Source organism: Crinia signifera, chromosome 4, assembly GCF_055691185.1.
Source record: "Crinia signifera chromosome 4, ASM5569118v1, whole genome shotgun sequence".
Classification (NCBI taxonomy): Eukaryota; Metazoa; Chordata; class Amphibia; order Anura; family Myobatrachidae; genus Crinia; species Crinia signifera.
In genome coordinates this window covers 243,610,335-243,754,513 of record NC_139220.1, presented here as the reverse complement: position 1 = coordinate 243,754,513, position 144,179 = coordinate 243,610,335, and the positions used below count along the sequence as shown (strand labels likewise).

Below are 144,179 nucleotides of genomic sequence, written 5' to 3'. Positions count from 1 at the left end.
TCGCCCAACATGAGTAATATTAAAGTTCAAACAATTTAGTCTTTAATCATTTTGCACAGCTGGGACATCCAGTTTGAGATTTATGCTAATTGATCATACCGAAGGTGCCCCTAACTGATGTTGTCATGTGCGTTCCACATCTGGAACATGTTCTAATGCATCATTACCGGTTCTGGTTGTTCAGCCAGGTGATGCGTTCCACAGTGTAAAACGCATAGAGCTTCCGATGTCAAACCATGCCTGGTGAGATTGCACTGTAATACCCATTACATATAACACCACATTCCATAATGTCCATTACACATTATGCCGCACACCATAATACCTATTACACCACACACTGTAATGCCCATTACACTTTATATCAAGCCCCGGAATGCCTATTCCATATTATACCACATATGTGCCGCTTACCTATATTCTCATTGCTACAGGTTTTTTGCAAGGGGTTTCATGCTCGATGCCAGGAGTAACATGCTCTACCACGGGTTGCATGCTCTTTTGCCAGGGATTGCATGCTCTGCCAGAGGTAACATGCTCATTGCCAGGGGTACATGCTCATTGCCACTAGGGATAACTGTGTTAAATTTTGATGCCTTCTATCCATCTGACTCCATGTCACTGGGCTTGTGTAATTGTCATGAACGGTTACAGTATACACTGGACTGTACCCGTTCTAGCCCTGCTGCTTTCTTAGGTTGCTATGTACGATGTCATTTTTGGCCAGCTCAGCCCCTAGTTATGTTTCTCTCTTTGCTCTACATTTTTAGGTTTTTTTTTTTGTCATTGTGTCACTATTGCACCAAACATGGCGTACTCCACTCCCCTAAATCCCGTATACTTTTCAAACCAATATCATTTTTTCCATCATTTATAAAAGCGCTTGCACAGAACTCCATAAATTGCTGGAGAGGCTTTTTCTGAACTGGCTATGGTAATTTTTGTTCAGTTCAAAGTTGCAGATTATATAAAATAGACGTCGTCTCCAGGCTGTCATTCTAATGTGCGTTCCAGTTCTCTGTGATGTGATTTTCTAAATAACTCACTGTGTGCAACTCAGAGCCCTAAAGATCTGGTAACACAGAGCGGCTTCTCCTCACTCTCCTTCTACCTCCCTTCTTCGTAACCACATGTCAGACATCCTGTTTGATTTGATATTAAGCCAGGTGATGGATGAATAATACTTTACTTGTGTGCCGAGGCTGTTCATTTCAATGCATAGACTGCCATCTACGTATCTATATGTAATGCTCCCAGGCAAACCATACATGGGCATAGCATTACAAGGAATGTACATTTTAATTTCCAGACAGTGTCTCCTTCATTCCAATTGTTTATAAGCTTTATTAAATGGATTGAATTCTCTGTAGAAATACTTATTTACCAGTAGTCCCTTTGTATCATTGTTTTAACTAGATTAAAGTATCTGAAGATGAAGTTGTTGGGAGCAGTGGCAAATGCAGGATTTTTAGAGGGGTGGTTTCCAAATGTAATCCGAAATCTCCCACTCTGCAGCGCATTGGAATAAGTAAGGGAGTCTGTGGAGAGGTAACAGGCCTGAAATTTGGTCTTTTTATACACTAGATACTGAATTGAATACAGTCTAATATTTAAAGTACAGATCATCTATGGTATAGGCTGTTTCAAACATTTAAATAAGATAAGTGGTCAGAAAAAGGTTAATCATAATAAATAAATACACAAAGATAATAGAATCAGAACTGCACTTTCTAAGCTCACAATCTCCCACTTAATGGTAAGGCCCCTGTCTCTTCCTCCTGGTAGCTACTCTCTGGTCCATTGCAATGTTTGAGGACTCAGGTCCACACATATAGTAAATGTGGTAACATAGATAGAAACATAGAATTTGCTGGCAGATAAGAACCACTTGGCCCATCTAGTCTGCCCCTTTTTTAAACCTGTTACCTCAAACCATATTTGATCCTTATTTTTTGTAAGGATATCAATATGCCTATACCAAGCATATTTCAATTGTTCTACTGTATTTGCCTTTACCACCTCTGATGGGAGGCTATTCCACTTATCTACTACTCTTTCTGTGAAGTAATTCTTCCTTAAATTTCCCCTGAATCTTCCTCCCTCTAGTTTCAATGCATATCCTCGTGTTCTGCTGCTCCTCTTCCTGTGAAGAATGTCTCCCACCTGTACCTTGTTAAAGCCCTTGATATATTTGAAAGTTTCTATCATGTCCCCCCTTTCCCTTCTCTGCTCTAAAGTATACATATTAAGATCTTTTAGTCTTTCCTGGTACGTTTTGTGATGTAGGCCATGCACCATTTTAGTTGCCCTTCTTTGTACAGTCTCTAATGTATTTATATCCTTCTGGAGATATGGCCTCCAGAACTGAACACAGTACTCTAGATGAGGTCGTACCAATGACCTATACAGTGGCATTATTGCTTCTTTCTTTCTACTGCTGAGATAAATAAATCTGACTGGTTGCTCTGGGAAAAATCCCCAGTTTTGTGCACCCACACATTAGTAAATATGGTGCAGAGCTGGACCTACCATTGGTGCATCCGGTCCCCTGAGGACTAAGGGGCCCACTGCATCCCATGTCACCATCTCCTTGTCACACTCTTCCTCTCCCTGTTAGCCATTGCTGTGTTGCATATTGTAAACTTGGTTTGGGGTGGGGGTAGGGCGGCCCAAATGATATTTGTGCACCTGGGGCTCACCACCCACAAGTTCTGCCACTGCCATGGTGTACATTTGCTTGACATTTTGTTAGTGTTGGCTCCTTCTGTTTCTTTATCTCTGACTAACACTATAAACCTAAGCTTATTCCTTCTCTAAATGGGGCGAGTGCAGGATTGTATTTTTGCTCTGCACCCAAAATTTCTATATTATTTATATACAGTTCACATCTGTCCCTGCCCCGGTGAAGCTTACAATCTATATTCCCCACCACATGTACGTTCACACTAGAGTTAATATAGTTGATAGCGAATTAACCTACCAGTACATATTTGGGTTGTGGGAGGAAACCAAAGTACCCGGAGGAAACCCATGCAGGCACAGGGAGAATATACAAACTCCACACAGTTAGGGCCAGGTGGGAATCAAGCTCATAATCTCAGTGCTGCAAGGCAGTAATGCTAACCATTACACTGTCCGGGTGTGGTATAGCACACAGACAATGTCTAGGTCACCAGTCAGTAGGTCGACCGATAGTATATGGGTAAAGGAGATATTGGGCTTTACACCCTTATTACATACACAGTAAGGTGCATCCATGCTGGGACTTGTAGTTCTACAACGGAAAAAATATATATACAGTGCTGATGCACACTCTACAATAATTACTCTATCTAACATAGAGCAATATTAAGGTTCTTGGTATATTTAATTAAATGCTACAAAGTGTGATATTAACCCTGTGAGTGCCATTGTTGCTGTGAGAGATCCTCAAACGATCTGTAAAAAAATGCCAGCGCCGCTCACAGCAACTGTTCTTTTTTTTTTTTTTTTTGGTGCAGTATTTAACTAAACTTCCATCGATTGACTTGGCTGTGCTTGTATTTATTTATACTAAAAGAACAGGCGCTGTGAGCGACGCTGGCATTTTTAGCAGATATATTGAGGATCCCTCACAGCAATGTTGGCACTCAAAGGGTTAACCCATGAAAACTGACATTGAGCATGTCTACCCCTAAATAGTATACCACGTCACCTCGCTATATATATATATATATATATATATATATATATATATATATATATATATATATATATATATATATATATATATATAGGAATAGAAAACCCCAATCAGCGCCCGGGTAAAAGGTCTCCTGTTAGACGAGACCCAGTTTTTTTAGAGATGAAGAAAGGGAAAAAAGATCAGGGTGCGCTTCCAGACATGAATTAACACATTTAAAAGTAACAATCTTATTTAATAATAAAATATGCTCAATGAGTAATAATAAAATACACAATAAAAATGTATTTTGGCACAATTTGTTATCAAAAGAACTGTTGATTACACTTCCGATCGTCGAAGAGATCTGGATGCCACAAATACAGGTCAGTAAAGACTGAGAGTGGAGGGGAGGGGGAGCTACGGGGCCCTTCACCCTGTCGCTGGTTGCTATGCCAGTCTCATTGTATTGCTTGCTGCATTTTTATTAAGTAGTGTGTTTTGGAGTTATATTGGACAATATTGTTTCTGTTTTCTTTTATATGCCATGATGACAATATGTAATCAGTGATAGAGCAAGACTGAATTACTTATAGGGCCTACACACATGCTGATATTAAAGCAATTTCTAAGTAACTTTGCTTAGTTTGGCAAAGTCGCTTAGAAAATGCCCCTACATCGGTGTGTGTGTGTGTGTGTAGGGGACATAGCGACAGCAATGCGCATCCCCGGCTGAGATTGATGGACAGTGTCCATCAATCTCGCTGGTTACCAGTGTACACCACCGTGTACTCCATAGCTACAGTAGGTCGCCCTACACACATCGCTATCTACTTGACTAGACTGTAAAGATGTTAAAGCAAAAGTTTTATTCGGTTTTTTTTTCAGCAAGACTCCACTTGTTGGATTCATTATTTATCCACTTTCCTGGCACAGTTTGATGACTGTGGGTGTTTGGAGGGCGGCAAAAGGGAGTATTTTCAAAATAGAGGCAAGTTGGTGTCATCAATTGTGTCTTTGGATGCAGGTTCACTGGCCCGGCAGCAGCTTTGTGGCAGACCACCTGTGCAACCTTAGGCTGCTGACATGTCCATCAGACTGTGCAGTGTTCCCGATGTTTCTCTCATGCTACTTCTACATTTGCATGCAGTGGATCAGAGAAGCCAGCGGTGGGCGTCTCCTCACAGAAGGCAGCAGCTGCAGTATTTACGTAACTTCTCAGATCCACTCCTGCCGAAGATGCAGAACTGACTCAGCTTGCTTATAACACAGAACTAGGCCCATTGAGAGGATGAGAGTAATAGAGACAAAAAAAATACATTGTGTTAAATGGTAGAAGCAGAGAGTTGAAGGATAAAGGGTTAATAATTTATGGATGAAGGCTCACAGGAGCCTTTCATGTTGCCCAGGTATTGGCCACAAAGCAACATCCACATACCGTACTATTGCACATTCTTACCATCCCCCATCTTGTGGTCTTGTTTAACCTTTACTTTTTTGACCATATGTTTATGCTTTGCAGACAGTTGCTTTAAATTATCTCATCATTAAAAGATCACGGGCACCTGGGATTGTGCAATGTTATGGTTTAACGTTCAAGTGTCAAAAGTTTTCCAAGAAAATATGTTTCAAATTCACTATCTCTATAAACTAGAATTGTACTTATTCCTATACAGTGCAAAAGTAGTAAGGAAATATCAGATAAGGACGGGGGAAAAAAATTGGACAGGTCCAATTTCAACATACTATTATTAGAATAATATAGTCTGCCATAGGCAAACCTATGAGTACAACTAGGAGCAACTCAAGTAAGACCCCGGAACCACCAGGATTCAAGAGGGAGGGGTAATGGGGGACCAAAGTCAATGTAAGGGGTCTGAAGACCCAGAGAACCAAGATAAAAAGCGGTCTAAGGGGATGTTCGGGTGAGATTATCTTTGAAGGTCCTAAAATACTTAAAGTCAAGCCATTAGATCAAAGTGTCCCTAAAGGCCTCATAGTCGCCATTAGCAGAAGTTAATACAGTATATAATTCATCTATAAGAAATAAATCTATAAGGCCCATACACACTGGTCGATTTTAAGCTTAACGCAGCTCAGTTTTGTAATTTGAGCTGCTTTTGGGCCAGCGATGAGCACTGATGGGCGCTCCTGCATCATCGGCGGTGGCGGCTCATCTGCTGGTGTTGCGATTACATCCAAGGGGATGTACGCAAACATATCCCCTCGTATGCGGCTGTAGAGGAGAGAAATCATTTGATGGGTGCCGATTATCGAATGATTTCTCTCCCCTTCGGAAATAAGTCAGTCTAGACTTACTTTTATTTCCTTTGGTGTCCGCCGAAGAGGGGGTGGGTCACTGAAGTGGTGTGACATCAGCAGCCTGCACCTGGCAGGCATCGTCCCGCCCGTGTTCCCAGGGAAAGCATTCATGGCCATACCTGTTAAGTCAACTAGAACAGTGGTTCTCAACCCCCCCCCCCCCCGCGGAAGATACTGCCAGGAAAAGCTGGAACGTTTTCCCCATAGGATAACATGGGACCCGCTTATTCCGACCCCCACCCGGTACCCGGGTCAATTGCTTCCGGAGATATTGCGGGTAAACTGATGTTTTTTATTTCTGAAATGTAATTTCATAGCTGTTTATGTTCTTTGAGGGCAGATTATTTTGGAACCAAAATGCCCAGTTTCAGAGGACCAAAATCATTCGAAGCCCACTCAAAAGTTCTTCAATATGGTACTAGTCTCATGTGAATTGGTCTGTTGGTTCCGAAGATATAGCCAGTTAAACTATATAGCCGGTAAGGGGGTGTGGTTTTCTCTCCCCCTCACACCAGTAAATGCAGTGGTGGTGCAAAACAATGCTGGTGTAAAAGGGGCCAACCCGGGAATGTCCATGTATGATCCTGGGACCATATTCCCGGGTAAAGCCCTGCATTTTCAGGTGTGAAAGGGGTATTATTTCAAATAGCCGAGACCTGCAGTACTCTGAATACAGCTGGGCAGCCCCCCGCTCTCTGCCCAGCTGTCAATGGCTGTCACTTCTGCCCAGCGACAGCTGTCCCCCAGTTACGTGAGCATGTATTCCCCCTTTGGCAATGAGCCTGTAATACCACATGGAAACAAGCATGAGAGATTTATGGTATAAAGATTACAGTACAACAATTACAGTACATGAAAGATTTTATTTCAAGGATAATACAATAAAAATATAGAAATCTATGTAAATGTCAATCTACATAAAACAAAGAATACTGCTAATTTATATATGAAGTATTTATTTGTACTAATAATTCTGCAAAATGTGATAAGATTCCCCTTATAGGGGCTTAATTATTCTTATATTTGTAATAACATGAAATAGAAGAAAAAAGCTGCATCACACATACCTCACATTAAAGGGTTAAAAAAATATATTGTCCAGTTCTCTGGGGGAAATGGGTGAAAATGGAAAAGTTACCCAGAGTACCCAACTTCTGTTGGATAAATGAGAGATGATAGTGTAGGTTGCTTTGGGAAACTACTCACACATATCGCTGTCTTAGGCTTGGTACATCTCTCAGTCTATATGAAAGTTGTTTTTCATATAATCAGAATTTGATCAAGACTGAAATGCGTAAGCTAAAATATTGACTATATCTTGACTCAAGGTCACGTCTTAAGCGGAAGCTCAATCTTCAAAGGATCGCTATGCCTACAGCAAACTAGCTCTTCATAGTAATGGTAATTAAGGCAATGCCCTACCTGACTTCTTTCCTTTAAACTCAGGAGACCATCTGACATCAGTGAGTTTCAAACTCCCTATTCTTACTAAGATTTGACATTTGATGGATGACCTACCCCAGCACTAGGAAAGGCTTTTCCTGACCCAACTAATATACTAGAAGTTGCCTCTTGGGTGTACACACGTTGAGATTTTGGCAGGAGATTTTGACTAGTCAAAATCTCCTACAAGGTTAGCCAACATCTCCCAGTTTTTCTCCTCCTTAGTCAGCATTGTCTAGATTTGGACTAGTGCAGGGTTCCTCAAACTATTTTGCTCTGGGACACCGTCAGACAATAAAAATAATGACAGGACCCCAGCAAGTTACTACAGAAGGTCATCACATCACATGAGTAGTCAGCAGACAGCACATGTATGGCAGCATTGTGGAGGAACAAAATGATGGGAGGAATCTAAAATAACAGACAATTCAACAGATTTTTCAGACTGCTTGATTACAAAAGTCATCAGCCTCCTGGTCAGCAACATGGAGTCGCGACCCCATGCTGAGAAGGTCAGGACCCACTTTTGGGTCAGGACCCACAGTTTGAGAACCGCTGGGCTAGATCAAAGACTATCATTACTTAGACAAAATCACTTAGTCAAAATCTCCAGTGAATCTAGCCAAAATCTCTTTTGCATCTAGTCAAAATTGTTTAGTCAAAATTTCCGATTATCCAATATCTTACCGTGTGTATGGGGCTTTAGATAAACTTGAAGTTAAAGAAACAAGGTACATATTTTTGATTGTAAGCAATTGTCACTGGTTTAGGAAATAAAGTATTATATGCAGAGTGGTTCTTTAACAATCAATGGACATTTTCATTATTGGTGGATGAGATTTGCTAATACTTATCCCCTTTAAGCAACTACAGTCATTGCCAGTTCAAGAATTTTTCCTGCCCACAACAACGATGGCAGACTACAGTTAGCTGTCTCTGTCCTAACATCTTCACATGGAAAAATCATAAGGCCACAGCATTACTGTAGAGAAGGCTGCTTTTTGTTCGGTGTATGGCAACATGTCAAGTCAGCAAAGGATGGAAAATAAGAGCATCAAAAGATCTAGCACCTTGCTCATGCTGTTCTGTTTCAACCTGTGGACCTTTGACCTTGTCACGTCATGTGCCCAAAGCAGCACATTCATCTCTATACCTCATCCCTGCCTTCATTTTAGTCCTAGGTCTTATGAATAATATTCCATCACTGCTTTCATCCAGTGGCTTCCTGACTGACATCATAGTGGGAAATCAGAACTTGTATATACGTTGTTATTAAATGCTGATGTAAACACTTATACAATTTTGCTGAATAAAATAATCCTTTCAAGGCACAATTATAATCTGTAGGAACATTGCCATCCAAGTACCCAGTACTTAGCATTGTATATTCTCATCCCCATTGATTAAAGTAGTATTGCAAATGAAAACCAGAATCTAATATCTGCTATAGGATGCGTATGGAAGGGATTAGGGATTCCAGCTGCACAATAAGACGTTTGGAGCCATTATATATATGTCACAGCTGTTCGCCCCTTTCTTCAGATTACTTTATGTGAAGCAGATGACTTCAGCTTCGGCAACCCTGTCCCTTATAGCACTAGTCACTTCTAGGAATCTGTGATCCATCTCCTGTCACAGCCGTGTAATAAACACAGGAATTTGAGAAAAAGAAATGTTTGTTAAATCGCACAGTGGAATTTATCACGGTGATTAGGATAAAAGTCATGTGCGAATAAAGCCCTGCAATTAATAAGCATCAGTCTGCTTTTGTCAAGCCCTCTAAGTACTTCCATTTTCTTTACTATATTATATAATAAAGTCAGGACAATAAGTAATTTGCCCACAACTCCAAATATGTGCTGGTTCTGATTTACTCTGATTTACTCTGATTTCAAAGCAGGATCTTATTGGCTATCCCAAATCACATGACAGTTGTTGACAGTTGATAGCCAATAAGATCCTGCTTTGAAATCAGAGTAAATCAGAGTAAATCAGAACCTGCACATCTCTCATTACCCTATCATGGGGCAGGTAATTGCGTTTATTGTCCTGTTGTCAGGGGGTATAGGGAGCAGTAGCGGTTTTTAGCTATGGGCTGCAGGGCTGTAGCCCCCCCCCTCAGGTAAAATCCGACACTGTAGTGAAGCCAGATGCAGTCTGTGAGATTGCATTGGCTTCACTGTGACTATTGGAAGTCTGACAATCCAGTCATCAAGGCAGTCCCATTGGGAGGTGTTCCCTCCCTCCGGGATTCCTCTATGGGCATAAAATATAGAGTCTGCGCATGCGCAGTACCTACATTGGTACTGCTCATGTGCTGGTCCCAGTGCCTGTCATCTGTATTGTACAGGAGCCGGGACCGTGATTTCACTTCTATGGGCTGTTGCCGAAGCAGCCCATAGAAGCTGGGCACGTGCCAGTCCCGGCACCTCTCATCACCAGGAAGAGCGGTGGGGGTGGGGCCCCCTTCTACCATAAAGTAAGAGCCGCCATTGATAGGGAGTGTCTGAGTATGGGAACTGGACTAGCCAGCATGCCCAACACCCGCTAATGGTCCCATGCTTGGGCCTCCCATTTAAAGAACAACTGAATTTGGGGCCAAGTTTCCTATGGAAGTACCTGTATATATATCTAGGCTTCATTATATATGCTTACATTTTGAAATGTGTATTGTTAAACATATTACCACTAACAGAGTATTTTCATAAACTGATGCATAAACCAAATGATATAATTTTTTCTAAAGAGCTGTGTCCTCTGATTCAATTCTTGGTGAAAAGAGCTTATCGGCAATTATTCGTCCATCGTATTTTGGTAGGTTTCCTCCAAAGTCTGCTGGCAGTATGTCCGCATCAATTTCCCTGTAGAAGCTCTCCAGGTCATCCCCATGTACAAAAACCTACATAGATGTCACATTACAACAATTATATGGTTACTGACATTGGTAAAAGGAATATAAAGAGAAAATATATTGAATAAAATGCAAGGGTGTTTATTTGAACGTTAATATTGTGATTGTCAATGTCAGTTTGGGTCCAACCTAACATTGACAATCACAATATTAACGTTTAAATAAACACCCTTGCATTTTATTCAACATATTTTCTCTTTTTTTTTTAACTGCACCATACATACAAAATCAACCACACCCTATAAAGTGTGCTATTCACATTGCTTCATCATTATCTTTAAGGGTGAGGACCCCCCTTGAAGCAGCAGCACTACCCCAAAATCCTTCCACCCTCCTCCCTATCTTTCTCCCCCCCTCAACCTCACTTTTCCTTTCTCCCCCAACCTACCCACCTCACACAATACCTCCCTTTTCAATCCCTCCCTCGTCTCTTCCTACCGGTATTTGTTAAACGGTTAAAGCAACCTGGAGATTTCACACTGCAGCTCTACCCGTTTTAAAAGGCTAAAAAAATGGCAATTTGCCGTTTAAGAGCTGCAGTGTGAAAGGGATATTAGACAGGTCAGAAGTCAAAAAGTCCTGTTAGACAGGAGACACTATGGTCTGTAAGACAGGGTGGGAGTCACTAGGGCCTATTACCAATGGCGGGAGTCGCTAGGGAATGTTAGACCTGTCGGGTCAGAAGTCACTAGGGCCTGTTATACCACTTTCAGACATGCGACCCGGCCTTTTGCGTGCCGGGTCATTTTGCCAGGTGCAGTCTGACCCACTTTTGTACTGAATAGCAAATTACCAAGTTAAAAAATGCAACCCAGTAATTTGCTGAATTACACTGGTATTTTTTCAGTGTAAGAGTCAACCCGGGTCATCGACTCTGGTAAGGAATAGGGTCGGTGACCCGGGATTAAGGACCCAGCTTGAACCTTTTACACAGAACAAATTACCAGGTAGTTCTGATTCACCCAGTAATTTGGGGCCATTCTAGTTCACTCTTTCTGACAAAATCCTTCTTAGATGGATAAAACCATGTGCACTGCAGGGGGGCAGATGTAAAATGTGCAGAGAGAATTAGATTTGGGTGAGTTATTTTGTTTCTGTGCAGGGTAAATACTGGCTGGTTTATTTTTACACTGCAATATAGATCTCACTTTGAAGTAAAACCCCACCCAAATCTAATTCTCTCTGCACATGTAATATCTGCCCACCTGCAGTGCACATGGTTTTGTCCATCTAAGAAGGATTAAGTCAGAAAGAGTGAACTAGAATAAGGCCCTTGATGTCCAGTGTGAAAGGGGTATAAGACAGGCCGGGAGTCACTAGGGCCGGTTAGATCTACATGTAGAAGCTGAGAGCAGTTATCTGCCGACCACATAATGATCCAATCGGTTATAGGGCTCTTCTTGCAGTCACACTCATTGGGTCAGATGCCACAGCCTTCAGCTTATTAAGTTAAACCATTGATAGTACTTACAGCAACAAGGGACATAATAAAACAAATGCTCTGTTTTAGACCCAAGTCAGCATGTCTAATGATCTAAAACAAATCTTATACTTATTAAAGGAGATTTATCAAAAGGAGGAGAAAGATAAAGTACTAACCAAAGAGCTCTAAACTGGCATTGGATCAGACCTACTATAGCCTTGCAAAGTGATAAATCCAAACCAGTCTGCTTCTATAACTGTCATGTTGCTGTATTTAAAAAAATAAAGGTACTTATGTATTATCTGGGAGCCCGATTTTTTGATCGGGTCGGAAAAATTGCGATCAACGCGATTTTCCATTGGATTCAATGTTAAATGGTCCCTGTTCATACCCCCACTATCCAAGGGGTGCCGGACGGGTTCCCGACAGTCGGGATCCCGACAGTCATTTACCCGACGTCGGGATCCCAACTGTCAAAATGCCGACAGCCGGGTGCCCGACGGACACCCGCTATTTTCCCTCTTGGGGGTCCACGACCGTTGCATCGCATCTGATTGTATGCCTAAACTTAAGGCATACAATCAAAAAATCGGGTGCCCAGATACTACATAAGTACCAAAATAAAATATGAGAGGAGCTGTTTGGTTGGTACTTTATCACTCTCCAATTTATTACTTCTCAAGGCTAACGCACAGTACGATATCCCCGCCGCCGATATCGGCCGTCATGTAGAGCGTGGACACTGGGCTATAAAATGAGTGATACCGCTCATTTGTGACGCCCAGTGTGTACGGAGCTTTAGTACATCTGAACGTCAATGACTAAAAGCTCAATTGCTAATGATAAGCACACTCTACAGTATCTAAGGTGATGTCAGCCTGGAAACCAGAGGGAAAAACATTGATAGCAAAGGTCATTTAAGGGCTTGTTAACTGTGCATTCATCTGAGTACAAACTCCACAACAGCGGAACAGCTGACTGCAAGATTCATCTGTGGAGCCAGCAGACAGATGTATAAACAAAAGTCCTGCAATAACTATCACTTTCCATTTATTCACTTTTCAAAAATATCTGGCCCAGTTTAAGTGGATTGCTTAGTATTTTAGCTCTCTCCACTTTATTGCTCACCAAGCATTGATAAATCTCCCACAATGTCACTTAGGTGAATTGGAATGCTACCAGGGCTTATCTCTATTACATAGATAAATAATTAACTTATACAATCACGAGGCGCAAACGGAATCTATTGTACATAGCACAACATATGTTAAAAGTCAGCAATTTTCTTGTGTTTCTTTCTATTTTGGTTTACACAAACTGCTGTAACAATTGGCACCATAGACCAGGTGCACCTACCCTACCTGGAACCATCCGGCCTGAGAGAACAAAGCAGGGAATGTATTAACTGTGACTCACCCTTTCAAGAAGTTTGCTCTTCAGAAAAGGTTTCACAACATTGTAGGTTGTGGTAAAATACCAAGGTTGATGTATGAAGTGAACAGCTTTAAATCTTGCAGGAAAGGAGTCCTATAAGCAAAAGATTTTACAAAGTTATCCGAATAGCAAATTAACCTGGTCTTATCCAATGGAGAGAATGTAAAATCAGGCAAGGGAACACATTTGGGCCCTGATTCAGATCACTTTGTTTAGCGACTGCGCATGAGCATAAACTGCGCATAAACTGTGTGCAGCCGCTTGGTGTGAGCAGGCGTGACAAATTGCGTATTCGTTGGCCCATTCGCACCTAGCAGTGCATGGTGGGGGGCAGTGGCGGCGAGGGATTGCACCCATGGGAACACCCAGCATTTCATGGGCGTTCCTATTAAAACACTTGGGGTTCCCATGGAATTGCACCAATGACGTGTGTGCCAAGGGTGAGCAACAGGTTTCTTAGATCTGCGAGCGCTGTCGACAGTGGCGTAAAAATAGCTCCATAGACCCTGCGGTGGCTTAGAGGCCATAGGTAAGTTTAGGCGCCGCAGGGTCTGCGGAAGCTATTGCTGTCCTGTAGAAGGCTAATGGGGCCGCCACCGAACCTGTTGCTATCAGCCCACTGGGACCAGCAAAGCTTTCTGTCTGCATTCCGGGCGCTCATCATTTCTATTATAAATACCCCTCACAAAATGGCAGCCCCTCACAGCAGAAGGTTATTAAGGATACTAGAGGAGGCGACAACCTCCTCCTATTGCATCCTAAATAATGGTCTGCTGTAAGGCGGCGGCCATTTTACAACAATAGACATTTTAATTATGACAGGAGGAGCCCGGGGCCAGAGACAGGAGGATCTGCGTGTCCCGGTGGGCCAGCAGCGGAGCAGCAATGGACCGGGCAGCGGAGGCGGCAGATGCAGTGGTGAGGGGAAGGTAGGGGGGCGCAAAAGTTTTAGATACGCCACTGACTGTGTAGAAATCATTTGATGGTTGGTGACCATCAAATGATTTCGGCCCACATGCAAGGCTGTGAATTTATGTTTATGTTAAACATCCATTCACGTGCGTGCGGGGAAATCGGTGTGCAAGGTGGGGGGTGGACATTCGTGCGGGTGGCATTTAGGGGCCCTGCAAAGCTGTGAATTTTGCAGTTTAACCAGAATCACCCCCTTGATTTCTAATCTGCAATTATGTGTGCTGTGAGGAGCGGCTGTAAACGTTATCTGACCACAGCTTTATTAGGGATTACATGGTCATTTTTAATTTACAAGAATCAGTACAGGGAGTGTCCATGATTCATCAGAGCACATTTGCAGTGGGTGTATATAGTATACTGTACATGGCAGTGTGCTCATATTTGGAAACTTGCACCATTGATTGGAGCGACATTTGTTCCTTATATGCCTGCTAGTCTTTCTTTGACATAATGGACCTTATTCTGGTTCATTCGCTCGGATGTGAATTCACACCCTTGTGAGTGAACCAGATCCTGCCTTGTGAATGGTGGTACTCCGGCCCACCATTCGCAATGCGTGTACGTTCGCACTGGTTGCGAATAGATGTTTTACATATACCTCCATTCGCAGCCTGCAGGGTAACACCCACATCATTTGATGGTTGCGGACCATTAAATGATGTTGAAGGCACACGCACATCTTAGGTTGCTCAGAGCAACCTTAGATGTGCGTGCACATTTGGAGGGAATTGGGCGGGCAGCTGACATCCGGTGATGATCAGTGATGTGAGCTGATATGAAAGTAAAGTTTTATTGCATGACCTCACCCTGCAGCAGCAGCAGCAGCAGTCACTCACACAGCAAATGCTAAAACATGACAGACTCAGCCAGTGTGTCAAGAAGTATTTCACAGGGACAAAGCATTGTCCCTGTACAAATTGTTATGTAGGGTACACACCAGGACGACCCGCTCACGATGCACATCGTGAGCGGGTCGTCAGTGTCTCGTCCGACCCGCTCACGGTGACGCGGGGGGGCACGACCCGCTCACGATGTGCACCGTGAGCGGGTCCGATCCGATGGCGACCCGCACCCGGCTGTATGGTCGTCATTGAGATCCTACCTGCAGCAGGTAGGATCTCAATAACGACCGACCGACCCGCGGGACCGCGCATCGGATCCGTATCGGTCCACAGCAGGTCAGAAAAGGGCCCAATCAGCACACAATCTACATCCAATTGATCGGAATTGGATCTAGATTGTGGGGATCGGGCCCTAGTCGTCCTGGTGTGTACCCAGCATTAGTCTTTAGATTGTAAGATTGAGAGCAGGGCCCTCCTAACTTTTGACTGTCTGTAAATACCATGTTTGTTGTATCACTGTCTCCTTTTGTAAAGCGCAATGGAATATGCTGCGCTATATAAGAAACGGTAACATTTTTTATAAATAGTAAATACTGTAGTGTGTGCAGGGCGACACTTGGGAGCAGCCCCCCCCCCCCCCCCACACACACACACGTGGAGCGACTCGGCGGCGGCCGCATCTCTCCCCTCCCCTTTGAAGTGGTGGAGCGGGTGAACGCGGTCTCCACCCCTGGAGCAACTTGCGGGCGGCGGACACAAATCTCCACACCCTGCTGGGGTGCTGCGATGCCTTGCACCAGCCCTGAGTGTTTGTGATCAATTAAAAAAAGGATTATTCCCATTGCGATAATTACCTCAGCAGAAAAATTATGTGATGACCCTTATGACATAATTTCCCTTATATGTGTGTGTGTGTATTTACACTTCCATTAATAAATAGACATTTTCATATCTGACAAAATAATGAAACCTAAAGCGAGTAATACCCCTTTCACACTTGCAAAAATATCCCGGGTTTTTGCACATGAACGTGCATCAACCCAGGATGTTTTAAAAATGTATTATACTACTTCATCATTGGGCATTGTGGAGGTTATTCTGATCGGTGCGGCCAAACGTGCGTACGTTCGCAATTAACGTACGCTAGCCGCACGCGGCCGTTGGGGTTAAGTCCACCCACAACTCTGCCGCATACGTACGGGCATAAACAACGTAGAAGGGGAGTGGCGTACTAATGAGCGTACGCCAACGTACACGGACGGGCCAGCCCTTACACTCCGACAACTGGCGTACAACTGAGCGTACGCCGCCGTTTACGGACGTCTCTCGTCCGTCTTCCCACCGCCTTCTTGCGGAGATCTGAGCGTACGCCAGCTTGCACGGACGGGTCCCTATTGTTTTCAATAGAAAAGTCAGCTTATGTCACCGCTCGTGAGAGTGAGCGTACGTCCGTGTACGCTGACATACCCTTCATATATATGGACCTGCAAATGTTGCCTTTCAACTATAATTATGAAAATTAATTAATTGATTGAATTAATTAATGTGCAAAATAGTGGCCATGGGATTAAAACATTGCTGAAACATCCTTTGTAGGTGTTAGATGTGGTTTATGTTATTGTATCATAAATACAAAACCTATGTTTGTATTAGAGTGAACACGTCGACACATGTCGACTTGTGTCGATTGAGTGTGCTACTGTGTAAAGTCTATGAAAGCACGTAGTGAATGTGTATAACTGTTTAACAAATACCTACCTTAGCATATATATAAGCAGGTCTTACAAAGATTCTTACCTTAAATTAAACAAACCTTTAAATGTAGAGAAGTATAGAAAGATAAGCTTCCAATGTGTTAGAGTGATGTGTGTGGCTTGCAGGTAGTGAAATCATGGTTTGGACTTAATAGACTGCAGCATTGCTTATTACATTCAGGTGTATGTGTTTGGTAGTAATCCGCGTAAATTAGCTAACCCAGGCGCACGCTGGCATGCGGTATCTGTAGGGGTGGTTTGAGATGGCGGTTGGCGGCCGCCTGTTTTGTGTCCGAAATGAACGGTGCTTTAGTCGATCGTGCGGTAGTAGCACCGCTCATTTTTGGTGCACACCCCCGTGTACGCCCATATTTACGCCCATTTTCCCTCATTATTTCGGCCGCTCCCCTCATCACGCCCCTATGCCGCCCCCAATGCCCGTACACTCGCGAACAGGTTTTTTCGCACGTAGAGACCCGTCCGTAAGCGTTGTGGAGTGTTCGCGCCTGCGCATTAGCGAATGTACGCATGCGCAGATCATTAAAAACCCCGGGACGTGCGCGTACGGCCCGGCCGCTCCAACCAGAATAAGGCCCTGTGTGTGTATATGATATATGTATATTGGCCCTCATTCTAGTTGACTCGCAAAGTTTCAAAATTCGCAGCTTTGTGGGTCCCCGAAACACCACCAGTTGCCAGCACGAATGCCTGCCACCCCACTCGCATGCTGATTTCCCAGCACCCCTGCGAATGGATGTTTAGCATAAACAACCATTCCCAGCCTTGTGTGAGGGGGGGAAATCATTCGATGGTCGCGATTCGATGATCGCGAAGTGGACAGGCAGCTGATATCCATTGACATCAGCTGCCCACCCCCAGCACCTGCGTCACTGGCGAACCTCCATGGTAACGCCCACCGTTTTTTTCCCAACAAACACCAGTCCTGGGTTTAGAATAAATGAAATGGGTGAGGAGACTTTGGGATAGTTTTGTTATGTGTTACTTTTATGCAGTTTAATGTTATTAGTACATTTGCCAAAGTGTAGCCTCAAACTACCAAACCATTGGTTGTGCTGTGTATACCTGTAGCATGTCCACCATTTTTTTAAGCTCGTAAGGTTTAATGCCAGAAGCTTGTTGCATGGTGAATCCTTTGAAGTTCTCTATAATGCAGAAGCCATTTATCTGGGTCTCTTCATTTTCCAACAGGTTCTCCAAAATAATGCAGTATGCACGGAGGATCTGAAATAAATCCCAGCACAGGCTTTGTTATATCCAAGGAATAAGAGATCCTATAAGTTACAACGCTACCCTATACTGAAGCTGGTCTAACATTGTAGATTTCTAAAGACTGCAATACCAACAGGACCTGGAGGAAAGTAGGAGACATACATTATTATAGGAGAGCTCATGTACCAACGAATCAGCTCCTAACTGTAAATTTGCAAAATTGACAGTAAAAATGACAGCTAGAAACTGACTTGGTAGAGAGAGAGAACATTTTACATTTATGATTTAGACCTTATGTATATGTAATTAAACGGTTGATAACTAGGGGTGTGCCAGCGGTGACCTATGGCCCCTGCTTTTGGCTAGCACTTGCAAGGTGGCTGGAATGACCCCTGCAAGCAGTATCCTGCTGCAGTTCCGCCCAGGACATGCACCCTGCACAGTCTGGACATCCTGGGTAATGTAGCACTTCCTGGTGTAGGAAGCCCCACCCCCTCTGTGTGACATCATGTTCTTAGAGAGAAAGGCTGGCACAGAACGCCCTTCAGACCAATTACGGTGCTGTTAATGTTGCCTATTTAGTTACATACTGGCAGTCAGGAATCCCGATGCTGGAGTCCCAGCATTTGCATTCCCAACTATAAGCATACTGATCATGTTTGCTGGGAAGGATTAGGGTTGGGGTGCTGTTTTAGGAGGATGGAGGTTAGCATACGTAATTAAAGGATATTGCGATCCCGTAGACTTGATACCATCCTGTGAATAGTGCCACAAACCTCATCAAATGTGATCTCCTCATAATCCCAGTTCTCAATATTAAAAAGGAGGATGACTCTGCCATTCTTGTCTCTGCTGGTCAGAATTCCGGGGTAGCCGGCCTCGATGGTGCTTCGCACAGCCTCCGCTGTCAGGTTCTCAAAAAGCTCTGGGTATTGCTGCCGAAAATTGACATACCCTGTTGGAACAATTGAGAATACATTAAGCTGTGTATACTTTTGATTGCAAAGGAGTAATTCTGAATATTAATTTTAAAAAAGAATCTTGTTGGGAATGGCAAGGGGAGTGGACTTTATTTACAAACAGCCACTGAGCCATACAGTGCAGTTCTGACATTGGTTCAGTGGTGACAGATAAATACTCTTTACTAAGAGTAGAGTATGTTTTGTTTAGTTATTACTATACGTAGTATGGGGGGGTATAAGGGAATATGAGAAAGAACAGCACATACAGAGAACATAATTATGGTATGCAGTGCAGGGTTGCCATCATACTTCCCCACTGTCCTACTTTGGGCAGAATAGTCCAGGTTTTTGGGGACTGACCATCCCACCCACAGGCCACAGTGTCCCTCATGGGAAAAAAAGTTGATGCCATGCTTGCGGCATCTACACAGTGCAAAAGAGAGCTTTGTGCAGCCCAGCATCTCCAGGAGTGTTGGCCGTGCCAACAGAGTGCTCTCAGGGGTTTTTCAAGGCTATTCCTCCTTACCCATAAGGCTATTCCTTTTTTGCATACACGCACCTTTAACTCCCTTGACTTGGGCTGGGTCGGCCCAAAGCATATTTTTGCACATGGGTCACAACTTAATAGTTCATCCACTGCTCTGATACCAAATATGGTTCTATATATATCAGTCTTTGCACCAGACATTTATCAGCATATTACTCAGCCCCATATAGAACTCTGCACATTATCTTGGCAGCAGCAATGCTATGTACAATGATTTGTAATCCTGTGTCTTTGTAACTTGGCTGAGCTGAGCAATATATCTAGAAATGTAGAGTTTCTCCCAGTTTCCTTATCAGTATTCAGCATCAAGGGTGCCCATCATGGCAAGGCAACATTTTGTGTAAAACTAAAGTCGACCATCAACATTTTTCAATACCATGGGCCAGATGCACTAAGCTTCAAAAGTGATACAAGGGAGAGTGATAAACAGTCAGCCAATCAGCTCCTACCTGCCATGTCACAACCTGTGTTTGAAAAATGACAGGTAGGAGCCGATTGGCTGGTTGTTTATCACTCTCCATTTAATCACTTTTGAAGCTTCGTGCATCTGGCCCCATGTGAGAAACCATTGGTGGCTAAACATTCATCGGTTTGGGTCAGCGCACAGGCAAGAGAACATGGACAGCAGGCATGCTTTATCAGTACTGAAATCCATGACAGTCTGTCATCAGAACTCCCCCATCGATGGTAAAACTACTTACCATTGGGAATAAACCATCAATTGTTATTACCTATCGAAAGTCAATGTCCACCCTCATCTAAAACTGAGCCTACCCTCTGTCTAGCTGTAGTTATGCTGCACAATAAAGTCACCGTTCCCCATTACAAAGTCACATAATGCCTGTCTTCAAAATGTGATATATCTTATAAATGACTAAGGGCCAGATGCACTAAGCTTCAAAAGTGATAAAATGCAGAGTGATAAACAACCAACCAATCAGTTCCTGCCTGACATTTTTCAAACACAGTCTTTGATATGGCAGGTAGGAGCTGATTGGCTGGCTGTTTATCACTCTCCATTTTATCACTTTTGAAACTTAGTGCATCTGGCCCTTAATCAGCTCAGCTTGTGACGGTACAGCAGCCTGACCTGCCTATACCCTGTGTGCTATATTTTCTATGAGTTACAATACGAGTGTGGGGGGTGGGAGGGTAAAGATAAATTAGAAACAGAGAAAATGATTTCCGAATAAGGAAATCCTGGAGGAATCGGTCTCAGGATGGTAAATGTCTCCTTTCTGCTGTGTGTTTGGTTAGTAAGGGAAGCTTTCAGTTGGCTGGTCTCAGAAGGGAAGAACGTGCACCTCCCGCAGGCGCGCTTGCTGCAGTCTGTATAGAGCGACTGTGTCCTGCTACTGCCACTTATATAGTGAGCTCTTTATATTCAGTCCTCCTGGCTATTTATGCTTCTGTTTTATTATGTCTAGTGCACAATTCCAGCACATAATAATGGCTCCTTTGGGTATCCACATTAAGACCTCGTTTTTGGAAAAGTTAAACTTTTGAAAGCAGGTCATTGAGAAAACCGTTATATTTAATGGGACCGTTAAACATTTAGAATACTTTGATGACTGAGTTTGATTTTGCAGAGAATGTTAGTTTTGGGCAATATTCTCCCATAGGAAGTTTCCCAATCCCTAAGTGTGTGATCTATTGTACAGACAAGTGCAGCAATATGTCATGCCTTGTATTATTCATGGATGGGAAGAGCTAGCACCTGCACAGGAAAAATGTGCAATGGGCAATGGGCAATGTGCTTCATAAATTGGGTATTATTATTATAGTTTATTTGCCATAGGGTCGACACTATGAAGGTCGACATAAATTAGGTCGACATTGTTTTGGTCGACACATGAAATACGTCAACATGACTAAGGTTGACTCGGTCGGAAGGACAACACAAGCATTAGGTCGACAATGGAAAGGTCAACAGTCAAAAGGTCAACGTGAGTTTGAAACTTTTGTTGGCCCGAATTTTGAAGTAAGTTGACATGGACACCGTATTAGTGTACCCCGTCCTCTTGCACGGCTCACAGCGCTCGCTATGATTCAGGCGCGGTGCCTCGCTGCGCTCTTGCCATAGTTTTAGCATTCCCTAATAGCAAAACTGTAGCAAGGCATGATGGGACTTGTAGTTTCACAACAACTGGAGGGCCATAGTTTGGCCATGCCTGCCCTAGTGGATGGTAGGGTATGAAATACCGCCTGTTGACTTACAAATTGTGAAAAACTCACGTCAACCTTTTGACTGTTGACCTTCCCATTGTTGACATAATACTCATGTTGACCTTCAGTCCCTGTTGACCTTATCCATGTTGACTTATTTATTGTGTTGATCTAAGCCCTGTCAACCTTTAGTGGTCGACCTAATGTACGCTGTCCTTTATAGTATAAACCTAGGGACCGTATTCCCATAAATCCAAGTGGAAATCAGACATAAAGCAAACAGGTGATTGCTCGGACACTTAGTAAGACAGAGGAGTTCCATGGTGGAAAGTTTGCTCAATAAAATTAATAAAAAAATAGGTACATGTGAATTATCCTGGCTGACGATTTTGTCCTTAAGTTTAGTTAACTTAAGGACACCCGACCGACGCGATGCCTGCGATTTACCCCCAAATCGCGGGCATCGCGTCGGTCGCGATGCCCGCGATTTCCCATAGACAGTAATGTTAAAATTACTGGACCCGATTTCCCATGTTAAATGTATGACAGTAATGTTAAATGATGTGCAAAATAAAATGACAATGTGAAATGGGCCAATATGGCCATTTCACATTGGATATGTTTTAAAAAAAAATGTTTCATGGCCCCCCACCACCGTTAACGCCACCCCGCTATTGACGCCAACCCGAAGCGTGGCGAGCGCAGTGAGCGCAGCGAGCCCGCAAGGGGCGACGGTACGCGTCCTCCGACCTTTTCATACCCCTACTATCCACGTCGGCGTGGAGTTGAGAATAGAAAGTGTGGCGAGCGCAGCGAGCCACCGAGCCCGAAGCGTGGCGAGCGCAGCGGATACCTTCACAGGTATCTGCGTCCCCTTGCGGGCTTCACAGGTGTCCGCGTCCCCTCGCTGCGCTCGCCACGCTTCGGGCTCAGTGGCTCGCTGCGCTCGCCACACTTTCTATTCTCAACTCCGCACCGACGTGGATAGTGGGGGTATGAAAAGGTCGGAGGACACGTACCGCCGCCCCTCGCGGGCTCGCTGCGCTTACCACGCTTCGGGTTGGCGTCAATAGCGGGGTGGCGTTAACGGGGCCATAAAACATTTTTTTTTAAAACATATCCAATGTGAAATGGCCATATTAGCCCATTTCACATTGTCATTTTATTTTGCACATCATTTAACATTACTGTAATAATTTTAACATTGCTGTCAATGGGAAATCGGGTCTATCGCGTCTTTTAACATTAGTGTCTATGGGAAATCGCGGGCATCGCATCGGTCGCGTCGCGGCCCCTTATAATGGCCGCGACCGACGCGATGCCCGCGATTTTTCGGGCGCGATGACAAAATCGGAAGCCCGGATAACTCACAAGTACCAAAAAATAAAATAAAAATGAATTCCTGGGCATTCCGAGAAACAATAAATATATTTATAGTGTAATTAATCCATCTGGAAAACCAAATATGACGTAGTTGATTTAAAACCAATGTTTCGTATTCAATTTCACAATCTTGGCTATTTTAGGAAAATGTCAGGAATTTACCCATAGGGGTAAATTTACTAAGATGGGAGTTCTATTGAAGATGGGATGTTGCTATGGGCAACCAATCAGATTCCATCTATTATCTTCTAGAAGGTGCTAGAAAAAAAATAAGAAGTAAATTCTGATTGGTTGCATAACAACATCTCATCTTCAATAGAACTCCCATCTAAGTAAATTTAAGCCTATGGGATTCCCGGCATTTTCCTAAAATAGCCAAGATTGTGAAATTCAATACGAAATATTGGCTTTAAATTGAAAACTGACGTTTTTGGAGGACTTACCACATTCTTATCTTTATACATCAAACATTGTGTATATGTAAATAAATATCACACACAGTAGTGCAATTCTGATTTAGATAAACATTATTAGTAATACTAATACTAACATACATATATACAATATAAACAGAGATATGCCAGTGCTTATAGCAAGCTCAATTATGTGCTATGTTGTGCAGCAACTGTTACAACTCGTCATCCAATCCCTGTTGCACAATTACAGAATCAGCCATCTCATTAATAGTTTAATGTGTTTACAAACTGATCTGCAGTCTCTCACCCACATGCCAGTCAGTGCTGGGAATGAATAAGGCCTTGCTCTGTAGGTGGCCACAGCGGTAATTGATATGCAGGGTCAAGGGCACACAGGGGTCAGGTCAATTGGGAAATCCCAGACGTAGAACTCATAACAGTGAGTGGCAAATCAATAACAGATCCTTACACGGCACATGATGGCCAAGCAACACAAACCAATCAGTAGCATGTCAGTCACTGGAAATAGGAAGTGCCAGACAAAAATTAATTTCTATTTTGTGTAAATAAATAAATATTGTGCATTTATGAAACAACCATTCCCATATTTGTCAGGCCAGTTACACAGTTCAGATATCAAGTGGGTTCGATATTTATTTTAAGTCACTAGTTCCAAAATGTGGTCTTCGAGTCATCCCAACAGTCCAGGTTTTAGGTATATCTAGAAATACCAATCCTGGGGCAAAAACCACACGCCCCGCCGCCTCCACACCGGCCACCCCACAGATTTACTTATGTGGGTGGGCGGCCGGGAGCGGGGCAGAGAGCAGCAGTGCTGCTGGTCCGATGCCTCCAGGCGGATTGCAGCAGCATATGCATGGTGGTAGGTATGGCTGGGAGCTGGGAAGCGATGCTGCGGCCGGGAGAGATGATGTGACAGTGCGGCCAGGCAGCGCGATAGTCAGATGTCATGCTGTGCAGGCCGCACGCTGGGGTCAGGAACAGCAGGCAGCATCTGAGCGGGTGCTCAGACGCTGCCTGGCATTAGATTGTGCATGCGCAGTCTAATCCCAAAATCACGGTATTGGATACTCTAATCCTGGGATTGAAATCACAGACATTTTGGGATCCCACCACCCTAGGCAGAGCCGAATTAACAATGGGCCTGATGGAGCTATAGCTCCAGGCCCACTCTCCAAAGCTTTCCAACGAGACCAGCCCCGCGTCGCTAGCCCACCAGGAACCGGAGATACCGCCAGGCAAACCTGGAACGTTTTCCCCATAGGATAACATGGGACCCGCTAATTCCGACCTCCACCCGGTTCCAACGGCTGCCAGTTCCCCCTCCGGCATCACAGAAGCTTGAGGTTGATCTCAGTCTAACCCAAATTGCTGGGCCTTCAATCTGATACCTGGTCCATATGGGTTCATTGGTTCTAGAGATATTTTTTCTCATTTCTGAAATGTAATTTCATGGCTGTTCATGTTATTTGAGGACAGATTTCTCTGGAACCAAACGGCCCAGTTTCATGGAACCAAAATCATTCGAAGGCTACATGTAAATGGGTCAGTTGGTTCCGAAGATATAGCTGGTTGTTTAAAGGGGGGCTGGAGTGGTTTTCTCTCCCCCTCACACCAGATAATGCAGGGACTAGGCTGGTGTAAAAGGGGCCAGTCCGAGAATGTCCCTGCATGCTCGCGGTAACTGGGGGACAGTCGCCACTGGGCAGAAATGACAGCCATTAACAGCCGGGCAGAGAGCAGGGGGCTGCCCGGCTGTATTCAGAGCACTGCATGTCCCGGCTATTTGAAATAATACCCCTTTCATACCAGAAAATGCAGGGAATATGGTCCCAGGATCATGCAGCATATTGGGATAGATGTATTAAGCCTGGAGAAGAGATAAAGTGGAGATAAAGTGAAAGGAGAAAAAGCACCAGCCAATCAACTGTGTTTTAAAATGACAGTTGGTAGTTGATTGGCTGGTGCTTTATCTCCTTTCACTTTATCTCCAGTTTATCTCCAGTTTATCTCTTCCCCAGGCTTAATACATCTGCCTCATTGTGCAGTATTGCTCAACCTGTTTGGTATAGTGCAGGCATGTCCAAACTATGGCCCTCCAGCTGTGAAACTACAAGTTTACCCATCATGCATTGCCACAGTTTTGCAATTAGGGAATGCTAAAACTATCAAAAAAAGGGAGAAGAAAAAGTACTCTCTTTGTTTTGGGGGCACTCTTATTTAAAACTTAACGTTTAATTAGTATCTATAAAAGTATTTTGGACATAATACAATACATACATAACACCCAAGACATATACATATAACAAGTGGTACTAGGTGAACGCTGTCGGTAAATGTACAAATTTGTCTGGTGTTTAAATAAACCAGTTTTTGATCAGGGTTCACTTTTGTAACTGCCAATTGGCAGTGAAAGATATATTAGAGAGACACCTCTGTACGGAGGGTAATCCGCGAATATCTCAAAATAGTTGACAATGTCTAAAATGGAAATGTTTTTTTAAACACAAGACATTGTTGAGGGATATCTACAGCAATATCGACAGTTTTATAGTAATAATCTGGTGTCACCTGGTGGTCTGTAAAATACACTATTATTATTGTGGAGGCCAAAGAGAGAGAAGAACAGGGATGAAATAAGATTGTGTACAGTGTATCCCTGCGTTATGATTGCTACACGGTAACTGCTGCTGATTGTTATTGATGGATTGGCTCAACCAATCCCCACAACTGAGCGGGTTAATCCGTGCGACAGTAGCAGATGTGGATACCGAAAATAGTGGGTTCCTTCTGTCCACGTTAGAGTAGGGACCCCCCTGATTGGCTATTGCCCTTGCAGGGAAATGTCACCTCAATCGTGAGTGAGTGTACCCAGAAAGTGAAATCAGGTAAGTATAAAGATAGGTTACATTCGAGGATTACTTCACACGCTGCTATCCCCCATGTGCTTAGAGCATTGATGGGTGATGAGCGATGTGTTTCGGCTCAAAATGTCCCTGAAAAGAATAGTATGGTCTCTTTAGATAGATAATTGTTTGCCAGTGATAAGGGTATCTCCCATTCACTGTACTGTACAGGTATTTGGCCTATCACAAGTATACAGTTTAGGAGAGACTCCTAAAGGATAGTAGAAAAGAATTACAGATTCACACTACTGCAAGTTAAGTACTTTGTATCAGGAAACAGTATTACAGCTAGTGTATATAGATTCCCCAAAATCGGGGATCTTACCACCCAGATGATGATACCAGTATGGATGTATCTGTCGTAGCTGGATTTCCCTCTAACACCTAAATAGCCAGGGGGGAATGGTATCCCCTGTCTGGTGAATGGATAGGTAGGTGGACAAACGGCCGTTTCGCGGTGTTCCCGCTTCCTCAGTGTCCTAACTCTGTCTGGGTCGATTGCTGGTAATATTGTAAGTTTCACCAATCGAAACCCGGGGGTGTGTGTTCCAGTAAGCCAATAGGAATCATGGGCGTATGTTTATATTAAGTATCCCAACAGAAACCTTTTCCATAGGTTTCCGTCATTCGTCACCTGTTTAGTCACATGTGTTGTCATGTGACGCTGCAGAGGAATCTCCGGATACTGCCGCTCTGTGTGGACGGCGTCCGGAGATATGCGCATGCGCCTGTTGTCATGAAGATCTGGCAGCCGGTATGAATGTTGTGTGATCGCGTCTCGCGATATACACTAGCGTACCGGTTGTCATGGGGATCTGGCAGCCGGTATCAATGCTGTGTGATCGCGTCTCGCGATATACATTAGCGTACCGGTTGTCATGGGGATCAGGCGTAGTGGGTGTAGCTATCGTGAGTGCCAGTGCCTTGTCTGGATACTATTCGTGTTAACTGTGCTTGCCTATTGTGTTACGATGTGGGGATAAAAGAACTAAAAGTGCTGAGGCGTGCCAGGGGAACATAAAGATAATGTTAGTGACAGGCGGTGTAAATGTAAACTTACGTCGGTGCCGGTGCCTTGTATGGGTGATAATACGTAAAGGATGTGCTGAGCTGTTTCATGATGAAATGAGGATAAAATATTTTTTATTATTATATGGGGATGAAGTGTGCCTAGTGAACTAGGGGATGTGTAGATAAGTGATAAGTGAGAAAATTAATTACGGTAGTGAGGAAAATAAAACTCTGTGTGGTGAATATAACCTGAGTGTGTTGTGTAATGTGCCCTTCTTGTGCTGTTCAATGGAATAAAGTTTAAAATGCTAGAGAATCAAGGTGTGTGGGAGTGTGGTTGATAAGTAGATATGAATCATTTTTTTAATGTATTGTGGGGACAGAATAAGTGATTATGTAAAAAGGGGTTATAGTAAATTGAGGGGTTATAGCAAATTGATTATCTATATTTATTAAAGGATAATGTGAGAAGGTGATATAAAATAAGGGGGGTAAATGAAGTGAACAGGTATATGTAGTGTTCTACATGTTAGGATACATTGTAGGAAAACATTTTTTTGGGAGAAAAATTCCCTGAAGAAAAAAAGAGGGGGGGGGGGGGTGGGGGAAGGGGGGAGGGGAATTCTTATATAGTAGAAAGTGCCCTAAAAGATTGTGGTAGAGTAAATATGGCACTGTAGTAATAATAATGTCTGGTTCTAGGGAAATACCTATGGCAAATTCTAATACACTACAGTTATTATTACTACAGTGCCATATTTACTCTACCACAATCTTTTAGGGCACTTTCTACTATATAAGAATTCCCCTCCCCCCTTCCCCCACCCCCCCCCCCCCTCTTTTTTTCTTCAGGGAATTTTTCTCCCAAAAAAATGTTTTCCTACAATGTATCCTAACATGTAGAACACTACATATACCTGTTCACTTCATTTACCCCCCTTATTTTATATCACCTTCTCACATTATCCTTTAATAAATATAGATAATCAATTTGCTATAACCCCTCAATTTACTATAACCCCTTTTTACATAATCACTTATTCTGTCCCCACAATACATTAAAAAAATGATTTGTATCTACTTATCAACCACACTCCCACACACCTTGATTCTCTAGCATTTTAAACTTTATTCCATTGAACAGCACAAGAAGGGCACATTACACAACACACTCAGGTTATATTCACCACACAGAGTTTTATTTTCCTCACTACCGTAATTAATTTTCTCACTTATCACTTATCTACACATCCCCTAGTTCACTAGGCACACTTCATCCCCATATAATAATAAAAAATATTTTATCCTCATTTCATCATGAAACAGCTCAGCACATCCTTTACGTATTATCACCCATACAAGGCACCGGCACCGACGTAAGTTTACATTTACACCGCCTGTCACTAACATTATCTTTATGTTCCCCTGGCACGCCTCAGCACTTTTAGTTCTTTTATCCCCACATCGTAACACAATAGGCAAGCACAGTTAACACGAATAGTATCCAGACAAGGCACTGGCACTCACGATAGCTACACCCACTACGCCTGATCCCCATGACAACCGGTACGCTAATGTATATCGCGAGACGCGATCACACAGCATTGATACCGGCTGCCAGATCCCCATGACAACCGGTACGCTAGTGTATATCGCGAGACGCGATCACACAACATTCATACCGGCTGCCAGATCTTCATGACAACAGGCGCATGCGCATATCTCCGGACGCCGTCCACACAGAGCGGCAGTATCCGGAGATTCCTCTGCAGCGTCACATGACAACACATGTGACTAAACAGGTGACGAATGACGGAAACCTATGGAAAAGGTTTCTGTTGGGATACTTAATATAAACATACGCCCATGATTCCTATTGGCTTACTGGAACACACACCCCCGGGTTTCGATTGGTGAAACTTACAATATTACCAGCAATCGACCCAGACAGAGTTAGGACACTGAGGAAGCGGGAACACCGCGAAACGGCCGTTTGTCCACCTACCTATCCATTCACCAGACAGGGGATACCATTCCCCCCTGGCTATTTAGGTGTTAGAGGGAAATCCAGCTACGACAGATACATCCATACTGGTATCATCATCTGGGTGGTAAGATCCCCGATTTTGGGGAATCTATATACACTAGCTGTAATACTGTTTCCTGATACAAAGTACTTAACTTGCAGTAGTGTGAATCTGTAATTCTTTTCTACTATCCTTTAGGAGTCTCTCCTAAACTGTATACTTGTGATAGGCCAAATACCTGTACAGTACAGTGAATGGGAGATACCCTTATCACTGGCAAACAATTATCTATCTAAAGAGACCATACTATTCTTTTCAGGGACATTTTGAGCCGAAACACATCGCTCATCACCCATCAATGCTCTAAGCACATGGGGGATAGCAGCGTGTGAAGTAATCCTCGAATGTAACCTATCTTTATACTTACCTGATTTCACTTTCTGGGTACACTCACTCACGATTGAGGTGACATTTCCCTGCAAGGGCAATAGCCAATCAGGGGGGTCCCTACTCTAACGTGGACAGAAGGAACCCACTATTTTCGGTATCCACATCTGCTACTGTCGCACGGATTAACCCGCTCAGTTGTGGGGATTGGTTGAGCCAATCCATCAATAACAATCAGCAGCAGTTACCGTGTAGCAATCATAACGCAGGGATACACTGTACACAATCTTATTTCATCCCTGTTCTTCTCTCTCTTTGGCCTCCACAATAATAATAGTGTATTTTACAGACCACCAGGTGACACCAGATTATTACTATAAAACTGTCGATATTGCTGTAGATATCCCTCAACAATGTCTTGTGTTTAAAAAAACATTTCCATTTTAGACATTGTCAACTATTTTGAGATATTCGCGGATTACCCTCCGTACAGAGGTGTCTCTCTAATATATCTTTCACTGCCAATTGGCAGTTACAAAAGTGAACCCTGATCAAAAACTGGTTTATTTAAACACCAGACAAATTTGTACATTTACCGACAGCGTTCACCTAGTACCACTTGTTATATGTATATGTCTTGGGTGTTATGTATGTATTGTATTATGTCCAAAATACTTTTATAGATACTAATTAAACGTTAAGTTTTAAATAAGAGTGCCCCCAAAACAAAGAGAGTACTTTTTCTTCTCCCTTTTTTTGCTTGTCTAATTTACTCTCAGGGGTAGCACCTCCACACCGTCAATCAGTGCCGCGGCACAAAAACTGTCAGATTGTGGATTTTCTCATCGCTTTTTCAAATAATTGAATACTGGTTAGGTACTTAACAGTGCATAGGTTTTTGTCCCAATCTCCCCCCACCCCATGTTTATATAATGCTAAAACTATGTCAAGGCTTGCTGAGACGTGTAGTTTCACAACAGCTGGAGGGCCACTGTTTGGACATACCTGGTATAGTGTGAATTTTGGCTCAATCCATGTGGCAAAATGTGAATTTTGCCTTAATCTGTGTGCCATAGTGTGAATTTTTGCTCAATCGGTGTGAATTTTGTCTCATTCCATGTGGCATAATGTGTAAGAAGCAAGTACAGTATAAGGGGTTACTATTGTGTTGCATGATTTGTATAAGGGGTACATGGTGTGGTAAATTTAGGTTACCACATAAAAGGTGCTGACATATTGTCTACCAAGTTTCGGATTTCAGTATTTTTTTTATGACTGGAGTGCCTCCTCACCCTGCAAGTATCTTAGGACATCGGCATCCTGCGGGTGCACCTTTGGAGGGCACCCACCAATATATCTCCCTGCCTTTTCCAGGCATATATAATTAGTTGAAAGTATTTACACAAATAGAGACACACCCATGAGCTGACCACCCAACCAGAACACTGGTCACGCCACCCACATTATTAGGTGCTGGCCGCAATCCCTATTATTGCGCATAATAGGCCCTTGATCATTTTCAGCTCCAGGCCCATTTAGACCTTAATCTGGCTCTGACCCTAGGTATATCCATGCTTAACCCATTGAGTGCCTGCGTTGCTGTACATGATGTGCAAAATATCCACTAAAAATGCTAGCCGACTGTTTTGGTTCCAGCAATAACATGGGTAGAATTTCTGATATAGAATAGATAAATATTATCTGTAAAACATCCTTAAGTATATCAATTATTAACATAAATACTGCTAAGTGATGTTTTAATATTTTTGTATTGGTGACCCTTAGGAGACATCAGACCTCTGACACAAGCAGTAATCCCCGCTGTATCCCTCCTGTCCAGCACCATGATGAGTACATGTGAATGATGATGTGTGTATTTAGAGCTGGCTCCTGTTCCTTGTATATGCAAACCATCTATGCTGTTCTTTCACTTCAATGTCCTCGTCTGTCCTCTGCTCTTATGTTTATTGTTATAAATAGAAAAGATTCCTCTATGCAGCAAATCATTTATGTGTGGGTGTCTGTCTGGGAGTCAAAACAGTGTTTACTTAAACTGCTGTGTTCTATACTTATACATTACCCAGGGGCATAGCCAGTACATTGTGGCCTCTATGGCAACATTTTTTGGAGGGGACCCTACCCCCTTCCACAGAGACACCTCTCCCACAGCAGTGGTTCGTTTTATACCCCATAGTAGTTTTCTGGTTCATTTTATGCCCCATAGTAGTGCCCTGGTTCATTTTATGCCCCATAGTAGTGCCCTGGTTAATTGTATGCCCCAAAGTAGACCTATAGATTGTAAGCTTGTGAGCACGGCCCTCCTACCTTTTTGTTGGTTTTTACTACCCTTTTTGTTTTATCACTGTTGTTTCCAATTGAAAATTGCAATGGAATATGCTGCGCTATATAACAAATTGTAAAATAAATAAACTAGCTCATTTTATACCCCATAGTAGTGTTATAGTTCATTTTATGTACCATAGTAGTTCCCTAGTTCATTTTCTGAATGATAATGATGCCCTAGTTCATGCCCCCACAGTAGTACCCAAGTCACATTATACCATAAGGGGTACCCTGGTCTGATTACAATACGGTTGGCAATGCACGTCTCGAAACAAGTTATACATGTAATGTTGAAATGGTGTAGGAGACAATTGTATGAAATATGTAGATCCCTCCTGCCAGCATCTGTGATCCAAATATTGTGTCCGGAGACACAGCATCAGCCCCAATGGTCACTGGCCTCGGCTAGACTGCGGAAGCTTACTCGGACTGACCGCTGGAATAGCTCTTCTGGGGCCAGGAAGTATGCACCGACAGTGCCGGGACCTGCGAGCGATCGCACAGGACCTGTTCTGCACAGGCACAGAACAGGTCCGGCACATGCGCAGACCCAGACAACAATGGATTAGTATGTAACCATTAACTTTTATCAGAACCCCAGTACATATTATGCCATATTATAGGGTCCCATAGGGATGGGAATCATTTGATTTTTTTATTGGAAGATGGCTCTAATGTTCAATGTTTAACACTGCAATGGTGAGGATCCAATGTTTCTCACAATCCCTAGGATTCTCCCCTAATGTATTGCAGGGTGTGTGTGGGCGGATTTAAGTGTGGGGGGGTGAACAGGGCGGTCGCCCGCCCCTAGGCCAGTGGAATCACTGCGGGGGTATACTCCTCACTGCCGCCGGCCGTATCTGCACCCGCACCTACTAAGTAATGATTGTAGTGATGATGGGGAGATGATGACGCCGCCTCTCTCACCCAGTAGCTGATATAGCTGGGCTTTTTCTCCCCATCCTGCTGTCCTATTGGCTGGTGGGCTGTAAATTAGGTGGTTTGCCAACCTGATTTCTCACAGACAGTGTGGGGTGGGCTGTGTCTGCAGCACTGCTCGGCGGGCACACGGTGGTTATGTGACCATTGTGTGCCCGGTTTCAGGATGAAGTCGCCTGATGAGCGGGAGCAGCTACAGCCTGGAGCTCTCTTGTGTGTGCACTGTCCGGCTGCTGGTGTGTCCGGCTGCACATACAGTGTGTTTGTATGTGTGATATACTATGTATGTATTTCAGGTGAGCTGTGTGTGATGTGAAATGTACATGTGTGTTTGTGGTGTGCTATGTATATGTGTGCAATGCAGAACCCCCCATGCAGGGTTTTTTCTTTAACATTTATTATTGTTGTTTTATTATTATTATTATTATTATTATTATTATTATTATTATTTGGGGGGGGGGCAATCTTACAATGGGAGGAGTCAGGAATGGGAAAGGGAGGAGTCAGGACCCCTAGAAGAGAAGTCTAGATCCACCACTGGGGTGTGTGTGTGTGTGTGTGTGTGTGTGTGTGTGTGTGTGTGTGTGTGTGTGTGTGTGTGTGTGTGTGTGTGTGTGTGTGTGGGGGGGGGGATTTACTAAGATGGGAGTTCTATTGAATATGGGATGTTGTCCATAGCACCTTCTAGAAGATAATACAATCTGATTCGTTGCCCATAGCAACATCCCATCTTCGACATCTTCATAACTTAGTAGATAAACCCTATGTGGTGCTTTGGGCTGCTTTTAAGAGACTGGCTACACACTGTGCTGGTTGCTGCTGACTGAGTGAAAGACAGTGTCAGTCTCTCCCAGCACGTGCTTTAGATATCGATCTAGAAAATGTACAAGCTCCACTCTAATGCTGTAGCACCTTCTAGAAGATAATATATAGTATCTGATTGGTTACCCATAGCAACATCCCATCTGAAATAGAAATCCCATCTTCGTAAATTCCACCCTTATAGTCCCAAAAATATATATTTTAGGCAATCTTATTATTTCACAAACATCGTGAAAGTGTAGCTAGCATGTACTTGTGTCTGGAATGCAGCTTGCCTTTATAGTCAAAATACGGAATCCCATGGGTATAGTATCTGTCCACAAAGAACCTAGAGTGGTGTTCCATAGTGCATATAAACCTTGTTTAATACAATAAAAAACTCCACATAAATGCAATCACCAAATGCAGGCCAGCTGTTGCGTGTCTCCCACTAATGGGAGCAGCAGTAGGAAGTCACAAACCACATTACTGGGACTCCCCACACAGTCACAGTGTAGGCAGGCTGGGGAGCTGTCGCTACGTAACACTGGGTGAGATGTACTAAGCTTTAAAAAGTGCTAAAGTGGAGTGATAAACAACCAACCAATCAGCCCCTAACTGTAATTTTCAAACCCAGACTATACCATGACAGTAGGGGGCTGATTGGATGGTTGTTTATCACACTCCTCTTTATTAATTTGTGAAGCTTAGTACATCCGGCCCAGGGTGCGACAACAAGTTTGCCTATCACATGCTTAAGGATATCTGTGATGAAGACAACCTTGTTGTAATTAATGCAGGTGAAGGGTGTGGAACTTCTAAGACGTCACCTCCACACTTTTCACTTGAGTGGCTGGAAAGTGATTATTGGTGGCAGTGTGGGGTGTTAGGTTGAACTTTTGCCTAGGGTGTCTGAAAGCCTTACACCGGTCCTGATGAGGATGATTTATAGAGGGTTTTAGCTTATTATATACTGAAGTAACCAGTTTACCTAAATACAAAATAGAAACATTGGTTAACATCACTTCCACATACTGTATACCAGAACGATAAGTTTGGAAAAATCTAACAGGTTTGATTTTTCCCAACTAGTTGGAGCGACCGTTTTGCCCATTTTTCACCATGTGGGAGCAAACGACTGATAATCATTTGCTTCCACACACAAAAAGTTGGCTGGTTGGAACGATATTGTTCTGGTCTATGGGCCTCATTAACATAGCATACTGTAGGTATCTGAGCACTGACTGCATGTTCCAATGAAAGCCATCATCACTCACAGGGCAGTATTCAATGAAGAAAATTCTCTGTGCATGGCGAGAGATTTTTTCTCTCGCCATGCACTCTCCGTGTTCCGGAGCCTCCTGCTCCCACTATTCAACGTATTTAAGACTCGCGGCGAGTCTTAACCCCTGCCGCGGACGAGCGTCCGCGGCAGGGAGCTGACAGGGAGCCGTGGGACGGTGGCATCCAGGGAGATTAAAGTCTCCCTGGATGCCCCAGAACATATGTGGAGGGTAGGGGGCCCCCCCGGGACCCAGGCAGCACAGGCTGCCCCCCCCTATAGCCAGCGGGGGACCCAGTATTCACTGCACCCGTTCGTGCATATTAACGATCAGGTGCAGTGAATATATGAATATCTAATGAGCGGCTCGAGCGCTCCGGCCCCCTGCTGGCTGCACTGTGTAAAAAATTTTTTTTATTAAATATATATTCATGTGCTATAAGCACATGAATAAAAATAACATGCCCCTTCACAGAAAAAAAAACCTGATTTTTTTACACCAAAATTAAAAAAAAAAACCCTTTTAGATTAAAAGTTCACATTCCAGCTCTCCATCAAAAGATGGAGAATTTCTACACGGAGAGAGACGGCGAAAATCACTTAGAAAGACGGCGAATATTTCACATTGAATAGGGTTGCTCGCTTTTGGAGAGCAAAATGCCCCGTCCAAGGCGAAAAAAGCAAAAATTCTCCATAAAACACGGAGAATTTTTCTCATTGAATACTGCCCACAGAGGTATTGTATGTTTCGAAATACAAATTGTGGACCTACAGTATACTGGGGAAATGTAATGAACAGTGATTTCCCCCATCGCCACAAATTGCATTTACAATACAAGTTGGGGCAGTACGGATGGTGTAAGGGTTAGCATTACTGCCTCACAGCGCTGAGGTCATGGGTTCGATTCCCGCCATGGCTCTAACTGTGCGGAGTTTGTATATTCTCCCCTTGCTTGCGTGGGTTTCCTCCGGGTACTCCTCCCACAATCCATAATATACTGTAATTGGATTCCAAAAAAAATTAACCCTAGACTGTCTGTGTGTGCATGTACAAGTGGTAGGGAATATAGATTGTAAGCTCCTCTAAGGCAGGGACTGATGAAAATGTTAAAATATTCTCTGTAAAGCGCTGTGGAATATGTATGCACTATATAAGAAACTGTTAATAAATATATAAAAAGTTAACCCTATAGGAGTAGGCACAGTGGCCTCTCTAGGAAAGAGACCTAGAATTAGCTCCCAATGCAGTTCCAGATACAAATTCTGAATATGTACCAAAGATAAGCCAATTTTTTTTTTAAAAAACGTAATCAATGTAATTTATATGAATAATACAATTTCCTAGCATTCAGCTACAGCACATAGGAGGTTATTCTGGTTCGTTCGGTCCGTTCCGAATTCTTTCGGAGCTGACCAAACGCCACGCTGTGCGGACATTGTAAGAACAAACGCCCACAGGTCCTCCGCATTCGGACGGACTCACTCTCTAAGAAGAGGGTGTGTTTTCGGACTACATCCAAACCGTGCGTGTGCGGTAGCCACACAAAGATTCTGCACGGTCTTACAGCGTCAGAATGGACGGGAAGCTGGCCGTACGCGCCGATGCGGGGTATGTCCGCAAAACTCACGACTGTTATCTGAAGTCATACATCTGACACATGGCACACTTATGCAATTAGGCAACCTCATAAAAAATGGATTGTTTGTAATTGTCATCAATTAAATCCTAATTGATACTTAAACACATTAGTACCTCTTTAAATTAACCCTTACATCATGTGAAGTGCTATTCATTCATTGTTACCCCTTTACCTAGGTTTTATGTATGCTGCAAACATGTCTGGTTCACAATCAGAGGGAGAACAAGAGCATCAGCTCCTCCTAGCTCAGCTGGACTCCATCACCAATGTGCACCTCACCAGAGACCAGCCATTGGGAGGTGACCAGGCTGCTGGGCCATCTACAGCTGGGCCATCTACAGCTGGGCCATCTTCTGCCTCAGCAGAATCATTGGGAACACAGCAGGTGGCTTCACAAGAGAGTAGAGTAGAGGAGTGGATTGTATTGTGTTCAGCTGACAGTGTTTCAGTTGCGGGCGTAGTAATTGGGCGAACCGAATGCCTAGCACAAGAACAAGTGGTCTCCGCAAAGTGAAACTTGCTTATGAACACCGCATATTTCATGCGTGTTGGTTCGTTTGCAGTCGGTGTGCTGTCCGAATGCACGCCTACCACAGTTAGTGCACTCCCTCGTGTACGCACATATTTACGCCCAGTTTTTCCCACTTTGAAACCACGCCCTTGTGTAAGTCCGATTGACGCCCAAAAACGCCCATATTTCCCGATTCAATTCGGTGGACATTTCTGTACGGTATTAGTGAGAACGAGTACGGAGACCATGCGTGGCACATTCGCATAGCGTTGCCTACGCATGCGTAGACGGCTAAAAAGCACACTCCGAAAGAATTCAGAATGGACCGCATCAACCAGAATAAGGCCCATAATCCCAGAATAATACTTGTTTCAGTAGTAGACAGACAGACTTAATTAACCAGTGCCTTCCTAGCTATGGTTGAAGTGCAACTTGTTGCTCTATCAAGTAGGTGACATAGTATAGGACAGACAAAGCAGAGGCTTTACAAATTGCCTCTCCTTTGTTCTAGAGAGCTTTGCCATCTAAAGTTTATCTTCCTGGGAAATATGTAATAGAATTCTCCTTACTCCAGTTTCAACAAAAGCAGTATAATTCTGATGCACTACCGCCATCTACTGATGAAAATAAAATATACACACTTGTTCACACAATGAACATTTACAATTCTAAATGGAGAGAATTACATTTTATTTTGCAAAAGGCATATAATTACATTTTAATGTTAATATGTCAAACTGTAACATGATGAGGTTAAGGCTTGGACTGTGAATCTGCATTTTATACAACTTCCCAAATGGCATAGCCCCAAATCTAAGGCATGCTGAATGGACTTTATATGTGAAGCAGGTGACTACACGTACACGCTACATGGGGCATACTATGATCACACTGAGGGTGTTTCACCAGCTCACTTTGCCTACCTCAGACATCTCCCTTCAGTGCCACGTGGGACACATCTGTGACTTGGATCTCATTGGTTGCCCAGGACTGCTATTTACTCCCTGGCTGATCTTGGTTAGAATGCACTATTTAATGATGCATTGCGGTCTGCTGCAATATTATTATCTCTCAAATAAGAAGGAGAAACATACTGATATGAACTTTGGCTTAAATGATCCAAAAGCACCTGCAAATCTGGGTATTGGTAAAAACTAGAACCGGACAGAGCCCCAGAATGCCGCACCGGACAGGCTCCATTCATCAATTTCTATCATTCCAGAGCTTGTATTGTCCAGTCCTCGGTCTGTCCTGTCCGGAGGGGCTGCCTGTGACACCTGTTACCAGAGAGAGGAGGGGGAGAGAATAAAGCCTCCCTGCAGGGGCGCCGGCTTACGTTTTTGCCGGTGGGTGCTCGTGGGTGCTCAACTTTGCCCCCACCCAGTCCTGGATGGAGGTAGGCAAGGGGTCCTGGCAGCGCAGCAGCGGGGTCCCGCCAGCAGATATGCCATCAGCAGCGGGGGTCCCTGCGTAAGATGGGAACTAGCAGCGGTATTAATACCGCTACTAGTTCCCATCCGCCGCAGGGACCCCGCTGCTGATGGCATATCCGCTGCTGGGACCCCGCTGCGGTGCTGCCAGGATCCCCAACAGTGAGCTCCGGCCGTGGCCCGTGGGTGCTCCTCACCTTCCATGAGTGCTCAGGCCCCGGAACACCCACGGTTTTGGCGCCTATGCCTCCCTGTATGGTCCAGCAAAAACTGGAAACGTCCGGAGCACACTGGGAGGCTGTAATCTCCCCTTCCCCATGAAGGCATTTGTGACCTAGTTTTGCTTTTCTCTTATTATATTCTTGTTACAGAACGGTTTCCCTCTAAATCACGTTACAGAACGTTACCTGCCTTCTATAAGGGTGAAACTAAATCAGTATTTCTGTTCTCTTTTATATAATTCCTTTATCCCCTCTCAGCTCCACTCACAACCTAATTGAGATGTGATAATCCCACAAAAAAACAAAAGAGTTTTCTAGCGGCACAATGTGAGTAACTTCATTGGGGGCAGGGTCTGGAACAGGCTGACATATTACACACTGCAGGCAAAGAGGTAACAGACAGAACTCTTAAAGTTGCTCATTGCTTTCCTGATTGGACAACTTGCTTTGTAGCATATACCCATACCTCCCAACATGACCCATTCCAGGAGGGACAAAATGCTCTGCTCCAGGACTTCCTTGCCAGTGGCAGTTGCAGAGATTGGACTGCACCACTGTCCCAAATTCAAATAGGGGAGCCACATCTGCCAGTGAGTCCTGGACGGTGGTGTTTAGGGTGGCAGCTGGTTGGGCTCCCCTATCTGATTTTGTACTATGCTGCAGCCCTGCAACTCTGCAACAGCCACTGGCATGGAAGTCCACGAACAGAGCATCTTGTCCCTCCTGGAATGGGTCACGTTGGGAGATATGTATACCTAACATACCCTCTAACATGACCCATTCCATTAGGTATAAACTGCTCTGCTCCTGGACTTCCATCTTAATGTATGATTGCCATCACCTGTGTTGAACTAGTTCATTGATGAGAATGGTGTTTCACCACAGGTGACAGCAATCATACGGTAATAGGGAAGTCCAGGAGCAGAGCATTTTGTACCTAATGGAATGGGTCATGTTGGAGAGTATGACCAAACCCTGTGTCAGACATCCCAACATTTAAAATCCTGGAAATGTGCCAGTGAATGGAGAACTGTGATGGTCATGTGGCGTCTCTGTCATTTTGGTGTGTTATGAAGGCCTAGTGCTCAGCAGCTTTAGCCTGCTATCCCCTCTCCTCTGTTAGATATCGGTCCTAAATATCAGCGGGATATCATATAACTGTTGTATACTGTGATAGGCAGAATAAAAAATAAAAGTTCTGAGTCAACAGCAACTCCCCCCCCCCCCCCCCCCCCCAACCTTAATGACAAACATTGTCTACTTGGTAAACATTTTATATTATTTAGAAGCAATAAGGAGTGTGCTAGGTTTTAAAATCTATTTATGTTAATGAGGTAAACCAATCATACCTTGTAGTTCGCTATAATATATTATTTACTCAGCGGGAGATCTATCAGAACTCCATCTTTGCTATGTCCCCTGCTTTATTATGCTGGTAATGGGAGTTGTAAAGCAGGTGAGGCTAGGATAATGTGATCATGTCTCCACGCGCCCCGAGACAGGTTCCTCCAAGCCCCCTCCAGTGTGACCTGGCTCAGAGTTACCAATTATACTTAATATTTAAGGATTTAAACCTGAATTTTTAAAGGGTCTTTAAAAATGTGCTTTTTTAATATTTATGAAAGGTATTGTAATTCTCTGTATATATTCACCAAATAAACTTGATAGGGTTTGTAGAGGCCTAAGATTCCTCCAAGCACAACTTTGAGATGTGCTCATAACTTTCCTCCTTTCCCAGCTTGGTTCCATTTGTCCAATCACAATGCTCACTTTCCCTTAACTTAACCCATAATGCCCTCATATATACAAGATGAGAAAAGATTCCTATATAGAGCGCACAGTTGGCCTGATTTCGAAGCAGACATTAACATACCCTCCAACAAGACCCATTCCATTAGGTACAATAAGCTCTGTTCCTCGACTTCCTTACCAGTGGCAGTTACAGAGGTGGGACACCAGCACAGTCCAGAATTCAAAGAGGTGAGTCACATCAACTGCCAGTGAGTTTAGGACAGTGATGGCTCCCCTTTTTGAATATTGGACTGTGCTGCAGGCTCGCAACTGCCACTGGCAAGGAAGTCCAGCAACAGAGCATTTTGTATCAAATGGAATGGGTCATGTTGGAGGGTATGCATTAATGCAATCCCAGCTTCAAGTCCAAAACCAGAGGCCTCATTAATACCATCAACTGCATACACATTCACTCCGGTGGTTGCAGATCCTTCGATAATCGACCATCTAAGTGACTCTATGGTCACGCAGACTGGCCATGGGAGCTGAGATGCTTGTACCAGGTTTTCTGCATATGAGACCACGGATGTAGGCAGAGACACATTACAAAAATGGCCACAACATGCCTGCGTATGACTCACCTTTACCTCCCACCAAACATACTCCTCCTGTCAATCATTTGATTCCACACCACAAAAATACCTTGGCAAATACGCAGTGTGATCGCCTGCATTCATTGGCCCATTGTGGATTTTATGGTCTAAGACAGCGGATCTTAAACTGTGGATGTTAAGTATATAACATCATAACAAAGAATACCACTGTCTACATCACCTTACCTTTTAGAAGATCATAAGATCGGTTTACATCATATTTTCGGGCCCTTATAAATCGCAGAAAGAAACAATTGTCCTTTCCGTTCACTTTCTCGGCAACAGCTCGGCAGAGGTCATCTCCATTGCTGGCTTTGTCCTTCACCAGCTCACGAAGTTCTTTTACAGCTAATTCTCGACTTTCATCAGTCTCGTTTAGTTCATCTTTAGCCTTAAAATGGAGAAGAAAACCAAAACATCATAAATCATATAAAATATAATCAATAATCATTTTGTTATAAATAGTGTCTGTTTTTATGGATAAACGTATGATGAACTGTGAGGACTATTGAGGATTGTTTTCTAACTCTTCTGTTATTATCTGCCATCAAGTTCTATGTTTCTATGGTATTGCCCCAAATGTATTTCTAGAAGACATTCATATGCAAGTAGGTATTGGACAGAATTTGGATTCACCAGTGAAAAGTCATTTGATGGAGCACTGAGCACCTCGTGTGGCCAGTATAGCATATGTGTGTGGTGGCATCAAATCTACTAAGGTACTAATTTCAGCCATAATACCTCAGAGAAGTCAATCAGTGACCCTTTAGCTGATAGTGTTTAGTTGGGCCTTCTTTGAACCACTTAACAAAAATGTGCATCTAGGTGTGACTACCATAAAACACATATCTAATATTTATCTTTATGGAGTTATTACAGGACATTTATTTATAAATATGGCTGCCAGCACCGGAGATGAATCTTCTAGTCAGCTGATTGGAAGTTGTCTAGTTGTGTTTCAGACTAAAGGCTTCTGCCGAATTGGGCTGATAAAACGGGCCAAATCAGATGTGTTTGACAGATGTGCATTGGTTGGGATCCGGAGGTCGGCCCCCCCCCTCCCGGCGGGGAACAGGTTCGCATCTGATACATGGATTGTGAAAGGACATGGATATATTGCATGCCATCCTGCCGCCTGGGTAGGTCCCATGGGGCTCAAGGGGGGTCGGATGGCCATACACTGCTGTGATACAGTGTATCACAGCACAGTTATCAAGCCCTTAAATGCCCTTTGCTGTCAATGTTTTTTCCTCTGGTTTTCATGCTGACATCTGAGGAGAATTACTAAGGAGGTCGATTACAGATTACGGTGTACGACCAGGATCGGCTGAAAATGCGAATGGAGAATATTTTCTGATGGCAAATAAATTTGTATTTGGCTGCCAAATTTACAGGGGGGGGGGGAGCTGGGCTATGGAGGCTAAATGATTCTGTAAATAGATGCAGGTATGTTGTGTGGAAAGACCAATGCAAACCTCAGCAGATATCTGCACACAAACTTTATTCAGTGCCATCTACAGTCCATATATGTCCATCTACATATCCTATGCATCTGTCACTTATTTCTCACAGCTTACCTTCTGCACTGTGTGTTCTGGAAGCTTTTCACATTTGCCAAATACTGGGCCATGGTCTTTGGTAGTCAGCCGTTCTAGCTTGGCACGGAGAGACTGCTCCTCCTCAGAGACAATACGATATGTTCCTGTCTGAAAACAAGGAATGTACACAGGGGTGTAACTAGATAGTCCTAGGCCCCATAGCAAAAGTTTGTAAGGGCCCCCATTTTAGAAACTGATGGTGATACATGTATGTAAAACATATTGCTTAGACAGTAAAGATGGGCCCAGCTCTTGGCCCCATAGCAGCTGCACCCCTTGCATATATGGTAGTTACGCCCTTGAATGCACACTATTACTGCTTGTGGGGAATGATAGAACATGTCTGCCATGCAAGATTACCCTACATAAATGCAACAGGCCGACATACATTCTACAAAATCTTATTATTATATTATTTTAAAATGTCTATTAACATCTTTGTTGGGGTAAATATATGATCAAATGAATTTTGAAGCACATCTTTTATTTCCCACTAGGGTGTCCTAGAGTCCTTCCTTACAGAAAAAAGGGGGCCTCACAGTTCCTTATATTGGCCCCTGATATATTTGTGTTATGGATTCGGGGCGTCCTCACTGACCCTAACTCCGTTGCCTCGGACTAGTGGTTGACGGACACGTGCGGTGCTAGGCTTCGCCTATAATAGCCGCGTCCGAAAGAGCCAGTTAGGCCGGCTCTAACCCCGATGCCACCAGGTCTTGTGTGTGACAACGTGTCTGCCAAGGCTAGCCGACAACAAGGGGAACCTCTAACTAACACTGAGTTAAGCGAGGAGCCCCGAACCTCCTGAGGGGGGGTGACTCTACCGAGATGGATAATCCAGGTACTCCACCTAGGGAGGCTATCTGGATGTACACAGAAAATGGCAACAATGCTCTGAGGTGGTATATAACAATCAATGGCAACAATGCTCTGAGGTGGTATATAACAATCAATGGCAACAATGCTCTGAGGTGGTATATCACAATCAATGGCAACAATGCTCTGAGGTGGTATATAACAATCAATGGCAATATCAGTGGCAATACCTACAACCTATGCACACGGCTGAGATGGCAAACAGCTAACGTAGCAAGAGGAGGAGAGATGGGAAACGTTCCCACTTATCTGTAGGTGAACAGGAATGCCACGGAGCACAAGGACAAGGCAGGGTCTGGCTGGAGAGCTGGAAGGCTGAGAGAAATCCCACTGGACTGGAAACCCACAGCTGACAGGCAAGACTGGCCTCTGGAACCGGGAACACTCTGGACTGACGTCAGAACTATATCCGGCGTCTGACCAGAGGCTTGAGGGGTTTAAATGTGACAAGCAGCCAATGGCAGCCCTGCAGCTGCGAGTGGGGACAGCTGAGCGCTAAACCCCTTCCTCCCTGCGGGTGCCTGGCGTCCCCCGTCGCCTAGGCAACCGCTGCTGCAGGGGAGGAAGTGACGATGCGCTGCTCCCTGTCTCCCCCGCCCTGCCTATCAGTGTGTTCTCGCAGCGGCGTCCCGGTTGCTGGGCAACGGCCGGGACGCGCCGCTGGGAGACTGTCGGGCGGCGGCGGAAGCCGCTCGTGCGGCTAGTAGTACTGTCCCCGCCCGGCGGCGTCGTCACGCAGCGGCGTCCCGGTTGCCTGGCAACAGCCGGGACACGCTGTCGGAGACCCGTCGGGCGGAAGCCGCTAGTGCGGCTCATAACAGTACCCCCCCCTTGAGGAGGGGTCACCGAACCCTTGGCCCCAGGCTTCTCAGGGAACTGTTTAAAAAACAGGGCCTTTAACTTTGGAGCATGCAGGAATTTCTCCGATACCCATGATCTTTCTTCTATCCCGTAATTTTTCCAATGTACAAGGAATTTAAGGTGTCCCCGAACCCTCTTAGAATCTAAAATTCGGTACTTATGTAGTATATGGGCTGCCGATTTCTAAATCGGGTCGGATCGGGAGATCGCATCGCATCGCATGCGACCATGCGATTCGATGCGATGCGATGCGATGCGATGACCCGATTTTTCCATAGGAATCAATGTTAAAATGGACTGAGTCCATTTTAACATGGAATTCAATGGGAAAAATGGGTCCTTTTCATACCCCTACTATCCAAGTGGGCATGGAGTTGGATATAAACCTGTGGCGAGCGTAGCGAGCCACCGAGCCCGAAGCGTGGCGAGCGAAGCGAGCCCCGCGAGGGGACGAATACCGTCCCCTCGCGGGGCTCGCTTCGCTCGCCACGCTTCGGGCTCGGTGGCTCGCTACGCTCGCCACAGGTTTATATCCAACTCCATGCCCACTTGGATAGTAGGGGTATGAAAAGGACCCATTTTTCCATAGGAATCATTTTAACATTGATTCCTATGGAAAAATCGGGTCATCGCATCCGATATCGCATCCGATATCGGATGCGATGCGATGCGATATCGCATCGCATCTGATTGTATGCCTTAACTTAAGGCATACAATCAAAAAATCGGCAGCCCAGATACTACATAAGTACCTAAAATTCTTTCCACCACAAACTCTTCCTTTCCTTGGATCAGAACGGGTCTGGTTTTACGGATCTGAGAGGTTCCAAAACGGGTAGAGGAGTACACCGGCTTAAGGAGAGAACAGTGAAACACGTTGTTGATTTTTAAGGACCTGGGTAACAACAATTGGAAGGCTACAGGATTAACTTTCCTAAGGATAGTAAACGGCCCAATAAACTTTGGACCCAACTTCGCTGTGGCCTGGTGGAGTTTAATATTGCGAGTGGATACCCACACTCTTTGTCCCACCCTAAACCGACAAGGTCTTCTATGTCTGTCGACAGAACGTTTGGAAGCACGGGATGCCCGTTTAAGGGCTTCATGAATCCTCTTCCAAGACTTCCTCAAGTGAGCTACCAGAGACGAGGACGGAATGTCCTGTGACTGAATGTCAAAAGCATTGGCTTTAGGATGTATGCCAGTATTACAATAAAAAGGGGATTTCCCAGAGGCCGTGTGACACGAATTATTGTAAGAGAACTCTGCTACTGGAAGTAATTCAGCCCAGTCATTTTGACATTTAGAGACAAAGCACCTTAAGTACTGCTCCAGACTTTGATTGGTTCTTTCGGTCTGTCCATTAGATTGAGGATGATACCCCGAAGAGAGACTCACATGGATGTCCAGACCTTTACAGAAGGATCTCCAAAATCTGGCCACAAATTGAGACCCCCTATCTGACACGATATCAACCGGTAACCCGTGTAACCTAAAAATATGTTGGATGAACAGACGAGCCAAGTCTTGGGCACTGGGAATCTTTCGTAACGGAACAAAGTGAGCCATTTTACTGAAGCGGTCTACGGTTACCCAGATGGTGTTGTAGGAACCGGATACGGGCAGCTCCACAATGAAATCCATGGAGATGTGAGACCATGGTTTGTGAGGGATGGACAATGGATATAAATGGCCAATAGGTGATCTTCTGGAGGATTTATTTCGGGCACAGACCTCGCAAGACATGACAAACTGATAAGTGTCTGACCGAATAGTGGGCCACCACACCGCTCGGGACAGTGACTCCAATGTCTTCTTTACTCCGGGATGGCCAGAAACTTTAGTGGAGTGGAATTCTTTGAGGACCAACATCCGGAGGGTCTTAGGCACAAAAAGACGACCTTCCGGAGTATCTTTGGGAGCCAGAACCTGAGACGCCAAGACCTGAGAGGCTAGATCCTGTGTTAGACCGGCCACAATGATAGATGCTGGCACAATGGAAATCTCCGGAGACTTGGGTTCTTGAAGCGGCTGAAAACTGCGGGATAAGGCATCCGCTTTAACGTTTTTTGGCCCCGGTCTGAAGGTTATAATGAAATTGAACCTGGTAAAAAATAAGGCCCATCTGGCCTGTCGGGGATTCAGACGCTTAGCCGATTCAATATAGGCTAAATTTTTATGATCCGTGATGACCGTGACCACATGTTTGGCCCCCTCCAACCAGTGGCGCCATTCCTGGAGTGCCCATTTGATGGCCAAAAGCTCACGATTCCCGACGTCATAATTTCTCTCTGCAGAAGAGAATTTGCGAGAGAGATATGCGCAAGGATGGACCTTTTTATCAAAGGGATCCTTTTGTGATAAGACAGCACCAGCCCCGATTTCCGAAGCGTCCACTTCTACCAGGAAGGGCACTCTAGGGTCCGGGTGTCTCAGAATAGGTGCCGAACAGAAGGCCTCTTTCAGTCTCTCAAAGGCCGCAATGGCTTGAGTGGACCAACTCTGAGGATCAGCTCCCTTCTTGGTTAGTTCGACAATAGGGGCTACGATGTCAGAAAAAGAGCGAATGAACCGGCGATAGTAATTCGCAAAGCCCAAGAACCTCTGGACGGCCTTCAAACTGGTGGGGCGGTTCCATGAGAGAACAGCCTGAACCTTGCTCGGGTCCATAGAGAACCCCCTGGGGGAAATGATATATCCAAGAAATGCAATTTGATCCACCTCGAATTCGCATTTTTCCAATTTAGCGTACAGGCTATTCTCACGGAGTTTCTGAAGGACCAGTTTGACGTGCTGACGATGTTCCGGAAGGCTTTTGGAATAAATAAGTATGTCATCCAGATATACTACAGTGAAGACTCCAAGATATTCACGGAGAACCTCATTGATGAAGTCCTGAAAGACTGCAGGGGCATTAGACAGGCCAAACGGCATCACGAGATACTCATAATGGCCAGTATGAGTGTTGAAGGCCGTTTTCCACTCGTCCCCTTCACGTATTCTGATGAGGTTGTATGCTCCTCTTAAATCAATCTTGGAAAAGATGACAGCTTCTCGGACTTGATCAAATAAAACTGAAATTAACGGTAACGGATAAGAATTTTTTATCGTAATCTTATTCAATGCCCGATAGTCGATGCAAGGCCGCAGGGAGCCGTCTTTTTTCTCTACAAAAAAGAATCCTGCACCGACTGGAGATTTGGATGGGCGAATGAATCCCTTTAAAATATTTTCTTGGATATATGAATCCATGGCCTGAGTCTCAGGAATCGAGAGGGCATATAAACGACCCTTAGGTAAAGTAGCCCCAGGGACGAGATTGATGGCACAATCGAACGGGCGATGCGGAGGTAGAACGTCTGCTTCCTTCTTGGAAAAAACATCGGCGAATTCCTGATATTGAGGTGGAAAAGAGGGGGATAAGGTTTGAGTAATGCGAAGTGGAAGGGAGAGACACTCATGGTGACACCTGGGACCCCATTCCACTATTTCCCCAGTCTCCCAGTTGATGTTGGGATTATGGGTTCTCATCCATGGTAAGCCCAATACCAATGGTGCCATGGGGCACTGAAAGAGAAAAAAAGAAATTTCCTCAGAGTGAAATGCTCCTACTACAAGATTCAAAAGAGGGGTGCGATGCGAAATGGTGCCGTTAGTCAAAGGGTATCCATCCAGCCCACACACGGAAACATGGGAGTCTAAAGGCAAAGATGGGATACCGAGTGAGGCGGCCAGGCCTAAATCTAAAAAATTACCCGCAGCTCCACTATCTAAGAAGGCAGAGACCGTGGTGGCAACCCCCGCAAAGTTGATCCTGGTGGTGATTAATACTGAATATAAAGGGGAAAAACTGGCTAAACCTAAATGACGCTCCCCACCCTCACTTAGGCTTTGTCTTTTACCGCCTTTTGGGGACACTCAAAAGCCCGATGACCTGGACCCCCACAGTAAAGGCACAACCCCTTACTTCTGCGACGGTTCTTCTCAGAAACCGAAAGCCGGGTTGCACCCAGCTGCATGGGTTCTTCATCAGACTCGAGCACTTCCTCCGTGGGCCTAGAGAACCACCCACCAGAAGCCTTTTCCCTCTGCCGTTCCCGAAGCCGCCGGTCTATTCGAATAGTGAGCTTCATTAACTCATCTAGAGACACGGGCACGGGATATTGAACCAAGGAATCTTTAATGCGTTCGGACAGGCCAGCCCTGAACTGACTACGGAGAGCGGGGTCATTCCACCCCGAATCGACCGCCCACCTTCTAAATTCAGTACAGTATGCTTCGGCTGGGCCCCTGCCCAGTTTCAGGGAACGCAAATTCGCTTCTGCTGAAGCGATGCGGTCGGGATCATCGTAAAGAAGACCCATAGCGGAAAAGAAATTGTTCACTGAGGTGAGGGCTTCAGCATCTGCAGGAAGCCCAAAGGCCCAGGTCTGAGGGTCCCCTTGAAGGAGAGAAACAATTATCCCAACTTTTTGTACTTCAGACCCTGAGGACAGAGGACGCAACTTGAAATACAATTTGCATGATTCCCGAAAATTGAAAAATTGGGATCGATCCCCCGAAAACCGGTCTGGGAGACTGACCTTGGGTTCAATCTGACGGGGAGTGGCGAGGGACTGCGCTACTTTCTCGTCTTGAACATTTACCCGGAGGGTAAGGTCCTGGAGTTTCTGAGTCAAGTTATGTACTTGACCGGCCAGGATCTGAGCTGCGGACTGTGAAGTGGGATCCATCTAACAACTGCGATGAGTCAGATATTAAATATTCAGGCCGGATATAATGTTATGGATTCGGGGCGTCCTCACTGACCCTAACTCCGTTGCCTCGGACTAGTGGTTGACGGACACGTGCGGTGCTAGGCTTCGCCTATAATAGCCGCGTCCGAAAGAGCCAGTTAGGCCGGCTCTAACCCCGATGCCACCAGGTCTTGTGTGTGACAACGTGTCTGCCAAGGCTAGCCGACAACAAGGGGAACCTCTAACTAACACTGAGTTAAGCGAGGAGCCCCGAACCTCCTGAGGGGGGGTGACTCTACCGAGATGGATAATCCAGGTACTCCACCTAGGGAGGCTATCTGGATGTACACAGAAAATGGCAACAATGCTCTGAGGTGGTATATAACAATCAATGGCAACAATGCTCTGAGGTGGTATATAACAATCAATGGCAACAATGCTCTGAGGTGGTATATCACAATCAATGGCAACAATGCTCTGAGGTGGTATATAACAATCAATGGCAATATCAGTGGCAATACCTACAACCTATGCACACGGCTGAGATGGCAAACAGCTAACGTAGCAAGAGGAGGAGAGATGGGAAACGTTCCCACTTATCTGTAGGTGAACAGGAATGCCACGGAGCACAAGGACAAGGCAGGGTCTGGCTGGAGAGCTGGAAGGCTGAGAGAAATCCCACTGGACTGGAAACCCACAGCTGACAGGCAAGACTGGCCTCTGGAACCGGGAACACTCTGGACTGACGTCAGAACTATATCCGGCGTCTGACCAGAGGCTTGAGGGGTTTAAATGTGACAAGCAGCCAATGGCAGCCCTTCCTCCCTGCGGGTGCCTGGCGTCCCCCGTCGCCTAGGCAACCGCTGCTGCAGGGGAGGAAGTGACGATGCGCTGCTCCCTGTCTCCCCCGCCCTGCCTATCAGTGTGTTCTCGCAGCGGCGTCCCGGTTGCTGGGCAACGGCCGGGACGCGCCGCTGGGAGACTGTCGGGCGGCGGCGGAAGCCGCTCGTGCGGCTAGTAGTACTGTCCCCGCCCGGCGGCGTCGTCACGCAGCGGCGTCCCGGTTGCCTGGCAACAGCCGGGACACGCTGTCGGAGACCCGTCGGGCGGAAGCCGCTAGTGCGGCTCATAACAATTTGTACATGATAAGCATGTCTCCCCTTAAACGTCTCTTGTGGTCCACGACCCCCATAGAGGGAGATAAGAATCTATGGTGAAAAAAAGAGCCCGGTGACTGTGTGAGGAACTGCGTAGCCCAGTACTCACCTGTCCCGAGCGTCCTCCCCGTAGGGTCAGCAGTTCGTGCCAGCCACAGACAGGACCAACCGCTTCCCCCCCACCCGCCTGTCATCTAAGATCAAGCTGTGGCTAACGGGTGACGTCACCGCCGGACGCCTGAAGACCGGACCGGAGGAGGACATGGCTTCACTACAACCGCCACAAGCTCCTTCCACAGTTCCCAAGCCTCCCTCCGCACACCATAGGTAGGGACAGCACTAGGTCCACGGACATTCTCAAAACTCCACAAAACACTTTCACATAACAGTCATAGGGGATACATACAGATGACCGATGGTTAGAATACCGACACCGTCATCCCAAAGGAGGGAATCCTGACAAGGGTTAGGTAAGTATACTTACCCTCCCCCTGCCCCGCCTAACCTTCCCTTCTAGGAGCCTATCTTGGCCTCCTTTACTACTGTAACCTCCTCTTATCTGGACTTTCCCTCAGCTATCTACTCCCCACTACTATCCACCCTAACTCCTGTGACTAGACTGCTCTTCTTCCCTTGCTGCACCACTCTGCCAGTCCCTTTACTGGCTCTATAAACAGTATCCTTCGAACCTAATTGAAGCTACTCGCCTGGTCAATTGTTGCCAAAACATTTCACCGGCAATTAGAAACAAAGTCAATTATTCATATTTGAGTAAAAACTAGTTCATTACTTAGCAGATCAGAGAAAATCTTGATGACCTGTCTTATACAGAATGTATTGGATCTGAGGTTTTAATCTGGACACACAACTCTTCTGGATGTCAGAAGAGTTGTGTGTCAGACCCAGGGGAGTGTCTCACACACACACACACACACACACACACACACACACACACACACACACACACACACACACACACACACACACACACACACACACACACACACCCTCCCCTGGGACTGTAATGACTCTAGACTTGATAATAAACAGACAAAACTATTAGCAGCACCACAGCAGCATACTACAAGACATGGTATTAGTGTCCCATAATAGATAATTGTTTAGAAAACAAATACAATGTTACAAATGAGAAAAGAACGGCATCCAACTGAGTGCTTCCAGAAATTCCCACCACAGCAAAATACTTACAATGTCTGACATTTCACTTTCTCTTTGTCCACGCAAGATGCTGAAATAATGAAAGCAGAGGAAATACCATAAAATCTGTTACAGTTAAGTGACAATTTTCTTGTTTTTAGGACAAATAAATCAATATCACTTTGCTCTAATACTAGAAATAAATATTTCTACAAACCAATTCCCAGCTGCTCACATCACCATATATTACAGCAGCCAAACACTGCAATATTCCCAGCACACCACTAGTGGGCATGAGGATAAATGAGCAATGTGCTTGCACCTAGCAATTCGGTGAGGGTTTCTTGGAGAACTGAGCGTTTCCCGCTAATTTCTGGTAAACAGAGATTAGCGTAGTCCCACAACACTTACTATGGCAGTAAGTGTCGTGGGACTACATGTCACAGCTCTAGGTTGGGTATATTACATAGTTACATAGTAGGTAAGGCTGAAAAAAGACTTGCGTCCATCTAGTTCAACCTGGTATAGATATCCATTGCTGATTTGGTAGGTTCTGGTATTTTACAGACAAATTATATTTCTTATTTGTACCCTTGGATGTTTTTCTCCAGTAAATGTTTGTCCAACTTTGCCTTGAACGCATTTAATGAGCCAGCCGTTACCACCTCTCTGGGAAGAGAGTTCCAGAGTTTGACTGTTCTGACCGTAAAGAAATTCTTTCTACTAGCTGAATGAAATCTTTTTTCTTCTAACCTATACTCATGCCCTCGCGTCCTAGATTCCTTTCTAGTAGAAAAGAGGGTACGTGACAGTTCCTTATATTGGCCCTTGATATACTTGTACATGTTGAGCATGTCCCCCCTTAAACGTCTCTTTTCTAATGTAAATAGTCCCAATTCTAATGTAAATAGTCCCAAATAGGTATATTGTAGTTCAAAGGTACACTGCAATGGTGTAGCAAAGTTTCATTAAAATTTGACACCTCTACTTCCAGTGAAACTCGCAGGTAAATGTAAAAATGTACAGGCTGGCTGGAAGGCAGGGGCGTAATTAGACCTTTGTGGGTCCCATACCAAAAATTTGAAGGTGTCCCCCAACTCAGTACTTCACCACAGTGGCATCACATCAAATGGAAAGGGGAAAATACATATTTATTAATGGGAGACGGTGAAATAGTAAAAAATAAGTCTGCACTGTACAGTTGGTTGGTTGATTGAGGCCCCCTAAGTCAAGTCCCATAGCAATTGTACCCCTTGAACCCCAGTGTGGTGGGGGGCAGAGCCACAATGATGTGATCATGCCATTATGCCCCTAACCCCCCCCCTGCCGTACAGCCCACCTTTGTGCCCGCAATGCCCCCTATGTACCCACTGGCCCTCTTCAGGAGAGGGGGCAGCAACGTTTGTAAGTATGGGTATATGTAAAATGTGTCATGGCAGTTTTAACCCTGCAAAACTGTGCAATATGCTAGAGCTAAAGTATTCCTAAGGCTAGCAATACACAGCTGGCTGAATTATATTCTACAGCAATTATCTTTTGTGGTCTTTAAGTGGTAACACAGTACCACCACCCACTACTGCTGTATGCAGGTCTCTACAGGTTACTTATAGCCCACAAACAAGCATTGCTATCTGTATAATCCCTTCTTAGTTAAAAACAAAAGTGCCAAAACAGAACATAAGTAAAGGTAGTGAAATCCTGCAGTAGAAATGGCATTTGTCACAGGGAGATGTATCTAAGCTATCTGTGCTAACATGTCAGCAGGAAAGGGCATCGCTGCATAAAATCCTATAACAAATAATAGTAATGATAAAAGGATGTTTGGAAGGATTTGTACATGTTTACATAGCATTGGGTTCTTCCACGCTCTCCAGAGAGATATCATTTAAAGCACTGGTGGCATTTAAGTACATTTAATATGATATGCTGTAACTCTAGCAACATTCTACATATATGGCAACAGAACCGCACACATCCTATATGACCAGATGACCACTGGAAAGCAAGATAATAAAATTATATAATATACAAGAGTCAAGACACTTACCCAATGTCACGTAGCTACTAGACAGGAACACAATCCAATCCAATAACACACATCAATTACCCAACATAAAATGTTTACCGAGCGCACTGTATAAAGATGCATGGCGCTACACTTACAGAATGTTACATGGCAACTGGACATTCTTACATTCTACACAGAAATACTACCAGGTGGGTACCCAACATGACCTGAGCGCACTCTGTGCACACACCTACCAACATTACCCATGCACTAGATATAATCAGAATACAACCAACATGACCATCATGCAATGCAGCTGCACTCTACAGACACCTACTGTACCAACATAACCTGCACACTAGATATAATCATAATACAACCAACATGACCAAACATGATCACTATGCAATGCTCCCAGGTTCTATACAGACACAAACATAATGTAATCATTGCATATTATCCTAATACAATTTCCAAATCTGTCCCATACAATATTCGCTTCACTCTACTTTTGGCCTCACCAACAGAATGGTTTTCCCAGTCCTATCCCTGCCTCTGCATACTGCAAAACGAACTGTCTATTGTACCAGTTCCTAGACAATAAGTTCTCGAATTGCACATTTTACATACGCATAAAGATCACGTCATGGCAAATCCATAGTGTAACTGGAAGATTGTATTGCTTTGGAAGGAATTTGGAAATGTCCCCATCTGCCTAGAGCCTCCATTCACCTGGAATTTGGTTGTGACCAGGACAAAGAAATGTGTTTGGGTATTATTACAATTATAATTTTATTTATAAGGCGCCACAAGTGTTTTGTAGCGCCGTACAATGGAACTGTACAGGGAAAGAAACTTAACATTACAGTAAATGAATAACAAAAATAGAGTACACAGTTCAATACACATTACAGCTTAAATGTGAGCAGTGAGGACTTGACCAATGTGCTACTAGGGGCTGGTGGCCAAAGATGGAGATGAGTATGCGGACGAAGATGGTCGCTGAGTGTTTGAGTATGGGAGAGCTGTGATTGAAATGTGAAGTGAAGAGGGCTTTGACAATATGAGGGAAATGGGGCAGTATGGATGGTGTAATGGTTAGCATTAATGCCTCACAGCACTGAGGTCATGGGTTCAATACCCACCATGGCCCCAACTGTGCAGAGTTTGTATATTCTCCCCGTACTTGCATGGGTTTCCTCCGGGTACTCCGATTTCCTCCCTCACTCCAAAAATATACTGGTAGGTCAATTGTCTCCCAAAATTAACCCTAGAATGTCTGTGTGTGCATGTACATGTGGTAGGGAATATAGATTGTAAGCTCCACTGGGGCAGGGACTGATGTGAATGGTCAAATATTCTGTGTAAAGCGCTGCGGAATATGTGTGCACTATATAAGAAACTGCTAATAAATAATAAATAAATAAATGGGCACTGCTCTGAGGAGCTTACAATCTACTAGGGTAATTAGTCATTGGTAAATACAGGCACTATCTTATCTGTGTACAGGGGTAGACGGAGGCTGTGGATTCTCTTGGAGCCTCCAACTACTTTGCTGCAAAGTGCAGAGATTTCCTTGAATAACACAAGGTTTTGATAAGCAACGTGAAACAATAAATACAGTAATTGGAGCCAAACTTATAGAGCAATAACAGTCCATTGTCTGCTTAACAGAACATGTGTTCCTCTATGTAGCCTTGACTGATAAATACGCTCTCACTTCAAACAGAAAAATGCATCTGTTTCCTGCTCTGCTATGTATCATTATTATAGCTGATAGCATTCAAGGTCGCAGGAAACTGATAGCCAAATACCAACTCTTAACAAAACAATCACACATTTCACACAGTAAACTTTCAGCTGAACCATGAAAACTAATTGAAACACAATGATACTCACCGATGAACAGTGCTGAGCAGGACAGCAAAGAAAGTCAGCGTTGAGATAATGATAAACTCAAAAAAGTTAATAAATCAGAAAACGATAGCTGCGATGGGTGGATTGTAGTCACGATGTGTATGCGTGGAGGATGCCAGCCCAAAGCTTCTATAGTCATCAGGTTGGGATTAGGCGTCACAAGGCATTACTCAGTCAGGCTTATTAATTAAATCAGCACAGAACATTCAAGAGATGCCATTAGATGTTGCAGAAAGGGAGGAGACAACAAGTGGAGTGAGATTTGGAACAATAACCCTTTGCCTGGCCCCATGGCTTTCCGAGTACCCTTTATTGATAAATCTTAATGTCTTGTGTTGGTAAAACTGATAAGTGGTGTCTGTCGCTAAGCTTTGGGGTGTAAGTAGAAATCAGTGCATAGGTTTAACCCCTTTACACTCGCTCTACACATAAACCACGGCTTCTAACCCAGGGAAAAAGGTGGTATTGCCACAAAATTCATTACTGCGGGCCTCGCTTACAGGTGTACAAAATCTCACCAACCTATCAGCTCCTGTCACTTTTTAAATACTGTAACATAGTAATTAGGAGCGGATTAGCTGGTACTTTATCTCTCTCTCCAAGCTTTGTTACATATGCCCCACAGTAATGGGTCCTACACAAGTAGCGATTTATGGGCATTTTCTAAGTGATCTAACTAAACATTGCTCCGTGTGTGGGGGCTTTGCTATAGTGATGCGTGGCCCTGCGCGCTGATAATGGCAGGTGATCAATATCCAGCATGCCGGATAAATGTAGATAATTGCTGGGGTCGCCAGGGTCAGGGCCAGTGTTCTAAACTGAGTACACTAGCCCTCACAGATCGCTCAGCAGGACATCGCTATGCAGTGCTATGTGCTGAGCAATCTGTGCAAACTAGTATCGCTCAGAACGCTCTCGCAGCACATCTTGATTACAGTTTGCATCGAAACATTTTAAACACTAGCTAAGCCGGCTCGAAGCAAAAGCTTAGAAAGCTTGTCCGTTACCTTGTGGTTGCCTCTGTGTTTCTGTATGTGTGAATGAGATAGAGATGTAGTTTCACTCGCTGCCAGCAGATGGCAGTGTTTCGGTTACACACGGACACTAGACACTATGTTGACCTTTTCATCTGTCGTCCACTGACATGACAAAATGTTGCTTGTGTCAAACCTTTGCCTCTGTCGACCTGCCCATAATGACCGTTTTCTTGTATGTAACCTATTGTTGACCTATTGCTTGTCGACCAATAGTGGTGGACATATTTACTGTCAACATAGACACTGTTGACCTATCGACTGTAGACAACCGGATAGTTTCTACGGCGATGTCACTGCTGCTTTTCCAGTTACAGATACACTAATGCTTGGATTTGATCCTGATTAATTGCAGCACAGCTTAATAACACGGCCTGCACGCTATAAGAGTCTGGGTGATGTTTGCTCAAACATAACATTTCATATAAACAGCATTTTCTTATGCTTGGAACACTTGTACAGGAGGCTGTTGTCAGAGTTATGGAAACCACTCAAGTGATTAAAGTGCTTATGTGGAATCCTGTTTTACTTCAGGATTTCAATATGGAGTGATTAGAGGTTATGTGCAATTATGTAAACTATATTTCATTGCTTGCCCCATCCCTGTTTGGGTATCATGCTATCTATACAGTGCATTTCTACGAGTGACTTTATTACTTCACTTATACATCATGTCCTGTCCGTAAATCCTGTAGGGGATGTAGGAGTGAGAGATGAGGGTGGAGGAGTGTTCTGTAAGTCACATCATCATTCCCTAAACTGCCCAGGAGGTTATTTATAGGGCACCACAAGTGGTTCACAACACCAATTTTAGTGCAACACAGGACTAAACATAACAGTTACTGAGAAATGAAAGGCCCCCATACATTAGTTCGACTTGTCCTAAGGACAAGTCAGACCCAATTCTCCTGGAGCTGCCCAGCAGCTCCCCGGAAGGCTCACATACGATTTGGCGATTTATCACATGTAACCGGGGAGCTGCAGTGGGAGGTGTGCGGGCGGGCAGCGGGTGATGAGGAACAGTAGGGCGGGCGGTGATCAGCTGGATGGACACGCTGGGTATTACAATTTTTTTTTAAAGTGTCAAATGACTGGCCAGTCTCTGATTGGCAGAAAGAGAGAACTCTTAGTCAACTCTTAGAGGATGGTTAGTCATTTGACACCTTTTTTTGTTTTAATTCTAATACCTGCAGCTGCCCGGCATGCCTGTCCCACTGATCACCGCCCGCCCCACTGCTTCTCACCGGCTGCTGCAGCCACCACCCAGAGGTATGACACACTGAAAGGTGTGTGCCAGGGGTGCGGTACCGCTGGCACACACCTCAGAATCGGAACGGATGTGCCGCTGATGGGTCCTATCCGACAGAGTGCCAGATCAGGGCCAGATGCACTAAGCTTCAAAAGTGATAAAATGGAGAGTGCTAAATGGCTAGGCAATCAGCTCCTAACTGTTATGTCACAGACTATGTTTGAAAATGTCAGGCAGGAGCTGATTGGCTGGCTGTTTATCACTCTTCATTTTATCACTTTTGAAGCTTAGTGCATCTGGCCCTCAATCTGTAAAGTCTGACATGATGCGCATGGGACCATGCATCGGGTCCGATGAGGTGTCAAACACATCCGATTTGGGCTGATTTCTCAGCCCGATCCGTCGGAATCGGGCAAAATCGGCCCAAATCGGATAAAAGCATGGGGGCCTTAAAACAGAGCACAGGTAACATTTAGCTGCACAATTCTCGGTACACAATACAGCAGAGATGTAGGGAAGCAAAGGTGTTGTCCAGTGGTGGGCTTCTTCTGGAAGTGATGTATGATTGCAAGTGAGAAGAGATGCAAGTGTAGATAGTAGATAAGTAGGAGAGAGCTGTAACTGACGTGCCAGAGAAGAGTGCTGTGAGAACAGGGGGAAGAGGACACTGATCTAATGAGATTACATTCTAGAAGGTGGGGGAGACAAATAGGAAATGACATGAAGTGAATGCAAGTATTCCTAAAGGCAGGAAGTGAGCATGGCAAGGATGGCCAGGACATGAGGCGGCATGTTGGTAGAGCTGCCTCAGTACACTTTGAGGAACAGATCGGTGTTCAGTGCCCATTTGAAGCTTTAAAAGATTGGGGGAGAGTCTTAAAAAGCAAGGGAGCCCATTTCAATGGACGGTCAGCGTGGGCAAAATCTTGGATACACACATGGGATGCAGTGACCAGGCAGGGGCGTAGCTAAGGGTTCATGGGCCCTGGTGCGAAAGGTCAGCTTGGGGCCCCCTTACATACAACAAAATTAAAATCTCGGTCTCGGTCCAAGAAAATAAAAGCTGACAAGCCTGACAGGACTGGAGTCAGTGCTGTTGTGGAACTACACGTCCCAGCATGCCCTGCCACAGATTTTAGATAATGGATTTCTAAAACTGTGACAGGGCATGCTGGGACGTGTAGTTCCACTGTAACAGTGGAACTACACATCCCAGCAGTTTTAGCAATTTTTCACATAAACTCAAAAGCCTGACAGGACTCACTGTAGTCCGATACAGGGCGCCGGGCGGTCCTGCTCCTGGCAGCCTACTCCACTCTATGCTGCATACCCTCCAACATTTTAAGGGCAGAAATCGGTACACATACTGAAAGGGGGCGTGGTCACGGATAAAGGGGCATGGCCATGTCCCCTTTCCGAATGTATACTGGGAATTTTTTCAGCTATATGTATTTAAAATGCAGGAGAAGAGGAGGGGGGAGGGAGCCAAGCCATGTTGGAGGGTATGCAGATAACAGCCCTGGGGGGCATATGGCAACCTGTCCCCCCGCCCAGAACCTGATGCAGCTCATGTCACATGGTGGCTTGGTGGGCTACTGGCATATTAATAATAAATAAGTATATTAAATATACTTATTTACTATACCAGCAGCCCACCAAGCCACCATGTGACATGAGCTGCAGCCTGCAGCAGGTGCGTCACACGATGGACAAAAGAAGACTGAGTCAAGTGTGGAGATTTTAAAGTACACTACAGCCTGAGCCACCTACCTGTTTTGCTGCACTTACAGTGTGTGCTGAAGTGTGGCATTGCAGGCTCCTCCGATGCGAGATGATCCCAGTGTTGCGCGGCGGGGCTGGCCACTGCACCCCTCAGCACGACTCAGGCAGGCAGATTGATTTCCCCCAAGAGCTGCCTCAGTCTCTGCGCATGCGGAGAGAGACTGAGGGCGACTAGTCCTTTCCCATGAGTGCGCACTGTCTGCGCAGGGTGTGCAGTGCCGGCGCGTGACGTCATGACGCACGGCACCGGCCCGCACAGTGCACTCTTGGGAAGGCCGGGTGAGGGGGAGGAGAGAGCAGCCTCAGCCGGCGCAGTCCAGGCAGCACACGGAGCCGGGGCCCGCCGCTCGGGAGCCAGGAGGAAGACAGTTACATTATGCGGCGCACGGGACAGTGGCGGGGGTTGGGCCCCCTGGCTCAGGGGCCCGGTCGCATCTGCGACCGCTGCGACCCCTGTAGCTACGCCACTGTGACCAGGGTAGAAGAGAGGTGATGGCCATTGGTGACAGAGAGGGTGGGAGGGAGTGTGTAGGCAGATGAGGTTGGAGGAGTAAGAGAGGGTGAGTAGCTTGAAGAAGATTCTGTAGAGGAATTGGACCGTGTGCAGATTTTCTTGGCAGTAGTGGGCTGGAGGGAGAGGAAGATAAGTCAAGCTGCGGAGTTGATGAAAGACTGCAGGGGAGCACGCTGGTAGTGTGTGAGGCCAGTGTGAAGACTGTTGCAGTAATAGTTTGAGACGACCAGTGACTAAATAATACGTTTAGTCGCACAGGAGTGTTTACCAAAACCAACTATGCATTCAGTCAGTGCTCCATCCAATCAGTGTTTGTCTCACACAAAGCAATGATAACAATCATATAGCACAGAGCTATTGAATATACCGACATGTTCATAATGACGACATTCAGCATGATTCACGGATAAAATGTCAACATCGTCTTTTTAATGTGATTCTGTACCTAACAAAAACCCTATCATTAATATCAACATTATGACATTGTCAACATTTCTAATATATACAATCTGATAGTATTGTAGGTGATGACAATGGTCATGTCAACATCATCAATATATACCGATTGCAGTCTATATTGTTAATGTTGACAACTTGAATACAGATATGGCGACTGGATTCCTGTGGCAGAACAGGGAGAGGTATGACGTTCCACTGATGTTTGTGTTTCATTATTAACATTTTGTTGGAGAAAGGTGCAAATTACTGTATTTGGAAGTGGTACTAGCAAGTTATACACTAATGTGTGCTAGAAAATCATTCCTCGTTAATTCTTTATTTTCCTAAGCTCATAAATACAGCGGCTGCCGGGCGACAGTCGGGATTGCGGCGGTCAGTATACTGACATCGGAATATTGACAGGGGGGCGAGCACAAAGAAGCCTCTTACGGGCTCCCTGCGCTCAACACAGGTTCTAGTCTCCCTATATGGGGGTCATGGAGAATAGCCCCTGTCAGTCAGGATCCCGACTGTTGGGCATTTAAACAGCCGGGATTCTGATGTCGGTATACTGACCGTCAGAATCCCAACTGTCTGGGCATCATCCGGAACCACTGTATTTAATAGCATTTCACAACTAAAGAATAATAATAATAATAACAATAATAATAATAATAATAATAATACAATGACATGAGAAATGTCAGAGATAAGATTTGATGGTGTAATGTGAAAGACAAATCATACTTTGTTCCAGTGGACAGTACTTTAGTAAGTAAGTTCAGAGCCGGCCTTAGGCATAGGCCAACTAGGCAATTGCCTAGGGCATTTGGAATGCCTAGGGGCATCAGCAGCTTCTGCTGATTAAAATGATATGCAGCATGCCTATATTATGTGTGTGAGTGAGGCTGTATCTGCATATGAAACAGTGTATTCATGGAAATCACTGTAACATAGCATTCCGTATGCAGGTACAGCCACAGTCGCACACAGAATATAGGCATGCTGCATATCATTTTAATCATCAGAAGCTCCGTGTGTGTGCTGGTCACAACATTGCAAATAACATGAATTTTCAGCAAAAAAGGCACCGAATGGGTGCGCTGGTTCTATTTAAAATATTGCGGGTAGGGACACCAAAATGATGACTGCTATGATGAGGGTTGATGGTGCTGGGAAAGGGGAGCAGGGTCAGAGACGGAACTAGTGGCGGTGCTAGGGGGCAACAGTCAAAATCTTGCCTAGGACGTAATTTAGGCTAGGGCCGGCTCTGAGTAAGTTTTAACGCTCTCCAACAGGAGTCAGGGTGCTTTATATCACAAACGAAACCAGTGTCTGCTGGTTGGTTCCCACATATATCACGGATCCACAGCTTCTTCATAGAGCAACAGAACAGATATTCACATAAAGACCCCATATACACTTGTCACATCTACAGTGTTGAGTTGGCCATACACTATGGACTCAATGGGTATCACACCTAGGGCCAGATGTATCAAGCTTCAAAAGGTGATAAACAACCAGTCAATCGTCTCCAACCTGTCATTTTTCAAACCCAGCCTGTAATATGACAGTTAGGAGCTGATTGGATGGTTGTTTATCACTCTCCATTTTATCACTTTTTGAAACCCCCTTAAGCTGAATGAGAAGCTCCTGGGTGACAGGGCCGCATGCGATACACTCTATGTTGTCCTTTTTGTATACAATGTATAGCCTGCGATCCAAACTTGGCTGCGATGTGGCGGATCCTACCTGCAGCACGAGAGATCCAGTAGCTCCGATGCGATGCGCACGATATGGTGCATTGCATTGGACCTCATGTCATTTGGACGCTTTTTATGTGAATTATTGCCGCAATCGCATAAAAAGTAATCAAATTGCATGCACATTGCCCTAGTGTATGGGCACCTTTAGATTATTTAAGACATACATGCAATTAGAAAGGGAGGATGCTGCAAGTAATATAAAACAAGGTTTAGCAGACACATGTTTAATTTGCAGCAAGTTCAAAACTTTATTTTCACCAGTCACAATTTTTATATAAGGCATAAACCCCAAAATGTGTCTATTAATGTGGTTTGGGACCAGTTTTCTTGTGAATTCACAAACAGAAGCTGTTTTCTTTTCCTTTTCAATACACAACTTTTATTCATTAGAAGAAACAAAAGCTGCCTCTTTGTCAGGCCTGCCAGCTCCTCGTCTGTGCCTGTGCTCTCACTGAGGGCAATGCTTGTGTAGTGCCGACTAATTGGGCAAATGTTTCACTCATGATTCTAATGCAAATTGCTAAATATTCAATAGACAACTACTGTACTTAAATCGCTGACATTTTTTTGAGACATAATTAGTATTTTTGACCCATACAGTATTTCCATATTGTATGAGCAGCAAAGCAGACGTCTATGATGCATAAATGAGTGCTGCTTAAGGATTATATGGAAAATATTTAGCCATTATTATGTAATATCCAAGTGCTATGGTATGTAATCACTTCTAATCTTTCAAGTAAATTAGTATATTGTCCAATGGCGTTAGCCTTCTCAGAGCCGGCCCTAGCCTAAATGACGCCCTAGGCAAGATTTTGGCTGGTGTCCCCTAACACCGCCACTAGTTCCGCCTCTGACCCTGCTCCCCTTTCCCAGCACCATCAACCCTCATCATAGCAGTCATCATTTTGGTGCTCCTACACGCAATATTTTAAATAGAAACAGTGCACACATTCGGTGCACAGCCCAAACAGGGGTGTGTTCTTGCTGGGAAGGGGCATGGCCACCCAATAGTACCCCAATTCAAATTATGCCACACAGTAGTGCAACTTTATTCGCATTATATCATGCGATGGTGTCCCTTATTCACGTAACATCACACAGTAGTACCACTTTACCTTATGTACATTACTTCTCACATTATTCACATTATACCCTTAGAAAAAAATCCTGAGAAAATATTGTATGTTAAGCACCTCCATGGCCACACTGCAACCCAATACAAAGCAGTGTGTGCTGGGCAGAGGAGGGGGTCCGGGGCCCCCACTGGGCCCTTCCATCAGACTTTGGCCTGGGTAATTTGTACCCCCTACCCCTTTCTCTCGGCACCCCCTGATAATACCACACAGTAATGCCCCTTACACATAACACACATTATTAATGTCCTTATAACCATAATGCCCCTTACACATTATGCCAACCTTTATTAATTCCCTTCATACACATAATGACACACATAATGGCCATTACACATATGTTGCACATTATTAATGCCCTTATACACATGTCACACATTATGAATGCATTTATACATGACACACATAATGCCCCTTACACATATGCCGAACACTATTGCACAACCAACCCACCCGCAGAGAGCACTCACACAGCCGCTAACACTGTGGCCTCTGCCTCTGCTTGGATACAGATGTTTCCTCATACATCTTGCCTCAATAGGCCATGCAGCTCCTGGCCAGTTCTGCTAACGTTGGGTGCCTTTTTTGCTGAAAATTCATCTTATTTGCATTGTTATGACCAGCACACACAAGGAGCTTCTGATGATTAAAATGATATGCGGCATGAATATATTCTGTGTGCGACTGTGGCTGTACCTGCATACAGAATGCTATGTTACAGTGATTTCCATGAATACACTATTTCATATGCAGATACAGCTTCACTCACAAACAGAATATAGGCATGCTGCATATCATTTTAATCAGCAGAAGCTGCTGATGCCCCTAGGCATTCCAAATGCCCTAGGCAATTGCCTAGTTTGCCTATGCCTAAGTCCGGCTCTGAGCCTTGTGTGCGTGCTGATTTGGTCTGCACATAAAATAAGTTCTTTCCTCTCATGTGAACAGGGCAAGAGCAGATTGTGGGGAATTCAATTCAAAGTGATGTCCCTTCGTATATTGCTGCGATGCCCCACTGTGTACATATTGGCCATTTACCATTGTGCTGGCAGGACGTTTTCATTGCTTTGAATTGAAATCCCCCTTCATGTCTTATGGGCTTAGTTACATGTAATGAAGAAAAATGGCAAACTATAGAGGAGTTGAGGGAAATTGCTGCACAATTCAAGAGCTGGAAAGTTCCACTTATATAGTTTTTGGGTTTGCCATTTGCGCTTTATTTAGAAATATCTCTGGCAGCCTGTAAGCCTTCACCCTTAATCCTGCCTGTGATGTTCTCCTGGACGTTGGACCTTATTCTGATTGACTCTGCGGGCGGAGGGCGGGGTCTGATGGACTTGCAAGGCTGCAAATTTCACAGCCTTGCAAGTCCATCAGACCCCGCCCTCTGCCCACAGTGCCGGCCGCCCCCCACCCCTCCCACGTAGTACCGCAGATGGGGAGAAATCATTTGATGGTCGCTGTATATATATATATATGGAATCTTAGTTAAAAACAGGGTGCATGAGAGAATGTGACCACAATAAGACTAATTAAAAAATTAATCTAATAAACAATATATACACTTAACATCGGCACTCACCTTTCCTAGTTTTGGGGTGCCCTATGGCTTGTGACCACATTGTTTAAACAGACATTGGATGGGCTCTGCACACACTAAATTAACTGATAATAAATAGTGGAGATTTGGTTCATGAATTGATCAATGCATTTAAGCCTGCAGCCCCCGTCAAGGGACCCCACTGTTCTGCAGGTCCTACCACTATTGCTGAAAATGGCTGCAATACACATAGCTATCACATCAATGTTTGATACCAGGCATGCTATCAGGTCTGAAGCTCACAGCAGACTTTGCTTTTATAGGTGAGCAGCTACCAACACACCTGTCACTAATCATCTAGGGAAATGGCTAACATAAGCTATGGAATCTTAGTTAAAAACAGGGTGCATGAGAGAATGTGACCACAATAAGACTAATTAAAAAATTAATCTAATAAACAATATATACACTTAACATCGGCACTCACCTTTCCTAGTTTTGGGGTGCCCTATGGCTTGTGACCACATTGTTTAAACAGACATTGGATGGGCTCTGCACACACTAAATTAACTGATAATAAATAGTGGAGATTTGGTTCATGAATTGATCAATGCATTTAAGCCTGCAGCCCCCGTCAAGGGACCCCACTGTTCTGCAGGTCCTACCACTATTGCTGAAAATGGCTGCAATACACATAGCTATCACATCAATGTTTGATACCAGGCATGCTATCAGGTCTGAAGCTCACAGCAGACTTTGCTTTTATAGGTGAGCAGCTACCAACACACCTGTCACTAATCATCTAGGGAAATGGCTAACATAAGCTATGGAATCTTAGTTAAAAACAGGGTGCATGAGAGAATGTGACCACAATAAGACTAATTAAAAAATTAATCTAATAAACAATATATACACTTAACATCGGCACTCACCTTTCCTAGTTTTGGGGTGCCCTATGGCTTGTGACCACATTGTTTAAACAGACATTGGATGGGCTCTGCACACACTAAATTAACTGATAATAAATAGTGGAGATTTGGTTCATGAATTGATCAATGCATTTAAGCCTGCAGCCCCCGTCAAGGGACCCCACTGTTCTGCAGGTCCTACCACTATTGCTGAAAATGGCTGCAATACACATAGCTATCACATCAATGTTTGATACCAGGCATGCTATCAGGTCTGAAGCTCACAGCAGACTTTGCTTTTATAGGTGAGCAGCTACCAACACACCTGTCACTAATCATCTAGGGAAATGGCTAACATAAGCTATGGAATCTTAGTTAAAAACAGGGTGCATGAGAGAATGTGACCACAATAAGACTAATTAAAAAATTAATCTAATAAACAATATATACACTTAACATCGGCACTCACCTTTCCTAGTTTTGGGGTGCCCTATGGCTTGTGACCACATTGTTTAAACAGACATTGGATGGGCTCTGTGTGTGTTGGTAGCTGCTCACCTATAAAAGCAAAGTCTGCTGTGAGCTTCAGACCTGATAGCATGCCTGGTATCAAACATTGATGTGATAGCTATGTGTATTGCAGCCATTTTCAGCAATAGTGGTAGGACCTGCAGAACAGTGGGGTCCCTTGACGGGGGCTGCAGGCTTAAATGCATTGATCAATTCATGAACCAAATCTCCACTATTTATTATCAGTTAATTTAGTGTGTGCAGAGCCCATCCAATGTCTGTTTAAACAATGTGGTCACAAGCCATAGGGCACCCCAAAACTAGGAAAGGTGAGTGCCGATGTTAAGTGTATATATTGTTTATTAGATTAATTTTTTAATTAGTCTTATTGTGGTCACATTCTCTCATGCACCCTGTTTTTAACTAAGATTCCATAGCTTATGTTAGCCATTTCCCTAGATGATTAGGGACAGGTGTGTTGGTAGCTGCTCACCTATAAAAGCAAAGTCTGCTGTGAGCTTCAGACCTGATAGCATGCCTGGTATCAAACATTGATGTGATAGCTATGTGTATTGCAGCCATTTTCAGCAATAGTGGTAGGACCTGCAGAACAGTGGGGTCCCTTGACGGGGGCTGCAGGCTTAAATGCATTGATCAATTCATGAACCAAATCTCCACTATTTATTATCAGTTAATTTAGTGTGTGCAGAGCCCATCCAATGTCTGTTTAAACAATGTGGTCACAAGCCATAGGGCACCCCAAAACTAGGAAAGGTGAGTGCCGATGTTAAGTGTATATATTGTTTATTAGATTCATTTTTTAATTAGTCTTATTGTGGTCACATTCTCTCATGCACCCTGTTTTTAACTAAGATTCCATAGCTTATGTTAGCCATTTCCCTAGATGATTAGTGACAGGTGTGTTGGTAGCTGCTCACCTATAAAAGCAAAGTCTGCTGTGAGCTTCAGACCTGATAGCATGCCTGGTATCAAACATTGATGTGATAGCTATGTGTATTGCAGCCATTTTCAGCAATAGTGGTAGGACCTGCAGAACAGTGGGGTCCCTTGACGGGGGCTGCAGGCTTAAATGCATTGATCAATTCATGAACCAAATCTCCACTATTTATTATCAGTTAATTTAGTGTGTGCAGAGCCCATCCAATGTCTGTTTAAACAATGTGGTCACAAGCCATAGGGCACCCCAAAACTAGGAAAGGTGAGTGCCGATGTTAAGTGTATATATTGTTTATTAGATTAATTTTTTAATTAGTCTTATTGTGGTCACATTCTCTCATGCACCCTGTTTTTAACTAAGATTCCATAGCTTATGTTATCCATTTCCCTAGATGATTAGTGACAGGTGTGTTGGTAGCTGCTCACCTATAAAAGCAAAGTCTGCTGTGAGCTTCAGACCTGATAGCATGCCTGGTATCAAACATTGATGTGATAGCTATGTGTATTGCAGCCATTTTCAGCAATAGTGGTAGGACCTGCAGAACAGTGGGGTCCCTTGACGGGGGCTGCAGGCTTAAATGCATTGATCAATTCATGAACCAAATCTCCACTATTTATTATCAGTTAATTTAGTGTGTGCAGAGCCCATCCAATGTCTGTTTAAACAATGTGGTCACAAGCCATAGGGCACCCCAAAACTAGGAAAGGTGAGTGCCGATGTTAAGTGTATATATTGTTTATTAGATTAATTTTTTAATTAGTCTTATTGTGGTCACATTCTCTCATGCACCCTGTTTTTAACTAAGATTCCATAGCTTATGTTAGCCATTTCCCTAGATGATTAGTGACAGGTGTGTTGGTAGCTGCTCACCTATAAAAGCAAAGTCTGCTGTGAGCTTCAGACCTGATAGCATGCCTGGTATCAAACATTGATGTGATAGCTATGTGTATTGCAGCCATTTTCAGCAATAGTGGTAGGACCTGCAGAACAGTGGGGTCCCTTGACGGGGGCTGCAGGCTTAAATGCATTGATCAATTCATGAACCAAATCTCCACTATTTATTATCAGTTAATTTAGTGTGTGCAGAGCCCATCCAATGTCTGTTTAAACAATGTGGTCACAAGCCATAGGGCACCCCAAAACTAGGAAAGGTGAGTGCCGATGTTAAGTGTATATATTGTTTATTAGATTAATTTTTTAATTAGTCTTATTGTGGTCACATTCTCTCATGCACCCTGTTTTTAACTAAGATTCCATAGCTTATGTTAGCCATTTCCCTAGATGATTAGTGACAGGTGTGTTGGTAGCTGCTCACCTATAAAAGCAAAGTCTGCTGTGAGCTTCAGACCTGATAGCATGCCTGGTATCAAACATTGATGTGATAGCTATGTGTATTGCAGCCATTTTCAGCAATAGTGGTAGGACCTGCAGAACAGTGGGGTCCCTTGACGGGGGCTGCAGGCTTAAATGCATTGATCAATTCATGAACCAAATCTCCACTATTTATTATCAGTTAATTTAGTGTGTGCAGAGCCCATCCAATGTCTGTTTAAACAATGTGGTCACAAGCCATAGGGCACCCCAAAACTAGGAAAGGTGAGTGCCGATGTTAAGTGTATATATTGTTTATTAGATTAATTTTTTAATTAGTCTTATTGTGGTCACATTCTCTCATGCACCCTGTTTTTAACTAAGATTCCATAGCTTATGTTAGCCATTTCCCTAGATGATTAGTGACAGGTGTGTTGGTAGCTGCTCACCTATAAAAGCAAAGTCTGCTGTGAGCTTCAGACCTGATAGCATGCCTGGTATCAAACATTGATGTGATAGCTATGTGTATTGCAGCCATTTTCAGCAATAGTGGTAGGACCTGCAGAACAGTGGGGTCCCTTGACGGGGGCTGCAGGCTTAAATGCATTGATCAATTCATGAACCAAATCTCCACTATTTATTATCAGTTAATTTAGTGTGTGCAGAGCCCATCCAATGTCTGTTTAAACAATGTGGTCACAAGCCATAGGGCACCCCAAAACTAGGAAAGGTGAGTGCCGATGTTAAGTGTATATATTGTTTATTAGATTAATTTTTTAATTAGTCTTATTGTGGTCACATTCTCTCATGCACCCTGTTTTTAACTAAGATTCCATAGCTTATGTTAGCCATTTCCCTAGATGATTAGTGACAGGTGTGTTGGTAGCTGCTCACCTATAAAAGCAAAGTCTGCTGTGAGCTTCAGACCTGATAGCATGCCTGGTATCAAACATTGATGTGATAGCTATGTGTATTGCAGCCATTTTCAGCAATAGTGGTAGGACCTGCAGAACAGTGGGGTCCCTTGACGGGGGCTGCAGGCTTAAATGCATTGATCAATTCATGAACCAAATCTCCACTATTTATTATCAGTTAATTTAGTGTGTGCAGAGCCCATCCAATGTCTGTTTAAACAATGTGGTCACAAGCCATAGGGCACCCCAAAACTAGGAAAGGTGAGTGCCGATGTTAAGTGTATATATTATATATATATATATATATATATATATATATATATATATATATATATATATATAGTCACTCTAAACTGCGGGCGCTTTGTGCAAGGACAGGGCGGGCAGCTGACATCCGGTAATACCAGCTGCCCGCCTCCCACATGTCCATCACGGCCTCATTAGCCTGTTCCCAGTTCCCAAATGCTAATGGGGCTGCCCGGCACCCCGTCCCTTCTCCGCCCCCCGCTCGGCGTGTAGGGTGCGTGCAGTATGGTCTCAATCTACTTTAGCCTCATCACACCGGTACCCAGACAGGTACAGTAAACAGTTACTTCCTCCTGTTCTTTGGTCAGGTGATCATAAGCTTAGCGAGTCACATTATTTGAATGCCAACAGAATCCAGGATGTGATCATATCAAATATGTAACATAGAAATGATATGCTGGGAAAGAAATAATGTTTTCATTATCTGTAGGAATTAATAACAATGAAATATTTGGTTCTTTGTTTCCATTATGCTGTAGTAAAGACACATTGCTTAGAGCGACAGTGAATAGTGCGAAGTACTACAGACTGCACTACTCTGTCCTTTCCCAACATCAATAATGCACCACGTCTGCTCGATGCCTCCTATGGAGAACAAAGCTTGCATTGTGCCCTCTGGATGCCCTGTTTATAAAGTAGGGTAGTCAGGATCTAAATAGAGCTTTTGTTTTTGAGCTTGGGGTGGTGAATCATTCATAAACAAGCCTTGAAATTCTGATGTATCAGAAATCCATTGTTCTGAGCCATGTGCCAGCACAATTATGGAAGGGAAAGTGACAACTCCAACTCTGAGAAAGGAAGTAATTGGGCTGTTATTTCCATGTGACCCACAGGATGCAGTCAGGATGGCACATTTATTAAATCGCATTGTTTGTAAAAAAAAATAGGACACTATTTTGTCTCGGTGTATGACAATTACTTTCATAGAGTTGAGACACCGCGTTACAGCAGTTTCCCACTTCCAAGACCAGTAAAGACTTTTATTTTGTTCTGTGACAGCGACATTTCTGTGCATTGAGTAAATGACCCATTTCTTTTCTTGCCGTAATAGGCTTATTCTGGGGCTGATGCAAAGAGAACGTAAGTCAGTTTACACAATATGCTCGGGTTAGAGTCATGTGTGTATAGTTATGTACGCAACATAATCTGCACTTGCATCTGAAGGGGTGTAACTGAGTGGTAATGGGGCATCTGCATGTACACTATATGGACAAAATTATTTGGACGCCTAACCATTACACCAACAGGGACTGTAATGACATTGCCTTCAAATACATATACTTTAGTATGGAGTTGGTCCCCCTTTTGCAGCTGTAACATCTTCTACTCTTCTTGGGAGGCTTTTCACAAGATTTCGGAGTGATTCTTTGGGAATTTGTGCCTGTACAGTCTGTAGAGCCTTAATGAGGTCAGGCACTGATGTTGGACGACAAGATCTTCATCCAGTATATCCCAAAGTTGCTTGACAAGTTTCAGGTCAGGGCTCTGTGTGGGCCAGTTAAGTTATTCTACACTAAACTCATCAAACCATGTATTTTTGGTCCTTGCTTTGTGCAAAGTCATATAAGAGTACAAAAGGGCCTTCCCCAAACTGTGCCACAAAATTTCAAGCATAGCATTGACAAAATGTCTTTGTATGCTGTAGCATTAAAAATTTCCTTTCCCTGAAGATAAGAGGCCTAGCCCTACTAACCCTTTAAAACAGCCCAATACCAGTATCCTTCCTCCACCAAACTTCATAGTTAAAATAATGCATAATCAGGGATATAACCTTTTCCCAGCATCTGTCAGACCCAGACCCGTCCATCTGACTAACAAACAGAGAAGCATTTTTATCACTCAACAGAACCACATTTCCACTGCTCCACAGTACAGTGTTGGTGTGCGTTACACCACTCCATCTGGCGCTTGGCATTGGGCTTGGTGATGCGAGTCTTGCATGCAGCTGCTCGGCTATGGAAACCAATTCCATTAAGCTCCTGCCGCAGGGGAATGTTGGAACTCTTCAGCTATGAGATCAGTAGAGGGTTGGTGACTTTTTATGCACCCTATACGCGTAAACACTGTCATTGACCCCTCTCTGTGATTTTCCGTGATCTTCCGCTTTGTGGCTGAACCAGTGGTCCCCAAACTTTCTTGAACCATGGCACCCCTAGGATAAAATAATTTATCGAATTTTTTTTAATACAATATTAATTAAATGGTGCCTTCACTGTCATCTTTAGTTATTTGCTGGTTTACATTTGTGAATTTGATTGTCCACATAGTCTATGATAGGCAAAACCAGTACTAGTGGCTGCCAATCACTTTAACCCTAAATATTTGTATTGGTCCTGGATCATCAGCCCAGGACACCCCTGGAAAAGCCTCGCGGCACCCCAGAGTGCCTAGACACATAGTTTGGGAACCACTGTCCTAAACGCTTTCACTTTCTAATAATATCACTTACAGTTGACCATGGAACATCCAGCAGGGATGAAATTTCACAAACCATCTTATTGCAAATGTGGCATCCTATCGCAGTACCATGCGTCAAGTCATTGAGCTCTTCAGAATGACCTATTCTGTATCACAAATATTTGCGGTGCTTGATTGTATACACCTGTGGCAACGATTCTCATTAAAATTCAATAACTAACAGGTGTGGCCAAATACCTTTATCCATAGAGTGTAGGTAAAGCTTAGCATGGGTCTATCGAATTGTGAGCACGCAGAGGTTCATCTGTTATCAGATGGGTCCCTTGCTCCAAGGATAAGCCTAGTTCAAGGGCACACTGATAACAGTGACGGCTATATAACCAAACATATTTATAGAAGAGACGTGAATAATTATGGTCAGATAACTGCATTTTTCTCTATACAATCAATGCAAGAGCTTTTATGGCCAACTTGCATTTTGCATTGGCCCATCAATGTTTATTGCAGCCAATCAGCTCCTGTCATTTTGAGAACACAGCCTATAATAGGCTGTTACAGGCTGTGGCAGTTAGAAGCTGATTGTTCGGTACTTTGTATATCTCCGTTGCTGGTCTCACCAAGCTTTGATAAATCTCCCTATATATTGTTTAAATAACATTAATAGTAAAAATACTAGATGAAGGTAAACACGTTCGGTACTTGTGTACAATCACGGCTCCCACGATGTCCATCGCATAGCAAAAAAATCGCATGCGATTTTTAACAGAAATGCATCCAAATGCATTGAAATTAGTATCAAACATGTTCAATGGCCCCCAAATGTAATTTTTGAGGCTGTACCACACCCACTATCAACGCAAACTCGAAACGTGGTGAGCGCAGCGAGCCCGCGAGGGGCGGCGGTACGCGTCCTACGACCTTTTCATACCCCCACTATCCACGTCGGCGTGGAGTTGAGAATAGAAAGTGTGGCGAGCGCAGCGAGCCCGAAGCGTTGACACGGATACCTTCACAGGTATACGCGTCCCCTCGCGGGCTTCACAGGTGTCCGCGTCCGCTCGCCATGCTTCGGGCTCGCCACACTTTCTATTCTCAACTCCACGCCGACGTGAATAGTGGGGGTATGAAAAAGTCTTAGGACGCGTACCGCTGCGCTCACCACGCTTCCGGTTTGCGTTGATAGTGGGGGTGGTACAGCCTGAAAAATGACATTTGGGGGCCATTGAACATGTTTGATACTAATTTCAATGCATTTGGATGCATTTCTGTTAAAAATCGCATGCGATCGCATCGCATACGATGCGAACGCATGCGATTTAAAAAAAAAAAATGCTTAAAAACTGCAAAAATCGCATCCCATCGCATGCCACTACATATGGCATGCGATGGGAGCCGTGAAAGTACACAAGTACCACACGTTCTTTCAGTAATGATAAGAAAACACTACAGCTGCATGGAAAATTGGATCAGATAGGAAGTACATATATTTTTTCAGCTATAGTACAGCTTTTATTGTAGAATTGTTAACAATTTTCTACCAATAAAATGCATAATTCTATTTTCCGTCATATGCTTTAATCCACAAAGTTTAGACAGTGCTAAAGTACCCATAAATATTAGTAATATATAAGATTATGAAATCTAATAAACAAAACATACATGTACAAAGAATTACAGATATATGATTAGCAGTGTACATTATATTCTCAGCTAATAGCTGAACTTGGATACTAGCATGGATTATGTATTCAATATAGAAATTGTTTCATAATCTCACAAGAGACAGTTCTCATGGAAATGCATGATTCAATTGCAAGTTTGTAGTGATCTTGCAAGTGAATTATATTGAACAGGACTATATGGCTATTAGAGATTTATTATGTGCACAATTTTGCTTTATTATTATATAAAGAGTTTTTACCCTTATTTATATGATATATTTTGAAAAATATAAAATTAAATATATTATAAGACAATTCCTGGATGTGTTTGGCATCTGTTTTGTTTTATACATTATTATTATCTTTACACAGTATAAAGCAGTGGTTCCCAACCTGGAGTACTAGTACCCCTGGGGTACTATGCCCATGGGTGGAACAGCGAGACAGTCCTCCAAAAAGAGATGTACCATGTATATCAGGACAGTTGGGTAGTATGGCAAGAGCCACAAATGATGGTAGTTAGAAAATAAAATACACATTTGTTTTTAGTTCCCTTCAGACCATTTTGGGTGTATAGGTTTAGCTGGGTGAGGAGACATAAGCTAATGCTATACTCAGGAAATTCCATCCACTGGAAAAATAAAGTATCATTTGTGTGGGTTCTTCATAAATATTTACGTATATTGATGATAGAATATGGCCAGCACAAAAAGAAGCCAACTAGGGGTTAATTACAGAACCTGTGAGCAGAACACTTAAGAGTGATGATATATTGTTACAAAAATAGGTAGAAAACCCCAACTCATCTCTTATATATTTAGCTACATCTGTCAATCATCTGCGGCTGTAACGCTGGGCGGGGTCACACACCACCCAGCCTGCAAGATCGTAGCCAAATATCTCTTATATATTTGGCTACATCTGTCACTCAAAGTGTGTCTGGAGCTGTAACGCTGGGTGGAGCCTCTGACTCACATGACTGACTCACATGCACCTCCCTCCCCCCCCCCCCCCCCATTCACGGAATCCCCATGATTAAATGGCACATGCAAAACACTGACATGGCTATGGTCGACAATGAAAAAGGTTGACAAGATTTATTTTTCACTTTTTCAATGTTTTCATATTCATTCTCATGTGTCGACATGGACACCAATGAAGTGCCACACTTAATGTCAACATTTACATGTGTTGACCTTTCTGTGTTGATTTTTTCTTGTGGCGATTCGCGGCACCCCCGCGACCCCCTCCCACGATTTGCAGCACACCCCCCGCAATTCGCAGCACCCCCGGTGACTCCCGCGATTCGCGGCCCCACCCCGTGACCCCCCGCCCTCCTGCGATTCGCGGCACCCCGCGACCCCCCCTCCCACGATTCGCGCCAACCCCCCGGGCCCCTCCTCCCGCGGTTCACGGTGCCCCCCACGACCCACCCTACCGCGATTCCCCACCCCTGACCCCCCCTCCTGTCATTGCGGCAACCCCCCGCCCCCGCGACCCACCCTCCCGCGATTCACTGCAACCCCCCGCGCCCCCCCCCCCCCTCCCATGATTCGCGGCACCCACACCCCCCCCTCCCGCAATTCACGGCATCCACCCACGACCCCTCCTCCCGTGATTCGCGGACACCTCTCACCTCCTCCCTCCCCCCCCACCCCTGCACGCGATTCACGGCAACCCCAGGATTAAATGGCACATGCAAAACACTGGCACGGCTATGGTCGACAATGAAAAAGGTTGACATGAGTTTTTGAAGATTTATTTTTCTTTTTTTTTATGTTTTCATATTCATTCTCATGTGTCGACATGGACACCAATGAGGTGTCACACTTATGTCAACATTTACATGCGTTGACCTTTCTATGTTGATTTTTTCTTGTGGCAATTTTTTTCCAGTGACAACTATGTGCTCGTCAACCTACACATCATCAACCAATTCTTTGTATAATATATAACACCTGTTCTGTTTTACTGTAGGTGTTTTAAGTCAGATCTTTTACTGCTACTATTACTGTTTATGTAAATGCATTCTGAATGACAGCAACATCCTACCATCCTTCTACAAGAATATATAACCAACTAGGTGATTCATCGCGCCCCGTGCCCCCCCCCCTCCCGCAATTCACGGACCCCCCGCGCATCCCCCCTCCTGCGATTCGCAACCCCCCTCGCGCAATTCACGCCCCCTCCCACGCTTTGCGGACCCCCGCCCTCTCCCGCGATTCGCCGACACCTGCGCCCCCCCCTACCTTGATTCACGGCACCCCCCGCAATTCACGGCATCCCTAAGCCCCTCTTTAGTCCCCCGTATACTCACACACCCCTATCACTACCCAGCTTCCTGCTCTCCTGAACCGTAACTTCCACCACTAGGGAGTCGCTGACGCTGTTTTGCCCACATGCCCCTATCATGCCTCATAGCCCAGCCTCCTGCTCTCATGCACCCGAACTCCCACCCAGTAGGAGGAGACACTGACTAAGGGCCACCATCCTGTACTGCCACGCTGGACCCTCACCCACTGGCAGAAGCTGCACAGTATCTCCCACCCTCCTCTTTAGTCCCCCTTATGCCCACACACCCCTATCACTACCCAGCCTCCTGTTTTCCTGTGTCGTGACCTCCGCCAGTGGGGAGCCGCTGACTCAGAAACACCCTACTATACTATTGCACACACACACACACACACACACACACCTAAACAACATGCACACACAGTCCCCCCCCCACACCCACAAATGTCACTGTACCATCCACACTATCAATGTACATCTTACTCTGTAACCGCTTTTTAATTAAACAAAACAATACACACCCCCTTCCACATCATATGCTCTCTATTTAACACATTTCACCTATAACTCAAGTTGCAATACAGGCCATCTTTCATACAATTCTAACCATCTTTCTCATATACAAATGTTCACAAATTAAGGGGGCGCAGCCCCTTACGACGGTGTGAAGAGCGCCCGTAGGGCGCGATGAATCACCTAGTATATTGTAAATGGTAAAGGTTGTAGAACAGACTGATTATCTTAAATTATATTAATTGACCTAATTTTCTCATTAAGAGATGGCATGCTGGCGACAGGCGCTAAAGGGTTTATAGACCAATTGAGTTTGGATATATAACACATAATACCCTGGTGATCCTTCAGCTTAGTCTGCCCTGAAGAAGAAAGTGGACAGATTTCAGCACTGGACGCCTCGCTGGTTCTAAACTTCCATTCATATATTAAACATCAAACCCAAGCTCCTTAAATGAGTGCTGCTAACAAAAGGTTCCCCTTGTTCATGAGAATTAACCTTTGTTTCCTTCGATGTAAGAAGTTTATGGAAAACTGTTTCTCAAGAAACATGTGAGTTAAAGCAGAGTGGAGCTATTAACCCCCAGTGTTCAAAGAGGAAATAAAACTCTTCAGGGGAACTAGCGGCTTGTGCAGGCGGTCAGTGCGAGGGGAGGCTACATCTTGGCAAATTCCAAAGTAGACTAAATGATGTGTCCTAGGCATCTTATATAGTAACTGATCTCCACACCTACAGATACTAGCTGCAATGAAATATAGAAACATTACTAGATAATTATAAGGAAACTACTTATTTGAAATCTGTATCTTTATTATGGTTTTACTTTTTTTTGTTATAATGCAGTATATTTTTCACATCAATCCTCTATGAATGTTTAATAGAAACATTACTGAAGAACACAGAATGCCTCGTTGAAGACTGATAACATTAAATTGCATTATTATATTGCAGAAAAGATAACTCAGAATGTCTGTGTATACTTACAGCAGATCTGTTAGTAGGTACATTAAACAAATATCACTATCTGGAAGCTGGCGCTACTGTGGTGACCATTGCTGAAGAGAGATTTAGTCGCCAACGGTCCTGTACAGCTTGACAACCAGGGTCACAGTGTGGCCATATTGAGCAGCAATTCTCTGTCTGGATTCCAGGAGGGGTTGGAGCTCTCCCCTTGGTTGGTCCTACTCTGCTTTCCCCACAAAGGGAGCTCCTCTCACATCACACTATATGGAGTTTGGTAGCCATTTTTTTTACATAGCCTGCCTGCATGGATAGTGATCACTCTGCCTCCTTTAAACCACTGTTCTGGTGCCAGGTTAATTCTTACCCTCTGCAAGGGTCGAAATAAAGCAATCTTTCGGCAACAGGGAAAATACGGTGGTAAGTCCTCTTCCAGAGTTCAGATCTCCTCTTCTAAATATCCTAGGTCTATAGTATGCCAGTCCTGGACAGTTCACTGCAAGACTCCCAAGACAACAGACAAGCCTGCAGCATGTCCCCACCTGTGACCTCAGAGGGTGTGCAGCTGTGTCTTGCTCTTCGCTGACGAGTGGATGGGTACCGCATCTGATGCCTAAGTAAGCATCATTGGGTCCTCAGGTTACTCCCTCACCTTTCTGGATCATCATCAAGTACAATATTTTTCCACTGCTATTCCACTAGATGACTGCAGGGACTTTCATAAGGGAATAGGTTTATATCCCAACCTGTTCCTCGTACAAAAAACAGCCAAATTATACTGACCACTACACAACCAAAAGAAACTTAATTGATTCCTCAAGGATCCACTATTCCGGATGATGTACTTAAGGTCCATCCTGCAGTACCTGGACATACAGGATGCTTACTTACATGTTCCCATCTAGGGGGACCATCAACACTTCCTGCAATTTGCAGTCTGATCAGACCACTTTCAGTTCAGATCATTGCCTTTCGGCCTCTTGATCGCACAAAGGTTTTCACAAAAATCAAGGTGGTTATGGCAGAGCAATTCCGCATTCAAAGAGTTTGTATCCTTCCATACTTGGAGGACCTTCTCCTGCTGGCATGATCTCAGGCCATGCTTCTAGAGCACATACAACTGACCCTACACCTGTTGCAGTCTCACCAACTGACAAAACTCCACCCTGACCCTCTTGCAAATAATTTGTCCATTATGGCCTTGTTAGACTTCAGAGTAAGGAAGTTTCATTTATATAGCTCACTATCTCCAACAGGGAGAAAGTACAGAGAGTCTTCCTTCCCACAGACAAGTTGGTCTCTTTTTAGACCCGAAGGGTGAAGTTTAATAGGATGAAAGATTCAGAAAGTGAGAAATTTGGTAAGAAAGGTGTTTTTTTTTTAAGTGGCAATCATTTACACTGCAAAACCAGTTAGATTGTGCAGTGTAAATGATTACCGCTTTAAAAAAACTTGACATTTCTTACAATATCTCTCACTTTCAGAATCTCTCATTATATTAAATTTCACCCTAATTTGGCAGTTTCTTCATAGGAAAAGGATTTCCATTCACCTTTGCTTGAGAGTCCTTGGAAAGATATGTTTTTGTTGTGACATGGTGGGATATGCTCAGTTCCATGCCATGGTACTACAGCTGGAACTCCTTCACAGATAGAAGCACTCACCTCAAAGCACACAATTGTGTTACCCAGGGAAATAGGTTTTCCCTCTTGTGGTGACTTCAAACCTCTCATCTGAACAGAGGCCATCCATTTCTAATCCAGGATTGGGTAATTGTTATGATGGATGCTAACATGTGTGGCTGTGGGAAGGTCACAGGATTTCGCTCCATTCAGAGACAATGGTCCTGTCAGAAGTCGATCTTTGGAAGTCCTTTGTTTTTGCAACAAAAGCAAGGCGGGCAAGCCTGTAAACAAACTCTGGCTCGCTGGTTGTGCCTTACTATTCGCCAGACTTATATGGTAATAGGCAAGCGATTCCGTTTTCCATCAGAACTCATTCAACCAGTTCTGTTGGAGCCTCATGGGCAGCTTGCTTTTGGGCTTATGCAGAGCAGCTTTGTCAGGCTGGGACATGGTTCATAAAATTCTACCGATTTGACACCTCTGCGTCAGCCAATGCAGCTTTTAGGTCCAGGGTCCTATTTGGAGCACAGGAACATTCCCTCATGTAATGGGACATCTTTGAAATGTCCCACAGTCCCTGTGTCCACCATGGCATGAGAGAAATAAAAATGGGATTTTTAACTTTGATTTAGTGTGTGTGTGCTATTTCTTCTCCACTGCTTCTATATTTGGGGATGGTGTAGTCAAACTGGTCTCTAGGAGTCAGGTGGGCTATGGGGGGGGGGGGGGGGCACCCACCTCTAATGCTCCACTGTAACCCACGGCCCAGTGGCCAGTACTGATGGTGTAATGGTTAGCATTACTGCCTCACAGCACTGAGGTCATAGGTTCGATTCCCACCAAGGCCCTAACTGTGCGGAGTTTGTATATTCTCCACGTACTTGCGTGAGTTTCCTCCCACAATCGAAAAATGATACAGGTAGGCTAATTGCCTCCCAACAAAAATTATCCCTAGAATGTCTGTATGTGCATGTACATGTGGTAGGGAATATAGATTGTAAGCCCCACTGGGGCAGGGACTGATGTGAATGTTCAAATATTCTCTGTAAAGCGCTGTGGAATATGTGTGCGCTATATATATATATATATATATATATATATATATATATATATATATATATCCCAGTAAAACAAATTGGAATACAATCAATGGTGCTGAAAAGGGCAGCACTTTCCTACCCAGGAGTTACCTTCCTGGAATACCAATATACAGTAAATACAAGAAAACAGGAAAAGCGCCAACAGTTAGGGAATAATGCTTACGTTCCGACCTCAGTCTAATGTCCCAAAGTCCTTCAACTCTTCCTTAATGGAACATACAAAAAACACAATGGAACAAAACAATGTGTAGTCCTGTAGAAACAGGACTACACATTGTTTTGTTCCATTGTGTTTTTTTCATATGCTCCATTGAGGAAGAGTTGAAGGACTTGGGACGTTAGACTGAGGTCGGAATGGAAGCATTATTCCCTATATATAAGAAACCGTTAATAAATAAATAAATAAATAAATAAATAAATAGTGTCCACCATGGATTCAGCAAACAAGGATTTTAACAGGAAAGACAAAAATCTGTACTTGCGTAGTTTCACAGCGGCACTTTCCAGCAGATTGCATGGGATATTTGCATACGATTCGATCTGCAATGTGATTTAGCACACCACTATCCACGTCAGCCCGAAGCGTGGCGAGCGCAATACACGTCCTCCCGACCTGTTTATACCCCCACTATCCACATCAGCGTGGTGTTGATTTTATAAAGTGTGGCGAGGGGACACGTAAAACGAGCCCGAAGCGTGGCGAGCGGACGCGGAATACGCGTCCAGTAATCCGTGTCCCACGCCACGCTTCGGGATCGTTTTCCGTGTCCCCTTGCGGGGCTTGCTGGGCTCATCACGGGCTCGGTGGCTTGCCATACTTTATAAAATCAACTCCGCGCCGTCGTGGATAGTGAGGGTATGAACAGGTCGCGAGGACACGTATCACGTGAGCTCGCCACGCTTAGGGGTGATGTGGATAGTGGGAGTGTGCTAAATAGCATTGCGTATTGAATCGTATGCAAATCGCATGCGATTTGTATACGATGCAAGTGCCGCTGTGAAACTACACAAGTATCCAAAAATCCTGTTTTTTGTATTATGGTGTGTACACACGGTGAGATTCCCTTGCTATTCAAGTTAAGATTTGAGTGCTATGCAATCTTTGCTAACTCTGTACTATTTACATACAATTCATGCTATCTACATTCGATTTGCACAATATAGTCATTGCAGCCCTCTCTATCTGGGTTTTGATTTGTGCTGTCACGGGAGTGCGCATCAGGATCCCAAGGTAAAAAATCTGTGCGATGTGCATACAATCTGCATGCGAGTTTGACTATATAGCATTTCTGTGGGGATGTGGTGTGGTGTGGATGTGGTGACTACATGATATTATGTGGCATCCTTTGGGATAATTACTGGGAGCTGGCCGTTTTCTTGGTAGGTTGTAAGGTGTAATGAGTATGTGGACAACATGTATGGTCAAGTTTCTGCTGAAAATATTTTGACATTACTCTGTAGGTAGTTTGCCAAATGTGTTTTTGCACTAAAAGCTAAAATAATATTAGTTGCACAGGTTCCACTAATTTAAAGAACAGCAGTATACTATGAGAAACTAGTGAGGGAGGGGTCAGTTAATGTTTGCCTGATATTCTCATCCTAATACCTGTGCATTGCAGTTAGGATATTACTCAGGCTGTACTAGAAGTCATACCATGTCCAAACCCAATTGGGAACAGCAATTTATATTACAAATTCCACATTCATGAAATGGGTACGGCGTTTCGGGCCGTAGCCCATCTTCAGGACATGGTACCATATTCTGGTTCACTCGCGAAGGCAAATTCCTTCTCAAATGGACAAAACCATGTGCACTGCAGGTGGGGCAGATGTAACATGTGCAGAGAGAATTAGATTTGGGTGGTGTTTTACTTCAAAGTGAGATCTAAAAGCAGCCAGTATTTTCTACTTCCGTGTGTTTGTGCATTTCTGCACTGATGCACTTTAAATCGATCTAACTCTATTTAAAGAACGGTGGTGTACCGGTTTTATATGTCAATTCAAGGTTGCTATATACCATGCTATTGATTGTTATGGACCGACACCCACATTTTACAATTGAATGTGTGCGTTCCAAAATAGTTAATATATAAAATGATCATTCATAAAATTGCCAGCATTAAATCACACAGATTAAAATGTGAAGGCTTTACTGTAGCCTAGAAATGTGGCCCAGGCAGACCTCCAGCTCCGCTACAAATGATCTGCTTATTCTGGGCATGCGGCTGACAGCTTTGTGTAATTAAAGGGCAGGAGCAGGGATCTTGTTTTGTAATTTCAGAGATTTGAAAACACAATAGCCTATTCAGTAACACAGAGCGGCTTTGTTTCTTGTCTGTATTCCTCTGGGATTGGTCTACTTTTGTTCAAGTCTCACTTGTCTGTTTATATAACCTCTAAGGTGTGACACAGATCAGCAGGTCCAGCAAGAATGAATTGAAGATCCTGGACATACCAAGCAAGAATAGTGTGTAGAAAACAAAACTACTATGCAGGAATTGATGTGTACATTCAACTAATTTCTCGCTGGCAGGTCACAGAGTATTATCTGGAGTATAGAAACATAGAATTTGACGGCAGATAAGAACCATTTGGCCCATCTAGTCTGCCCCTTTTTTTTACCCTTCAGGTAATCTCAACCCTTTGTAATCCTTATTTCTTTGTAAGGATATTCATATGCCTATCCCAAGCATGTTTAAATTGTTCTACTGTCTACCATCTCTGACTTATCCACTACCCTTTCTGTGAAGAAATTCTTTCTAACATTTCCCCTGAACCTACCTCCCTCCAGTTTCAGTGCATGTCCTCGTGTTCTATTACTTCTTTTCCTTTGAAGAAAATTTCCCTCCTGTACTATGTTAAAACCCTTGATATATTTGAAGATTTCTATCATGTCCCCCCTTACCCTTCTCTGCTCCAAACTATACATGTTAAGATCTTTTAGTCTTTCCAGGTAAGTTTTGTGATGTAGGCCATGCACCATTTTAGTTGCCCTTCTTTGTACACTCTCCAATGTATTTATATCCTTCTGAAGATATGGTCTCCATGGTCTCTACTGATTCCTCTCCCTATGCAACCAAGCATCTGACTAGCTTTCCTCATTGCTTTGTTACATTGCTTTCCTGCCTTTAAGTCACTTGAAATAGTGACTCCTAGATCTTTCCTCCTCAGTAGTTTCCATTATAGTACCCTTGATACTATATTGAGCCTTTGGGTTTTTAAGTCCCAAGTGCATAATTTAGCATTAAACTGTAGTTGCCATGCTCTTGACCAATTCTCAAGTTTACTTAGATCATAACTCATTTGATTTACGCCTCCTGGTGTGTCTACTCTGTTGCATATCTTTGTGTCATCTGCAAAAAAGGCATACTTTCCCTTCAATACCATTTGCAATGTCACTAACAAAGATATTAAAGACCACTGGTCCAAGTACAGATCTCATCTTCATTTGTACCACTGCCCTGCAGTTCTATATTATCCTCAATGCTTTTTGCAGTGTACGTGCTGCCACTGGATGAAATAATTAGGCACCATGTCCATGTCTACCACTGCTATGAAGATGATATACAACTACTTGTCCTTTGCTCCGGGTACTGAAAACCCAATACCAACCCTAAATGGCTGTCTAGCTGAGCTCCAGGAATGGATGAGTGCCAGTTGGCGGAGACTGGCAAAACAGAGGTCCTTAAGATAGGACCTCGACCTCAAAAGGAAAAAAGACTGCAGCATAGCCATCCAACTGAACTGACACTTTGAGGTACAGAATTACAAAACTCTGATCATGTCTGGAAGCTTGGCGTTGTGCTGGATGGTGGTTTGACACTTAAACATCAGATATCAGCCACAATCAAATCCTCATTCTTTCATCTGAGGAACATAGCCAGAATCAAACACTTAATCCCCTCTGAAGATCTGCCAAAAGTCATACATGCATTTGTATCATCTTGTTTGGATTACTGCAATTCCCTCTACCTTGGTCTACCAGCAAAAGAACTGCACCGATAACATCTAGTACAAAACACAGATGCCAGGCTGTTAACTAACCAGCCCCCGTTCTAGCCACATAACTCCATTCTTTACTCCCTTCACTGGCCAGTATTCAATGAGGATTTTCACTATGTGCAGCGAATCCAGCCCCCCCCCCCTAATCAATGTGTTAAATATATATTGATGTGCTGCAAGCATGCCCCTTCACATAATAAAATTAGTGATTTTTTTACACCAAAACCCCCCCCCCCAAAAAAAACCCCTTTATTCTAAAAGAACACTTTCCAGTTCACCTTAAAAGATGTCGAATGCAAAATGGTGAATCATGGCGAAAATCATGGTGAAAGCAATTCTCCATCCTAGCATTGAATACTCTCGGGGAATCACAGTCAAAACCCCACTGAAATACACCAGCGAATTGCAGCGAGCATGAAACGGAGAACTGGCCGGCATTCACTGTTCACTTTCGGCAAACAGTGAACATTGAATAGGGTGAATCAGATTTTCAGTGAAACAATTCACCGCAGAGTGTGAAAACAGCCCCAGTTACCAAAATAAAACGGTGAATCCAGAGCATTGAATACTGGCCACTGGCTGCCCAGAAAATGATGAATCATTTTCAAGATCAACTTACTGAGTTCCAAAGCCCTAGATCAGTGGTTCCCAACCTGGGGTACTAGTACCCCTGGGGGTACTCTGCAGACCAGTTGGGGGTACTTGGAAATATTGGTAATGGCGGAAGAAGAAAAAGTCTCCCAATGGCAAAAGAAGTCTACCATTGACATGAAAACAAGACAGGTTGTGTCATTTCCAGTCCATCTGCAGCATCATCAGCATCTCCTCATGCTTTTGCCCAACCAGCAATTCACTGAAAGCTACCAGTGAACATCTGCCCGGCACTGACATGGGTGGAAGAAGCATTAATCCTACAGGCGTTAGCGGGAACTCTGGAGACAATACACAGCCAGTGGCCAGACAAAGACGGACCTGATTCCTGACCATATACTAGTCCACGGCTACTCCTTAATATTAGGACATGCATACTGCTCACTTCCACTCATAAGTACTGTGGAAATTTCAAATGAGAGGAGGGGTACTTATAAATGAAAAGCCTAATCAAGGGGTACGGGAGAGAAAAAAGGTTGGGAACCACTGCCCTAGATAACCGAGGCCCAAGGTACCTGAAGCAGCTTCGGATTCCATACTGTCCCACACAATTACTGCGATCTGTAGGGGATGCAGTCAAAATCCCAACACATAGAATGTACAGGTGAAACAGTCAACATGACTGTGTCGACAGGTTGCGAGGTCGACATGGTTTTTTTCACAGTTTTTTGACCCGACATGTGCCGACAGGCGGTATTTCATGCCCTACCATCCACTAGGGCGTGGTGGGAGAACAAAATAGTGTGCCGAGCGCAGCGAGGCACCGTGCCCGAAGCATTGCGAGTGAAGCGAGCGATGCGAGGGGCTGCGGTTCATTTCCAACTGTGTCCATGTCGACCGTGTCGACATTCGGGTAAAAAAATAGTGGAAAAAAAACATTTTGACCTCGCGACCTGTCGACAAAGTCATGTTGACTGTTTCACCTGTACATTTTAAATGTTGGTATTTTGACCTGGTCGGGATTTTAAATGTCTGGATTTTGTCCTTGTCGGTATTATGACCCTGTCGGGATTTCATACCGAATCCATCTGTAGATGTAGGACTTTTGGCAGTACCTAGGATCCCCCCCGTAAATCATTTAGGGGTAGAGCTTTTAGCCATGCAGCTCCGACTTTATGGAACCCACTTCCCCGCACAGTTCGAGAGGCCCACACTCTAGAATCCTTCAAAAACAGACTCAAGACTTTCCTGTTTACTCAAGCATTTCCTTCATTCCCTTAAGAATTGTTTATGAAAAGCTTTTCTATACTGTATTACATTCGTTCTATTTGTTAAGCACCTTGAGTCCTATTGGAAAAAGAGCACTTTATAAATAAAATTATTATTATTATTCATGTTCCCCCTCTGCATTAGTGTGTGAGATCGAGCTGTTTTGTGCGAAAGAATGGGTTTAGATTGCAAGTGCTCTGGACCAGAACCTTATCATTCTGTCTGTTTCATCAAGATGTGTGTCCTACTGGTTTCTTGTACGATTTGTTTTATTCTATGTTTGTCTTTTTAGTTAGTTCATGGTATACAGATTAAAAAAATGACATTTTATGTATAATGAGAAATTCCACATAGAGTCCAGTTGGAGAAAGAACGCTATATACATAAAATTATTATTATTACTACATCACCATGGTAGATTGAGTTCATGGGCAGTTCCAAAGAGGGGTAACAGGAACAGTCATCCCAGGGACCCCACACTCTCGCTCTCTCCCCCCTCCCTGAATAACGCACACCACTACTAATAAAAATCAGAGCACAGCATTATTTAGCTGTGTCTCCAAATTACCCACTGCACACACAGCCCGCCAACTCTGCAGTGTGAGGGAAAGGGCTGCTGAGAGCAAACCTGTAACGGGAGAATTAGCTAAAAAAAAAAATTCAAAACATATGCCAGCCTAATGCCTTTAGTCTCTGCTCCTTCCTTAGTGGCAGTTGGTGACTGCCTGGCATTGGGCTTTGAGCTGCGTGGCATCAGACCACTCGACCAATACCCCCTGTGGTGCAGGCAGGCAGCAGCTGCCCTTACATTATATAGTGTAGCGAGCCCGAAGCGTGGCGAGCGCAGAGATCCCCGCGAGGGGACGCTGATTACTTTACATGTATTACGTGTCCGCTCGCCACACTATATAAAATCAACTCCACGCCGACGTGGATAGTGGGGGTATGAAAAGGTCGGGAGGACGCGTTCTGTTGCGCTCGCCGCACTTCGGGGTGATGTGGATAGTGGGGGGGGTCAATATAACCTCATTGTATGTCATACAACTGTATAGATAATGGCATCACACCCTATAAAATCGCATGCGATTTTGCGGGAGGTGCAATGCAATGCCCCGGGGCCAACACAGCAGTGAATAAATTACATAAAAAAATCGCATCGCACGGCACTAAAATGGCCCATGCGATGCGATTTCACTACGCTAGCATACGTAGAAAATCTGGGCTTCCTGCTCGCAAACAAGTACCTTTTATTCTTTATACAGTATTATGCAAGATATTTGGAACATTAGGGTACATTTTGTAAAATGTGATTTGCATTTTGGTTTTCAACAAAAGTATTATAATTTCTTTCTTAAGGAACTGAACACAATCCCAATGCTGATGGATAAATTATATATTATACTTCATTTTTCATAACATCCACTATATATTTAATTGATAGGGGCTCCCACCGACCTTAATCCTGCCCTAAATTGTGGTGCCCTAATACTAAATAGTAATACATTTTAGAGTTTTTATTTTCTGTGCTCTTCGCCGTTGTTGCCAAAGTTATAAGAGTTATAAGGAAAACAAATCTCCAGTAGCAACACTGCGGTATGCCCTGATTAACATGACAGAGATATTCACAATGTGATTTGATAAAACTCCCCGGTTCCAGAGAATGTACAAAAGACCCAAGAGACTCCTCCATGGAGTCTCACTTGGAGTGCCGGTGGGTCCTGTGGATGTTGCGGCTGATGCGGCGTTTGAGTGCGGTCTTTCTCCTCTCCTAGCGGGTGCCGGGTTGCCGGTCTGTCAGACGCGGCGTGTCCCGGCGCGCTGTTGTGACGTCAGCGTATCGTGCTGATACGGAGGTAGATGGAGGGGTGTGTGGTAGGCAACAAGGCCTAAGGGTACTGCAGTTGGTCCAACGCGTTTCGGCTGTGAAAAGCCTTTGTCAAAGGCACCCGCTAGGAGAGGAGAAAGACCGCACTCAAACACCGCATCATCCACAGGACCCACCGGCACTCCAAGTGAGCCCAGGACGTCCACACAGTGACAGCGAACAGGGTAAGGAGCAAGGTGCGGGACGCCGCTACTTGCCTGCTTTCCTCCCTGCAGGACTGTTTGCACAATTAGACTGTTAAATTGAACAGCCCACACAAACATTATAGGAGACATAAGTCTGCTGGACTTATGGTATAAAGGTACCTGTTGGCACCCTGATTCCCAAGGGACTCCTAACCACCAGCACGCTGTCAATTATCACAGAGACTCCACACCCCACTGTATCTCATATAGGAGACGTATGTCCCCTTAGGACATATGGTAAAAGGGAACCTGTTGGCATCCTAATCCCCGCAAGGGCTCCTATAGGGACAGTGAGGTGTGTATCGACATTTATCGACACAGCTCGTTTGACTGTGTCGACATCAGCTCCAGCGGAGCACCCGCTCTTATTGTTACATTTAAATTAAATATTTCTTATTCTATCACTCATTATCCTGACTGTTATTTAGAGACCATTGTGACCCACCCTGCACCTCCCCACTACCCATTCCTTATCCTCACTCCTCCCATCTCCCATTCCCCACACGGCCTTCTCCCCCCCCCCCCCCCCCTCCTACTTTTCCTTCCTTCCCTCCAACTGATTCGCAGTACATACCACACAGAGTGCGCTATCCATCCATCTAACCAATCTAATATTTTGACAAATCTGTTCGATGAAATTGATTTAGCTAATATGTCTAAATGACCATTGCCTTGGTTCAAGCCTTTGGAAGCAAATGGATTAATGTCATTTTCTACAAAACATTACCAGATTTCTGTTCTTACCAGACAGATTGGACAGAAATTGTCAGCATTAGAAGCAGCCCAAAAGCAATTCATTTGCCCAATTCAAAAGTACTTGGGTCATGGAAAGGAACAGTTTCCAGGGCTTTATCGGATTCTGCATTGATTTGCCAGAAAGCTGCCATGGATGAGGTCTTGGCAGAAAGAATACTAGAGCCCAAACAAGCCTCACCTAAGTACATTTTTCAAACAAACGTTCTCAACTACGGATAACATTTCAGAGCAGGGAACATCCATACAAAATATTGAGTAAGCCTAAAGGCTAAGGCTTGATACATTGCAGCACCAGTAGCAGAGAATTGAGGGGTAGATTTATTAAGCTCGGTGAAGTGATAAAATGTCTGATTTTTATCACCGGCCAATCAGCTCCTACCTGTCATTTTTCTAACCAAGCCTGTAACTTCACAGTTAGGAGCTGATTGGCTGGTGATAAAAACCAGACACTATCACTTCACAGAGTTTAATAAATCTGCCCCTGAGTGTTAAAAATCCTTCCAGCCTTACAGTTAAGAAAGCCGCCATGCTTGCATATCCTGAAGGAATTTAACTGGACACGGCCAACTATTTATTCTGCTCTGACATTGGGCCTAATTCAGAGCGGATTGCTCATCTGCATATGACCAAGTAGATAGCCACCACTCAGACAAAGAAAATCTGATCTCTGTCCTATCTAAATCTGGGTGTGAATTGTGAAAATGTAGCTATCCCCTGTCCTGTCGCACATCCATACACAATTCATTTACTAACTTACTATTTTCCCAGTCTGTGCAAATGTAAGTCTGACCCTTCCACAGCTCTGCAACAGATACAGACTGATCGAGGCCGGAGCCAACATAAAAGCCTGGGCACACATGCATTTCTTCAGTCACTCCTTGAAAATGGAATCTTACCGAACAGATTGCGAATTAAAATAACCTTGAGCATCAACTGCAGTGCATTGGAGAAGAGATGCATAAGCCACCACGGTCCTGAGCATTTTCACATTTTACCAAAAAGAAACTTAGAAGTACATTTCTGAGAAAATGTCATAACTTCCCTTGTTAGATAATAAGGAGTATCAGTAGTGCACACTGAGTCAATATGAAATGAGAAGTCATATTGGAACGTATCTTTAGCATCCGGCTCTGCGACTGTCACTTTTTCAAGTGCCGTGAACAAGAAGCTGTGGTGTCTTTTTAAATTTGGTGCAGGTTGTAGTTTGCGGATCACCAGCCAATCAGTGGTAGTTGCCACTAATTGGCTGACAGTCCAAATTGAAGATGCTGCTGGGAACTCACTCTGTAAAGTTAAGGGAGCGGTGAGGTTATTCTGGCAGATAGCTAATTAAATTTACCTGAGAGAGTGAGGAGCAATGTTGTTTTTTTTTTTTTTTAAAGTAGCAAAGTAGTTAGAGGCCAATGTATGATTCCATATTCTATTTATTGCAACATGTGAGTTAATTTCCCACTCAACCTCTCAACCTCAAGCCCCCCACCCCCGTCTTCAGATGGAATGCAAAATAGGAAAAAATTTGTTGCACTCGGGTGCAATTGATTTGTACCGTGCACTGTCCGTGTTGCACCAATGCCCAAAGAAAGGAGTCATACAATACCAGGTCTTACCATTATGCCATGGTACAAGCCAGTTACCACAATATCATAATCACCCCTCCCTAATAACACCAATGGCCAACTTTTCTCATTGCAGCCGCCAGGGCTCCAGCTATGATGGAACACGAAAAGCCCACTAGTATGTGCATAGCACAATAAATAACAAAGTGCATTAATGAACACAAATGAATGTGATTAGTACAATAAACAATGGTGTGAAGATTACAAATTTAAACCGGTCACTTATTTGTACCTTCTGCATCTTTACCTACAAGAAATAAGGACATTTTTCATGCCAAAAAATATAAGACCGTTTTTCAGATTGTAAATTCTAGCAATATCCCACATTGCCCCCTAGTGGTACAAACAATGATTGCACTAGCCAAGCAACAAGACCAGCATTCATGAACCATACAGCGGTTAATCTTGGAAAAATGTATGCAATCTATTTAAACAAATACATACATTAGGAACAGGACAATCTTTCAGGAGAGAATACAGAGGTGTTTTCAGGACGGGCAAGCTGGCTCCAAAAGCAAACCCCAAATATGTCTACAATTTCAAAATGTTTGGCATCCCTAACAAGGAATATTCATTGCAAATGCTGAACATCGTGTATCAAAAAACGGTCTTAGTTAAATAAAACTTCGTGTTCTCTATCACAACATACATCCGCGAGCACTGGGTCTCAGTGTATGCAAAGAGAAGAGTGTGATAGATGGAACATTTCCAACCCACAAACATCGATTCATGCTCGGAGTAGACCTCAAAACACTTCTAGTCTCCAATAAAACACTTGGCAGACAGATTTTTTGTGAATGTCCTTTTGCAACATTTAATGACTTGAACTACCAATGAGTTCAGAGACAGCCTATAGACTAGGCAAATGCAAACTGCTATTCTCCGGTCATATACAGAGAACACTGTGGTCCCCTACTGAAGAAGAGTCGACTGTCCCTGTGCTGATGAGACATGGTAGAAGGCATCAAGAACAGACGTTAATTAGTAACTTGAAGGCTGAAGTCAGCCCCTTTATTAGATACAGCTGTTCAAACAGGTAAAACTCTTTGCAGCCCTGTAGGGTCACATAAAATCTGCGGACACGTCTAACAGCTGTCAGATTACAAAGAATGGCCGCTTCCATTTACTCAGTAAAAGTTAATATTGAGTATGAGATGCTGGATAAGAGCCTGTATTTCCAAATACAAATCTCAGCACGAAAAAAGGAAACACAGGAACCGTATAAAATGTAAAGGCAGTTACAATTTAAACCACATTAAAGCCAGCCGTGCAACTAAAAGCCTGTGTGTGGTGAAAGATACGACAACACATTTATATTGAAAAAAAAAAACATTTAGAAATCAGGTTGATCTGCAAACTTTAGTGATGTTTGTATGAATGTAAGAATGAGATATTTTGGCCTAGAATTACACTGTGTATAAAACAATATTAGCACAAGGGATTTCGAGTTAAGTCAAAGTGAATAGTTAATCAGTTACAAAATCTAATCGAATACTATTGCTGCAAAATAAGGTAGTTTTACAGTTTCATATCTCCTGTTATTAAAATGATCATGATCTGTTAGTGGGCATATCTGATTAATATTTAACAATCATAAGCAGATTTCAAAAAACCCAGCTAACCCGTCCTTCTTGGTCATACATGGTATGTGCAATACGTTTCTGGATGTGAAGTGCATAGGTAGAGAAGACACCTGTGACGGTCTGGTTTTGAACTGTAATCTCAATGATGTTCTTGTACAGATCTCATTAGAAAATGCCCCTACATCGCTCAGTGTGTAGGGGCTTAGCAGCAGTGATGTGTGGCCCATGCGGGGTCAGGGCTCTCACTGGAGAACACTGGCCTTGACAGATGGCTTAGCACATAGCGCTGGCACATCACTGTGTGCTGAGCGATCTAGCATGAGCATGAGTATTAATGAGGGGAGTGGATAATAGAGGCAGAGATGTGTATAGAGGGCGAGTTTCAGGGGGAGTGAGGGATAAGACTGATTTTGAGAGAATACCGTGCAGAGCGATGCAGAGAAATAATTTGTAGTACACAGTGGCGGATTGGAAATTAAAAGCAGCCCGGGAAATAATTAGAAGCAGCCCTGGAAGGGGGGGCAGAGCACCTGTTGCGCACACATTTTTAGGGGGCGTGGCCTAGCAGTATGGGGGCATGGCCTATTTCAACAAGGTCACAACGAGGGATAACCTGGACAGTGCACGCCGAAGGCGTGCCCAAACATTACACCATAATGCCTATTACACATCACACACCCATATTATACCACATGTCATAATTCCCATTACACGTTATGCCAGGCGCAACAATAAAAAATTGCATGCAGTGCATGTCGATGGCGCGCGCCAATAACTTACACCGTAATGCCTATTATACCTCACACACATTACATAGTATACTACATGCCCAGCCCATTACATGTTAGGCCATGACTGGACAATAAAATAAAAAGTGTGCCACACACTCTAATGCCCATTACACATTACACCAAGCACCATAATGCCCACACACTGTAATGGCTATTACATATTATGCTATATAAGTGCTGCCTACCTACTGTACATGTTAATTGCCAGGGCCTTTATGCTCGGTGCCAGGGCCTTTATGCTCGGTGCCAGGGCCTGTTGCCAAGGTGGAGGGCAAATGCTCGTTGCCAATGGGGAGGGCAAATGCTCGTTGCCAATGGGGAGGGCAAATGCTTGTTGCCAAGGGGGAGGGCAAATGCTCGTTGCCAAGGGGGGGGGGGGGCAAATGCAGGCACAGGCTGGCAGCTGGCGTCCGGGTGCGTGTGGGGTGGCGGAGGTATGCCCGGGGGGGTGTGCTGGGCAGCTCACCTGCTGATGCTGCTCTTCAGCTGCCGGGGAAAGAACGGGCGCTGGGAGGTGCTGCGCGCATGCGCAGCAGCCCTCCCGCGGCCATTTTTTATATGGGCAAATTGCTGTGGCCATTGGGGGGAGCGTGGCTGGCCCCCTGTATGCTGCAGCATTGAATCACAGTATAAGGAGCAGGTCATACTCTGTGTACTATACATTGAAGAAGTGCTGCGGTATACAGGGTGCAGCGTATGACCTGCTCAGCAGCATCACATATACATATTAGATGCCATTACCTCTGCAGGCTGCTGAGGTCCTGTAGGGGCAGTGAGCAAGGTCCTGTAGGGGCAGTGAGCAGTGCAGGGGGCTATGCTCCATTAGAACTTTTCTCAAATCTGTGCAGGTGCTGGAATCCAACAGCCTCTCTACTCAAACACGTGGTGGATGCCCAGCAGGGGGATCTATAAAGGGCTGCTGAGGAATGACAGCAGAGGAATTCCTTAGAGCAGTAATCTGCAGTCACTCTTGTCGATGCTCGGCAGACCCTTATATAACCCCCACCCGTGACCCATAATAAGGACTGCACTTACTATCCACTGAGGCTGCTGGTAATCGAAACCTCACAGGACTCCCGTCCTCAGTGACAGCTGCTCCGCCCCCTCCGAGTCCCTGCACGCTGCCTTGCACTGCCAATGACCCTGTCATCTCCAGAGTCCTCAGGAACAGGGCACCGAGTCGCTCTGTTACAGCAGCAGTAAGGGGAGAGAACAGGCGACAATGGAGTAAGTGTTAGAAGCCCGGCGGCAAATGACTCGTTATCTCAGCACTGCGGGGGAGATTGCTGGGCGGCTCACCCGCTGATGCTGCTCTTCAGCTGCCGGGCGGAGGGGGAAGAACAGGCGCTTGGCGGTGCTGTGCGCACATGCGCAGCAGCCCTCCCGCGCCATTTTTGATATTGGCAAAGTGCTGCGGCCGCTGACCGCGGCCCGGCCAGCCCAGGGGGGAGCGTGGCCGGCCCCTTTTAATTAGTTTTGGGCCGGCCCACCGGGAAATGCCCCGGGTTTCCCGGTGGGCCAATCCGCCCCTGGTAGTACATGGTGTATTTGAAATAACGAGTTATGTAGGCTTAATGTGTAAAGACTTGCAATTGTTAATACCTGCTTACTGGTGAGGTTTAGATGGTCATTTGTAAATACTTCATATACAGTATGTGATTGCACACTGACTAGCATAACTGACCATACAGTATATTGCATACAATGCTGTGACTTGCAGTGAAGTAAAGGTTTAAAGTTGTAGAGTTACCCTGTATTTGGCGAAGCAGACACCAGCCTACTATGGCTACAATTAGCAAGGCATCGTTGAATACATTTGCAAACCAGGCAGGACAATATGAAAGCAGATTATGGTATTATAATTGCTGTATCACATATACACATAGGCAGCATAGTGACAGTGTGAGGGTCTTAGAATGCAAGTCATACAGTCTTAGAATACATACAGTCAAATATAGGTGTTTTAGAAAAAGGTTTAGAGACAGGGTATTAATGGTGGTTTTCCTAGGTGTGAAGAGGTTTTGGAGATGGTTTCCATCGGTTTTTGTCCTATTTAAGTCCTGAATAAAGTCTTGATTGCATAAGCCATTTAAATAAACCCATCTAATATAACCCTCTGACCAGCTTACGGCTTGACCACCCTAGTGAACATGATGTGGTTATTAAATAAGCTTTTATGGAGATATTGATAAGTGCCCACTTCTTAAACTATACTCTAGCTCAGTGGTTCCCAAACTGTGTGCCTAGGCACCCTGGGGTTCCTCAGGACACTTACAGGGGTGCCTTGGGTTGGTGGACCAAGATCAATTCATATTATTTATGGTCAATGTACCAGGCAAAACCAGTGCTTGTGGATGCCAATCATAACATATGTGGACAAAAAGAAGCAAATCCCCCACCAGATAACTGTGACATAACACAATGCACTTCATTTAATTTTTTTTCCTCTGAATTTCTCGATAATAAGCATTTGGCCTAGGGGTGCCTTGAAATTATTTTGATGCTCTAGGGTGCCGTGATTCAAAAAAGTTTGGGAACAACTGCTCTAGTTGTTAACTGCTACATATGTTTTAAAGGCTGCTGCTGGGATGCAAAAGAACTCTGGTGCTAGTGTATTCAGTTAAACAAACACCATACTACTGTCCCGAAAAACAAACAAAAAAATATTTACTTGTTGCAGCAAAGATTCTTTTACATTTATACGGCATTTGCTTATTCCGCTGCTCTTTACATTTCCAGGTACATCAAGATGACAAACATTGTATTAATCTTTTTCTGGGATACTTAAGAAATTAATCAAAGGGTGTTAAAATGTCTAGTTTTTTGCCATGGTGATATTAAGTTCGTAGATGCAGAGGACCCTCTGTGCACATAGGACAGCCTTTGGCCTGTCCAGCTAGTGCAGAGTGGCAACAGCTAACCTACTGTAAGCATTGTATAAATTAGGAGTTGTATAAAGTAATCATGACTAATGGATTCCGCTGAAGCTATCCAATCAGCCCTGATAAGCTGGCGTGATCCACTGCCCTGAAAGTAGACCCGTTTCCATGTGAAAATAGGGCTGAAAACGAGAAAAGAGAGTCACTGAACCTGTGTGTTCTCAACAGAAAATGTATTTTTCCAGGGGTCCTAATAGGATTGCCCCAATTTATTACAATTCCTATAATGAAGTATCTGCACACTTACTCGAAAGGACATAAAATCATTCAAGAATTTCAGAAATTAGTTTATTATTACAAAAGTACCTTATTAAAAAGTAATTATTTGATATAGATGATATCTACACATTTCCACATCTTACACAAAAAAAAAAATACATGCACAGCTTTGACATAAAAACATGTTGACATAAATAATTCCCATTGATGTATTTACACCTGTTTGGACTATTGTGCGGTGTGTATGAACCAAAGTTGGGAAATAAAGATCGGCACAAAGGCTAGTGGTTGGTGTGAAGTATTTCTCCTTGAGCAGCAAAACAACCGCTAACGCGTATTTTAAAAAGTGCAAATGTTCAAATGATTAGACCACGAACACCACATCCTCCATATAAAAGGCGACCAGAGATGAGTAATAAAAGCTTGAGCACCTTCTAACCGGTAAATCTGCTGAATATGCCACTGCAGTTATTTCAGATGGTAAAAAAAATTAAGTAAAAAATAAAGCAATTTCAGTTATTTCCAGTCCATTCTGACACGTATTATAAATAAGGAATTGTGGAATCAAACGGTATTTACATTCCACCCAATGCTTTTTGAGCTGACATTTTACGTTGTAAAAAAATAGTCCTTAAACAGAATGGAATTGTAAATTCTGCAATAAAAGATGACTCACTATAACAAGTGTGTGTCAGGTTATGAGTTTTTTGCGGGTGTAAGTTCGGCTGATGGTACGCCTAGAAGATGCACTGCTATAAGGTGAGTCATCTAAATTTGCAGGGTGAAGCGCCGGTCTTTTCATCTCTGGTGTACCATGTTGCGGTTCTCCATCTGAAATACAGGAACAAGGTGAAAAAAGGGAATTTTTGTAAGAACTTACTGTTCAAACCACTTTCTCTGAGTCCATCCTGGCGACACAGCTTACCATGGGATGTATTACGGTCCGCAGGAGAAAAGGCACCTATGCGGACTTCTTTTGGAAGCAGGCTCCTCCCTTCTGCATCCCAAAATGCTTCAGTTCAACTTCAAAAGCCCACTAGGATACACAACTCCGTACAATGCCTGAACATCTTATATGCACAATCAATATAACCATTAACATGACAGTACATGAACGGTATACTTACTGAGCGTAAGGGAGGGATCACTGTGTCACCAGGATGGACTCAGAGAAAGGGGTTGGAAAGGTAAGTTCTTACAAAAATCCCCTTTTCTCTTTCGTCCATCCTGCTGACACAGCTAACCTTGGGACATTCAGAAGCCGGTCCTTTGGAAGGGTACGCTCAGGCTTACAGTTCTCATCACTGCTTGCCCAAATGAGGCATCCTCCGATGAAAACTCATGAAACCGGTAAAAATTGATAAAGGTATGAACAGAGGACCAAGTGGCAGCCCTGCACAACTGCTTCGCTGTAGCCCCATGACGCACAGCCCAAGAGGCAGCACCTGACCTGGTGGTATGAGCATTGATCCGCGAAGGAAAAGGTCGACCTACCTTGGGTGTAAGCATAAGCAATGACTGACCTCAACCATCTGGCAATGGTCTGTTTTGAAGCAGGCCACCCCATCTTATGCACATCATACAACACCAAAAGCAAAATCAGATTTGCGAATGTCCTTTACTCTTTCAACCTACATCCGCAAGGCACAAACAAACTCCAACTTTAATTTGTCCCTATTTCTAGCCCCTTCAGGAGTGGAAAACACTGGGAGCACAATCTCTTGGTTCAAATGAAAAGATACTACCTTAGGTAGAAACTTTTTTCTGAAAGAAAAATCGATAACGCCGAAAGCTGCACCTTTAAGGATCGCTGGCTCAGCCCCGCCGAAAATCCATCCTGAAGAAACTCCAACAGTCTAGAAATCTTGAACCTAGAGGTATGCACCCTCTGACGTTCACGCCACCTGATGTAAATCTTCCATGCTCTGTGGTAATTTGTAGTGGACACCAGCTTGCGAGCTCTCAGCATAGTCTGGATAACCGTATCCAAAAACCCCTTCTTTTTCAATAAGGAGGTCTCATAAGCCAAGCCTTCAAATTGAGACGAGCTAGGTCCAGGTGAAGAAACGGTCCTTGTCTTAACAAATCCGGTCAAAGTGGCAGACGCCAAGAGTCCCTCGACCACCTCAGTATGTCTGAGTACCAGGACCTCCTGGGCCACTCCGGTGCAATCAGAATAGCTTGTACCTTCTGAAATCTAATACTCTGTAGCACCCGTGGAATCATCGGGAATGGTGAAAACACGTGGACCAGTTGGAACTGCCATGGAACAGTCATGGCATCCACTGCCAAAGCTACTAGGTCCCTGGTTCGAGAACAAAATTTGGAAACCTGACAGTTGCTCCTGGACATCATTAAATCCACATCCAGGAGCCACCAACGCTACACTAGGCCAACAAAACACTTCTGGATGAAGTGTCCACTCTCTTTCAGCAGATCGGCCCTGCTGAGGAAATCCGCCTCCACATTCCGGTTCCCCGGAATGAATACAGCCGACAGAGCAAGAATGGTTACTTCCGCCCACCTGAAAATCAGCGAGACCTCCCGCATAGCCATCTTGCTGCGAGTCCCGCCTTGATAATTGAAGTAAGCCACAGCCGTGGCATTGTCCGACTGCACACACACACAGGAAATCCTCTCAGAAGATCCAACGCCCGCAGAAGAGTGTTCCAAACCGCTCAAAGTTCCAATATGTTGATCGGCAGCCTGGATTCCTCCTTGGACCATCGACCCTGCAACCTTAGATGGAGGGCTACTGCCCCCAGCCCCTGAGACTGGCATTGGTCGTAATGACCAGCCAATCCCACGATTGGAGGGAGCGTCCCAGCTGCAAAGTCTCCAGGTCTGTCCACCACATTAAAGACTCCCTTGTCTCCTGAGACAGCAACCACCTTTCCTTCTTCATGGTCTTTGCGTTCCCTGACCAACACGCTAGAATATTCCACTGGAAAATTCGAGTGAAACCTCGCAAACTCTAGAGTCTCGAAAGTCACCACCATCTTGCCCAGTAGCTGCACTCCCTGCCACACAGTCAGGCTCAAAGAATGCAGGATCTGTAGTACCAGTTGCCGTATGTTCACTGCTTTGGATTCTGGAAGGAATACCCTGTGTAGATGAGTATCCAGGATCACCCCCAGAAACTGAAATCTCTGTGTTGGTATCAAATGAGACTTGGGTAGGTTTAACACCCAACCCTGATCTTGCAAAATCTTCAGATGTTCCAGGAGCTTCTCCTCTGACTCCGCCTTGAACAGGAGGTCATCCAGGTAAGGTATAATTACAATGCCTTTCAACCTTAGAGCTGCTGCCATTACCGCCATTATTTTGGTAAAGGCCCTCTGGGCCGTGGCCAGCCCTAAAGGCAGGGCCTGGAACTGCAGATGCAACTCTCCTATTGCAAAGTGTAGTAAGGACTGATGTTCCTTGCAAATAGCTACATGCAGATAAGCATCTTGGATATCTCCACTGATGCTAGAAATTCCCCCGGCTCTATGCACAAAAGCACCGACCGAAGGAATTCCATGCGAAAATGATCCACCCATAGATGCAGGTTTTAAGACTTCAAATTTAGAATGGGTCGGAAAGACCCGTCTGGTTTGGGTACTAGGAAAAGAGTTGAATAAACCCTCTCTTCCTCTCCTACTGAGGTACCAGGACCACCACGCCCTCGTCTAGGACAGACGTTGCCACTGCTAACAGTGCAGAGCGCATAGGTGCTTCCCGCGGCAAGGGAGTAGGAAGGAATCGCCTAGGGGGACCACCCATTAAATTTATCCTGTAGCCCTGGGAGACAATAGAATAGACCCAAGGATCCATGGCGGAACACTTCCACCTGTCCCAAAACTGCAGCAGGCGACCCATCACTCTGATTCCAGAACGGGGAGTCTCCGCCCCATCATGCAGAGGATTTATCCTCTCCTTTGGACACAGATTTCTTCGAGTAGGCCCCGAAACGTGATCTGGGTCCCTTCCCCTTACTGGCTGGGAACCTTCCGCTACCTGCCTGTCCTCTGCTAGAAGCTCCACCCCGAAAGGAAGAACGAAAAGAGGTTTTAAAAACTCCAAATTTTGAACTGGCAGACTGACGTAGTGGGAAGAAAAGTACTTTTTCCCCCTGTAGTTTGCTTTATAATATCCTCAAGCTCTGAGCCAAAGAGGAGTTCACCCTTAAAAGCCAAAGCCTCAAGCGACTGATTCGCTATCCGCCTCCCAAGACCTAAGCTAAAGAGCACGTCTCGCTGATATAGACGTAGCAAACACCTTTGACACCATCTTGGCGCCTTCCTCACCAGCCTCACAAATATATTCCACTGCACATCTAAGCTTCTCTGCCAAAAGAAAAGCCAAAGAATCCGGCTGAAGCTGATTTACCAAGGCCTCAGCCCACTTAATCATCGCCTTGAAAACCCAAGCCGACACAATTATGGGACGCAGGGTGAAGCCCACACCTTCAAACACCGCCTTAAGGCATCCTTCCACTTTTTTTATCAACAGGATCCTTAAAAGCCGCACCACCCTGTACAGGAAGTGCTGTGGCCTTTGATAACCTAGCCACGGGAGCATCAACTAAGGGAACCTTCTCCCATAATTTAACATGGCTCTCTGGCATAGGATACAAATTTGGATATCTCCTGGACAGTCAATTTCTTGTGTCAGGATTCTTCCATGCTGTCTCCAACAAGGAGGGAAAGGTCAGAGTCCCTACGAACCTTTTTAAACACAAAATGTGCTGGCACTTTGTCCTCTTCAGACTGATTTATTTATTGTCTGCCTAACAGCACAAATTAAATCCTCAATGCCTGGCACAGAAACATCCTCCTCATTGTGTCACCAGGGCACCTCTTCTTCACATACACCCTCCTCTTCAGAATCCACATTCAACAGGGGAGAAGATAATATTCAGATTGCTCAGGCCTCTGGGCTTGTGCACCACTGGGCACAGACTCATATGAGTGGCACAAATCCCCTTGATCTATCTGTTCACATGTTAATTTCACCCCACAGAATTTGCAGTTAACCAACATGGCCGGCGCTCTCTCGCTTAATAGAGCAGAAGTACACCCTTCAGTCATAACTAAAGCACAGCGCACAATGTCAGGCAAATTTACAGAATTGTGTAACAGTGTACTTGTCTGCAACAACCACCACTAGATATCCTCTGCGATCAGCGGGGGAAAGCGATATCCAAGTAGAAACGTTTCCTCTGTGCTGTGTCTGAAAAAACCCTGCTTCAGCTCCGCAGCCTGGAGAGAAAAGGGCGCCAACACACAGAGCAGGAAGATCCTTTCGGCGCCTTACCCCCATCAGCCTCTCCCACTGGTGTATTCGCCTTCCTTCCAGTGCCTCCCCTTATTATTGGGATCATTTGGACTCCTGTAACAGACTTCACCTCGCCTAGGGGATTTCAGTCTATAAGCCCTGCAAGATGGCGGCCGCCATCGTGGGGAGCCCCCCCCCACGATCCCCCTATATACATAGGAAGCCGGTTCAGGACCCCCCAGAGCCCAGGAAAAACCTCTTTTAAAAGGAGGTTTAAGCGCTGTGCAGAGGGAGCAGACAGCTGACAGGACGCGCTTCTGTCAGCCTCTGCTGCGCTCTCAGTGTGGGAACTTCTGTTAAGAAGTAACACACTGGTAAAAACCTGTCTAACTAGTGCAGTAATAAAAAAAAATAAACACCTAGCTATACTATTCCATCAGAAAAACAGCTGCAGTCAGCCACCTGGTCAGCAAAGCACCCACTCAGGTGGCCACCTAAAACAAATTGAAGCATTCTGGGATGCAGAAGGGAGGAGCCTGCAAGTCAGCATAGGCGCCTTTGCTAGTGCGGACCCTACTACATCCCAAGGTTAGCTGCGTCGCCAGGATGGACAAAATTAATTTTATTATGGACCATATGAGTTTTGTTAATCAGTTCTGTCAACTTATAGGTCTTTATGGACCATATGAGTTTTGTTAACCAGTTCTGTCAACTTATAGATAGACCTGTCTGGATTGAAACCATTTCTAATGGGGTGTACACATGGGCCAATCTGGCGATCCGTCGGGGAATGCTGCATGACATTGCTTTCGATCTAGTAGATAGTGTGCAGCCAAGTCTATTTTTTCCTTCAATTTCTTCTTTCGATCCCGATACAGTGCATCGGGAACGATCTGCATCAAATGCGGCCAACACTGCGATTCAGGGTCACTTTTGATTCCATTATTGCAAATCGAATGTGACACTGAATCGCACCGTGTGTACGGGGCATAAGGAGTCATTTTTCAATCTATTTTTGTGGACAGGTAGAAAACATAAGCCAATCCTATGCACATTAAATTATTTTACTATATCAGTTTGTGTGTGCATGTCAACCAATAACGCTAAATTCATTTGAGTAGTCTTTACCTTGCAACTTTCTCTTGGATGAAGGAGTTTTCCCCTTAAACAACATGGGCGACTGAGTGAGCGACAACAGACCACTTGCTGACAAAGAATTTTTCAGAAGCTTATTAGGTGGGGTGAATCCTGGAAAACAAAAAACACTTGATTGGACAAGTTCCACTTCTAGTCTTTAAGAACTGTATACACTGCTAGCCACCTCTCCGTTACCTGAAATATTGAACACCTCATCTTCACAGGAACTTTGTTGTGAAGAATCCAAGTTTGAGGACAGACTTTGGCTTGATGAGACAACAAATTCTTTCACATCATAAGCACTACCCAACATGCACGACCTTTTAGAGCTGGACTGGGTTTTTTTAGTGGGAGACAAGAGGTCAAAGCAACGTTTTCTACATTTATATGCCATAGTTCCAGTTTCACTTTTACCTTCCAATTCTGTTACAGGAGATTGCTCCAGAAGTTTTGGAACCCCCTCATCTACCATTAAGTCAAGCAAAGGCGAAATCTTGTTAACTTCTTGTTCAAGAGATCCTTCATCAGTTGATGGTGCACTACTAGTATCATCCTGCTTCTTATCTCCTCTTTGAAGAGTAGTAGCTTTTACAGCAGAAGCTTTTTTTCTTCTTGGCCAGTTATTAATTAATTCACTGCCATTTTTATCTTTGTATTTTGGCGATGGTGTCCAGGGGCTTAGAGCATCTGCCTGCATGGGGGAAGCTGTATTAGAAGAGCACCTGCTTGGTGTGTAAGACTGGCAGATAAAAGTTTGCATTTTGCCAGGTGTGTTATGAGAAGACCGCATACGTGGAGATTCCAACTTTGTTGCATGCTTATTACACCACGTCTCATGAAAAGGACTTTCTTCTCCTTTTCGATTGCGAGAAACAGATGGAGATTCATCAACTCTCGGCTGGGAACCCATAACACTATGGTTGGAGTCTGTACGTTTAAAACGAAGCTTGGGCAACCCTGAATCTTGCATCTCAAGCTGAACTTCATAAACTGCTGGTGAGTTAATCTTCTTTTGACTTTTTGGTGTTGAGAACTTAGCAGGAATCTCTGGAGTTCCAAGTCGCGCTGCAGCTTCTCGCTGTCTCCTGTCAACAGTAAACCGTAGACCATAGGGTGAGGTGCACTGCATATTTCCAGCATTTTCTGGTGTAGAATGAATGCGGCTCATTAAGCCAGTGTCCGAAGACTTCCTCTTAAACAAAATTTTCATCTTTAGATCAGAGGTTTCTGTTGAAACAACTTTAGCTTCTGATATATCAATACTATCATCTGTTTGAGAATTATTGGCAAAGCACTCTGAATCTTGTGAGCTCTCTAAAGAGGACATATCCAACCTCTCACACAAAACAATTAGGTCACCTTTACATTTAGGGGATAAAAGTTTGGAATTGGAAGGACTTTTAATAGCCAAAACCTCCTCAGAAACTTGCACTTTTTGGGGCACAGCGAGTGTAAAGTCAACACCTGATACTTTAGTAAGCTGACTGGTCTCCTTTGAATTTGGGGATAATATTGGTTCATCTGTTGTCCCCAGAGAACCAGGATTAATATCCTTCAACTGGGATTTTCGAGGCGTTTGAAGCATTGGTTGACCCAATGGCATAGAAGATAATCCCAAAGTAGAGGCTTTATAGGGTGGGGAGATGTTTGGCGACATGGAACCATCTTTAGCTACATGTCTGGTAGGAGAGCACAGTGCTTCCTTTTCAGGAGTACACTCTGTAGCACAAGATAAAACCGAAAGCTTTCTCGCAACACTTGTCTTTGGTGTGGGTGCTTGAAAGGTAGATTTCTGTGGTGTCCTCAGGTGGTACCTTGTGGGGGTAAAACAGTCTCCATTTGGACTTTGTAAACGAGGGGATTTTCTTGGTGTGCATGAGAGCTGTGGTCTTGCAGCAGTATTACAGTTTGAAACCATTTTAGGGGTCTTTTCTGGACTGATAAACCCTTGATTTCTTAAATGCTCCTTTTGAGGAGTAATTAGCTGTTTTGGAGTCTTTAATGGAGAAATAAAAAACATAGCAGGACAGTCACTTTTGCTAGGTGTTATTTGAGCTAATCTCTCACTTCTTCTTTCACAAGATTTAATAGGAGACCGTTCCTCCATTTTAGAGGGCGATAAATAATTCCTTAAGTTTTCAGCAGCACCTTTCCTGTCCAGGGGGCTTTTGGAAGGAGTCTTTAGTGTCATGGAACTGCAAACTGGGGTGCGTGGTGTAGAAGGAGTTTTTCGAGACATAACGTTCTTTTCAAATTGTTCCTCACAACTTCTGTTTGCTTTCTGAGGAGTTTTCCGTGGAGTCTTCCTTTGTGATTTGCTAGTTACCTAAAAATAGGACCAAATACATAAGTCAGTACCATGAAAATGTTTAGTAAATGTATGCATTGTGACAAACCCCTGAAATTTAATCACCTGCTCAGCAAATGGCTCTGTATCATTTAGAAGCCGCCTTCTTGCTCTTCGTGTTGGAGGACTATTGAGTTGTAGAACCTCCCCAAAGAGAAGCCTTTTAGGGGTTTTTGCCTCAGTAATGCGTACGCCATCTAAAAATACAAAAAGTTACACAATTTAAACACTGCAGTATTTTTCTCTAAACATTATCTGCAAGCTTAATGTTTGTGAATTATAGAAAAAAAAGGGAACTTGTTTGCTATTAAAATGGGGGTTTTTGGGCCTTTTTACATTGAATTCAATGTAAAATTGGGTCTCAGGGACCATTTTACATTGATTCCAATGTAAAAATCGGGTCGATCGCATCGCATGGGATTTGGTTGGCATGCGATCGACACGATTTTTCCGACCCGATCAATACAATCAAAATCGTGGGCGCCGTGCTAGAAAACAAGTACCGAAAAAAGCCAGCTAAAAAAAAAAAAATACAGAAAATCACCACACAATCTCTGCACCTTTTGGATCTCCAGAAGGCAGCAACTGAGAGGCTGAGTGGACTCTTTCCAGATTACGTGATTTTGGCTGGGAAGCATAAAAAGAGGAGTTTCTTCTTGTTAGGGACAGTTGCTTAATACGGGGACTTCTTCGTAAATCAAGTTCTGAAAGAAATAAAAAAAAAGTATGTTAATGTAGATGCATTTTTTTTTCAGCAATACAAAAAGCATGCCAAAATTTAATTTTTTCATTTTTGAATATGAAAATTCCTAAACAAATTAAACACTGGAGGGTCAGATGTATGATTAGACATTATGGCAGAGACGTGGTATCAGCGCAAGTTCATCACTGTGCACTGTAGAAGTGCACTATATATCCACCCATTGTTTCTAACAGATCTGTACCGAGGAGAACAACCGGGATTTGGACAGAGGATGTCTTGTGATATTTAAAATGTTCCATGTCCCCTTTAAATAATCTTGTGGGCAATCATGTGAGGCAGGGATGTTCCAACTAAAATGTTTGAGCATGCCTAGCAGATTTTTGATTGCTGTCCTTTTTTTTTTTCACACTAATACCAGGAAACAGACAAAAGCAAAAGATGGGACTCAATCCTTGGGATCAAACAGATTTCACCCACTTGGCTCCAAGCTATAGTTAAACCTTTCATTCTCTCTGATGTTTAGGGGCACAAGAACAGCAATTTTACATCGCCCGGTTAATTTGCCTGTATGAAATTGCAGTTGTACTATTTTCCATCAATAACTGCACATACTGTAGAGTCAGTTTATTTGAACTGCTTGTGGGCCTTCTCAATATAACATAACCCACAGAGCACTTCAAACATCTATACCACAAATAAATAAGTCAGGGGGTGGCGCATTAAATACTTCTTCCCCCAGAGATTGGATGCTCAAAGCTATGCCCAGTCTCCAATATGCCTGTATGTGAGCTAACCTGAACACTAACGCTAACCTAGAACCACTCTAGCATGTCAATACGTGATGGGTGACTATGGTAACAGATATGTTCCTCATCCCTACTGTGCTGTGTCTATAGGAACACCTTAACTTTTGTGACTTATTTATTTAACTGTCACAAGTTACAACAAGTAAGGTTGTCTATATATGTATACAATTTCCTTGTAAATAAACCTTAAGGAGAACTGCTTTCTTGTGAAATTTGGGTCTAATGTAAGTTACTTACCTCTTATATCCTTTTCTGGAGATTCTTCAACAATGCTGATGTTGGATGTAGACTCACTGTGCCTGAAGAAGCAAGCAGCGATAAATAAGTATCAGTGTTACTCCGTGCCGATTCACTATACTGTCAAATTCATTCAATGCTGACGGACATTTTAAAAGATTCACAGTTGTAGCTAAAGCTATGTGGGGAGACCTGAAAACACATACTTTTGGGGGTCCATGAGGACAGGGTTTGAGAATCACTGTTCTTGACTAAAAACATAAGAGTCGCCATAAAAATCACTTACCGGCCTTTAATTTGCTTATGAAGCAGCCTGTTAGCTAGCTGCTTGTGTGCGGGTGTCTCAGTAACTTTCTTTGTTAACAGCTTGTAGTGATCTAATTTAATTAAAAAATATATATATGTTAATATTTAAAACAAAATCTTACTAGCCAATACAAAAGTCTGATAGTGTATAAACGTTTACATTTACCTTGTTCTGAATGGAAAGGATTAATACATTGGTACAGTAGCTGTAGATGCCACTTTTAGCAGCAATAACCTGATTACTTCTAAATACAAATTTACATGCTGCATACATCATGTTAAAAGGAATTTTGATCCACTGTTAAAACTAAACAGGAGAATTTCCTAAAGGAGCTGGGTTTACAAAAAATGTCCATGGCAACCAGATTATGTCTGTCCGCTATGTTCTAGAAAATTGTCACTATAACTTTCTAGAATGCACCAGATAAACGAGAGAGGAACTGATTGGTTGCTATGCGCAACTGCTCCACTTCTGTAAAAGCAAACCCTATTAAATTTACCAAGACTGCTTCAGCATTAGCGTGCGTTAAGGGACTACTCCTGCACCAGTGCCCTCTATACCCCAAGGTGAATAGTGTACCGTAAAGTGGATGAAGGACACTAATTTGCCCATTTTCAATGACAATGCTGCCTTTCTGTAACTGCATGCATATAATTACAGTTTGAATACAACAGGGACAATTTGAAAAAACATTGAAGTGCCACACAATTTCAGTTTGCCAACATGTAAGACATTTTAAACTAGGCAGATGTCTATAGTGCAATTTACATGATAGGTGGAAGCTCTTATTGATTAATATTGTAAATTACATGCTACATCAAATACTGAAAACCGACAACTGTATAAAACATCTGGAAGCTGTTACCGCTAGTGCCATCGTGAGTCTTGCTGCGCTTATGTTTGAGCTCCTCTACTGCCGATACAGACTGGCTCCTTGGCATCTTTGTGCCCCTTCTTGTGGGGGATCGTATCTCTTGGACAAATAAATTTCTTCTCACTTTTGTTGCTTTATATATTAAAAAAATAAAAATCATTTGTTAATTTTCAACATTAATTAAGAAGGGGAGAGATTACAGACATAACATTGTGGAGGGATTGAGAGGTCAGAAGCCAACCTAAAGAAAGGTGTCTGGAATGGTAAGCTCATACTAGGCACATCCCTGGACAGACTATGCACTCAAAGAACCTGCAGGACACCCTGGAGAGGAACAATACAAAACATACCACGAGTATTGACCGAAAGCATATTAGGAACTGTCAGTGCTTGCAGACACTTTAGCATGAAAAGTAAAATGCCTCCTTTATGATGACGACTTTCTAAGGTGAAGCAGATGCTGTCCTTGATAGACCATACACTACATGGTTGGCCAATATTGCAGAGAGGTCAGTTAGAAATGGTCCATTTTGAGGCAGCTGTAGGAGATTTTATGCTTTATTCCCTTCAGACAGTTACTGTACTATGGGCCTTACCCTGATCTGAGCGCAGTACAAATTTGTTTGGAAAATGGGCAAAACCATGTGCACTGCAGGTGGGGCAGATGTAACATGTATAGAGATAGTTAGATTTGGGGGAGTTATTTTGTTTCTGTGCAGGGTAAATACTGGCTGCATTATTTTTACACTGCAATTTAGATTTCAGTTTCAGCACACCCCACCCAAATGTAACTCTCTGCACATTGTTTTGCCCATTTTCCAAACAAATTTGTACAGAGCTCAGATCAGAATAAGGCCCCATGTGTATTTTATGCAGAACATGGATGCAGGCACTCAAATTTAAATGAAACTGTCCCAGCATACCTTGACACAGTTTTGCTATTGGGGAATGCTACTATTGTGGTATATCATGCTGGGATGTGTATTTTACAACAGATGGAGAGCTACAGGTTGGCAAGGCTGCCTTCGTTCATACTTTGTGACTATATAAAAGTTCCAATACAGTGACTTCGCTTACATTGGTTATTGCGCCCATACACTTGTTAAAACATATACTCTCCAAAAATCAGCATCACTGAAAGCATACACATCAATGATGTACACACAAGGGTTACATCAGCTAAAAATTTGTTCCACTCCATGTCATACCTTCAGTGTCTTTCAATGGTTGTGCTTGCAGAGGTAACTTTAATTTCTCGACCACTACAACCAGATTGGACTTTGAGCTTTCCTGTAATGTAAAGAAAAAAAAAACTAAATTTTTTTGTCAATTAAGGGATTTAGTCATTGATTTTTGCGAAAGCAGATGTGAAATAAAGCTAATTTCAAACCCAGTAATGGTGCAAATTCAGTATTTATAAGCCTGCATTAAGCTGGCGTGAAAGATCAATGTGCATATAGAACGCCCACATCATGTCACACTTTACAACCTTATCTGCAACACCAGTGTTTATAAATGACACATCGATGTGGATATGATTAAGCTCTGCCAGTTTGTACATAAGCCAGGGCAGAAAAGACACTAAATAAAAGGCTGGAGAGAAACTTCTGTGAATGAATGTACTGAATTGGGTGTAACTCATTAAACGGACATGCTTTATTTTTTTTTAAAACATACTTGGTAATGGTTGCCAAGTGTTTTCTCCCCTTTACTTAAAATGTGCTTTATCAATATTTCAAGACTTTAATTGCACCATTACAAATAATCTAGAGACCACGCATTTATGAAATGCCTTGCATTTTAATTCTGTTTAGGCTTGAGAAAGTCATTACCCCCAAAGCATTATGAGACACAGATGAAGGGTAAATCAGAGCAACTTATAGTACTCTCACCAAGTGAAGAAAAACCAGGGCATGCTGGGATGTTTACTTCACCAGCAGCTGGAGGGCCACTTATTGCCCACCCTTGATTTAGCCAAAGTCCACAGCTGCAGAATGGGAAGTGTCTTTTTGCTGCATGGCAAACAAAGCATGTTGTCTGTGCATCTATACTCACTTATATAACTATAGCAATCCGTGATACAGCACTATAAATGCATACAATACTAGGATCTGCTTTCAGTTCTACAACTTGTAGAAATAAGGTCTTACCCTAGTCATTAGTTTCTTTGGCACTTCAATCTGCCTCATAGTTTGAGATGCCTCTGCAATACTCCTTTGTCTTGACATAGTGCTTGTCCTGTAGAAAGACGTGTGATTCAACCATTGCCATATTTTTCATAGTTCCCAAAATATTTATACAACAGACAAGACAACAAAAAACAGTTACACAACAGCATAATACAGAAACCAACCTCCTTTTTTTGGCTGATCTGGTTCGAAGCTCTTCAAGTTGGTCTTCCTCATTACCTGTCTGAGGCAGACTCGGAACCCTGGAGATGGATGGCTGAGAATACATGGGAGTTTTCCCTTCATGCGTAAGGCAGTCATCTCCATCTGCAGGTAGAACCAAGGCCAGTTCCTTAGGGATCTGAGTCCCAAGGCTAAAATAGATGTCAGCAAGTATTTTGGGTATGCTTCCTATATATCTGTAAAAGTGAACACAATATATAAAAAGGTGTTTAGATAGGAGGCAGCAGAAGCTCAGTAAACGTCAACATTCTATATTATTGCCTGATGAAAGTCATTACCAAATGTTGGGTACTACAACATTTGGATTAATTCCCTACTCTTAAAATAGGAAATATATATAAAGCATTTCTGCCTGAAACCATCGGCCCAAATCTCAGGAAACACAACATTACAAAGGTATAGTCACAGCTACTTTAACAGTGGATGGAAAAACCATATATTGGTCTTAACTTTGTACCCCATCATCTGCGGTCTGTGCATTCACAAGACAAATGCAATCTGCAACTTCCCTACACTACTGAAATCAGGAAGTTGCAGGTCATGTGACTTGGTGCAACTTCAGAAAATAGACAAAAAAAAAAAAAAAAAAATACACCTACTCTGCCAGGATGCCCGCCAAAAAGGTTGTTAAGAATGAGTGATCTTCTGTCAGAGAAATAATTCGCAGCATATCCGTTATCTGCAAAGCAAAACCCAAATTAGAAATAGTTATCACCTGAAATAGCAAATTTTCACACGTGAAAGAGTTTGCACACAAGTGTTTATGTTAAAGCCACAAAACTTAATGACAACCCCTATCTAGACATAGCATATACATTATCAAGCGTTCCGTTACCTCCTCAACAACTTGTTCCATTTCATCTTCATTACTTTGTATTGACGTACACTGCATACACATTTCCAGTCTTATTAAAGCTTGAAGCTGGCACCTGTAACAAGTGATTAAATGAATAGTAAATATGAGTTTAATTGTACAAGGAAAGTAGAGACACTCAAGAGCTACTTACTCTCGGAGTTTAGCCACTTTGTTGGGGTTTTGGCCATAAAGTTGGCGGATTACTTTACTAGTCTTCAGCAGACACCTGATTTTGCTCATGCAGTCAGCCTATAAACAGCAGAAGAACATTACAATCTTGCAGAGAAACCAGATGGATCATGTAAAGCGAAGATGTAATGTTTACCTCTACTTCCTTACTACTGACTGACTTCAAGTAGGACTTAATGGTGGTTAGTGCATTCCTGACACATGTCAACAAGGAATCATCTTCTCCAGACACTGTTCTATCATAGTCTTCTATTAAAAAGGAGAGCAACTCGTCTTCAGACTTGAAACCTACAAAATAGATTACACGTGTTATAGTAATATAATGGGGGCGGGCTCGGGCCGCTGACGTCACTGTTGTGCACGGTACCTATTTGTGCTGCATCGAGGTATGTCGGGAAGGGTGCGGCACCCTGCTTAAACAGCCTACAGTGAACACTAAGGTGAACACCTGTTCACCAGGTAGTCTGGAAAATGTGAACTGATCTTAAGGACCAGGGTGGCCAGGACTGGTCCTACTGTGTGCACACGGCAAATAATATTCCAACTGACATGACGGTCATAAGCAGTCATTTACAAATGCCTGTATTAAGTGGTGATCAAATTTTACCCTGCACTGGAACACATTACAGTAATCAGGGATCCTATCATGACTTCCATAGAGGCAGACAAAGCACTACAATCATGGAAGGAATTTGGGAGAAAACACCATGTTTTTCTTCAAACAAAAAGAAAATCATGCAGGCACATTTGTAAAATCACCACTGAGCAAAATGATACATTAAACAAAATGCTTATAAATAAAGGACACAACCAAAAGGAATAGGTCTCATTACTTTACACTACAGGTGACTGCAGCAGTACTCATTAAAACTAAGCATACTTCTACTTCGTCTTGAGAACGCAGACTATGAATCAGGCTGGTGTGTATTGGAAGCTATCAAGCACGCATATAAAATAAAAGATGCCTGTGTGTCTCATTTTATTACCAATGCTAATTTTGTTTAATCTTGAAGATGGAAGTTAGACATACAGGCACTCCCCAATAATATAATTCAGCCGGATTGCCAGGTGCCAATATGGTGGCAAACAAGTAGATATAACACGATGGTCACTTTAGTGGTGACAAACTTGAAATCACTGGAAAAAAAAAAAAAGGACTAGAGTCCAGCTCTACAAACTGCACTTATGGATCAGAATGTGATCACAGCACAAATGCTGCAAGTCGGCTCACCTAGTAGCTTCTTTGCTTTCACTTCGGGCTTATCAGAAGTTCTCTTCTTTGGCTGAGCACTCTTCTCTGCAGGGCCAGCTACTACACCCTCTGGTTGTGACTTCTGAGCCTTTAAATTTAATCTAGCGGTATTTAACATCTGCAAAGAACGAGGCATAGTTTTCATCTTCTGCCTCACAGGAGTACGAGGAAGACCTGTAACAAATAAACAAACAAACAAACCACAATAAAGAAAATACACTGAAGGCAGATAAAAAAAAAAAGAAGATTTTGAAACAAATTATAGAGAATGATGATCATCATGACAAAAAAAAAAAAAATTACAATTGCCATTCTAGGTTTAAGCTGAAATTTACAAATATTGAAAAATATAATGGAATATTGGAATGCTTTATTTGAAAATAAAAGTACATTTACTTAAATATAGGTATTTTAAGATTTCAGATATTTGGCAGGTATTCAATGCTGTGGGCGAGTGGCGACAGTGAGCAGAGCTTGCTGCTCACTGTCACCACTCACCCTGTCAGTATTCAACGCACCCCCCTCATACACCAATTTCCCCTAGCTCCATTTTTTGAGCGAGGGGGAATTGGCATATGCGGCTCCAGAAACAGCGGGTCTCGCTGTTTTGGGGAATTCTCGCCGTCCTGTGACGCGAGAATTTCCCCAGAACATTGAATAGAGCGTGCGGCCGGCGCGGGGGTTAAAAAGCGAGGATCGCTGGTTTTCTGCAATCCTCGCTGTTTAACCCCCTCGCCGGCTGCATTGAATAACTGCCATTGTGTTTTCCAGCCAAGTATTTAATGGTTTATTAATCATAACCACTAGGTGGCACTATTCTACAGGAGCACGTATTTCTTTTCATACTAGCAGAAATATCGTGGCACTATTTAATGCATTTAGACAAGCAAAATGTACGCACTTCAACTAGAAGATCATAAGAAAGAATGACATACGCTTCTTCTGATTGTCGCCTTGTACTACACCAGACTCGTCAGTAGATTTCCTCTGGTAGAAGTCAGATAGATAATGAGTTATTTCTTGGTCATACTTCTGTTCATCTTGATCAAAAGAAGCAGCACTAATCAACCTGCACATGAAATAAATGAAATCGGGAATTTTGTCTAGCTTGTATGGAACATTATGTGCTGCTATAGGATGATAAAAAGAAAGCTCCCATATGGAGTATATTAGTCTGTGTGGGTGATACAAAATAGTCATTAATAAGACTACCTTCACGAGTAAATACCCCTACACTACATAGCACCACTAGCTCTGCCCCACCTGTAATTGGTAAAAACAAATATATGGGGTTGTTCAAGTAGTTATTAAGTCCCGTACACACTAGGCGACAGGCGCTACTGCCGATATCAATGGTAAGCCCAATATGGTTTAGTGACATCATTGACTATATTGTGAGCTGCATATACAGATAAGGGGGGCTTCTTCATGATAAGGATTGAAAGCTTGTCTTATGTGCATGGGCCTTAAGTGGTATAATTAATTTTTTATTTCACTTCCAAAAAAACAAGAACTCATCGGAAAAAGACCCTCCCAAAATGCAAAGTAGTATGAATAAAAGGTGGCAACAAAGGGATTTTTGTAAGAACTTACCGTTCGAATCCCTTTCTCTGATATGGTCCTGGTGACACAGCTCAACACTGGGATGTAGGAGGGTCCGAAGGAGCCAGGCACCTATCCTAAAGCTTTAGAGGGTAGGCTCCTCCCCTACTGCATCCCTGGACTCTTCAGTTCATCTTTCAAAGCCACTGGAATACATTAACTCAGTACAAACGCCTGCACATATTATATGCACATTTTATAACAGAAAACTGTTAACTTTTAACCATTTTAACATGAACATCATGAAACTTCTGGCATACTTACTGAGCGTAAGGGAGGGATCGCTGTGTCACCAGGACCATATCAGAGAAAGGGATTCGAACGGTAAGTTCTTACAAAAATCCCTTTTTCTCTTTCAATGGTCCTGGTGACACAGCTCAACACTGGGACGTTCCAGAGCCGGTCCTTTGGGAGGGTACGCTCAGGTCTGCAGCTCTCAGCACTGCTCGCCCGAATGATGCGTCCTCCGACGCGAACTCATGGAATCTATAGAATTTGGCAAATGTGTGAACAGATGACCAAGTGGCAGCTCTGCAAACCTGCTCAGCTGTGGCCCCATGTCGAACCGCCCAAGAGGTGGCAACTGACCTGGTGGTATGCGCATTTATTTTGGCCGGTACTGGTCTACCCACTTTGGTGTATGCAAAGGCTATCACAGACCGCAACCACCTAGCAATAGTCTGCTTAGATGCAGGCCAACCAATCTTGTGTACGTCATACAATACCAACAATGTGTCAGTCTTCCTGACACTCTTCACTCTGTCCACATATATGCGTAAGGCACGCACAACATCCAAAGTTCTCAACTTGTCCCTTTTCTTAGAACCCTCTGGGGGTTGAAACACAGGTAGAACTATCTCCTGATTTAAATGGAAGGTAGATACCACCTTCGGTAAAAACTGAGGCACTGTTCTTAAAACAGCCCTGTCATCATGAAAAATTAAGAAGGGAGATTTACATGATAAAGCTCCCAATTCTGAAACTCTTTTAGCAGATGCTACTGCTAACAAAAACACTAGCTTCCACGTGAGAAACTTAAAGTCAGCCGACCTTAAAGGTTCAAAAGGTGCCTTTTGAAGGCATTCCAAAACCAGTGATAGATCCCAAGGTGCTACTGGTTGCTTGTATGGAGGTTTCAACCTGGATACTCCTTGTAAAAAGGTTTGAATTTCCGGCAAAATGGCTATCTTTTTCTGGAAATAGATGGACAAGGCCGAAATCTGCACCTTCAGTGACTGAAGGCTTAGGCCCGATGAAAAACCATCTTGTAAGAATTCCATCATTCTTGATAGCTTAAAATGAGATGTATGAGCCTTTCTTCTCTCACACCATCGAATGTAAGTCTTCCAGACTCTATAATAATTTGCCGAAGATACAGCTTTTCTGGCTTTTATCATAGTCTGTACTACTGCCTCAGAAAACCCTTTTCTTTTCAAGATGGTGGTTTCAATAGCCAGGCCGTCAAAATCAATCGATCTGAATCCAGGTGATTGAATGGGCCTTGTCTTAGAAGGTCTGGTCTCAGAGGTAGACGCCATGAGTCCACAGACAACCTCTGAAGCCTCGAGTACCAGGATCTCCTTGGCCAATCCGGGGCCACTAAGATCACTGGAACCTTCTGCCCCTGTATTTTCTTCAGAAGTCTCGGTAACATTGGTACTGGTGGGAATGCATAAAGGAGATCTCCCTGCCAGTGAATAGTCATGGCATCCACTGCCTCCGCTAGTGGATCCCTTGTTCTGGCATAGAACCTGGGCACTTGACGGTTGATCCTGGATGCCATCAGGTCCACATCCGTAGTTCCCCACATCGAAGTGATTTGGTGAAACACCTGAGGGTGTAAGCTCCATTCCCCTTCCTTGAGCTCCTCCCTGCTCAGGAAGTCGGCTTCTATATTCTCTATTCCTGGGATGAATATAGCCGATACAGCTGGAACATTCTGTTCCGCCCATAGGAAGATTCTGGACACCTCCCACATGGCCAATTTGCTGCGTGTACCTCCCTGGTGATTCAGATACGCCACAGCTGTGGCATTGTCGGTCTGAATCCTCAAAGGGAGGTTCTGTAACCTGTCTCCCGCCAAGGAAATGACCTTCCAGACAGCTCTCAGCTCCAAGATGTTGATTGGTAACGCTGATTCCTCTGCCGTCCACAGGCCCTGAAGCCTGAGATCCAGGACTATTGCCCCCCAGCCCCTGAGACTGGCGTCGGTAGTTACTATCAACCAGTCCCAGGTCTGTAATGACCGACCCCACTGAAGGGAATCTACTTCTGTCCACCATTTCAAGGATTCTCGGGTGTCCGAAGACAGCACTATCATCTCGGATTTCATGGTCAAAGTGTCTCCTGACCAAGCTGACAAAATGTTCCATTGGAACCTCCGAGAGTGGAACCTGGCAAATTGAAGCGTCTCGAATGACGCCACCATCTTCCCCAGGAGCTTGAGGCACCTCCATACTGAAATGCTCTGAGCCCTGAGAATCTCCTGGACTAGGGTGACCAGATCCCTGGCCTTTACCTCCGGGAGGAATACCCGATGAAGATGGGTGTCCAGTATGACTCCCAAGAATTGGAGCCTTTGTGACGGTACCAACTGAGATTTTTGCAAATTTAAAATCCAGCCGTGAGTCTGCAAAAAACTGATGGCCTCTGCCAAGTGACTCTGCAGCATGGCTGCTGACTCTGCTTTGAACAGGAGATCGTCCAAATAGGGTATTACTGTGATTCCCCTGAGCCTCAGCACCGCCGCCATTACTGACATTATCTTTGTGAATACCCTTGGCGCGGTTGCTAGCCCAAAGGGTAACGCCCGGAATTGTAAATGCAGGTCTCCTATGGCAAACCTCAACAAGGTCTGATGCTCCGGGTGTATAGGAACGTGCAAATATGCGTCCTGGACATCCATGGACGCCAAAAATTCTCCCTGGTCCAGACTCAGGAGTACTGACCGTAGAGACTCCATTTTGAAATGGTCTACCCATAAATGAACATTTAGAGACTTCAAATTTAGTATTGGTCTGAAAGACCCGTCTGGTTTGGGCACCAGGAACAGCGTGGAGTAAAAGCCTTTCTTCCACTCTGTCTTGGGGACTAGTGTCACCACCCCTTTTTTCAAAAGGGAGTGCGCTGCTCTCACAAGAGCTGTACGCAGCCGTGCCTCCTTTGGTAAGGATGTGGGAATGAACCTCTTCGGAGGTGGCCCTCTGAAAGGGATTTTGTAACCCTGTGTTATGATGTCTAGCACCCAGGCATCCTGGTCTAGAGACGCCCAAGCGTCCCTGAAGAGTGTGAGACGCCCGCCCACTTTTGTCACTGTCGGGCAAAGCCCCTGACAGTCATGCAGAGGGTTTATCCTCTCCTTTATTGGCAGGCTTCTTGTGAAAAGAGCCAAATTTTGACTTTTGTGTCTTGCCTCTAGAGGGCTGAAACCTTCCCCTGAAAGACTGTCCTCGAAAGGACGCACCACCTCTAGGGGAGGGCCGAAAGGACGGCTTAAAAGCAGAAAATCTGGATGTCTGCTTTGCTGAGGAGGCCGGCAGGAATGTACTTTTGCCGCCTGTGGCCTGTTTTATAATCTCCTCTAATTCGGTACCAAAGAGTACCTTTCCTTTGAAGGCTAATGTTTCCAGAGCCTTCTTGGACTCATTGTCTGCTTCCCAGGCTTTAAGCCAAAGCACTCTCCTGGCATTAATGGAGACTGTGGACACTCGGGTTGCCATTTTAATAGCTTCCTCCTCTGCTTCAACTGCATATTCTGCTGCTGCCTTAATCTTTTCTGCAAGCAGTAATGTACTCGGGTCAGCCTGCAGCATGGTGCATAATTCACCAGCCCACTCTATCATGGCCTTAGAAACCCAGGCTGAAGCAATAAGGGGTCGTAAGGTAAACCCCACCCCTTCAAAGATAGCCTTGAGGTTTCCCTCCAGCTTTTTATCCACAGAATCTTTAAAAGCTGCACCGCCCTGTACTGGTAATACAGTAGCCTTGGACAAACGTGCCACTGAAGCGTCCACAACTGGGACCCTTTCCCAGAGCTCCGCATGAGACTCTGGCATGGGGTACAGATTTAGGAATCGTTTTGGCATCTGAAGCCTCTTATCAGGAGTTTTCCAAGCCCCTTCTAACAATTCCTGTAACCCCTCATCTGAAGGAAAAGTAACAGCCTCCTTCCGCTGTCGCTTAAAAACACCTTTAACAGGAGTCTTATCCTCCACAGTCAGCTTTAAAGCCTGCTTCACAGCTACAATGAGATCCTCTATACCAGCAGCAGAGTTCTCTTCCAAATCATCACCCTGATCCCAGGGGATGTCAATATACTCTCCTTCCTCTTCATCTACCACAGTAGTTAAAGCATAAGACCTTCTAGGGGTCCCTGCCACATTTTCATCCATTTTGTCCAGCATTTCACTGAACCTGTTAATCCCTTTTGCAGTATCCTGCATCACCTGGATAAGTGCAGGATCTGCCTGGGTAAGAGGCAAGGAGCCAGACGACTGCTGAGATGATGGCATAGGTCTCTGTGATTCTACCAGCCCATCACTCTGCCTGTCCAAAAGCTGCACCAAAGCGTTTACTGACCTGCCTAGGGCCCTGGCCCACGCAGGTTCCATATGCTCTGCCCTATGGGGATCACTGCCCATGGGTCTCACATCAGCGCAAGTAATACATAAGCCCCCCTTGGCCATCTGCTCAGGGACAAACTTTTGTGTGCAAACATTGCACGCGCTCAGTGCATTAAGGGCTCCCTCCCCCAAAACCGCAGCCTGATGCTCAGACATGATGCAAGTGATAAATGTATATCTATCAGTATACACAGTGCAAACAATGTACAAGCGTTTATACAGAGGCAATGCACCCAATCACTTATCTGTCTGTTGGTTTCAACTGCGGGGAAGCGATGCCCAGGAAATCCAAGTCACTCTGCCAGGATCAGTAAGCCAGCTCAGCTCCGCTGCAAGCGTTCTGAAAGGCGCCAAAGTCAGAGTGAAGGAAGAGACCACAGGTCCCTGCTGCTGCGGGGTCCGTGACCTTTTGGCGCCAACCACCCCCAGCAAGCCGCTCCTTAGGTAGGATTTCCTAGTTCCAGTGTCTCCCCCTCAAATGGGGATCACTTGGAACATGCCTGTCACAACGCTGCTGTCCTCTCATCTAGGAGCTCAGCGTGTAAGCTCCGCATAAAATGGCCGCCGCCATCACGGAGCGCCTGTCCCCCATGATCCCCACCTAAACGTGGAGCCGGTTTCAGGGTACTCCGGAGCCCAGGCAGCCTTTTAGAAAAGGCTATAAGCGCTGCACAGGGGGACCAGACAGTGTCTCCCCTGTGCACAGTGAGCTGACAGGACGCGCTTCTGTCAGCTCCTGCTGCGCAAGCAGTGTGAGGATTCACTATGAGAATCCTCACACTGTGCCTACCTAGCTAGGGTAAAAGTTAATAAAATAATAAAAATCCCCTAACAACTCTAATTCTTCGGCTGCTCCTGCAGCCCTTTAGAATAGCACCCACTCCAGTGGGCACCTAACACGAACTGAAGAGTCCAGGGATGCAGTAGGGGAGGAGCCTACCCTCTAAAGCTTTAGGATAGGTGCCTGGCTCCTTCGGACCCTCCTACATCCCAGTGTTGAGCTGTGTCACCAGGACCATTGAAAGAGAAATATTAATTGTATACAACCTTGTATAGTGACTTCACTACATTACAGCCAAACAAACCAGGTTAGCTTTATGTTAGGGTCATCAGTGATATCCTTTCAATTTTAGTCTGCTGGATAAGCAGAATAGGGGGTGAAATTCATAAAGTGAGAGATTTGGTAAAAAAAACTAGGTTTTTTTTTTAAAGCGGCAATCATTTACACTTGAAAATCAAACTGGTGTTAGTGTAAATGATTGTTACCAAATCGCCCCTCCCTGACATGCAGTCGGGTCCTATGCACGGTCCCGAGCGCATCGGACCCGACCAGGTGGTCGAACCGGCAGGCCGCCGACCACCCGTTCCTCCTGGCGGTGAGGCGGGTGGGAAGCAGTGACGCATGCGATCCATCACAACGGATCGCATGCATCCCTGCCGCCGGGAAGGTCCCGGCGGTTTGCAGGGGTATCGGGTATCCGAAGACTGCTGCGAGACGTCACATCAGTGTATGGGCACCTTAAGGCTGGGATGGGGAACCATTGGCCTCCCAGCTGCCCCCTCTGCCCAGCTCTGCTCCCTCCCCCCCGCCGGAAGCAGCGCCAAGCAATAGAGGCGCCTCCTCTCCATTCCCTCCCAGATCCTGTAAGGTCCCCCACATGGTAAAGAGAGCAGCTACTGCGAGGGGGCTATCATGCAGATACTGTGGGAGATCTGGCCTCGAAGCAGGTACAGGCTGTGTGGGCTGTACGGGGGGGGGGGAGAGATTGTCTGATTTAGGGTGCATTTCCTGGGCTAGAGTAGGTAGGTGGATAGTAGAGTGATATGGGGTGTATGTCGGTAACAGAAGGAGTAGTTTGTGTGGCATTATGTGTATAAGTGACACTACTGTGGGCATAATGAATAGGATTGTTCTAATTGACATAATTTTTACTGGTGGCACTATTGTGTGGCCATGGTCCTTTCTTGTGATAACCCACCCCTTTTATTGTTGTGCGCACTGGTTCATTTTGTGGCATGTGGGAGGTAGGGAACACATTTTTATTAATAGTTTCTTTTGATATTACTACATGATAAATCAAACCGTAGCATATCACAATATGGAAGGCAAAAACAATTAAACAGAGGATCATATAAAAGATCCAAACCAATCTTTGTGAAAACAGAGATATGTAAACATTTTTTCTTTTTTTACCAAACAAATAATCAGAGAAAAAAAACCAAATCATATAGCTAATAGTCACAATCAAGGGTCAAATACACGTATATACATACATAGACATACACAAACACACATACCTACATTCAAAGAAAGGAAACCATTAAGAAAAAAATAAAGAAAATAGATAAAAAAATAACAGAAAAAAATATATACAGAAAAAAATAAAGGAGGTATTATTGGCTCGAAACATAGAGAAGGAATTAGAGATACTCTATGAACATAAATTACAGAAAGTGAACCAGAGACTCCAAACCTGTTGATATTTAGATACATTATTTTAAATGGGAGGTAAAATATCCCATAGAGAAGATGTATGGTAGGGCACAAATGTATAGTTTGTAGGGTAGCATTGAACACCATAAGCACAATGTGTAAAAGAGGGCTCTACCTGGCTTTATGATTAAAAGGGGATCTATCTGGCATAATATTTAAAAGGGATCATTTAAATGGGCTCTATCAGGAGTAATCTGAAAAAAAAAGGATCTCTACCTGGTGTAAAAGGGGGTTCTACTTTGGGTGATGTGTATGTGATGTAATTTGATATTTGTATTATTTTGTGACCATACGTCTTCCCCACTAACTCATGCCACTATATTTGGGGGGGGTCCTTCATGACAGCTTTTGCATGCTACCAATTGCTCTGCCCACCGGAAACTCAGTTGTTTCTCGCATGGTCAATGGACTCTCCGCAATCCTGGTGGTTTACATATGCTACTGCTGTGGCATTGTCCAACTGAATTAAGACAGTTACACCCTTCAGCAGTTGCTAAAAAGAGCACTGATGATTGCTCAGAGATTGAAGACATTGATAGGAAGCATTGCTTACCGGCATAAACAAACTTCCTGGAATTTAAATGGAGTACCACAGCATCCCAGCCCTCTGAAAGTGGCATTTGTGGTGACTAGTATCCAATTGCATATAGTGAAAAGTTGACTCACCGAGAGGTGACTTGATTACAACCAAATGAGTCACGAAATCTCCCCATAGAAGCAGAGACAAACCATACCCTGCACTGAAATAGACCTTGAGCTCAGGAAGTTCCTGATAAACTTAGAGCCAGCAAAAGAGGGGGACATGCACACAACAATGTCAGGAAATACCTACAGAATCAGACAGACAATTAAGGAGACCTGGAAGCAGCCAATTGTTGAGAAAATTCTGCCAGAGGCATTAAGGCTAGCACCTCCATAAGTCAGGATGCAATGCCCTGGGACTCCAACTTGCAGGCTGCCCTCCAGTCAGACAGTACATGGGATAATTTGACTCAAGAAAACATTTTGACCTGCTGCACTTGCAGCATTGTCCTTCCCAGACAGTGTAGATAAGAGGAATAAAGAGAAGCAAGAGCCAATATAGTACTTGGAAATTTCAAGGACCACCAAGATGTAAAACAGAGTGGGTAATGACAAACTGTGCCACCCACAAATTATATTGGCCTACACCAGGGCTCGACAAATTTCTATAAAATCTAGGAACCAGGATGGAAATGTAGGAGCCAGATATACTAATAACAGAGACAGTGCGTGCCAAAGCCGTGCACCGAAAAAAAAAATTGCACACGCCATAATGTCCATTACTTTACATGTACACACGCCATAATGCCCATTACATCTATACATGCCATAATGACCATTACATATACCACACGTCGTAATGTGCATTATACATTTATACCAAACATCCTAATGCTCATTACACAATATGCCACACACTAATGCCTATTACGTATAATACCATATGCCGTAATTACATATTATGCCACATAAGTTCCACTTACCTACATGCTCATTGATATGGGTTTAATGCTTGATGCCATAGGTTAACATGCTCTGCCAGGAGTAAATTCTTGTTTCTATGGGTGCCACTGTGGGAGCCCCCTGGCCTCGCCTTCCCTGGGGCAGGCCTGTAGTAGGCTGTAGTTAAGGCTGGAGGTGTGCTATATTGGAGTGGTCAGGTCTCTCCCTCCAGCCCACGGGTCTTCGGCTGAGCAGCTGCTGGTCATCAGGGGAAGGAAGTCTCCCTGCTCCATCAGCGGCTGGGGGTAAGTGGTAGCAGCAGCCGGGTACATGGTGGCTTCGCAGTGGAAGGAGGAGCTGGACCTGCTGCGGCTCTGTGTGGGGATAAACGGGCTGCTGCGGCTGTGTGCACTGGAGGCCAGGATGCTACCTGCTGGGGCTGTGTGCGAGGGAGGCCGCCTGCTGGGGCTTGTAGTGTTCACTATAGGATTTTTTTTTAGGGCAGGGTTGTAATCACCAAGCAGGGCACATTTTTTCAACTGGGAGGGCATTTGAACTGGCAACACATTTACAATCCCTCCCCAGGAGTGCCATAGAAAAATGCCCCCAGTAGTGCCATGCTGCCAGTAGTGCCACAGATATAATGCCCCCAGTAATGCCATGCCGCCAATAGTGATAGACAAAATGCCCCCCAGCAGTGCCATGGATATAATGCCCCCAAGCAGTGCCTTGGATATAATGCCCCCAAGCAGTGCCTTGGATATAATGCCCCCAAGCAGTGCCTTGGATATAATGCCCCCCAGCAGTGCCATGGATAACACCCAAATAATACCCACTGCCCTGGCAGGCCTCTTATGAGGGGAGAAGCAGGGCTCAAGCTTCTCCCTCCAATGGACCCCGACTGCCATTTAAAATATGGTGCCAGCCCATAAGCCGGCTGTGCGTCCCCCGCGCCCCAGGCTGTTTGGAAGGGGCACCCTACGGCCAGCAAGAACCGATGCCGATGTCCTGTCCTAGTGAGCCACTCTCAGCAGAGGTGATCAGTGGCATGTCAGCACAGCAGGGAGCACCTGTAAGCGCTAACAGTCGCTGTTAACTATGCTGACACGCCACCTCTCCCTCTGCTGAGAGCGGCTGTCAGCAATTCCTCCACTGCGCTGAAACACCGCTGAGGTCTCTGTTGAACAGAGGCAGCGTGTCAGCTCTCCGGGGAGGGCACATTAGAAACTTAAAAACCGGGCGCGGCGAACACTAGACCTGTGTGCGCCGCCGTGCGGGGGTGGCCGGACTGCTGCCTGCTGGGGCTTGTGTGCGGGGGAGGCCGTGTTGCTGCCTGCTGGGGTTTGTGTGTGGGGGAGGCCGGGCTGCTGCCTGCTGGGGTTTGTGTGCGGGGGAGGCCAGGCTGCTGCGGTGGGCTGTGTATGGGGAAGGCCGGGCTGCCACGACCAGATTCTGCTTCCTCCATAAAAAAAAATCTGGTCGCCAGGAAGCAGAATCTGGTCGCCGTGGCGACCTGGCGCCTGGGATTTGTCGAGCCCTGAAATAATTTTATACACCAATCAGCTCACCAAACCTCAGAAAACACACACACACACACACACACACACACACACACACACACACTACAGCTTGTAAAACTATGCATAATAATCCATACACACCAGCTTGTGCCACCATAGAGTGATACAAAAGCTTGTGCCACTGTTCACATTTGAACAATACCCTCAGTCTAAAAGTAACCAATAACTACACATATTCTAATTTTTAAGAACCAGAACTTTCATTTAAAACATGTAGAAGTAGGTAGGTGCTGTTTAGAGAGAAGTTGGTTGGTGTGCTGAAAACATTGGGTGGTTTGGTTGGTCTGATTAGTTTGTTAGGTGTGAAGGGGCAGCGTTTTAGTTGGACAAACAAGTTGGAGGGTTGGATAAAAGTTGGTCTGATGTTTGGGCCAAATAAGTTAAATCTGGGCCTTTGTGATATACATGCAATGTTTGTATATGGAGTGTTCTTACCTAAACGATTCCATGAGATTACTGCTAGCACCTGATGTTCCAGATAACGGATACCACTTTTCAATAACAGAGGATGTCCAAGGATTACATTGCGACAACTCTTGTTTAACCCATTCTGGCATTGGGACATCTAAATGAACAGGAAGAGAAAATGGCTGAATATCAATTAATTTGAAAACATTGCAAGAGATCTAAAATACACACAGACCAGCATTGTAAAAGAAAAATACTATAAAAACCTAAATAAACAAAAGCACAACAGTAAAACCTGCTATATTGAACTATAGTAAACAGAAGACATAAATGACGTATCAATGACAGAGCGTGATAGGGGTAATTATATTCTGTACCTGTGCCGATACCACATGACCGGATACTGAAGAAGTTAATTATCGGTTACCTTGACCAATCACTATAGGAATCACTTGGTTGCCAAGCATGCAGACTGATTTTTTTATAGCACATTTTTCTAGGATTGGCCACTATGTTTTACAGAAGAAACCACCAACAGGCTGCTGTGATTCAGCACTTGGCGCATAGGACTTACCAGGTGATGTAGGGATTTCATCACAGCTAGAAACACGACTTAGGACACTGCTTACAATATCCTGGAAACCAGACAAGACATTCTCACTTGGCTCCTCAATAGTTTCTTGTAAGCACAGTCTGTCAATCCCAACAGATAGGTCATTAACAACTATACTAAGAACAGCAGCAGTTTCTGAAATGGGGGACAGGATGCCTGTTCTGGGCAACAAACCATGTTCCGTGAACACATCAGCAATCTAGAACACAGAAAAACAACCTTAGCCAGAAGAAAAAGCAGTAGCAAGTGAACTCTGCAGCCTAGCAATTTACCTGACAGAATGTAAGTTCTGCACAAAGTAGAGGCTATCCAGTGGTGTAACTAGGGGGTGTTTGTCACACCCAGATGTAACTTGCCAAGGGGTGACTCAAAAATAAAAAAGCATCTGCTCAGTGACAGGAGCTGGGTGCTGCACAATAACATTATGTGCAGCACCCAGCTCCTGTTCTGTCATTATCTCCCGTAGTGACAGATTAGTGTTGGGCCATGAGGCCTTTTTTATGGTGCATTTATCGGTTTCTGCTGCGACACCAAGAAACTATCGACGCCTCTGAAGCTAGCCATTTCAGTACTTGCACATAGCAGGCTGTAACTTGCACTCAGGCAGAATAATGGCTATAATGATCATCATAATTATGTCAATTTATGGTATAGACAAAAACCATGTTTGTTTTAATTATATACACACACACACATTTCTGAGTATGACCTTTCCATGTCAGCCTTTGGAGTTAGTGCTTTACTGACACTTCACATACAAACATGTAATATCAGAAGAATATATATCACATCTAGCTCTGTACACCTTTCCACCAAAATCCTGGGTTGATAGAGGTTAAAAAAACTGATTTTAATGTAAATTTGAAAGGGACACACACACACACACACACACACACACACACATGCAGTATCTAACAATGCACAAAATAAATGATTGATTTTATGCAGATGGATCTGTATAAACTTTATATCAATAAGTCACTATTTACCAGGAGCAGCCCTTTAGACCGCACTGTGTGCAGAAGCTGCTGAATGTTTTGGCATGGTTCTTGGTGATCGTTGGTTGAGCTCTGAAGTACCCAGGTTTCCATTGTTAAAGGATCAATTTGATTCCAGTTCCAGTTTTGCAGAGTTCCTTTTAAATAAATCTTCCTTAAACCCTTGATGTGTTTTTGAGTTAATGAAATAGGTTCCAAAGTGACTGCACATTCCCGCTGCTCACTCTCACCTGCAATACAAAGCTTTTATCAGCCATCATACCTAAAATAACCCATTTATGAGAGAATAAGAAGCAAAATGACATAAAATTAACCAATATTTAAGAAAAGAAAATTAACTATCGAAAAATGTAGGTCAATTTGTTGATATTTATTTAGAACCAATCTCGTTTTTCGAATAAGATATGGTTAACTAATGTATTATTCAGTGGATACATAATGGGTACATTTACAATGTTATTAACAAATACATGCGCTGTGGCTTATTGCATTAAAACAATACATTTGTGGGAGCACTGTACTGTGTATACATAAAGCCACTACCAGGCCTGGAGGAAAGACTGAACCATGGAAAATGTGGCTAAGGGGCAGATTCAATTCAAAGTGAGCTGCTGTTGGTTGCTCTTGCTGTGTGGTTATTACAGTAGACAGATTCTGGTTGCACCTCCATATGTTAATAAGCACTATCTGCTATTTGCTAGTGGAAAGCTACTGGAGCAGGCTCTGCTGGCTTTTCCCCTAACAGAATCTATGCCCAAGCCTGAAGATTAGGAGTCATATGTAATAACACAGTTCACTGGAGGTGCAAGATGCCGGCCGAACGCGTTTTTTTATAGCGGCAATAATTTGCAAGGCATGGTTTTGCCTTGTAAATAATCCCCACTTTTTGATTTAGGTACATCAAGTGAAGCTTTGATTGTTCTTCATTTGTTAGCGTTTTGAAGTTATAATTCACAAACATGTGTTAACATTAATTTTGTGTTATTGGTGTAGTCATGTGACCTTTTCCACACAAACTCCAAAATTACTCCAGTCATGAAGACAGCCTACCATCAGTGTCATCAAGTTAGTGGAAGACCAGGGGCACCTCATATTTGCTACAAGTGTGAATCTTCATGGATGGCTGAATAAAATAAAGACGTTCAATACCTTTTGGCTCCGATGGAGCCTTCAAATGCTACAGAAAATGGCTACTTATGCATGGATACCTCCACTTCATCAAGAAAAAGATTGTGGAATACCCTAACTTCTCATCAGCTAATTGGTCAGAGCCATGTGGAAATTATCTGCTTGACCTCATCCTAGAGCAGATGAGCGGCTTTGAGGACGGCTTTGCATGGCACCCCTATGAATCTATTACACAATTTGATGGTAAAAATAGTTAGATCTAGTGTTGCCTTTATGATTTTCTGCCAATTAAATTTGTTGTATGTTCAGTACAAGCATACAATTAGGACAGTATGAGTGGAATTTAATTGTTTCTGGGTGCATATAAGTAATAGGCATCTGATGGGAGCAATTCAATTGTACGGCCAATATTTCTGCTTGCTACCTGTGAGCAGATAAGAAAAGTTAGGCTTTTGGGCTCCTAAGCTGCCCTTTTCACAGAGCACCTTATACTTTAAGCCAGGCATGTCCAAACTATGGTCCTCCAGCTGTTATGAAACTAGACATCCCAGCATGCATTGCCATAGTTTTAGCATTCCCTAATAGCTAAACTGTGGCAAGGCATGATTGGACTTGTAGTTTCACAACAGCTGGAGGGCCATAGTTTGGACATGACTGCTTTAAACAATAAGTAATGGATACTTGCAGAACAACTGATTATTGCTAGTCATGCATCAGTTACTTAGATGTGCAATAAACAATTCTGACCATATAAAAATGTAATTTGTACTATAACTCAACCACATAAATGCAGCTTAAAAAGGTAAAATAAACAATAAAATAAAAAAAACACATTACCAGGTGTCATGAAGTAAACAATTCCATCCTGCTGAGGAAACTGAAGTCTCTGTTCCTGCTCATTGCTGATGAGTGAACTCAGCACAGAATCAAAAGGGATTTTCAGAGCTGGTCCTGACCAGAATGGCCCCTCTGCCAATAAAGATTCTGATGGCAAAACTCTACCTCCCACACGCTGCATAAGTTCCACCATTGTCCAGTATCCAAAATGATCACAGTCATCCCAAACCTAAAGACATACAATATTTAGTTTTGAAAAAGGACATATAGTCAGGCACTAATTGAAAATAACATTATATAAATAACCAAATTGTACAAACTAAAAACAATAATTACTAGGATATATGAGGGCAGTCAGGGAACTTGCTTCACTTGCCGGAGGCAGGTATAAAAAAAAATCCCCAATAAGTCGGCTTATCAGGGATAATTGGATAGCCTCCTGTGAGCCAACCACCTGCGATCACTGACTGGTTGTTATCGGCCATGGTATACAAAATATTTGAGAGACTCTGAACCATAACAACAAACATACATAACACAACCGGTTACTATAAATATCAAAAAATGCATTAAATAAACACCCCCCCCCCCCCCCCCCCCCCACAATATCTGGATGTTTATTGTATAGATAAAAAAAAACAACCCTTTATAAACAATACCTAAGGAGATTGTAAACTATGAATGAACTGTATGCAACTGTCATGTGCATACGAACATTCAGACACCCAGTCATTCTAAATGTAAGGTCACTTTGTCTACATATTTTAAATAATATTTAGGGGTCTGTTATATGCAGTGAGTTTCATCACTAATTGATAAAGGCCACTCCTACCATTTGACTGTCTAACTACCCAGTTATTATTATCCCCATTTCTAACTGTAAAGCACAACGGATCCTGCTGGCTGTATAAGAAAATGTTAATAAATAAAGATAAATTGTGGTCCAGCCCCAACTTAGCTGGAGAACTATTTATCAAACGCAATGAGTTTTATCATGTTGATACTGTAATACCGCATTCAGACCACAAATGCAGGGTTGCACTGGGACTTTAACCCTGCATGTGCGGTCTGTTCAAATCGCATCAGCGAACCAGCAATATTGCCGGTTCACTGATGTCATCTGGGTGCGTGGCAGAGCGTCATCTGAGGCAGGGGAGGAGGCAACACTTAGAGCTGGCACTGCTCCAAGTACTGCCTCCTCCATAGTCTCTCGACCCGATTAACCAGTTCACACCACAAAGCAACATGGCAATGAACCGTTAAGAACCCTTCTGTTTAACTGGTTCGCATTGCTACAGGTTTGATGTAACCGGTAACCCCTTTCATATCGCAGCAATTACCGGGTCGAACCGGCATGAACCCAGTAATTAGGTGCGATGTGAAAGTGGTATCAATGAGCGCCTTAGTTTTGGTAATCAAACACTAGGTAAAGCATTGACAAAAGCCATCTACTTTGGCCTTGCTTCTGAACAACATTAAAGGCCTGAAATTTATACATCTCAAAGCTTCCCTGTAAGATTGTGAACAATGCTTTTAGAGGATTACCAGCAAATATTGGTGGGCTTAAATGCCAAAAACTAATTTTGGGGTATTAATAGCAAATATTTAGAATCCCCCGAAAGTATGAGGGGGACCATAGCAGATTTCTCCAGCAATTCCTATATTCCTCCTGGCTGTCGCAACCCACATAGATTTTTATGCGGCTGCAATGCTACAAAAGTGGATCCCATATATGCCATCATCTAAAGATTATTTTCTTTTTTTTTCTTTTTAAATGGCATCTTTGACTGACATTCATTTTATATTTAATTCCATGCTCCATAATACTATTTAGGATCTGCAGTAGAGAAGAACGGGCAAAACAAGCGATGGAAAGCAGATGGCCAATGGGCTCACCAGCAGCACCTGACATATTCCCAGCAGTTCTGCCTATACTTTAGGACGGTCCCACTGATCACAGCTGATATTCTTTAGGGGCCTACACACATGCCGATATTAAGGCATTTTCTAAGCAACTTTGCTTAGTTTGGCAAAGTAGCTGAGAAAACACCCCTACATCGGTGTGTGTGTGTGTGTAGGGGTTATAGACAACGATGCTCGTTCCCGTGCATCACTGGCCGAGATTGATCAGCAGTGTCCATCAATCTCGCTGGTCGCCAGTGTTCTCCCCCGGAGAACACTGGCGCTGTCAGCTCGCTCAGCACACAGAGCTGACAGCTCGCTGTGTGTGGGCTGTCAGCTCTGTGTGATTAGCGACAGAGGCGTAGAACTGCCCGACTTAGCATAGCTTAAGTCGCTGGCAGAAATTACCATGTGTGTAGGCCCCTTTTGATTTATGCCCTACCACTTCTAGAATTGAAACAGTACACCAGGCATGTCCAAATTAGGGCCCTCCAGCTGTTGTGAAACTACACATCTCAGCATGCCTTGCAATAGTTTAGCATTCCCTAATAGCAAAACTGTGTCAAGGCATGATGGGACTTGTAGTTTCACCCACAGCTGGAGGGCCATAGTTTGGACATGCATGGTCTAAAATGAACGGTGACTGATTGTATAGTCCAGACCACCTAGCAGGTGCACTCTTTACTCACTTACAAAAGATCCACAGGTAGAGACTTAACTTGTGATTCTGTAAGGAGACCTGGAAAATGTTAACTGTTAGTAGTTCTTGAGGACTGGAGTTGGCTACCCCTGGTACAGCGTTTGTGTGGCAGCCCCATTAGTGTTTACAGAAGCAGATGTTATTTTGGAAACTTTATTGTCAACTGCATGTATATTTGTATTTCCACACTTATTACCATCTATAAACACCCCCTAACCCCTCCAGCCTCATTCCTTTATCATTCTTATACCTGTTAATACAAGGTGGAGATTTTTAATAAACCAGCATGTTCACTTGGAACATACAATAGGGGGTATTTACCAAAACTTGGAGGGAGATAATTTACCAACCAATCAGCTGTCAATCAAACACAGCCTAAACATGACAGGAGCTGATTGGGTTAGTACTCTCCCCACGCTTTAATACATCTCCCAGGGGACTCGATTCAATACAGTTTGCTGTAAGTAGGGCAGGAAGCGAGCTCCTAAATCTATTTTAATCAGCGCACTTCTAAAGGTCCCCCATACACTAGGCCCGGGATAGCCAACTCCAGCTACCAACAGAATCATGAGTGAAGTAATGCTCAGTCTGTGGATCATTTCTAATGTGTCAGTCAGTAATGAGTGCACCTGTGCCTCAGCTAGGTGATCTAGAAAACATGAACTGTTGGTAGCTCTCGAGGACTGGAGTTGGCTAGCACTGCATTTGGCAATACAGCTGCAATTTGGGCTCTTTTCCTGTGATTGCGGTGATCAATCACATGAAATAAGCCCAAATGGCAGCTGAATGACAGTAGGTCCAACGCGAAGCCTGCAAAGCGCAGTGGCTGCAAAAGCAATCTCATGAATTGCTTCTGAGACGGGCAGCTTAAGGTGGTGTTGCCAACAACTTCTCCAAGGGGAGAGGCCATTAATGTATGAGCAGAAGTATGACAAAACTAGGGGGGTGAAGCAGTTTTAAGCCCTAGCATGGTGCACACAGCAGTGCCGGGAGCACTTAAGTCAGAAGATTCTGATTCTCGCAACTAAACACCCGAGACTACCGGCATTCTCCGACATAACAGCATGCTGGTTTGAAAAGATCCGGGAGCTCCCTCCCAGTACTGCAATTTGAATGGACCCCATCGTTTTGTGTCTGCTACACAAGGACCCCAGAGCCATCCCATGAGAAAGCTCTTATGAAGTCTTCAATGGAAGCATGGATCCAGGCATTACACGATCAACATTCCATGGTGCTCCAGCTGCAGCAGAGACACATGCCAGCATGCCAAGACAGCAAAGCTGTGGCAGCGAATGCTGAGATGTGTAGTTCTACACGTTGCCAACCCCTGCTCTGGAGTATGAGCATGTGGGGTGTATCCCACACAAAAGCCACTATACCCAGGCACCTAGAGAAGGATCCATCTCTGGAACCTGCATTGGTTGGTCGGGAGACACGGGGGCACTAAAGTTATCCTTTTAAAAGTGACTGCTGCCCGGAGCCCCCAGTGCCCCGCAGCGCTGACAATAGTGGGCGTACAGACCTTGGACCAGTCGGTCGTGTCCAGCCAGTACACAGTCACCCTCTTGTTGCTGACGATGTTCTGCAGTCGCCGGGGCAGGAGCTTCTCCGTCAGCTGCTGGAGGCTGATGTCATCGCCGGCAGCCGCGAACTCCCCGAGCTGGGCCCGGGAGTGTGGACAAGGAGACAGAAGGAAGACGGCGTTCCTGGGCCCGGTGACGGCCGGGGTCTCAGAGGGGGAGTCCGCCTGCAAAGGCTCGTCCGCAGGGATGAGCCGGTTCCCACGTCGCCCCCTGCCTGCGGCCGGCTTGGTCGGGGAGGTGATGTCCGGCCGGTCCCACTGGAAGTCGGACAGAGTCTCCATCAGGGAGGCGTGGGTGAGAGCGACCCGGGAGCTGGAGGGACCCGAGCACCGGCCGCTCCGGGAGCGCTCCCAACAGGCCTCCAGCTCCTCCTCGAAATCATCCCAGCTGCGCGGCCCTAGCTCCCGCAGGTCGGAGCGGCGGGGGTGCCGGCATCGGCCGCCCAGAGAGTTCAGAAATCGGTAGCTCCAGCGGACCTGGCCGGGGCCTGCGCGGCACGTCAGGAAGTTGAGCAGCCGCAGCGACAGCAGCTTGATCCGGTCTCTCAGGGCAAAGTCGGCGGCGTCCACCAGCAGCACCGCATTGAGCGAGGCCGCCATGCCGGACCGGGGCACACGCAGAATCTGCTTGGCCCCTCACACCGACTGCGCCGCCGCCATTTCCCCAGCTCCTCATACACAGTAGCAGCTGCCAGCGATCAAACCAGCCGCGCGTTACGATGGGGAAAGTTGTGATTGGCCGGACGGACGTCATGTTCGTATCTGATTGGTCACATAGTGAGTGCACGTAAAACGCGAGAACGTTGCGTACTCACACGTGACTTTGGTGCGTGCTGAGTCGCACTGATTGGTCAGGGGGAGCTGTCACTCACTGCCTTGAAACGCTGCTGTTGGCTGCGGCATATATTTAAACATTTAAAGGGTTGTTTTTGTGTGGGGATAGAAAGAACATCGGAAGAAAATATTTGTTAAGCAATGTTTTGTAACATTGGTTAAAGAACGTTGCTTATATTCCTAATCGTTTGTTCTGGGCGACCGATGGTAACCAATGTAAACTGATTTTTTTGTTTTTGGCTGGCTTTTTAAAATATAATACATTAATACAGTTAAATCATTCATCTATTATGTTTATCTTGATGGAGGCTTATAATAACACACACACACTCACACACACACACACGTCTAAAAATCGGTTTTAATCATAAAAAATACACATTACAATGTTAATATTGTACTCAACAAAGTTCAAAGGGTCAGGGTATAATTATAGTCTACCAGCTTGGAGTGCAGAGGTGGAACTACCATTGGTGCAGCAGGTGCATTGCACAGGACAAAAGCCCGGTACACACTGGGCGACTTTCATGTGAAAACCACTCAGTTTTCTCCTCTTTCAGCATGAAAGCCGCCCAGTGTGTACAGGGCAGCGGTAAGCGCTGCTGCGCGCTCCCGCATCATCGCTACAATCCACCGCTCATCTGCTGGTATTACCCCCATAGAGGTGAGGAGCAGAGCCTTTTATTATATAGGATAGGTATTGCTTGTTAAAAATATTGACAGCATTGCTAAGCGTAGTCACATTGTTATATGGGCTAAACCTGTGGCAAATCCTAACTTACAACATGGCACGCTGATGCTGGTTTTGTCATAGATATTAGCAATTACGTTAAAACATGGTACATATAAAAATAACAGTATTCTACTATAGCACCGGTTCTCAAACTCGGTCCCCAAAACCCCACGGTTATGGATTATAGGGTTGACTCAATTAAGGTCGACAGGCCATATGTCGACACCTTAAAATGGTCAAAATGGCTTACAGGGACAAAAGATTGATACAAGCAATTGTCAAAGTTGAATTGCATGTACAACACAATAGAATGGTATGGCCGCCATCTTGGTTGTCAGAGTTACGTAAATGGAGTATAGAAAGCAGGTGAAATAATAGTATGCACAGCCATACTATTACACATAAATTCATATTCCACACTTATATACAAATAAAATGTAGATAAATGGTTTTAATCCGCAGTACATAGTTTAAATGATAAAACACGATCTTTCTTATACATATTTTGCATCTATGTGTTCCGTCTCTCATGCGCAGCGCTCCGGTTCTAGTATAAAGTTCGCAACTTGTAACAGCCAAAAGTTATGGAACAATTACTTATTTAATAGTCATTTCACCATGAGGACAGTGTGGGAGATCTGGATGCAGCAGTGTTGATTTACGACCCCTATGAGGATGCCTAAAGAACAATAGACACAGAGGTGCATTCCCCTGCACCAATCCAAGAGAAGCGACACCTGATCTCCTGACCAATGGAGACCCTCACTGCCCCCTCTAACTGGACACTATAAGAGTTCAAGCACATCCGAAACTTTGTCTGTTCCCCTGCTACTCCCTGGACTGTGTTCTGGACAGAACATAGTGAGCTCAGACCGGGTTTGCACCAGCGCTATTTGATGAGACGGTAACATTTGCATTCCTGTATGTGTATTCTGTAGTGTGGCTGATTGCTTTTATATCTGTTGTTTTTCCCTCAGTAGTTTAAATCATACTTTGTACTGTGTAGCAAACTGTATACTGTGTTATATTGTTTCTCTCTCTTTCTGTAACCCCCTGTAGTCCGTTAGGGACTGAAATACATTATTTTGGAGACTTTATCCCCTTATTCCGTAATTTATACTTGAGTCTTGGCTTTTATTCGCATTTAGCGACAAAGCGTTTTAAGGAAATTATCCTTAAAATTGTACTCACATTTGGGTACTAAGTACAGCGAAAGGATACCGCTTCATAGGTATCGGTATAGCGTGTTTTATACACTGACAAGGTTTGCTACGCTGGGCTACGCTTTGTTCACATGTACCATAGCTAGGAATAAAAGGTTAGTAGTTTACGGACGCAGTATGTAAACTGCGCACTTCACTTATTGTCCATCTGGTTTTATTTATATCGGTATTGATAATTGAGGGCTGTGTCCGGCAGTTACATACTTTAAAGCGCTGTACTATGCGCAGCACTTGAGGGTGGGAGTGACATCATTAACCCTCATTAACCCTTGCTGGAAAGTCAGTGGCGGCACAGAGCTTGAAAGGTGCTAGCGTATGAATCCGAAGGACAATAAGTGAAGTTAATAATAATTTGTGTTTAAAGTATATACAGTGTTTTATATTGGGTCTGTTTATACTTCTGTTTGCCACAAGTAGTTTTAACTGGGTATAGTGTTTGAATTGCTTGAAGTTACGGTAAATGCTAATGTGTGATATTTTCGCACGCGTGTAGGCAAAGGCCTGTTTTTGTTATAGTGCATACATGATTTATTTCTGTGTAAAACTATAAACTGTTGTTATTAGTTACTGCAAGGCCAAGGACCCCACCACGTGGTGGCAGGTTTTAGGCCAATACAGTAATGTGAAGCGTCTGCAGTGTATTATGTAAGGAACGCACACACGTGCTTATGTTGGGCTTTTGGGCCTTTGTACGTAATTTACGGAACAAGTACGGGATGAATTTTGTATTTGTACAAATCGCTGCTTCTGCGAAATACGGTCGCAACTTGCAATACACTGTGGAACACGTGTGAGGCCGATCAATCGGCGGCTTGTGAACAAGATTAAGTAACAAAGACACGTACATACGTGGCTGTTCGCGGGCACTGCACATGCAGTACACATAGTAGCCCAGCGGTGGCTGGTATTAATTACAAGCACTATTAAGTAGTATATAATAATACTGTTGATGGTGCGGTTATTAATACATAAAGTTTAGTATTCTCGGATTGTTTTCAAAACAAGCAATTCAAACAGTATTTTTCCTATAGTTGTTTAAGGGGTTTATACTCAAATAAGCATCTGGTGAGAAACTGCAAACCCGGGAAGGTTTTTCTGTACAGAAATATTTTTTTTATTATTTAGAAAAAGCCCAGAAATAAATAGGACCAAGAGTGTTAAGATAACACTGGTCGTGGACCCAGCGTGTGAGTACACGGGGTTGACGGGCGCATGATGGTGTGACCCATAGCACTATAGAAATAGTAAAGTGTGTTAAAAAGAACATACGTGGGTGTGTGGCAACATTACCATTTTTTAACTGCCCCTTTCATAGGTACGCCTATTCGAATCTATCGAGAGGGTAAACGAAGCTAAAGCAGAACCAAGAGATCTGCCTAGCTCCTCCTTCAAAATACCGATTTTGAAGAATACAGGAAAAACAAGTTGTCTTGTGTTCTGCGAAGTTGGCCGCACAGTTGTGGAACGTGACTAATGAACGCCGACGTACAGGCAGGGGTCAGACACAATACGTGATTGAGTAAAACCGGATCCTTGCAGATTGTGCTTCCTGCTTAATTGTGGAAAAGTTTCTAGCTGTGAACTACTAATTCTCATAAACCAAAGGTTACCTAGAGAGGTATTGGAACAATGGGAAATAGTGGCTCACACAGGGCCTTATTCTGGTTGGTGCGGCCGGGCCGTACGCGTACGTTCCGGGGTTTTTCATGATCTGCGCATGCGTACAATCACCAATGCGCAGGCGCGAACACTCCACAACGCTTACGGACGGGTCTCTACGTGCGAAAAAACCTGTACGCGAGAGTACGGGCATTGGGGGCGGCATAGGGGCGTGTTGAGGGGAGCGGCCGAAATAATGAGGGAAAATGGGCGTAAATATGGGCGTACACGGGGGTGTGCACCAAAAATGAACGGTGCTACTACCGCACGATCGCCTAAAGCACCGTTCATTTCGGACACAAAACAGGCGGCCGCCAACCGCCACCTCAGACCACCCCTACAGATACCGCATGCCAGCGTGCGCCTGGGTTTGCTAATTTACGCTGATTACTACTCAAACACATACACCTGAATGTAATAAGCAATGCTGCAGTCTATTAAGTCAAAACCATGATTTCACTACCTGCAAGCCACACACAGCACTCAAACACATTGGAAGCTTATCTTTCTATACTGCTCTACATTTAAAGGTTTGTTTAATTTAAGGTAAGAATCTTTTTAAGACCTGCTTATATATGCTAAGGTAGGTATTTGTTAAACAGTTATACACATTCACTACGTGCTTTCATAGACTTTACATAGTAGCACACTCAATCTACACAAGTCGACATGTGTCAACGTGTTCACTCTAATACAAACATAGGTTTTGTATTTATGATACAATAACATAAACCACATCTAACACCTACAAAGGATGTTTCAGCAATGTTTTAAGCCCATGCCCACTATTTTGCACACAATCTTTGTATAGTACCCAAAATACAGAACTGTACCACTATCTGATCTGCTATGAATTGGATTTTACTACACTCTGGATGTAAGATGCCACCAATCACATTATTGCACTCACATCTCTCTAACAAAGGATTCCTACATCTGCTTATGACACTGTAAAATCATATATATTTAAAAAGTTATACATGTTTGTTCACAAGCAATTTTCTCATGTTTGGCCGATTCACACATCTTTTTTTAGGGAGGACACATATGCATTCCTACACAAATGTACCTTTTGACCCTTGTTTGTCTGCCTCACCCACTCCATGAGGAAAGCATTGTTCTGGACCTGCTTTTACCTACTACTGTAGGAGCTACCTCACCTGCACACAAACTGCTTTCTCACCTATTAAGTTGCTCTGCACATGTGCTGACACAAACTAATTAGCAGGGAAAAGTTGGATAGGAACATGGGAATGGCCATGGAGAGGGTTACACATGGGAAACTTCTACCACACTTCAACAAATGTTCAAAAATACCCTGGTCAGTAAGTACACATAAATGTAGTATTTGTTTCACACAAGAAATTACACATACAACAATTTTGTTTTAATTGGTAAAATAAATTTATTTGCTGTTCAGCATCACAGCTTATTTGACACTTTAATGTCATAAATCAAATAAACAAAAAAAATAGACACAAAAATAAAAAAACAGCCAGAACAAGAGGTTGCATATCTCCAAACATGTGTTACCCTGCAAATGCAATGGTGAAAGAAATGGGGACACCAGAATACGTACTGCAACAACCAGGGTGAATACTAAGCAAGATACACACCACCAAAAACTTATCCTGCATTTGTAGAGGTCAAAATAAGAACTTTAATGCCCATGGCACGAAAATGGATCGATGGCCAACTCAGGAAGTGGATGTCCAGTGCAATTTAAACATTTGGGGTCCAACCACAGAGGAAGTGAACCAGGTGTCATTATTTGGGCCCTTTTTTCCCCCTTTTAGATGGGGCCTTGGGGACAGGGGCCTTTGGCTCAGATGGCTTGCGGCGTCTTCCCCTAGTGGACACAGGAGGGTCAGCAGAGGTGGAAGGTTGGGGAGCAGCTTGGGGTGGGCCAGCAGATGGGGGATTGTCCCTTAGGGACCTGGCGGTGGTCAGCAGCTCCGCAAGAATTTCATTCTGGCGGCTGAGGTGTTGGCCAATGCTTTGCATGCCAGCCGCCAGAGTGTCATTCATGCGGTTGAAGGCCTCACACTGCTGCCTGTTTGTGGCCTTCCAATCCGCCAGAAATTCCCCAACCTGCTGCTGACGGACCGCAGCATCCAACCCTTGCTGCTCGATCCTCTCCAGCATCACCATCACGCTGGCATCCCATGTCTCCTGTGGCTGGGGGTGTCGTCTTGGTGGAGGCTGGACCACTTGCTCCACCTGTGGCTCTGCAGAGGAAGATGCTGCCGGTTCATCCTGGGTTTCTGCTTCTTCTAGGATAATAATTGAAAACAATGTCACCATCACATACGCACTAAAAAATATCTTTCAAAATACAATGCATTACTGTGACTTACCATCAAAAGCAGCAGCAAAGACCTCCGCCGGGAGCTCACTATCCATATTGGATATCCCCCTGACCTCGGCCACATCAATGACATCCAAGGCGTCCTGCTCCAGGGGGGTATACTCCAAATTATCTGGCATAGGCCCTCTCCCGGTGGACATGCTGTGGTTGTACCGGTCAGTCATCTTCCTCTTCAGTGTCGTTTTAAAGTCTGTACACCTACAAGTTTAAAAATACAAATATCACCATGAGATATGTGCACCACTGTGCTACGTGACATTTCCTAGTGTGGGTGATCTTATGTTTTTTAGCCATATGTGTCCCACACACACATTAATGTCTCCATTAGGAGGCATTTCAGCTTCTCATCTCATTCATTAGGCCACTAAATGCACATACATAGATCACTATGCAGAAATGACATCATCCATGGCCAAATTATGCACCTCCACCTGTTGTGAAACTACACATTCCACCATAGCTTGACAGTGTGGTTATTATGGAGTAATTGAACTATGGGATGGCATACTGGGATGTGTAGTTTCTCACCAGCTACATGTGCACAGTTTGGTCATTCTTGTTTCAGTAGCATCATATGGAACATGTTACAACAACTCTTTCAAAAACACACTTTCTCTTGTCCCATCACATACTTCACATACTTCACATGAGCAGAACTGTGCCCATAACCTCACATCACACCAATGGTGCATGTTTCATATATCAATGTGGGTTATTAGACATGGTTGTGTTCACATGTGACATTGAAGTGTAGCACTATCTACAAACACACCTTTCTATTATTCTCAAAACATACATGTAACATACTGTATGTACACACATATGACATTATCAGGGGGACAAACACACTTGCCTTTTCTTCACCGCTTGCCAATCTCTGACCACTGGTGACACCTGGTTCACTTCCTCTGTTATCTTGTCCCAAAGGTTTCTCCTTGCACTGGCACCCGGCTTCCTGGTTGGCAATTCGATCCATTCGCGTGCTCTGGGCACTAAAATTCTTAATTCTGCCTCTACAAATGCAGGGTTTCTCTTTTTGGTGGTGGTATCCTGCTCAGTCCTCACCCTAGATGTTGCAGCTCGTTTTCTGGTGGCCCCAGTTCTCTCACCATGCACCTGCTGGGTCACACCTGTTTGGAGAGATGCAACCTCTTGTTCTGGCTGGTTGCTTGGCCCTTGTGGAGCTGGTGGAGGTTGAACAGGGCCTGTTAGTGAGGGGCCCGCTTGGGCTTGCAGGCTACTTCTCTCTTGTGCCCTCCTTCTCCGCTCCTGTTCCCTCTTCTGCAAAGCTTCAAGCAGGGATTCTGCTGTAGCTCTCTTTAGAGCGTCCTCAGCTGCGGAATCGTCTGAGCTAGACATGTTTGCAGCAATTCTGGCCTGCATCTGACTGAATATTTATATGGTAATCTCCCGCCATGAACAAGGGGGCGTATATTTTTCCCCGCAATGTAGTTGCTAATTTACGCCGATATTTCCCGCCGATAATTCCCGCTTAAATTACGCAGGTCTCAACGCACCTGATCAATCACCTGTATATGCACATACACAGGTTGTGGAGCTTTGTGTGCTACATGGTGAAATGTGTGCACCTGTCATTCCAATGATGAGTGTTGTCAGCTGGTATCTGTTGGAGTTTGTGTATGCTTTCTGAGTCACATTTCAAAACATCACGTTATAATGCTTTCCTTACATATGTAATGAGTATGAAATTGTCATACACCAACATGTTGCATTGTGCCTTTTTTATCAGCGTATTTATTATTAGACGGTTGCGTGTATTATTTTCAGCACACTGTATATACAGTACGTCTCTCCATGAAAATCGGTGTATTGTGCCCTTTTATCAGCGTATTTATTAGTAGACGGTTGCGTGTATTATCTTCCGCACACTGTATATACAGTTCCTCTCTATACATTGAATGCATGCTGTTGGTTATGGTGTGTGTATATCGGAACGGTCCGCGTAAGTTTCTATTCGCATCCAGTTTGTTAATGTAAGAAGGATTAATAAAGTTAATACTAAACAAACAATTTTTTACACCAATCAGCAAGCACCAAAAGTGATATATGTACCTGCAATTAATAACTGCGCCATTGCCACTATGACTTTAACCAGGGCTAGCGCGTTTTCGACCCAGGAGCTGGTGGCCTTGGTTGAGGTCATGGACCGGCGGCTGGGGCCCAGGGGCCCATATGTGTCCAACATGGACAAGCGGCGGGCATATAATGCTGCCCGCCGCCTAATCTACGCCCGGACTGGCGTCCGCAGAAGCCTGGCACAGGTGGAGTGCCGCTGGTCTGACCTGCGCCGGCGGCAGCCAGTTTTACTTTCCTCTATTCGCCGCCATATTGCCCGATGTAAGTTTTTATTTACTACTATGTCTGCGTTTTTTTGCAATGTTTTCTGTACTTTTTATAAATATGTTCCTGATTATGTGGGTGTATATGGGGTGTATATGGGGTGTATATGGGTGTATAGGGGGTGTATATTGGTGTATAGGGGGTGTATATGGGGTGTATATGGGGTGTATATGGGTGTATAGGGGGTGTATATGGGGTGTATATGGGGTGTATAGGGGGTGTATATGGGTGTATAGGGGGTGTATATGGGGTGTATATGGGTGTATATGGGGTGTATAGGGGGGGTTTAAGTAGTTGCTCAGTTTTGGGGTGTAGCATATCAATTAGTTCGCATGATAAATGTCTGAAATATAACAGCAATGATAATTTGAAAGGTTATGAGCATGACTAATGTGAATTTTTCTTTCCCCCATTTTTATGAAACCCAACCTTCGATTTCTATGCCATCAACATGAACATTTCAGCACGGGCAATGTCACGCATAGAAGCCCGGGAGGAGGCAGCCCGGGAGCAGGCAGCCCGGGAGCAGGCAGCCCAGGAGCAGGCAGCCCAGGAGCAGCCAGAGGAGGAGGAAGAGGAGGAGGAAGAGGAGGAGGAGGAAGAGGAGGAGACAATGGGTCCAGCTGGGGACCACCAAATATCCACATCCCCTTCCACCAGCCACTCCCCTACCCCCACTTACACCCCTACCCCCACCCCCTCCCCAACCCCCACCCCCTCCCCAACCCACACCCCTACCCCCACCCCCTCCCCAACCCCCACCCACACCCCTACCCCCACCCCCTCCCCACCCCATTTCCAACCCCCCTACACCTCTCCACCACCCACCCCCAAACCTCTCCAATCCCCACTCCAACCCACTACCAGTATCCCAAGTCCTATCCCATCCCCCTTGCTCCTGACCCCCCCAACCACCGCACACCCAACCAGCGGCGAGCAGGATGGCTCAACTAGCCGTAAGTAAATAATGTGTCTAATGTTTACCTACACATTTCTACACATAAACAATCACAACAACCACATATGTGTATCCAACATCAACATTAGTTGCAACATATCACTGCAGGGCGACCATGAGGTGTGGCCTGTCCTTCTCCAGGAACAAGGGTCCCCTTGGTGGTTTTTTGGAGTGTGGCCATGGCTCACCCCTTGAATAATTGACATAACAGTACATCCAATGAGATATCCGACATTAGTGGTGTTGTAGTTATGTGGGTCATAACCCTTAAATAGCACAGCCTAATTGTGAGGTTAGAGGTGAGTCCCCCAAAACAAAACTACCAATTGGGATACAGCATACATTAATCCAATAAGGAGTAATTTTTATATTTTTATGTAATATGTACAGTATGTGTGTGTCAACAGAATAGTATTTTGGACCATGTTTACAGCATACCCATCTTCAATGTAGTGGAAAAATGTATGTGGCCTTCACACTTAACTCACAAATTCATATTATGTTACAATGCAATAAACATTTATGTATATGATATATTAATTATAATGTGTTTTTCCCCTTCACTACAGACACTGAACAGCACCAGGAGGAGGTGGCCAATATCATGAGGGAAATATTCCTTACTTTATTTTATTTACATATTCTTTTTGTACGTCTGGAGGCCCTCATGTAATTTTTTTTTTATCCCCCCCCCCCCCTTATTATGTTTGTTCTAAATAAAAGTTTTTGGAAAGTTAGAAGTTGCCTGTGTTTTTAATCAGAAATATGTGAGAGGGTTTGTAAGGGCAGGTACATACAGATGTGTCATGTAAGTTATATTGGTAATTTGAGGTGAGGGGTAATGAATGATGTGTGAATGTGTGTGTTTTGGGGTGAAATAACACATAGTGAAAAGGCATGATTTTTTATTGTTGTTAGATGAAAACATCACACATAACATCAGGGTAGGTATACATGTTAAAAAAATCAGATCAAACTAATTAGGGACATAATTTAGTACATATACAGAAACACCAACATAACTTGATTTAAAAGTAACAGCAATGTGGGGACACATAGATAGTGATTAAAATACCACATTAGAACATAACAAATATACATGTAATGAGGGTTAAAATGTTGTTTTATTAGGGTCTTTATTAAGGTAGACAATTGAGTTAATAGAAAACAATAATTGAATAACAATTAGAATAATTAATTAATTGTCTGAATTGTAGTTGAAAGGCAAGATTTGCAGGTCCATATATGTGAAGGGTATGCCAGCGTGCACGGACGTACGCTCA

The 144,179-nt window shown here is 44.1% G+C and overlaps 2 protein-coding genes across 2 annotated transcripts; both read right to left on the bottom strand.

The window, feature by feature from the left end:
* Positions 1 to 6,826: 6,826 nt before the first annotated feature.
* RLBP1 (retinaldehyde binding protein 1) lies at positions 6,827 to 55,882 on the bottom strand. The gene is made up of 8 exons (XM_083184187.1): positions 55,663 to 55,882; positions 51,807 to 51,846; positions 42,947 to 43,075; positions 41,556 to 41,760; positions 18,769 to 18,947; positions 17,846 to 18,004; positions 13,177 to 13,287; positions 6,827 to 10,325 (listed from the first exon to the last, which is right to left on the bottom strand). The coding sequence occupies exons 2-8, from the start codon at positions 51,816 to 51,818 to the stop codon at positions 10,167 to 10,169; spliced, it is 954 nt and encodes a 317-aa protein (XP_083040313.1). The 5' UTR covers positions 51,819 to 51,846; positions 55,663 to 55,882; the 3' UTR covers positions 6,827 to 10,166.
* Positions 55,883 to 96,476: 40,594 nt separating this feature from the next.
* TICRR (TOPBP1 interacting checkpoint and replication regulator) lies at positions 96,477 to 133,536 on the bottom strand. The gene is made up of 22 exons (XM_083184186.1): positions 132,701 to 133,536; positions 128,577 to 128,805; positions 126,603 to 126,841; positions 125,575 to 125,812; positions 125,028 to 125,157; positions 113,766 to 113,899; positions 112,810 to 113,004; positions 111,715 to 111,866; positions 111,541 to 111,638; positions 111,369 to 111,462; positions 111,133 to 111,212; positions 110,476 to 110,709; positions 110,273 to 110,360; positions 109,331 to 109,412; positions 108,114 to 108,254; positions 107,228 to 107,318; positions 106,942 to 107,003; positions 105,756 to 105,899; positions 105,262 to 105,392; positions 103,044 to 105,174; positions 102,840 to 102,959; positions 96,477 to 97,283 (listed from the first exon to the last, which is right to left on the bottom strand). Exons 1-22 carry the CDS (start codon positions 133,358 to 133,360, stop codon positions 97,144 to 97,146), a joined length of 5,613 nt encoding a protein of 1,870 aa, XP_083040312.1. The 5' UTR covers positions 133,361 to 133,536; the 3' UTR covers positions 96,477 to 97,143.
* Positions 133,537 to 144,179: the final 10,643 nt, after the last annotated feature.

Bases quoted from the DNA above. Each gene is read 5' to 3' on its own strand.
- RLBP1 (XM_083184187.1), bottom strand. The intron at 41,761-42,946 runs GTAAGCTGTGAG...CTCCATTTTAAG, and splicing joins CAGAACACACAGTGCAGAAG to GCTAAAGATGAACTAAACGA. The intron at 13,288-17,845 runs GTATACACAGCA...TTTTGCTTATAG, and splicing joins AAATGGTGGACATGCTACAG to GACTCCTTTCCTGCAAGATT.
- TICRR (XM_083184186.1), bottom strand. From the start codon at position 133,360: ATGGCGGCCTCGCTCAATGCGGTGCTGCTGGTGGACGCCGCCGACTTT. The intron at 113,900-125,027 runs GTAAGAACACTC...TTTCATGTGCAG, and splicing joins AATCTCATGGAATCGTTTAG to GTTGATTAGTGCTGCTTCTT. The intron at 105,900-106,941 runs GTAAGTAACTTA...TATTTCTTTCAG, and splicing joins TCCAGAAAAGGATATAAGAG to AACTTGATTTACGAAGAAGT.